General features: G+C 42.2%; 1 protein-coding gene across 1 annotated transcript; it reads right to left on the bottom strand.

Moving 5' to 3' along the window:
* Positions 1-1,477: 1,477 nt before the first annotated feature.
* USP24 (ubiquitin specific peptidase 24) lies at positions 1,478-63,307 on the bottom strand. Its single transcript, XM_066555574.1, has 67 exons — positions 63,002-63,307; positions 50,875-51,040; positions 49,848-49,915; positions 48,409-48,552; positions 47,785-47,907; positions 46,872-46,907; positions 46,232-46,297; positions 44,665-44,730; positions 43,783-43,857; positions 42,911-43,069; positions 41,699-41,813; positions 41,083-41,186; positions 39,845-39,952; positions 39,288-39,383; positions 39,024-39,185; positions 37,086-37,193; positions 36,325-36,474; positions 35,534-35,665; positions 34,889-35,000; positions 34,572-34,648; positions 33,557-33,697; positions 33,349-33,402; positions 33,056-33,171; positions 32,309-32,375; positions 32,036-32,146; positions 31,559-31,657; positions 31,312-31,482; positions 30,633-30,718; positions 30,404-30,497; positions 29,985-30,140; positions 27,532-27,629; positions 26,711-26,806; positions 26,111-26,339; positions 25,086-25,245; positions 24,642-24,797; positions 24,008-24,078; positions 23,107-23,267; positions 22,646-22,707; positions 22,120-22,311; positions 21,758-21,875; positions 20,329-20,473; positions 19,503-19,622; positions 19,149-19,274; positions 18,839-18,937; positions 18,545-18,627; positions 18,192-18,333; positions 17,762-17,881; positions 17,143-17,366; positions 16,585-16,709; positions 15,869-16,010; positions 14,836-14,986; positions 13,707-13,802; positions 12,951-13,054; positions 12,753-12,866; positions 11,885-11,981; positions 11,561-11,677; positions 10,860-10,952; positions 10,440-10,542; positions 9,463-9,584; positions 8,889-9,002; positions 8,579-8,644; positions 8,245-8,311; positions 6,193-6,271; positions 5,528-5,603; positions 4,717-4,803; positions 4,100-4,210; positions 1,478-3,935 (listed from the first exon to the last, which is right to left on the bottom strand). Exons 1-67 carry the CDS (start codon positions 63,305-63,307, stop codon positions 3,873-3,875), a joined length of 7,797 nt encoding a protein of 2,598 aa, XP_066411671.1. The 3' UTR covers positions 1,478-3,872.
* Positions 63,308-123,156: the final 59,849 nt, after the last annotated feature.

The raw sequence follows: 123,156 nt of genomic DNA, 5'->3' as shown, positions 1-123,156 counted from the left end.
AAACGGTTCCAGTTATGGAAACAAACATGGGCCAGCTTTGGGAATGTGCCCTTGAACTTGGGCTGCTGCTGCTCCTTCACTTGGGAAGGGCTGGAGCCCCAGGAAGGAGACAAAGCTTGGCTCAGAGCAGGGAAAGGCTGAGAAGCACCAGCAGCCACCAACGCTGGGTCTCGCTTCTCTCTCAGTGCTCAGCAGCCTCCTGGTACTACAATATGTAATTTTTGTGGTGTTATCTGAGGATAGATGAAAAAACCCCACCGTTTGATGCCACAAGCTCCAGGTTAACCTGTCAGACTTGGCTGGGTTGGGTGTTTTTCCCCACCCAAAAGCCCCCAGCAGCTCTGTTACTCTGGCTTTAATTGGCAAGAGAAGACACACCCAGCACAAAATACCACTTTGAAAGGTTGAAACTAATTCTTACTTGTTAACTAAAGCTGGCAAAAGCCCAACCCTAATCCAAACATGTAATTATATAACATGGACATAATTACAGCCCATAATTTCATTCAGCTGGAACCTGAATTTCGCACAAAGAGGCAGAAAAGAAAAAGGGATGTCAGCCTGAGAGCTCCTGGACAGCTCTGACACCGAGGGCGATTTCTCAGCAGGCTCCTTGGGCTGTCACCTCTCAAAACACACTTCAGGATTTCAGCTCTGCTGCCTGCCCTGGGAGAGGGGAGGATCCAGCACAAGGTGTGAGCATGTTCCACGCCTGATAAGCCAGACAGAGCTTCCCCAGCTCAGCTCAAGCCTTCCTAAGCCTGGTGGAAGGAAACAATATTAAAAGATTAGCCCTTGCTTTGTGCCTTGTACGTGGGTAGGCGGAAAAGCCTCTCACAAGTCAGGAGAGCAGGGCTGATCCCCGGGGTGCTGATCCCAGGGGTGCTGATCCCAGGGGTGCTGATCCCAGTCCTGGCAGCGCTTTGCAATGCCCAGCCCATGCTCCCAGGACCACCACAGGAGAGCAGAGCCTGGCTCAGGCTGGAAAAGTGGAAGTCCTTGTCCTTAGAGCAGGGGGCAAAGGCAGAGGGGGGGATGGCAGCCCTGGCTGCAGCTCCTGGTTGCCAAGTAAGTGAGTAATGGAACAGCAGCTGTGTGTGCACCCCTCTGGCCCTTGCCCCCGCGGGCAGGATGAATTCACACCCAGCTCACCCACAAATCTCAGATCTGACACACAAAATCCGCTCTAATCCGCCACCGTGAGCGTGGCCAGGGTAAATCACTCTGCTGAGGGCAGAAGCTGCTCAGAGGTGCAGATGTGACAGAGCCCCAGCACACCCTGTGGCATAAGGATATACAGCAGGGCAGCTCCAGGGCCACTCAGCCGCTTCCATTGACTCTGGACAGGAGCCAAAGCAGCAATCAGGGCACCCTCGAGGAGCTCAGCATCTGCAGGGCTGGCCCAGGCAGGTTCAGGGTAAGAGGATCAACAAGACAAGAGTGTAGCAGAGTGTGCACAGTCTAAAGATTACACTAGTTTTCTGTGAAAGGAATAACTTTATTCCATTGACCAGGAATCCCAAGACTGTTCATCAAGACTGCCTATTTTTCCAGTGCCAAATATCTATGCATTAATTGGACAATATCTCCCCGAGCGCTCACAGGCAGGCTGTGGCTGCTCCTCACTGAACATTTTGTAAGCTGTATAAAAACATTTTCATCCAAAAAGATTGGCAGTAAAAATTACAACATATAAATGCATCACAATTTACACAAAAACTAGTTTGGTTTTTTTTTTTTCTTTTTTGTTGAACTCTATTTTCCAAAAAATAATCTTCAGCAGGTTCAAATGACAGCAGCTGGAAACAAAAATAAGTGACCAAGTATCATCTTATTGCAAATTATAACCACTGACTTTGTACAAGCGTGAGCAGAAGGGTGAAAAAGTTTGTATTGGTTTCAAGTAGACAGTGGTGATGAGCCATCCTGATGCAATTCCCACCAAGGCTTCCCTGGGCCTGCAGCTAGCGAGGATGTTGTTTCCATAGGAAATAACAGGAACCTGAAGTGACAAGTGGTGCCAACCCATGGGAACATGACCAGCTTCTCCCATCACCGCTGTCTACTGACTCCTTGGGAAGATTCATGGCCCATTACCAAAGCATTTGGGGGTGGGGGAAGGAAGGAAGGAAGGGGGGTGTCTGTAAGAAATGATTAGTTCCAAATTAATTTAAAATGCGTCACGTTTAAAACGTCCCAGCACATCATCAGAAACATTGACAAAATGCTAACTCTGCCCTGTGTCTGTGAAGACATTGCTGTGCCCCCCTGCAATCCATCCTACCCCACAATAAGTTACAAAGCTGTACAGCTGACATCACGTCCCGTGGTTCCTTCCAACAGTGAAATGACTGGTTACTTTCAATATTAGTGCACAACAGTGAAAAGCTGTCTGCTGCTCTGTGTTTTGGCAGCAGCCTGTGAAAAGAAACAAAAAAAGGCACTTTTTGGCTGGTTGTGCCTTTAACTTGGCAAATTTGTCTATTCTGGAGGTACCCAGGCACTCCTTAAGATGTCCCCCGTTTCTGTGCATGTTTGTTTATATAATTTTTTTAAAGTAAGGCAGAATCCATAAATAAAGGCAAAAAGCAGTGCAGAAAATGTGACAAACACAAAATGTACAAAAGATGAAGTTAGTTGGCACAAAAGAAGCTTGAATCCAGAGCCAGAAATCACTGAACTGCACTTGACATAGAAAACAAAACTGTGCTCAAATCATCCCAACTGGTTTCCAGTTATTTGTGAGCAAATTAAGAGAGCTGTGATATTTTAAACGTTGCCTGGTCAAGTGAAAATGCAAACAAAGCCAATTCTTTCTTTCCCCGTGTTAAAATTGCTCTAAAATCCGCACAACAGTGTTCCCAGCTCACTCAAGGAATTATTCATCATATACAACCAATACCAACTTTCTCAGTTATTTCAAAGCATAAGCAAGTGATTGCAGATCCATGACTGAGACTACATTTTATTCAATATGTCTCCAAAGGTTAAAAAAATTTAATGAGTAAAACTGCAACAGAATTCCTTCTTAAAGTGCTTTTTTTTCTTTTAAACTACTCATTAACTTTTTCTTTTTTTTTCCTTTTTAATTCACCAACATCCTTGAATAATAAATGCTCGCACACCTAGAGAACAAAGCTTTTCTTTTACTGCCCTTCCCAGCTGTCTGAAGGGTTTTTGGAAGGGTACTGGGAAAGATGACTCATTCCAGAGCTCCTTTACCAAATCATTCCGTAAGGAATCACTCTTCTTACAGAGCAATCCTGCTGATCTTTCTCATCCAAGAGCTTTACAAATTAGCAGGGAGACATATTAAATACAGAAGTCCTTATGTAAACCCATTCTTTAACTAATATTTTACAATGAAATGTAAGTCATCACACATCTTTACAGAAATTTGAATATTCCTATTCAATATTATCAGAAAGATTAAAAATTTGCCCTCCATACATAAGGGCAGTCTGTTTCTTTTTTTTTTTTTCCTGTATAAAAACCAAAAGAATTTTTTTTTTGCAGCATCACAGAAAAGCAACAGTTTTACATTCACTCATTTAATGTTCACATAAAAATTCAACCACTAGCGTTTGTGTATTTGATAAAATCTTCTTGACAAACTTGGTTTCGGTGTTTTGGACTGTCACAAGCTACTGCAGGTGAAGATGCAGTTTTCTAGAGCATTTGTTGATCTGAAGCCTTTGTGGCTATAAAAATGCTTTTATCTTGCAGGGAAACAACCTCCTCCAGCATCTCCTCTGGTCCTGTGAAGCCACTGCTCCCCCAGATTCCCAATGGCATCAGCAACACGACTCCAGTTCCAGCAGGGACCAGGCATTGAATGTTTGAGCTGGTTCTTGTGTTCACAGGGATCTCCTCTAAGGGTCAACGTCATCAAGGTCACTTTTAGGCTCCCCAATCATCATAGGAGACTCTGAGCCCTTTCAAACACACAGGGGACAGGAGAGAAGGACACAGTCACTTTTGTAAATGCACAGTTGTTCACAGTATGGTCAGTGATGGTTCTGACCTGACCCCAAGGCACCACCTGCCCCACAGAGGCACACACCAGGGGTGTAAGGGGGTAAATCTGCCCTCATTTTACCTGCTGCAGGTGCCTCTCTCCATTCTCATTGGCAGGGCTGCTTTCTGACCCATTGCTGCTTCCAGACTGATCCTTCTCATTCAGCAGGGCTGTGGCATAGGCCAGAGTGTCCTGAGTTGCAAACAGTTCAGGAGAGTGTCAGGGAGTATGGTAATCACTTCATTTCACATTTTTAAATAATTTTATTGTTTTATTATTATTGTTTTAAAATAATAATAGCTACTGTAGTGAGACAGCCAAGTCACAACAGCCGAGTGGTGAGACAGCCAAGTTACCACCAATGAGTGAATACTCATTACTGAGTATTCACTAATATCACTCAAGGGTTAATTTCTTCCAGGAACAACCACAGGGGCTGAGCTTCCAAAGGAAAACCAGCCTGAAGTGCACTGAAATGTCACAGAATCATTAAGGTTGGAAAAGACCTTTTAAGATCATCAAGTCCAAGTGCCAAACCAGCAGCACCACCGCGCTCATCACTAAACCATGGCCTCAAGTGCTGCATCCACATGGTTTTTGAACATTTCCAGGGATGGTGACTAACGTTGCCAAACACAAAGATGCTTCCAAGAAAAGAAGTAAGCAAGTTTAACGTCCTCTGCCAGGATGACACATACCTGTGCTGAAATAGTGCGCTGGAAGGTTTTTGCAGTGGATGTTTCATTGGACACGTTACTCTGAGGAGCCCAGTAATGTTCAGACATCTGCATAAAAAGCCAAAAAAGCCATACATTTGCCATTTTCACTTGTGTAAAGCCTCAACCACTTGTGATGGTGGGTGAACTAAGACTGGAGAAAGCTTCCTGAATCCTCTGGTAGCGAGCTGGAGATCTGGGGCACAGACACTTTAAAAGCAGCCACAAAGGTTACTGTCCCTCAGCTGCAAACCAGCACCCAACTTCTGCTGAGCTCCAAGTTTCCAAAGTGTCCCTGGGTATTTATGAAAGATATGTTGGCCAAACTATGTTGAGTTTAGAGGGAAGAACAAACACTACACGTGTGGGAGGAAAAGCTGTATCAGTCGGCAGCTGTGCTTTGTGCAAAGCTGTGATGATTCTGTAAGGAATCCAATCATTTAAACATTCTCCTGCATCAACACACAGGCAATGGAAAAACTGCTTTTTTAAGAAAGCTGAAGCCTCCCAACATGAATACAGTGGCACTGAAAGCTTCCCACATAGCAAAGAATAATCACTGCAACCATTCACACTTGGTTTTATTCACTGTAAATGCATTTATGCCTGAAACATGTGGGGGGCTACTGAAATTCTGGCATTGCATCAGATTAGCTGCATCCAAGTAGTCCTTGTAAAAAATGAAGTATTTTGTCTTTAAAGCCACCTCAGAGAGCCATGCAGAGGATGGAGATTATCCTTCCATGATCATTGTTGTAAATGAGTGACAATTTCCCTGTTACAGCCAAATTACCTTTTTCTGTAGCCACTGCACAGCCCAACTCCAGTGGTGTGAATTCTCCTTGAAGTAATCTTTTGCAGTAGGGCACCTTGGGAATTGAAATTATATTCATTAGTCAGGAACAAGGCATTCTGGACAACACAAAAAAATTACCAAAAAAAATACAAAGACTTCTCTCTCTTTTCACTGCTGCCCTCTGTGTGCACTGTTATCACTGCAAACCGACTTAAACTATACAGCTCTGTTGATAATTGAATTAGCAAGAGCAATAATTTTAGTAAAATATACTCAAATCAGTCTACCCCACAGGTTCACATAATTCAGAATTATGCTTTATTGGGACACATGCCAAGTTCTAAACAAAGAGAATTTAGGACTCATAATATTTCAAAAACCTGGAACAGCTTCCCTATGTTTATCTGGTGTTAATGTCAGACTCCTGCTGTGCAGAATGGCCATTTTCTTTATAAACACCAATTACCATTTGTTACCTGAGAAATCCCTTCAGGTACCAACCAGTGAAGATTACACTTCATACTGGCACGTGTACTACCAAGACCTTGCACCAGCAACAAAGGATAAAAAACTGATCAAAACCAGGAGTAGCAGGTTTTACAATAGTCACAGAGGGAGCTAAGGCAGGGATGAGGTTAAAGCCTGAAACCTTCATTACTCACTTCTGAGCCAGGGTAACCAGGAACTTGACACACTGGTAGCAACGGCTGCTGTCCACGTGGTTGCTGTGGTGCATCAAGGCTGTGGGGAGAAACACATGGATTAGAAACCACAACCCAGATTTCCATGTACCAGCCAGTCTGGAAACAAAGATGAAGCTAAAATTTTAAGTAAGGGAATAGATTTTGTGTCTACAGATGTGAGCATGAGTATTTGTGTTAAACACACTGCTGTAAGTGCTGGTAGTCTTGAGTCTTCCACAACTCTACTGGATTAAAAATAGAACTGCTGCATTTTCACTTTGATCTTTCAAATGCAGTACCTGAATTTTAAACAGCCCTAATGCAGTTATTCTTCCCCTATAATCCATTCTATGTTAGATAATCACTATGGTTACATTTATCTGAAGGAAAAAAATATTTGTCTGAAACCCCCATAAATGAACCAGATCACCAGCTTCCACCTGGATCAAAGTTTGCAAAGCCAGAGGAATGTTTAAAGCTTCTCCACATAAACAAGCATAGCAGAATTCAACAGCCATGAAACTGTTCCATGGGAGACTCAGGCAAAACCCCAGGCCATTCCTACCAGCAAGTTTTCTCTACCATGAATTCCCACCTCTTTAACAAAATTCTCCTGACTGAGGAGAAGCACAAAGATTTCCACAGAGCTGCCCCAATCAGATTTGCTACCCAAAAGTTGCTCTGTCCATAGCAGTCAGCAAAGAACACTGTAGTGAAACCTCCAAAGCTGGCAAAAATTGTTTGGGAACTGCAAATTGCCAGTTTTAATACTGTTGAAGCAGAGCAGATGATAAAAATTACAGCAGTGCTGTACTACAAATTATGCACAAACATCCTATTAAGGAGCACCAAAACCTATTATGTGCTGATTTCCCTTTCCTGGATTAAAACCAGTCAGTGTGAGGGACGTTGTTCAATGCGGTTGTGAGGAAACTTCAAGGTAAAACTACAAGTTTCACTCCCAAACCTCAGGGCAGTTCTCAAAGCCTTCAACATAAAAATCCAATTGAACACTTGCACTTCTCCTCTGCAGTGCAAAAAAGGTCATGTATTGCTCAAGTTACAGCACAGAATTGGTCCAACTGGGACCAATTTATCCAGAAATTAAAATAATCACTTAGCTATTCTCTTACACTGCTGCATATTTCCTTCTCTGCTATCAGACACACATGGAAACTACTAAACAGGGGAGCATTGATGAGAGAAATGAAGAACAAAGCTAAACATTCTTTCTCCCTAAATCAGAATCCAAAATAACTGAAGGTGAAAGCCACAATCTGAAGCAGCTCCTCACCCAAACAGCTATGAAAGAGCTGCTCCAGCTGCACTAACCCATCAGAGGGGTTCTCTGTGTAACCCCACATTTCATTTACACACCAAAGCTGCTGCTCCTGATGCACATGAAATAAGTTATTTCTTTATATAAGTTATATCTTATTACTTCTGAGTTTTTTTCTCTTTGAATGCTTCAGTAACTTCACTTCAGTGAAGTTTTGTATCTAATGGAGAGACAACACTTTGCAGGAGCAGCAACAGGTGAGAGCCACCTGTCCCACTGTGGGGCTCCACTGCAGTCAGCAGGGCAAGCATCCTGCTGGGCTGAACCAGGTTCTTTTCATGGTAATCAGGATGCTGACAAAACAAAAAGACTGGCAGTTTCTTGAGATATGGAGGAAATAAAAATTAATGTTAAGGTTACAGGATTCAAACAGTTCCTCTATTATGGTAATCAAAGGTACTTTTCTTCCCCCTCATTACACATAGACCCTGATCTGCCCCTTATTTAAATAAGTTAGCTCTCTTTCCTGTTCAATTCCTTTCTAGTTTGCTGTCACTATAACATTCCAATGCTTATTTTGGATTTTCTTTGAGCATTTTTGGAGTGACAGTGGCTAAAAATCAAATGTGTCAAGTTTTTTTTCCCTGAGAAGTAGAACAGTTTAGGAGGATTAGGAACCAGGAGATGGAGTGAACCTCTACCACCATGAGGGTCAGTAGGAGACAGGAGTGTTCACCCACTGGCTTACTTGCCTATTAATCCATTTTCAGTTTCAAAGGCAAATTTGATGCGCTCTACTTGCAATGGGTCTTCAATAACCTGTTAGGAAAGAAAAATATCAACTGAGGTAAGTTGTATGATGTATCTATTCTATGGAATGATTTTACCCACCCCCACATGCAAAACAAGTAAGACTGAAGTTTCATGTATCACTGGATTATCAAGACAGAAATTTAGGAAGTAATAAAACTTCAGACTGAAGGATGAAAATATGTGTGGATGTTGAAATTACCAATGCAGTCCCAACTTTTTTCATTACACATCAATACAAAAATCTATCTTGTACAAGTTTTACCCTTCACCTACCAGGATCTCATGGAGTAACTGGAATATATTTTTCAGTTCATGAGGAGGAGCAGTTTCCAGTTGAGTCTGCATGTAAGAAAAAGTTACTTAGATCACAAAATAAGCTGGTAAAGCAAAGAATTTCAAGACAGCTTTACGGATTTTTGAAAATTTATTTATTTAAACAGTAAAGGCCTAAGAAAACCTAAACCCCAACACCCCCTCCAAATCCACCACAGTGAATTGTTTTGCAGTGATGGCACAAGGCACAGGATGACCAAAGGCTGGGAGAAACACCCATGGGCCGGGCTTGTGCTGGCTTTGTGTGTACCTTGATGAAGTGCAGCACAGTGAAGGAGAAGTGCTCGTTGCAGAAGCAGCAGTACACCACCATCTCCATGAGCACCGACAGCGACCCCGTCAGCTCCCGCAGCGCGTGCATCACCTGTGGGCACAGCACTCCCTTCACACACAGCTGCCTCCCAGAAAACAAGGCTGTAACACAATGTTTTCCTCCCCAGGAAGGATGCAGCTCTTTTCCCCAGTGCCTGCATGGCTGAACCCCTGCTCTCACAGCACTCCTCCAGCTCCTGATGCTCACCTCCAAGGGTTGAGCATCATCTGTTAAATCAGATCCACTCAAGGTAGCACCTGCATTTGACATGGTAAAAAGCTGCATAGGCCCTTGCAAAATGTGCATAAAACCAGACTGTGCATAAAACCAGGCCCCAAAGCTTAGAGATACACTAGAATACGAAGAGGACAAGAAACTAAAGGCGCCTTCTTGTTTAGGCCCAAAATAGCCACTGGTGTTGGATATTCAGTGTTTTTCATGAAAGAATTTGTCAAAGGAATACATCAGATAAGTTTTTAGGTTCAAACAGGGCAGAATTTAGAACAGATACCTCCATTAAGTAGGGTTTTCCCTCAGACAAGAATAGCAAGGCTTCCACTTCTTCATGGAGTGCCAGAAGTGGCCCTGAAGCGGTGATGCTGAGAGGTGGACGCTGCTTAAAGAGACCAGGAGCTATAACAGCAAATACAAAAACAATCCACTCATAGATTAGTTTGTTCTAACACACTTTGAAGACACTGCTGCTCATTTGGCACCATGAAATCCCTCATGACACTCATCTCAACTAGTTTATAGCTTGTGTGCTACCACTCCACTACCACAAATCTCTTGCACCCTGAAGTGTCACTTATTTTAGTGACAGCAGACAAAAGAACTGCAGGAAGGCCAAAGCAAAATGTCCACAGACAGTCAGAATTTTGAGCTTTAGTTTTACTCCCAATCCCTCTTGCACATTCATCATATCCAGAATATTTATAAGTCTTCTGTTACCTTCTGATTTTTGACTGCTTTCAACCTCAGACAGAAATTAGGTAATTCTTTTAAAAGACAACACCAAATTCCTCCTTCAGGAAACTGAAGATTTTAACTTATTCCTTTATTATCTTTATTTGGATGTTTCTGCCTCTCATAAGAAGTAACTAGGAGAGTGTTTAATTGTTTGTTATTCAGTAGCTTAGTCTAAATACTCCCCTTTAGATTAGCAAAAGATAGCATAAGGCTAAACAAAATACTGCCTGTGAGTCTGTTCAGCCAACAACACAGCTCAATTCACTCACATGAGGAAATACCTTTTAGGGACATGGGGAAGGGAAGAAGGTACAAAACTGTTAGCATCAAGATTTCCATCCCCTCAAAATACTGTTTGCCCCTCAATACATTTACAGCAAAATCAGAAGTAATCAAAATTGTATTAACCATTTCTGCCTTAAATTCAAAATCACTGTATTTTCCTCACTAATATCAAGTTACTCCCAATCAATGTAACTGAAATGCCAAGGCACCAAAAGACAAAACCACAATTCTTACCAACATTTCTTTGTGAGGAGACATCAGAGTGCAAGACAAGCAGTGCTACAGTGTTGTGAAGATATCCAAACTCACGTGCCTGTGCTGAGCTCCACCTGCGGTTCTGCTTGAGTCAAAGACAGATTTAATTAACTCTGGTTTATTTAATCAACTTTGTTAAGCCAAAATAATGTTCTTACAGTCCACCACCACGACCTAATACTTTAGAGCGGATAAAAATTTTATTATTATCAAAAAGATCATGCTCACTTCTGCCAAAACAGTTATTTCCAGGCTAACAGTTATTTCCAGGCTAACACATAGGTGGGCTCACGCTTGCACGAGGTTTATAGAATAATTGAAGGATTTGTCTATTCTGTCATATGAAAAGTGTTTATTCATAATTTAAACATCATAAAAAAATGTGGGGATGGCCTGTACCTGATTGCTCTGCCGGTTGGGGCCAAGGAGAAAGTTGACCATGTGCCTCAGGGCAGAGTGCCTGAGGAGAAGACTGCTAGCCCTTATTCCCTGCTGTGAAGAAAAAAACAACAAATTACCTTCCTGTGCAGCTGAAGAAGTAGTGCTCAAGAGAGCAAAAGTAAAATGCACAGGCTAAAACCTGCATTTTCCACTCTGAAATCCCCAAAATATCCCAACACAGATCAATAAGATAAACTGCTAAAGATCTGTCTCATTGCACACAGCACATGACACAAACCAGAGCAGAATCAGCAGATGCACAGTAAATATCTTACAAGAAAAAAAGTAGGCAAAAAGAATAGAGAAATAGAAATAGTAAATCCAGTCAGTTATTCTGCTCCCCGTGGAACAGAAATCCTGAATGTTTGATTTTTTAGTATATACAATTTTTTTTAAAGAGCAACCCCACAGAACCCTTCAAAACAGACAACCAAAATTCAGATGCTGAAAATGACATCTTCCCCTGGTATATTTTTGTGTGATTTTATCCTAATCCATTATTCAAAGCCATTTATTTAAAAAACAAAACAAAATAATTACTCCTAATAAAAGTTTTGAGTTTCACTGTGCTGCAAACTCTTCTACGAATAAAGATCACTAGCTGCTTTATTAATGTCTTTTAAAATTTAAATAGCCATGAGAAAACAATGTTTTCTTACCTTCTGTACAAAGTTATTGAATAGCAAAAAGTACTGAGCACAGTTTTTACAGTTTTCAGGTACATCTTTATCCAGTAGAGCAAGTAGCACCTCCAGTAACTGATGTAGAGTTTTTAACTGTGGAAAAAAAAAAATCAATGTAAAGAGTTGTCTACTGTTTAAAAACCCAAAATGTTTCAAACACCTCCTGGGCAGGAGGAGATGAGCATTAACGTAGAAATTAAGAGGGAGGATGAGCTCACACAGCTCTGCCTGCAAACAGAGCAAGAGGCACCAGGAGAGCCAAGCCAGGGGATGTCTGGAGAGGAGGGGACACCCACTGACCTTCTCCTGATAAAGCAAGGCACTGTCGAGGGTTTTTTCAAGGATAGTGGCCACAGCAACTCGCACCTCCCTCACGCTGCATTCCAGGAGGAAAGTCCTGGAAGAGAAAAGGTGAAGCTGCAAAGAGAACTGCAATCAACATGTACACACAGCTGCTGTGATTCAATGTGGTGTTTAGTGTTTGTTATTTTAATGGTCCAGATACATTTTGTATTGTAATGTTGTGGGTAAGTTTTAACTGACATTCACACACTCCTGCTTGTAGTAAGGCCTGTAATATTCCTATTATTATATTTATAATATTCCTATTAATATATTTATTCATTTAAATAAAAAAGGTCTGAAAGTTCTCATAGGATGCTGTTTTTCAATTCAAATGAAAGGATCACATTTTCTTTACACTGACACACTTCTTTCAGCATGTCAGATCTCCAATAATTTGTTTTCAAAGCACCTATTAGCTGATCCTTAGCTTGGCAAGAAGAAAATCTTTCCAGTTCATCTGTGATCCTTATCAGGTAAGTATTTAACTTATCTTACCCCCAACACATTTCATCATGTTCTCCTTTCTCACCACTTGTAGAGCTGACCACACAAACTTAAGCACATTCCAAGTCCCTTCACTGAATTCATCACCTGATCCTCCTCCATGCCCACTGCACTATCTAATTTGATTTTCAACATTCTCAGAAAGCTGCACAGAGAAAATATAAAAACAAAACTCCAAGTCATTATCTGAAGTGTCTGTTTAAAGAATGTACACAGTCAACTCTTTAGGAATACATCAGTACAGGCCAGATCATGTTATGAGGAAGTTTTATCCACACATGAGACACAAAACACCTCAGACAGAATCACCAGGACTTACTTTACAAGCTCCCGGCCCTCTGGCCCAACAAAATACTCCACCAACCACTGACAAGCATCAATGCTTTTGGAGAGCAGTGCATCTATGGTGGCAATCCATTCTTCTGTATCAGCCCTTCAACGAAACAGGGACAACTATCAGTAATCCAGGAGCAACAACACCTCCCCAAAACTAAACCATGTTTCTTGTTTGCCTTACCTGAGTTTCTTCTTGGTTCGGAGATAGGTTTGGAAGAGGAATTGGACTGCCAGCTGTAAGCTCACTTTTGCCATGCAGGGATAATAGGGATGCTTTACCTTAGTCTGAAAGAAGTATCAAATTTACTCCAGAGCAAAATGATGCTTGCAGCACACATGCTGTCTCTTATACACATCAACATGTTCTATTCAAGTTATTTGCTTCACTTGGAAAAAACAAACCACAGCATTTTTCTGTGCTAAGTCAGTCTCCAGTGCTGACTTTGCTACTTAATAAATATGCTAAAACAGGAGCAAACTTGCTGTAAGGCCAACTAGACCTGTGGATTTCAAAAATGTAATAAATGCTGTTTGTTTATGACTCCATTTAGAAAAAATCAATTAAGAAACTATTACCAGTTAAACTCTATCAACTTTGAAGTAACTAACACCAACTTTTGGACCTTCCATATGGAGAGGGATTTCTGTCCCTCTACAGGCTCAGTTTGCATCATTATAAAAGATATGGATTATTAAATAAATTTTACTGGTGCAAAATGATGTTTCTCCCAGTACTAGAAAAGAAGGCTGGAGTTTGCTTTGAGGCAGATGTTATCATCAGCATCCAAAATTACTGGAGGCAAGGAATAGCTTGTCTGGAAAAGCAAAATCATGTCAACACTTCTCTTCCAGTTTTCCCGGTCTGACCCAAATAGCTTTTGTGGCGATTTTACCCAAAATAATTGGAACATTCTAAGATTAAAATCCAGGTACTTACAGCATTCAGGGAAGCTAATGACAGAACAAAACTGAAGTAGTCACTACTGTATACATCTCTGTTCTTCATAAATTTCAAGTTTTCATCTCTCACCATCTGTAAAAGTAAAAGAAGGAAAAAAAATTAAAAATGTTGTCAAAATACACTTCTCTAACTAAAACTTCATCTTTAATGTAAATGTGTGGTGTTTAAAAATCAGTGTCAAACTTATTCTGTTTCCTTTTGAATCACTACTTCAGCAGAGGGAAAAATACATAAGGGAGATTTAAAAGATCTGGTATAAAAGCAGTGATTTTCTTTCAAAGATATTACAAAACAGCAGATGAGGGACTTAATCATTTGGCCATTAAGGGAGAAAAGGAAGAAATTGCAGATAAGTTCTATTTTTTGCTTGTTTTTAATAAACAAGCCAAGAGAATACCCCTCAAACGAGAAAGGCATGCCTAACAAATTTAGATGCAAAGAGCAAGGAGTCCTGGTGTAATTACAAGCTGCAGCCACAATAAGGTATTTAAATGCCAAGCCCTTCTTTTTTCAAATGAGATTTTGCTTAAAGACTCTCAACAAATTTGAGCCAAGCTCTGTTCATTGTGACAACACAATCCCAGCTACAAGAATGGCCAAAGTGGCTGTTAATGCTCTGAAACAGCCCGTGTGGAGGGCCAGACACAGCCTGCAGTTTATTCTCCCTGTGTGTGTGATGATGCAGGCTCTCCTCACTGCTCCTCCTCTTTCTAACACTCTTGTGAACTCAAGAACCTGAGGATCACTGTAATTTGCCATCATCTCCACTACTCCTCGAGTGTACTCCAAATGAAGCACCTTCTCTGCTGTTGTCTCTCCCTGCCTGCATGCTGACTGCTGCCAGATCTCATGTTTGATTAATCTGCCTGCAGCTTCTTCAAAGCAAAGAATTGATGGGCCGATTTCTTGAGACAGTACAGTGAAACTTAAAGAAAGTACCACTAAAGAGCTTGTTAGTAACTTTATGTCAGAATCCAGAATTGCTTTTTAGTTTTCCTACAAGGGAATTACTTCAAGGTAACCTTTAAAAGTTACCATGTTTCTCTCACTACAAGCTCAAATTTTATGTGAGCAGAATTTAGTTGTCACTTTCAGTGTGCTCTACCTGATAAATTCTCACAGGCATTTTCTCTACAAAGAGCCCCTTTTTTTCTCCTTTTCGAACCAGCTTGGTCAAGATGGACAGACGGTCACTGTTGGGCCTGTGGGGTCGAGGTGATGACTGGGGTGAAATTTCTGGTGAAGAGGGAGCAGATCTGAAATATAAACAAGCTGAAGGTGAATAAAGAAATCCTACAACAAATCTACAGTTTAGGTGTAAAATACCATTGCAGGCAGAGTGATCTTATGGCAGTTTTGAAGACAGCCTGAATATTTCTTGAGGCTGTCAATCAGCTTGAACTTGCTGCAATAATGGTAATAAACAAGAAGCTTAAAAACCAACCCAAAACAACAGAAGGGTCAATACATTGCTTTGCTGGACAGTAATTACTCAGTTCTTAATTGTGGAGAGATATTGGAACTCTGATGGCTGAAAACTTCGAGTTTCCAGAATTTAAGGGTGCCAACCCTCAAGTAAACACCTCATTTGACCTGAGACCTTGGAAAAGGCTTCAAAAATTGAGTGATAGCACAGAAACAGTTTGTGTAGTTTGGATAGTATTGTGTGATCTCACAGGGTGAAAAAACTTAGATTTGGGATTTTAGTATAAGGTGATATATGGGAGCCAAGATGGAGAATTTTGGGTGTGGGTTAGTTGTCTTTTTTGCCCCTTCTTCTTCCTTCTTCCTCACGGATCTGGGTGGTTTTCTCTAATTGGCTGAAAGATGTTCGCGTTGTGGGTGATCATAATTGAGTTAGAAGCATAGATAATATAGATGTCAACGTTTTTTAGATACTTGACACAAATAGCCTTGAATAGACACCATTTTAGCTCACTTTCTCGACTTAGAAAGAGCTCACATCCCCTGAGTTTGTAATAGATAAGGATAATAAACTTCAGAGTGAGTCTTCAAACCCAACATCTCCTGAGTTTTATTCACCCTGACCTTGGAGCCAGAAAGAGCCTGGTATTCCAACAGAGAGAGGTCCAGATATCAATATGAGAAAAACCTTTCTGGATGTAAGAGGAACTTACAAGGAGAGGTCCTCAGCTTCCTGCCTCACGACACTGACTCTGCTTTTCTTTGGCAGCACAGGGGAGTTCTGGTCGGACACTCTCTGGTAGAACAGCATGTAGGCGTTCCAGTAGCGCCGGCGCACGTCGGGGTAGGGATTTGCTGTGGGGATAAAAGGCAGCCCATGAAGGCCCTTGAAGGTTTAGTACCTTTCCCATTCCTATATGGAAGCAAAACTGGGGGTACAAGTACTGTGAAATTTGTCAGATCAAAACATCAGTCTGTGTCAGTGATTAAAAGTGTCTGCATTATGAAACAGGTGAATATTGGAAATGTACTTGGAATAAATTCCTTAAAGCATTGAAACGTTCAAAAATATGATGCCACACAGTGTTCCATGAAGTCATTCTCACTAGCCTAAAATAAGGGTTGTTTTATATTTGGTTGGGGCTTTTTTTAAACTATATTAACAAGGTGCCATTGTGTTTTTCAATCTCTACTATTAAGTCTACAAAGTGCTGAATAACAGTGAATATGGCTTAATTCATATTAGACCATACACAAGCTGTTCTGTCCTTCAGTAAAGGGAAGGCTTTAGGGGAAAAATGGTTTAGGAGTATTAGTCCAAGTAAGTCAAAGTACCCATAATGGACTAAGCTCTACTCAGTCCATTATAGGTACACTGAGTTACTGAAATTAGTATGAAATCGAAGCTACTATCTGTACTTCTGCTTACATTGATCATAGACTTTTGGTCTATACTCTCCACCAAAACATTCATATTCCAGGGTTTCATCAGTCAAATCAAATTCTTCAACAACGGTGTCATTAAATTTATACCACTTTCCTTTTCCACATCCTCTGTGATCAAAACAGAACAGAAACACAACAGAAACAAAGTTAGTTGATTGTCTCAGTAAAAAAAAACAAACCACCCTGAACAGCCTAGAAGTGACAAGCCTGAACTCACATTTGTTTTGACAGTAAAAAGAAAGCTTAGTTCAACTGATGTCAAAGTTGCATTTTAAAAAATAACCTTGATTAAAACTATGAGAAGCACATCACCTGCAAGTCAGTGTCACAGGGAGCCCTCAAACTGCAATCCAAGGTACATAAGAATTAATGAGCATTTTATTCTGTGATGTCCCATATCACTGTGTCATTGCCTCATGATAGGTGCTGAGAAAGGGAAGAGTGGTTCCAGAAGAGCTCTGGATGGCTCCATGCACCTTCCCAGAACAAGAAGCCTTTAGACAGCTCTGAAACCTCCCCCACGAACCTTCTTGCCCGTTACCTCCTGTCCTTGATGAAGGAGTAGTAGTGCCCTGCATGAGCCTGGCCACTGTGGACAATCACACCAACGAGCTCGTAGTTTTCTGTAGGGGCAACCTTCTTCCTTGGGGAGCCTCCTCCTCCTCCCTGCTCTGTGCTCCTGCCATTTTCCCCCACTTCTGAGGACGAGTCCTGACGAGCCATCCCTGACACAGTGTAAGGTTCCATGTTCAGCATCCAGGGAAACTGTTTGAAGAGATACTTTGGATTAATCGAGACACTGCAGTGTGTACACGCTTTGTGTAATTTTGTGAGAATGGTATCAATACTTCCCACATTGGGAACACCAAAGGAAAATAGGGAACTTCAACTTCTTATGGTTGTTACACAGATGTTAAATAATAAACTCTCTTTAAGGAGGTTTTTTTGCCTTGCTTTCTGAAAGGACTCCAAGAATGTTGCAAACAAGGAAAGCTCTAAGGAAAAATGTGTATTTTCTGTAGCACTACCATGTTATAATGTACCACATGCTCAAAATCTCTGCTCAAAATGTGAGGCAAAGAAGGAAAAATGAATAGCAAGAATAAGAGTCCACTGCACAAAGTATCTGGGGAAGGCACCATAAAGCAAAGTTTTCTTACCCTTATTTGCTCATCGTATTTAATAGAACGGCCACTCTCCCAGTCAAAGCCAAACCTCATCAGGTGAATCACCAGCAGGCTGGGCAAAACCTTAATGCAGGTGCGCTTCACTGTAGTTCTCTTGAAAAGAAACAAGAGTATCACCTCTATCTGACACCCCAGGCCATCTGCAGCATCCTTCTAGAGATTCACAGTGAAAATCCAGCCATGGGAAGTCATAGGTGTCCATAGGATGACTGGGATACATTTCAATGCATTACACAAAACTTTACCATCCTGCCATCCCTCTAAACTTTTAGAGGCATTGAACCTTTTGTCTTCAATGCAGCAAGAGTGAGTAGCATCTAAGCATGGTTTCCATGACCATGTAATGCTTATAAAACATCAAGCTGCCCACGAATTTTCTTTCACAAAAATTAAGAATCAATACCTTTTCTTTGCACTTTTCACAGTAGTATGCATTGCTTCCTTCCAGAACCTCTCCTCTAACAAACTGATCCAGTGATATTTCCAGGCTTTGACATGAAGTCACACCAAGGTTGAGAGCCATGAAGGCTTCCTCACGCTCATACCTAAATTCAGGAAGAAAAACAGATTAGGATTTACCCAACTGGCAGGAACAAGACAGATGTTTAGGAAAGAATATTGCCTTTGCCCCACAGCTATCAAAGCTGTGATGCTCACAGGGGCATTTAGCTACTTGCCAGTGCTACTTTGACCTACATACTTTAATAGTTCTGGGAGCACATAACTTGGTAACTGATGCACTGAATATGACATTACCTGTGAGGACAGTCCTTGCAGATCTTCTGATCAGAGAAGATTCCTTGAAAAGTATTCTTAAATATTTGGTCTCTTCCTATTTTCTGTTGGAGATGTAAAGTTAAACATCAGTTGGATATATTGCAGGGTGGAAGACCAAGAAATCAGTAGGAATTTTAAACTCCTGAATACAGTGCAGATTATAAAATAAGCTAAAAGGCTCTCTGCCTTCTTTTCTAGAGATCAAAGCAAAAAGGAAAAAAAGGTACCACGGATACGCATATGAAACAGAAAAGAAATTGCTAAGGTTTTTACCTTGAGGTACTCATCCATTTGATCTATAAGACTGGTGAAGAACTCATAAGCATCCTGTTGCTCTCTAACATAAAGTTCCTTATTCCACATCTTGAAAATCTATATAAAATATAAATATATGTTAAAAGGTGGTTGTTTCATATATAAATATATCACTAAGAAAAGTATTTTTTATAAAAATTTATTTTAACATGTTTTGTTTTTTTTGAATTAGAGCTTACTTTATAAATTCTGCAATTGAAAAAGGCTGAATAAATGATTACTTTTTAAGTAGAAAAGCTATAGACTCTAAACAAAAAGGATGCAATACCTTCCAAAAGTTCTCAGGTACATAGTACTGTAGCTTGCTTTCCATCAAATGACCAAAAAGAGATTGAACTTGATAGAACACATTGTCATCAGGATTGTCAGTATCATCATCAATGGAAAGCAAGGCCTGGAAGGAAACAAATAACCTTATTAAATTGGTTTTTGGAAAAATCATTACTATAAGCTGTCATGGCCCACAGCACCACAACTTAAAATTTATGTATTTATTGTGCATATTTGTACACACACAGTTGACTTTTCATTTTACAACTTATTTACGAATGGTGCTAAGATGCAGTGGTTCAAGTGAAAGTAATTCTAAAAAGAGGATTTTATTGGATGCTGAACTAATTACCTCTGGGAGACCAGGCTGCATGTACAGCTGCTGGAAAACAGCATTCATGTAACAAGTAGCACCACCATTCTTCAGTCCCACAAATCCAGAAATGGAGCGACTGTCCACTGGTGGAAGATACTAGAACGACAAATACATTTTTTGTCCCAAAAACTTTGAAAAAATATGAGACTTCAACAATATTCTATAGCTTTTATAACCACCTTTGTATTGTAGAATCACAGAATGGTTTGAATTGGAAGGGACCTTAATCCAGCTCCACCCCTGCCACGGCAGGGACACCTTCCACTACCCCAGGTTGCTCAGAACCCCATCCAGCCTGGCCTTGGACACTTCCAGGGATGGGGCAGCCACAGCATCTATGGGTAACCTCTGCCAGGACCTTCCCACCCTCAAGGAAAGAGTTTCTTCCTGATATGTAACCTAAAACAACCCTCTTTCAGTTTAAAACCATTCCCCTTGTATGTGAGCTGTTAAGAACAATTTAATGGAAAACCAGAAATATAAATTCTGAAATCTGCAAGACCACTGTATTCAGTCATTTAAATATTTAACACATTGCACAACACTGTTGAAAATGGCCTAAAATCTAATAATAAATAAAATTTGTAATATTTAGGAAATACTTCTTACTCAGACAATAACAGATAAAGACACACTGGAGTATCTGCTTCTGAGGAAGATCAAATGTATGTGCATTTCCCCTAAGCTGCATTGGGGCATTTTAAACTGAAGACCATGGAAATCTCATGAATGAAGCAACAAAGTGAACCATGCCCCGCACCCCAAACCATGCTAAAACAAATAAAAAAAGCTTCTGGCTTACATCAAACTCCTTGGTGAGTGCAGGGTCACACTGGTGGTGCATGGAAAGCAGCTCCTTTGTAATAAGCTGGAGATTGGAGGGTGAGCTATCAGCCAGCATTACCAGCACCTCATAAGCAGCTAATCTGCTGTCTGCTGTGCTGCACCTGCAAAGAAAAACACAGCTGAGATCTACTGGCTAGATGACTCAATTATTTCTAATTCCAGAAAGCTGAATTACTCAGAACAAGCAACAATTAACGTTCTGAAGAACACTTTGAGTGATTAAACACCCCTGAGGGACTGCAGAGTGCTTTTTTTTTATTTCTTGGGGTAGGAGAATGGGGAAGAACCCAATGAGAAGAGTGGCAAGGGGAATATTCCTTTACTGACAGGGATGCACTTGCTAACATTCAGTAGAAGGAAAAGGAGGTGCTCTAAAAGAAGACAGAATTTGTTGCATGTCTGAGGACAAACAGACAGACACTCTCCATCATGTAACACTGATGGAGATAAAATGACTTTTTTACAGGGAGGGAAACTTGGGAAGAGCTAGACCAGACAACATTCTTGCTACAAGAGATGAGCTTAGACCTGAGCAAGACCAAAAACCCTCCCATCTCAGCTCTTTTCAGTAGTCACTCAGCACAGCAGCTCTTTCTTCTGAAGGCCAAAGGTTTTATTTACACTAGGCAATAAAAAGAGTATGCTTGGGATGAACTGCAGTGGAACAAAGCTGGACCAAACACTAAGGTGGATCAAGTCCCATTCATTTCAGGGGTTGTTAAATGTTCCACTGAAACCTTTTTGTAGGTTTGTGGAAAGGCAGTGAGGATATGCCTGATCTACCACCAACTACTCAGTGCAACACAAACAATCCAGCTGCACTAGCTCAGAAATCCACATGAGGTAATTTACACCCACCCCTTCAGATATTGTATGGCCATAACAGCTGTGACAGGAAGGAGAAAGCCCACTCTTTTTTCTCCAGTTGATCTATTCTGGGCTCTATCAGCTTTCTCAGGTGCAAGGAGACTTGCTGGGTGTTAGCTTTTTTACAAAATAGGTAGGCAGAAGGGAAAAAGGAAATAGTGGATCTTTTGAGATTCTCTTTTACAAGGAGCTTGGGAAGTTAATTTCCTGCTCATGCTCCAATTTAGCCAACTTCCCAAGCAGTAACAAGCTAAAGGAATATTCTTTGGACTCATGAAATCAGCACTCAGTTGTGCCTGAAGTTCATAATTGATCTAACAAAGCACAGACTTTGAAGTACAGAAATGCAAGGATATTAGATCACACAAAAATGTATAAAATGCTATTTGGGCATTTATGTAGGAAGTGTAGAAAAGTGGAGAAATGCTCCACCACTGGTATTAAATCCTGCTATCTGTAGGGTTTAATACTGACATTTGCATTCAAGACATTGAAGAAAAAAAAAGAAGAGTTTTTACTTTGGATGGAAGTCTTGCTGACTGATTGCAGCACTGCCTGCTGGGGAATGGCTGTTCAGAATAATCCTGGATGCTCGGAACAGGAAATCATCCAACAATGGCTTAATCAAAGATGAACCTGAAACACAGCAGTCTACTGTTAAATACTTACATTGTCACTGCAAATGCCAAAAAGGTGTTTCATAACAACAAAACCACTTCATAGCACCACGTCAACAAATGTTTTATCAAATATTAAAGGTACTGCCAAAACCAGTCCTTAGAGCTCTGTATCACTTCTACTGATGTCTTCACATGACTGTCCAGTCATGTGTTAATGCAGAATTCCCACCAGTCTAGTCAATTTAAAGAGGAATACTCACCAACCATTTCCTTCTCTGCCCCACAGAGTGAGAGGAGAGTCTTGATGAGCCTCAAGTGTCCTGCTAACAGGATGTTATCAGCCTCACTGGTCTCACACTCCGCCGTGCGGTTGGGCTCGAAATTGTCCAGCCAAGTGATCTCATCTTCTAACATGGCAGCTGGGCTTATCTTCAGCTGCTCCATTTCTGATGCTGCAAGGAAAATAAAAAAAAAGGAACACAGTAAAAAATAGCAGCTTTGGAAATGTAGAATATAAATACAAAGAATTTCAAACAGTTTGGTAATGATCTAGTTTTGCCCCCATGTGTATCAAGTAAACCTTCCACCAGGGAGCTCAGTTCACTTTCCAGAAGGAATGAGCTAGCCAATGCCAAGAACAGACCATGCCAGGCACTAGCACAGCACACTGGCAGGTCCCTCTGAGCTCAAGGTGTAGTAACCCCCTTCTGCAGGCAAGTCTACATCTTTTCTACAGCTTGGAAGCTGCCATCAGAATGAAGGAATCAGGTGTCTGCACATACTCACATGTCAGGTCATCCAATAACTGACATCTCAGGTCAAAATATTCTGTACACTGGGACAAAAGTCTGAAACAGATATAAATAGAAAAAAGGTTTACTTAAAATCAAATTTTCTCTAACCAGCTGTCTTTAAAGTCTGTGTGCTCTGTCCATCTAACCCAAAGCAGCATAACCATCTACGTGTGCTTCTGCATGCTGCAGCTTAAAAAAAATTCCTTTCCAACAGTTACTTCTGAATGTTAGGAATCATATTGAATCCTCATTTCTTCCCTCACCTCATGGCAGTTCTAGTTGACAATAAAACAACAACATGCTTTAACTTCTCAGTTACTCCTCTAGAAATTGCAAGATGTCTACTTCCAACACTTGCCAAGTGTCAATCCCTTTTTCCTCAGAGCTTCCACAGTGTTGCTCATTTCAAAATATGTCAGATTTTCTTCCTTAATAAACAGACATGTGACTTACCTCTGGTTGATTCCTCTCATGATGCTGGTTGGTGACCAAAGAGGCAGCTGGGCCCCAAGAACAACACTCAGGAGGAACTGGTTTGGCTTTTGTACATCTGGGTGAGCTGATGTGTCTGTCTGGCTAAGGGTGTACAGCTGGTCACAGGCAACGCGACGAATCTGCAACAGGGTTATTGTCATTGTCAAACACCTTCAGTTAATCAAGGGTTGCAAAAATCCCCCACACTCCTGTTATGTTAGAAATCCAACAGAAGAAATGCACATTACAATGGTGCAAAACAGGCTATGAGCTCTGCACCCACTAGCCAGGGTTTCTAGGAATGTAACAAACCCTGTTCATCCCTGAGTGAAAATTTCTGATAAATACAAATTGTAAATACAGATAAAGGGTGAGATGCAATGACTTCATGCAAAATAAATAGATGACACATGATGAAATGAGCTAAGCATAAAAGTCAATAGATTTTAGAATATCCTAGATAATCTTAAATCAAAAAGAATGAGTTTTAGGAGGGTTCCGACACTTGGAATAAATTTTCAGAATTTCAGGAGTATCCATCAAATTTTACCCAAATCAAAGTAACTTAAAACTTTCCCTAAAGTACTAGTTCTACAGAATTTCAGTCACCAAAATGTGACTATTTTCTTTAGACTAGTCACAGCACAGTCCTGTGCATCTCATGGATGAAACAAGCCTAGAAAATGTAATACTACAGCATTTTCTATCAACCCATCACCAGATACTGGAATTACTAACAATTATACAAAGGTTATTTATTCAAATGCTAATCTGTGTGAATACTTGCAATAAACAATTTTATGTTCAGACTATATGAAATTATCAAAACATACACATTTCAGAAGGAGCCTTTAGAAAATTTTTAGAGGAAGACTCTCACCTCAGCACTTGGTGATCCAAGCAGAATATCAATGATGAAATCAGCAACACAAGGCAAATTGTAAAAAGATCCTGGAACAGGAGAGTAACAGGCTATGTTATTAAAAATTATATTTTAAAATAAGTCAGTTACAGTTTTGCATTAAGATACCACAGGACCTAGAGGACATCAATACTGAAAAGCAGTAAAGGCTATTTCCTGATTTTCTTCCCTCACCAGAGGCTGCCACCATGATATAACAGCATTTTCCTTGCCTTCCTGCACCACCAGTGTTTACACTGGTACACTTGTGTACACTTCCTGTACACAAAGACTCAAGTACTAAACAGGAGCTATGCAAACAGCAGCACTTAGAGAATTACAGACTTCAAAAGCAGTGCAAATATTTATATTCTAGCAGTAAGTCAGCTTTCTCAAAACATTTTACTGAAGCATAGCACTACATGCCTTATTTCAGTCCTGGAAAAAATCTCCCTGAAATTTTTAATGAAATGCTGTGTTTTTTGCTTGAGCTGTCTTAGCTAACAAAGCTCCAAGTTTCTAATATTTTTTTTTTTTAACTCGACTGTATCCAAAAGCCTCCTCCCACCTGACTTATACTCCAAATACTGAATAACCCAATTTGTTTCCATACCTAGCTGCTGACTACGTAGCTGAAGGCAGGTTACTAAGAGAGACAAGGCTTCCCCAGCAATGAGAGCATCTTTGGTGGACACAGACTGCTGCCTCACACAGATCCCAGCGTGCAGTGCCGTGGGCTCCCCTTCACTTCCTGAACTGCAGTTACTTCCTGCATTAAAAAAGAAGAACAAGTGCTATAATTCATTAAGTTTTACTCAGATGTTTTCAGCTTTTGGTCAGTTCTCTGCAATTTAAAAACTTCTCTGAATGCCTGATGAATGTACATAAATTTGCTCAGATTTTTTTGTAATTTAGTTGTATAATGTCCCAATTTAGTTGCATAATGTCTCTCTTGGGAGACCCAAGAGGATGAACATCCAATGAATTCAGCTTCAAAGTGCTCAGTTAAAATTAAACTAAATGCTTTTAGACTGGTTTAGGGACACAGTTAACCCACCTGAGCTGCTAAGTCTGTTTCTAATCCCAGCAGGGAAGAGAGTGTTGCTCTCTTTGATGGGCTGACTACTTCCCACGAGGTCCAGGCGTCCTGCAGCAGCAGCCCATGAGAGGCGCATGAAACAAGCCACTGTGGAGGTGAAATCATTCACCTCCATGGTCTGGAGGAACAAGAAACAGCAATCACTTCTGTGATATTCAACAACATTTGTCAATAACGGGGATGAGAGGAATGTATCTTCTGGATACAATGGATTGTGTCAAATTGACATTTACATTTGTTTTCCACTTTGTTCTCTACACAGGTTCAAGGATTCAAAAGTCTCTTTGTTCCCAATGAGAGATTGGTATTGCTGTCTTAGGAGAAGTAATTAATTTTTTAATTCCCCAAGAGGATAGATACCCTTGTCACCTATCTGGAGGCAGTCATGCTGATTTCAATTGTTCAATCCATTTGGGAAGCACTGCCCAACAACCTAACAGCATACTTGTCACATTAACTATGAACTTTCTTTCAACTGGACTCAATGGGTTTTCAAACAACATTTTTTTAAGGTACTGAAAATAAAAAAATTTCTTTTTCTCCACAATACCATCAGGCAAATTTAATTTTTAATTAGCTATTTGGAAAAGCTTGTCCAATTCTTTCTAATTCAAAGTATCATGGATTATAAAGCCACAAGTTCAAGCAGGAACCTTCTCCTTTCAATTCACAGAAAATTAAAAGAGTAAGATCTTAAGAGTTAAGTGTGACTGAAGAGAAATCACAAGTAAGACTTCTTTGTACATCTATTTCTTGTCAGCACTTTTGGGGTACTGCTTCCCTTTGTAGTGCTAAAATAATTTATGAGAATATGTTAAAATTCAGATCAAGACTGGAAGAGACGCTGATGGTCAAGATTTTCAGAGGCTTTTACATGGAGCCAGGGCAAAAACCTGCATAAAAGACTGATTAAAAATCTCAGAGTTATACAGCTGTCATTGGAGACAACACTGCTACATCAGAACCATCCAACACTTCCTTACTTGTATGGCAACTCTAGCAGCTGGGATGATTTCTTCTACCCTGATGGAGGATCTGTCAGACACGGAGAGCTGGCGGTAGGAGGACTTCTCAGGAGTGCCACAGATGGACATCTGCCTGCTGGCCTGCCGGCTCACGTTGCGGAAGGGCCGCGAGGACAGAGCTTCCACCCCATCCTTGATGAAATCCTCATCCAGCAGGGTGGGCATTGTCTGCCCAACCAGCAAAAACCTGCATGCACAGAGTAAAAACATCATGGGCACTGTCTGCCCAAGGAGCAAGAACCTGCATCCACAGAGTAAAAACATCATGGGCATTGTCTGCCCAAGGAGCAAGAACCTGCATCCACAGAGTAAAAACATCATGGGCATTGTCTGCCCAAGGAGCAAGAACCTGCATGCACAGAGTAAAAACATCATGGGCATTGTCTGCCCAAGGAGCAAGAACCTGCATCCACAGAGTAAAAACATCAGGCTTGTATATTTGAACGCTTGTAGAGTGAATGGAACAGAACTCAAAGTACCAATTAATCTTAAATATTAAAAGCTGCATGCTAAAAGCCAAGAAAGCAGCACTTTCTCTAATGAGAAGCAACTACATACCTTGCAAGCTGCAGGCAGATGGAATAGACTCCTTGTCTTGTTTCATAGTCCACCTCTGATGGGATGGAATCTCTCTGCATCACATTCACCACCAAACTTAAAAACAAATCAATAAGACAGACTCCATTTGGAAATGTTTCAATTAATTTGTCTCTATATTTCCATCCTCCTATCCACTCAGCTGAGTTCCAGTTCAAAGTGACTTCTTTGGACGCCAACATCCTCATTTTCTCCTTTTAAATCTACAGATGGAAGCTTTCTGCTCCTGTTGGAAAATACTTCAAGACCTCTTGGGCAGGAGTGTCATGGACAGAATAACTAAGAGCAAAGTATACTTGATAAACCTCACACAATCAGTATTGTCAGGTCTTCCAAACCACTCACACTGTGCCTCAGCTCTTGTCTGAAGAGTCTGAATTTTCAAGACTGTAATTACAAATTTAATTTGGTTCCCACTGCGTGACCTATACTGTGACTGCTTAAAATGTCCACTGGTGTCCACACAGAAGAGAGCAATGTGCACACTTGCAAATTTGAATTGAAACACTTAAATGTCACAAACTCTCCAAGTATCAACTACTTTAGTACAAGCTACATTTCACAAGCTTATTTGTGCCTAACTTCATTTTGAGATTTAACAACATGTACTCTCTTAAATATGACAGCTACTGGACAGTGGTGGAACAGCCTTGGGTGGATTTTTTTCTCAGAAAAAGAAGATGACAGGTGTATTAGTGTGCTACAGTATGGAAATAGGAAACCACACACAACTGCTAACTAAATGAAGTGCTACAAATTGAGTCAAGGTTTTGAAATCTAACCTCAAACCTCCTGCTCTGAGGAAGTTTTCACAGAAAGACTTGGCACAGTTTCTTGCCATTTCATCATCTGCAGTTGGCATCAGCTTGGAGCTCAGCACCTACAACAAATAAATAAATAAGCAGATGTAAACTACCACCCCTCTTAGTGTTCTTTACCTAAAGTTAAGTTCAAGTTTCAAACCTGAAGTTTGAAAGCGTAACAGAAAAAAAAATCCACTACAAATGAAGCAATTAATAATACACAAAACTGTAGTCAGTGAGAGAAATCTCATCTATTCAATAAATCTCAAATATTTAGAATAACCATGGCACCTACAGATGTTTATTCTGAATCAAAGCATTTTATTCTTACTGCAGTTTACATGTTAAGGGAACGGATGAAGTACATGGAATGTCATATTCTGGTTCACTTGTTTTTTCTTAGGAGCCCAAATTCTTCTTGGTTCTGGATTTTCAGTTCACAGTATCCCATAAAACACCCTACAGATGGCTTACTTACTGATTCACACCTTCTGAAATATAATTGTACCACTATTATTCTGGTGTTTCTTGGTAAAACATGGCTCAGGTAATTCTGGAGGCCTTATGAACATAACCACTCTATCATCCATCCTGTTTTAAACCAGCACTAAATTTCAGAGTGCAAATACACTCAGAAACATGGCCAGAAGGAAGTCTGTGGTCTCTGTGGGTCAGCTCTCATTTATGTCTATAATCTATTTCACTTCACATTAAAAAAACCCAACACCCAAACAAACCCAGCCACCAAAAAACCCCCCAGAGAAACCCCAAAACCATCCACCAAACAAACCCTGGGCCCTCCCAAAATCCCAGAAAACCCTACAGATATCATTCACTTTCTTGAAGAGTCTCCTTGGCATGTACAGCCAACAATGCTGCAAACAAAATACATCTCTTCCAGGTTCACAGATCAGAAGAATGTTACAGAGTTCCAGGCATGAAATCTTATCACGCCCTGGACATCTGCAACATTCAATTTTCATCTCTTTCATATGTTCTGCAAATTTCCTGTGCACATTTTTTTCAGAAAGCAGTTCAGACTGGTTCCCATCTTTTCACCAGATCACCAGCTGAGGGGATAAAAAAGCACATATTCCTTTTCCTGAGAAAAACCACTTTCCAATTGGCTTGACTGGCGTTGAGGAACAAGTCCACTCATATAATCTCCTCATCTAATACAATTTATTACTTCTCATCTCTTGCCAGAAAAGCAAGCAATTTATTACTTGCTTTTATTATTTTCTCTGGCACAGAAGCAGCAGATAACTGTCCCATCCTACTGCTATATAACCTGTCAGCTCAACAAGACACCCTAATCCATTTGCTTTGAGTTGTAGAACTTGTCAACACATTCCAAAGACATAATCAAGTATCTTTCACTCCAGCTGTACAGAAAAGGGGGAATCCTAAGGCAGGAGTGTGATGACAGTGTAGGAAGATGAAGAGCTAACATTAGACTGTGGAAACCTAAAGGGAAGCAACCACAAGAAAATTGCTACAGTAATCTTGGCACACACCATGAGGGAAAGAGAATAATTTTGTCTAATGTTCTGGAAGCAGTTGGCAATTGGTCCTCCAACTTCAAGCTGTTCAAATCACATTTGTCATGGGTCCTTATAAACAGTGGGACCTGCAAGCAGAACTAAACACTGTCCAGCTTTTAGTGTGCAGGTTACTGTGTCCTACCAACAACACCAGCTCAATTCCTGTAATTCTCAAAATCCATTCTCTGAACTCTAGGAAAGAATCTTTACAGGGCCCTATCCAGGATTTTGGCTAAAGAATGTAGGAGAATGCTTAGGGGTAAAAGATTTCTATATATTTTCTATATATTCCACTCTACCTGTGCAGCCAAAACAGGCCAGAGGCCTCTTGGCAAAAGCACTGCATGTTTGGATAGTGAAAATTCTTCCCAGCTGAATGCTTTGGAAAAACACTCCTCCTTAGACAATGGGAGACTTACACAGCACAGAAGTTTCTGGCAAATTTAATCAAGCAAAACCAGTCCAACTTAAAATAGCTCCCATTAATTTTTAAGGGCCAACTTTTTTTTTTTTAATATATATTTTTAATATATACACACACACTAAAAACTAAAAATTGCATATTCAGACATCTAGAGATTCAAGCAGGAATGTTATCTAAACAATAAGAATTTGATGTTTCTTTGCTCCTCTCCACTTACTTCAGAACACTTCTTCCACCTTGCAAATCACACAAAGAGGGGCCTGGTTTCTCAGTAAAGTCTCTGAAAGGAAATTTTCTGTCCCTTTTATTCTGTGTAAAATTTACCACATGTATAAAAGCAGACTGTGTCACAATATTTGCATTTTTCATAATGATCCCTCACAGTAGACTCCTGCCCAAAAAACCTAGAAATACTTAACTCTTACTGCTCAGAAACACAGAAAAAAGCAAATTTATTTTCTTACCTCTAAATTGTAGAGAACTCTGAACGTGGACATGCCTGGAGCAAAAGATCTGAAAAGACTTTCTAGTATTGAACTGGCACTGGGCTGATGTTGATGTTTTGAAGACAAGGATGGAGATTTTGAGGACTGAGAACTGGATTCTGAAAGCAGTGTTTTCTAGGAGGAAAAAGCCACAGAAGAAATATTTTGAGACTCCTCTGGTTTGCTGTAATTGGGAATCCATTTTCTACAACCCCTGTAATAACCCTCTCACCTCTGGCTGCCTCAAAGTAAGTCAATAATAAATACTGACTTAACATGAACATTATTTTGCTATAATTTCAAACCCTCTGTGTACAATAATCTGACAGAGAATTTAAGGAACCTAGTAGTAAAATCCTCTTTGTGTAGCTCACCATGATCAATTATTAAATCCATACCTTCCTTCCCAGGGAATCAAGCTGATCAAGAGCCTCCTGAATAGCTGGGTCAGTGGGAATCAGGAGCAGAAGTTTCCTCACTCGCAGCGTTATCCTGAAAATAAATCCCAAGTTACATGCACAAAACAAGGGTTCAATCACCCTGGCCTGGTGCCTGCACACAGTGGAATATTCAAACTGGGCACTGAGAGCAGTTCTTTAATATTTAGTAACCATTTAATCTGCTTACCTTGGCTCCTCCAGGTTGGCAAGCTGGTAAAGCATATCAAACACATTGCACACGAGAGCCATGACGACTCCAGGGAGGGATTTCTCCTGAGAATTGAGCAGAAATACAAAGGTCTTTTTCTCTGTTACATGTAAATTTAACAAAGCTCTTCACTGAAGCAAATGGCCCAGATGCCAGCCTGACCCACAGAAATCCCAGCTACTTTCTAGGCTGAGACAACATTTACATCATTTCATTTCCCTTTTAACAGTCAATTTTTGAAGTCAGCTGTTATGAAAAGCAAAATACAAAGCAGATCAAGAGTGCTCTGAACAGGCCAGTTGATGCTTCTTAGTTTACTTTCACTTTTACTGCAGCTTTTTAGTAGTGAAAATGTGGAAATCCCTACCCTCAACAAATGCACAGTCTCAAAATTAAACCAGATGGGTCCTATTTGTTTAAAAGACAGAGATGAATAAACACCAAACAGGCTACCATAAGTGACAGAGTGCAGATTATAAAATCCAACCTGCATGCTCAAGGCAATTGTGTATTTAGATAATTTGTTTCAATTGCAGTTTGAAAGCAAAACCAGATTACTAAAGATTGGAAGATGTTACTGGAGCTCCTACTCTCTCCCCCATCTATCCCTGCTTCAGGAAAAATCTGAGGGAAGGCTTCAGGTCATATTCTGCTGTACCTGTTCCATTGCATAGGATGAACTAAATACACTGCTGCTGTTGCTGGAGCTGGTTGAGGAATCTGCAGAGCTCCCTGATGGAGTCCCACTTCCTGATGTTTTTACTGTAAGGATTTGTTCATCAGAGAAGCCCAGCTGGTGGAGTAGTTTCTGATCTTTGTTTACTGTTAGCTGCAAGAAAATATTTATTTAGTTCTGAAAAAGACTCAATTTCATCGAGAATGGGAATTCTTTGTAGTTAACATACCAGGCTGTCATTGGCAAATATCTGTATATTTTCCACAGGTGAATTCAACATCTTTGCTATCTTCCACCTGACACTTCCTACAGTTTCATTGCTATGAGCCTGTGAAATTAAACAACACTGGTTCAGTAAGTCTGCTCGAGCAGTAAATGCCAAGAAAAATTAAAATCTTCTGAAAGAGTCTTCCTGCATAGGGTGGTAAAAGTATTGTTTGTAAGAGTGTCAGGATAGAACAGCACAGAAATGCTCCAACACCCACAGTGAGCAAAAAACTCATTTTTCCCATCCTGGAATTTAATGATCAAAATACATTTGGTCCACAGGACACTTCCATGTACATATTTTTAACATTTTCAAGAAGAGTTTTCAAGTAGCCTGGAATCTTTATAACCATGTTACTCTATTCAGTCCAGGCATAAAACCACCAAGAGTGGCTACATAATCAACAGTTCATGGCACACACAAGCTGGGCATACCTACCTCTATGGTGAAGGTATCTTTGGTAGACTCATATGTAACATTAAGGGTTAAAAGATGTCCATGGAAAGAGGCACCATGAGGTAGAATAGTTCTGGGAACAGAGTAAAGGTCCTACAGGAAGAGAAGGATGACAGTAAACATCACTCTTGAAAACAAAGCCATTTCTGTGATGGTGGGTAACTAGGGTTGCATGTTTAAATAACTTTTACTGGTTTTTAATAAAACTGTAAGTTGTGTTCTTAGCCTTGCCTAGTAGGAAATGAAACCTCTTACCTCTATTGTTATCACATAACGCTCTGCCAACAGCAGCAGTCTCTCAATTATTACAAGTTTAGTTGACCTAAAGATAAACATTGGAAACAAGAGTAACTTGTCTTGCAGATTCAGTTCCAACGCCCACGGTAACTACCCTGAATTGTCTGGTTTTGAAAGCACCTTCTTAAACTTGGAGTTAATTCAGCAGAAATGAACTAGGAAAAGAGGCTCATGTTGTACTGCTTGAGATGTTGCCAGCTTCAGAGGAAGATTCATGTTTCTAAAGGTCCCACCCTATGCTCCTATATTTAAATTACACATATTCAGGTATAACTAAATTAGCTTGAGGCTGAAAAAACAACCTTTTCTCTCCTAATTTAAGAGGAACCACACCTACTGCCTCAGAAATATTACAAGATTAATAGGCTGGTAATAACCTGTAGGGTTTTTTGTTTCGTTTTAGTTGGTTTGTTTTAATTTTTGGGGGGGTGGAGGCAGGGTGGTTTTTTTGGTTTTGACCTGCTGTTTTGGGGGTTTTTAATGTCTATTTGGCTTTGGTTTTCTTTATTTCCTTGCTGTTTTGTTTTTAAACACAGTTTTTTCAAAAATCTCTGGAACTCCTATTGCATAGCAATTGGAATATTCAGTTGAGGAACCATCAGAATGTACAATTACTGAGATTTTTAATTAGCACTCAAAATCTTGTGGGAAGCAGCTGGGAGCAAATGTCTACTGTCTCCTTTATTCCTTGAGAGGTTGGCCTACCTGTAAGGAGACTGAACTGATGTTGCCACGGTAGGCATGGCAGTTGCTGTGAGCATTTTGGTAGCTCTGGTGACAGCGTGTGTTAATGTTGGACCGCCGAGCGCAGAGCTGGCTGCCTGCAACACAGAGTAGAGCAAGAGACAGTCAGGATGGCCTGGAAAGCTCAGAGGACAAAAAATATTTGTGGAAAGAATATTTTTCTTTAAGTGGAATTATCATAGACAAGTATTCTTATTCTAAGAAACATAACCAGAAAGATGTAGGCATGAGAATAATTAAAATTTGTCCTTTACCTCTAATCGCGTGTAGCAATCAGCAATGAATTTCTTGTGCAGTGAAACTGAATCCTAAAGATAAAATGTACAAATTAATTAGAACTTAGACTAAAATCATAGAAGTTTCTCATAAAGTGACAGAACCTAACAAATCACACAGCTGAACATGCAGAGTATCAGGACTTCATGAATGTCAAAGGACATTTATGTACAAATATATGCCTACCTTTTTCAATCTGGGAGTAAGATTAATATAGCTGTAATTTATTATCAGTTGAATAGCTTCATTGGCAATTTCTTCATCTGGTGACTCCATTGCAATCTTCCAAATGAAATCCATTCCTATTAATTCCAGTTTTTCTACGCTCTACACAAGGAAGAACAACAGTAAAACATGACTGGATTTCTTACAAAAGAACCACAGGGACAAAAGTGCTGGAAAAGCACCTTTTGATTAAAACTTAAAGATTTTCTTTTCCAACATGCTGCCAAACTTTGGCACTGTGCAAAGTTAAACCAACTGCTGCACTTTTGTGTATTTATACAAGAAAAAAAATTGTTTACTGATAGATAAACAAGTTCCAAAGAACAATCTCAGTCAAGCCAACTGAAAAATTAAAAAATTTAAAAGCATGGAAAAATTTAATCCAGAATGGAATTAGTTTCAAAGAAGTCAACATGGTAACTAACCACACAATAAACCATCATAAAACCTGCTATGATACTTGGCAAAAAGTTCTGCATTTGAAGTAAGTTCTCTGTGATAAAAATCTAAAATGCCTACAGAAAACTACTTCACATATAACCATTAATTTAACAAAACCACTGAAGGCTCAGAGTAAAAAACTATAGTAGGTTAGAATTTAAATATGATAAGTCTAACTCCCATGCACAGAATTAAAATAAAAAATAATTTTAAAAAAGACTTTCACTGCTAGGGAGAAGAAAAAAATTGCAAACTAGAATCCATGATTATTTTCAAAAAATAGTTCAGCCCTTCCTCCTGCAAAGTTTTACAAGCTACAAACCAGCTTCCAGCTTTCAATTGCTGAATTTTAACTGCTGGAATTGTCAAAATTTTAGCTTCAGAATTTAACAATGTTAATGCTACAAGGACATTCTGGTCCTTAATACAAACATGACCACATCAAACAGCTGCTACCCAATTCTTGTCTCACCTCCTCCTGTCCCTAAGAGGACACAGGCAGGACACAGGAACAAACTTGCCAGAACAAACTCACCAGCTGAGTTCCTTGCCTCTTCAGCCGATGGTCACACAGGTTCACATTTTCAAAGAATGTTTTAAATAAACTAAAACCTGTAAATGAAAAAATGTGTGGATTTTTTATGCTGGTCAGGCTGTTTCTTTGTTTAAAAAGTAAAGTTGTCAAATACAGGAGATGAACTTTTCCTTCTATAACTAATAAAGCTCAAAATGATAGATCCCTTTATTACATTGATTTGTAGAACTGGTTAGATGGTTGATTTGAAGGCTTAGGAAGCAAATTTCTGGTATATATTTCAACCCCAAATCTGTTCACCAAATCCATTTTCTCACCATTCATAGTAATTTCATATGATTCCAGTTTAAGAATTTTTTCTTTGAAGAGTTGTTGCTGCACATCACTCTCCAGATCGTGCTGCCCTTTTGTAAACCACTCAAAGCACATCTGTGAATGAAAGACAGACATAATTTTTACCCCATTGTCACATCAAATATTTTATTTTTATACAGCAAACTATGTCAGATGCCACAGTAACTCATCTTGCAGAAGTTTTATCTACAGCAAGAGGTTCAAAATCTCATCTCCTGGTAACCTCACATGTTATAGAGGCTGCATTGCAGCTTCAGGGTACCTATAGTCATCTTTCACCTAAATAATGAATGTATCCTTGTGTCTGCACCAACCTCCAGGTACCCCTTTTCAAACCAGCATCTTCAACTAATCTCCCAGCCAATCTTCCAGTCAAATTTTGTTAAATGTTAACAAAAAATATTAAATGTTTGTCAATGTTAAAAGAGCATTGTGGCCCTAAGTGAACTCCTAACAGTGGCTGCTGTAGCCTACACAAAGCATAAAATGCATGACTAGTATGTGTTTGCTACTCACACTCCACATGTCTCAACAAACACACATGCTGCTCATGATCCATTAAAATTCCTTCTGAAACCACAGAAACCAACTTTTCAAGTTTTTCTTACCTCTCGGTCCAACTCACAAACATCTTGGCCAGTTACAAGGCATTCCCAGATCTCCCTGGCACGATTCCAGCCCAAATAAAGGGTGGCTTCTTGCAGAAAAAATGCCAAAAATTTTAGATGTGCCTCCAAATACTGAGAAAGAGGAAACAAAAACTCAAGCTTAAGACTTTTCTTTCTGAAACAAGTACGCTGAACATTCTATTTTTTTTTTTTTTGCAAGATTAGTTGTCAAACAACAGTACACTTTGAAAAGCCTAGAAACAGAAACTGTTTTTGAGATTTATTTCTATTTTAAACATACTTTGTGGTTACCTTTCTAAAAACAAACACTGAAGTCTCCTTGGATTTGCTATTACTTTGCTGGTGGTGATATTATTTGACACTAAATCAAAACTAGCATGGAAAAAATAATTATCAAAGGATTAGCAACAAACTGCTATTTGTGTGTGTGGCTTCTATGTGTTAATTAGCAAATCTGTTGCAGGTATTAAGAGCTTCACAACACACTCAAGGGTATCACCTCTACCAAGAACTGAAGCTGGTGAAGAAGCTGGAAGCTGCACAGGCTTGGCAACAACAGATACTAGGATGGGGAGATCTACTTTGCACCAGGTAGAAATTTTGCTGAGGAATTTTGTAATTTTGTGTCATGTTTACACAGCTTTATTCTATATAATAACGAGGGTACAGCAAGCTTTCATATAAAAGTAGTAGAACTATAAATAAAAACTAGATTAATTATTCACCAGTGAATTTCAAAAATGAAATAAGAAGGTAAAGAAATCCAGTACCTCCCGGTAGGTGTATCGGCCATCCACCAGTGTTGATCCCACCAGCCCTCCTGGGCCTGCCACAGATGCAGCCAAACGGTGACAGGATATCAAGCTTCCTGTCACCAACTTCACTATTTCAAAGTTTTTCTTTAAATCTTGAATAATGCTCTTGGCAATAAAATAAAAGAGAGAAAAGATGGTTTTAAAACGATGGGTAAACAGGGATGTGCATACAGCAATTTGCTCTGCTACAGACACACCATCTCTTAGGAGGAGTCATGTACCCCCACTCAGAGTCAGCTGTTCCCTTACCAAGCACCCAACCCCCCTGATGTTGGTGTTTTCAGCTTGTGCTGAAATACAAGTGCTGCAGATTGCAAAGTCCCACACCTCCACACAGCCACTCTAACAGCACTCATGATTGCTGGTAGTTTAGTCTGTTTTCCAAGAGTCAATGTCAATTCAATTACAAAGCAGCTGGTCTAAACATTAGCCATTGTTCATTTCTTAACACAAACATGCCTGTTAATTATTCTACAAAAGCTGAGAATAAAACAAATTAGTCCTGACACAGCAAACAGATTTATACATACACAAACACACACTCACAAAGGGACAGCACAGCACCTCCGCTCCAACAGTCTGTTTATGCTACATCACTAAACTACTTTTAAAATTGTTTATTAGCTATTTTTTTTTCTAAGTTTAAACTTCCATGTTTGGCTAAGCTACACAGACACAACAAAAGTTTCAACAATCTTGCCAGCATATAGCCTTACCTTGTCTTGTTTTTGGTAAGTTTGCTTAATAAAGGAACGCGTGATTTCGTGGAGCTGACGCAGGGCTGGCACCACCCACACAAACTGAGGATTATTGTGCTGGGACGACTGGCAGCAGGAAAGGTAAAAACAATTACACATCTGGTACGTGCTCAACAACAGATTAACCTTCCTCTTAGACTCCTGGAAGCCTAATGATATCTGTAAAGGCTGCTGTTTCAAAAGAACAGCTACCACCTCTGCTGGCTTCAGATACTTGTTCCTGCTCTCTTTTCAAACACACTCAAAGTGCCCTTCTTCACTTTCGACAACAAGTCCCTTGATACACACATATACCATTTTGCTATCCCTATTATTAAGCCCAAAGTGCCAGCTCCTTGCTAGAGAACATGCAAATTAAGTAGCCAAAAAGAGCTCAGTTGCACCACGGAGAGATGACAACCACCACCTTCCTCAATTATGGGAGATTATACAGGTCTAAAAGGGCATAAAAGGGCAAATCCAGTCAAATGATGTCACTTACTGCAAAAGGAAGAGCAATAGAAGAAAGCATTTCAAATACTACTGAGGCTTAAGAGACAAGAAATTTCTGATTGGTGCTGCAAGCAGCTCCCTGATAGGAAGCAAAGGATACTTAAGCTGCATTTTGAAAGAGATCCTACGAAGAATAACCCTCCTACCTCATTTTTAGAACTGCTCATCACTTTTCTGGGAGGCTTCATTTTCTGTAAAGTTTGACCACACAGACCAGCACTGAGGTTGCTTGTTCAGAGAAGTGATGTCTGGTTTAAACACTGACAACACCCAAATACCACCTACACACTCAGAGAGGCTGAAGGAACCTAACCATAAGAGAGCTCTCCACTGAAGAGTCCCTCACAAATTTGAGAAAGCTGCCTTGACATTACATTCCCTCCCAGTTTATGTCTTCATTTCCCTAATGAAGGGAAATAAGAACACCATGTATTTTAGAAGTCTGCTGTATATTTATCCCAATCCCTTCTAGTTTACAATCACAGCTTTTGTTAATGTTTCCCACTGCAGCATCTATGTAAAAGCCCTTGCCAGAATATAATTAAAAGGAATGAGATTAAGAAAGCATAAGAGAAAATCCAAAAAAAAAAACCCTACAACTTTCAGGTATTGAGAACCCAAGATTTGAAATTCATATTCATGAACACACACAGAAGTGTGATCAATATCAAGAACCAACATACTATACCTCCTAAACATCTAAAATCCTCTACAGATACTGTAACACAGACAAAACCTAATTAATTATTAAAGAAATGAACAATAAAGTACACGCCTTTTTCTTTATTTACAGCATACTTCAAGCTGAAAAAAGAAGACAGGAGCATTCCTGCAGGCCTGAAGAAAAACTGCCTGCTATGTGAACAGTGCAGGAGAGAATATATGCAGTCTTTTAAGCCATGCACATCTCTGCTGCTGCCAGGAAACAGAACAGGCAGCTTTGGGAATGGCTTCTTTATGTTACAGGAAAAGAGTTAAGTATTTTACTAAAACACAAAACTACTACAATCGAAATATTGATTTGCATTTTGAGACTTAATGGTCATGCCAGAACACATGCTTTACTCAAAATAAACTAATCTAGGCTTTCACATGAAAGGGACAGTTAAAATACTGACATACCTTTACAGTGGTTCCATTTGCAAATTCTAACCTTGGGCCCATCCTGGTAGTTTCCCATAAACTGATCACTCCTTGTGCTGAAAATTTGCTTAAAACAAAGGCAAGAGACTTACTATGAGTCTCATGATCAACAAAGTGGCTCACACAAAGCCTACCCCTCTCGAGGACTCCCCAAGGTAAGAACTTACAGATGGGACACACAATTTGTGCATCTTGAAAGAAAAGGGCAACATCGAGGCTAGATAAGATTTCATTTTGGAAAAGATAAAATAATAAACCAACCCTCTTGATATCCTCTATGCATTTGATGATGTAGCTCCTTTTGATTGCCTCTTTCACTGCATAAGCATCACTGAGGATTGTCAGGTGTTCCTCCAAGGCCTGCTGGATAAGACTACACGGTAACGTTGGAAGATGAGCCAGCTCCCAAAGTACCTCCAGAACCTGCGGGAAGAAGGGCAAGGATAGTCAGAACCTAGGAAGTACAGAGCCTAGCAACTCTACATTTAATAAATCAAAAATCCAAAAGGAAAACCATCCCCTTGCCTTGCCAGTGGTTGTTTCCACTCGTGCTTCTCGGCCAATGCGCCCAATGAGGCTCAGCAGCTTCTGCCTCACTCGGTCACTCTCTGTCTCCCAGCTCTGGACAGCAGAGAAATCAATGTTAGAGCATCTTATCAGGTTGTTACATCTCAAGTGTACACAAAAATATAATCCACAATTGATTTACTGCAGGAAAATCAAAATACAAAGAAGCATGTTTCCACTGTAAGTATTTCCTTCTTTCTTTTGCTGGGAGTTACTGCACTAATTTGCTCAACTCTTTTTTAAATACCATTAGGGGTTAAATATAACAATAAAATCTCACTTTAAGTCCCTTAGGACTGGCTATCTAATGTACTTAAAATCCAAGTCAATTAGCAAAACAGTAGCAGATTAGGCTTCTGGGTTAACATAAAAGTTAAGTGGTTTTTAATAGCAAATTTTACATTGATATAGAAAATACAAATGTATTCAAGGTATTTGCCTTTCAGTAGGCTGGATGCACAAGCACATCTCATTAATTCTCTTCCTAAGGGAGGCAAATTCATGTGAAAACTTACCTTTTGGATTAGAACAAATAAATGATTGAGCTGGTCAGAACTAAACTTCACAGCAGCTGCAGCAATAATGGTGTGTATGTTCTCAATCACAGTGGAGGATTGTCCTGACTGAAAAGGAGGAAAACACAAGAAGGTAGGTCTTCAACACAAGCAAGCCAGATAAAAACCTTCATGTAAGCATTATCCTAGCATTATTCACACTAATGAGTGAGAATAGCAGCTTTTGACATGGTAGAAACACAAGTTCAGAGTAAATTGTCTGTGCTCCTCATTTGCCTGGCTGAGAAGTCTTTGGAAGTAATTCTAAAGCAGGAAACTACAAGTCTGCCATCATTACAACAGCTTTAAGCTGCTGCAGTGGCAGCAGTGCAAACATCACCTTTTCTATTGCTTGGTGATGTTCACGTGTGAGGTGTCGAATCTTTGAAACTCTTCCAGGCTTTACTCAAAAATGAGCAATACAAAATCTCCCACACGCATGAGAGCACCATGGTAACAACAGCCAGAGAGGGGGAGGAAGTATTGCTTTTTATTAAAGAACAAAAGTGAGGGAGCTAGAATCACATTTCAACTTTGCTAAGCATTAAAGACTTGCTACCATGCCACACAAACTGCAGACCTGACAGTGTTCAATGAGTTTAGTCTAAAATATCAACATTTGCACAGAGAAGAAAACCATTTCCTGCAGTGGAAGATTAGTTTCTTGTCAAAGTTTCCATGTGTCACTTACATAAACACCCAAACCACCTTCCCTACACAGTAATAAATTGAATATCTTTAAAGTGCCAAAAGATCACTTGTCAGTCAATTATATGTCTGTACAGGAAGGTAAATGAGAATGGAGCCCACTCTCTTTAAGTCACACTCTGACTTTAAATCCATACCTCCAGCCACAAACATTAATATCCTAGTTTGGTCTAGACAAATATTCCTGTCACCTGTTTCAGGCTGACAACCTCTTATGCCAAGTCAAATACTTCTGCAGTCCCTTAACACTCACTGCAAAGAGCTGAACTTCTTTACAGGATTTAGCAGCTGTGATACAAGAAATTGCCACAACAATTGATTTTACATGGTAAAGGAAGAAGTAGAAGGAAGTCTTTGCACTGATTATGCTGTTAAGATCTCAACATCTCCACATTTCAATGGAGATGTATAGATTATTTTTTAAAATCCCTTAATTTGAATGTTTGTTTGTAGGGCAGTCTAAAAGCACCTGCCTAGCCTTGACTGCTTACCTGAATTCTCCAAATTTTAGTGAGTTCATCTAAAGATAATTTGCTGCCCAGCAGTTCAATAATTCCCTTTATACGATCACAGTATTGTGCTTGGTCTATATTACCTGTGAAACAAAGAAAGGCAACTCAATGAATACATTTCAAACAATATTAGATACATGAAATTTATATAAAAGAACGAATTATTTTAAAAGGGAGAACAAAGCTATCTTCATTTGGAAGGTCTTTCTTTACTGTTACAGACAAGTATCAGTACAAAGAAAAAGAACAAGGCCGTTTCTATTTTTATTTTGTTTTGCTTCATACATCTGATAGTACTCCTACAGAATGTTACTACTTGAGGGGAAAACGCCTCTTTTCTCTCTTTTTTAGAGGCTAACAATATACAAACTTTGAGTAAAAAACCCCAAGTACAGCAGAAGACATCTGCACAGATGTCAAACAGAGGACTAGATGATAGTTACAGAATTTGCAGGATTTTACTTTATTTTGGAGACAACAAAACCCTTGAATTCTGGTCAATAGTGCTCATTAAAGTGTATTGAAAGGGAGAGATGAGATTTTTAAATTTAAGTCATTCAAAGCACGTGCCAAAAGGCTTTGGGAGAGTTCTTACCTTCCAGAGCAATTGACAGGACCGAATTCTCCACGAGCCAATTCAGCAGTCGGTCTGTATCTATTGCATTCTTCACTGACTTGGACACAGTGCTGTCTTCTATTAATTTTGTTACCTAAAAATTGCAAAACGTAAGATTTTAACAAAGAATTCCCACCTGCATCACACACATAGAGTGAAATCTATTCAAAAAAGCTCATGATGAAGCTTAAGTGTGAATCCTGCAGTATTTTGAGTACAGAAGGTGTTTGGGATTTTTTGGGTTGGCTGTTTTTTGCAGGGTGTTGGCTTTTTAACTTTTTGGTTTTGTTTTTTAGTAAGTTGTTTAAAGGCAAATTCCTAACCAGAAACACCATGTCGTCAGTCTCTGATGCAGCAGAATCTTATTCTCAGTTTGACATAGAAAAGCTGGCCTGTACTGCCAGGTATCTTTCTACGGATATGCCAGAAGTAGGTTATCTCAGGCCTCTGCTTGTTACACTCAAATCAGTGTCCTACTTTTTATCCAATACTGAACTGATACAGGCTCCTCACTCGAGGGAGAAAAAGCACATTTCTGCTAAAATCTTCAAAAGCTGCACTTCTATAAATTCACCATGGATACACATAGCATTTATGATTAAGAACCAAACAGCAATGAGGTTTAACATCTCAATAGTGTCATAAATAGAGAAGGAAAAAAGCAGCAAAGATGGAGTCTGAAACACTATAGTGTCTGCATACAACTGTAATAAAAAATACAATACAAAATACTACAATTATGTAGTGCAATGACATGATATGAATGGACTGAAACATCAATATAGGTTTTAAGTCCCATTTGGTTTCTTCTGTTTCCTCTCAGTGAAAGAAGAAAAATGGGATATATCTCAGGATGCGCAGCATTATCCCAGAGTGAATATTCAATGAATAGCATAGACCACTGCTTACAAATCAATCTAAAATTGCATTTCTTAGAATAGTGCACTTCTCAAACTGTGTCTAACTGGGAGGCCTTGCAGTGGCTACTAATGCTATAATTAACTCCTGTTATATTAACTTGTTTTGGTGTTTATTTTGAACCGAGCTTTTGCTAAGGCAACATAACTTGCAAGGAGATATTGCAACATCTCTTTACTTAAGGCTGTGGTTTCAGTGGCTTATTAACAACCCATCCTACCCAAACCCATGCTCTCATGCACACACACAGAGCCAGACAAAAAGCCAACCTACCTCTTTGAGGGAATTCATTTTTGCACTGAAGTGGGGGGATTTCAACATGCGCAGCAGAATGTCCAGTCGCAAGTCATCGACCGCCGTGACCAGGTCAGGCTGGAAGCGCATACACAGCAGTTTGATCCCAGACAGGAGCTCAGGGATACTCACCAGCCTCTGTTTGAAACAAAAAAACAAAAAAGGGACAAACAGAGGCATTGGTATTTTTGTTATTCTGCTATGGGTGTCAGTGACTCACAGAGAGTAGGTTTAGTGACCAAACAGACTGGTTAATCAAAACACAGTACCTGGTACATATGAAAGTATTGCTTGTGCAGTAGAAATTTTAAGATAATGAAACCTTTGGTTAAAGCTTCAGATTTGGTACATTGCTCTCCTTTGGTTCAACAGCCTATGAATACTTTCTTGTTTGAAATTAACTATTTATAACTAAGTAAAAAGTCAAGACAATTTAACAGAACTGAATGCCAAATTCGGGGTAATGCAGGAAGTAGCCACAAGTTACACAGCCACTTTACTACCAAATTCTCAGAAGCAAACAGCTATTGCAACAGTAATATGAATTTAACAGACTGCAAGTCCATAAATATCTTTGAGTCATAGAAGCTGCTGCACAAGGGGACCAACAAAACAAAAAATTTGATAGCAACAGCAGCAAAATATTTAAGAAAGGGTCATAAACCAGGTATTTACTGAAAAGGGTATTGAATGGAATTGGATAAATGCATTTTCATTATGTCATTCAGTCAGAATTCAGAACGGGCTGTATTCCTGCCAGTGAGAAGAAAGCTATTGTTCTAATTTACACTGACAGCATTTCCAAGACACGCAGGAAGTTCTTCCTAAATATTTAATATGTAAAACATTACCTTGTCTTTCAAGTCCTTCTCTTCTACATTCTGTACATATTTAATCATTTTATGAATGACTGGATCCAGCATGGGCTAAAGAACGTGAGAAAAGGCATGACAATCATTTTAATGCTTCCTGAAATCAAATGCATTACTCGAAAGACGTGACTGCAGCAAAAGGAAATACTTAGCTGAAAGCTCACCACTGCCTTAGAGAGAAAGCTACACCTACAACAAAGATAAAGCTATCTTGGTAGCTATGTCCAGGAAAATAAAAAGCAATTAGAGTAAGAACCCATTTCAGACCACTGTAATGCAGGTTTGCAATACAGACAGACCAATTGACCTCTAAGAACACATCAGTTATTAGGTGCATGTGCCTCTCTTACTCTCAGGGGCTTCTAAACTACATCCTCTTCAAATAAAGTCTTTCAGTCACTTAAGTCAACAGTTCTGGGTGGTGAAGGCAGGAGTGAGGCCTGGAGTACTTTTGCACATACAAAGAGATCCTGGTGAATTTTTTTCCTGTACCACAATTTTTGCAGTGTAAACTCTCATATCCATGTCCTTCATCTTAGCCAGAAAGTTAAACTGAAAGCAAAATTCATCCTTCAGGCTGGATTCTTTCCCCACATGGTTTCTACTGCTGAAGCTTACTAATAGCAGTGGTAACGCTTCTCACTGCTGCAGATGTAGATACATGACTACAGATAATTGCTTGGAAAATGAATCTGAACATTGTCTGAGCCCTTTACTCATCACCTCAGCGTGCTCAAAATGGTTTTTGTACTTTCTGCAACGTGAGGTTTGAAGGCTTTTTAAATTAGTCACCAGTTTCACACCAACACAGTTGGAAATTAATTTTCAGTCCTCTTACAAGTCATAACAAAGACATTTTACCTGTACTACAGAAGAGTTAAGATACTCTGCACAAACTCCAAATGGTTGAACCAACGCAGAGATTGCCTGAAAGAAAGACAGCAAGTATTTAGGTAAATATTTAAGGAATCTTTTCATAGTAATCTATAGATTAAAAGGCAAATAAAGGTGAACAAGTATCATTTATATTATGTATTTCCAGTCACTTGCTCTGATTGTTTTTGGCGTGCAAGTCCTTTACAACAACACATGGTTTAAGAAAGATTTACTCTATGGCACGCAGTAGAGTATGTGCTATGTATTATATATGGCATACAGTATGTGTTATATATTTTTGTCTGAAATAAAAAATGCCTTCCCAGTTTTCACTAATCTTGGTCCTCTCATCACTCTGTTCAGTGTTCTCTGACAGATCCTGTTTCAGTCACAGAAATAAACAGACGGAAAGGAACATATCACATTTTGCTTGCTCTCTACAGCAATCAAAAGTGTGAATGCAAAATTTAAGGTTAAAGCCATATGGCAAATTTCTTTCCCAAAGCAATACGTGGGAGAAAGCTTTTGTAAATGTGTCATATACGTGTCAAGATCTCTTCAATGCGTGATTTTAAAGTGGTATCTATCGTCAAGAAATTAAATGTATAAAAGCATTTGTTTGCCAATAAATAATATCAAAATCAGTTTATTTTCATACTGGATCACAAATTGTGGAACTGAGTGTGCAGCAGTGCAATCCAAGGCCCAAATTAATGACGCTGACCCAGATTTCCTTCCTAAGCAAGCAGTTATTAATCATTAAACAAAGTCAAGTCAAAGTTTCTATTACAGAACTGGCATGTATATCAAGGTTTTCCTTATTCTTCTGTCAAGCTCACATATGAATCTATCTGAATACAAAGCAGAAAATATCAATACCCCAAGAAAAGAAGTTTAATTCCCTCCAAGTGGCATGTCACTGGAAGCAGACTGATTTTATACTGGGGGACAAGGTTCCAGATGACATAGTTTTCCTTTAGCCTCCTCATTCTCCAAAGCTTGAAAGAATTGGAAGTCTCCTGAATATAGGTTAGGAAGCTAAAACTAACCAAGTTAGACTTCATCATCAAAAATAGCTTAGCTCTGTTGAACCAGTCAGTTTTAAGACACTGCTCTTGAAAAGTTGTTTAGGATTAGACACTGTCTGTCTTCCTAAGGATTTTTTCCCTTAACAGTGATTTCTATAATAAATGACAGAAGTCAATTCGCTTGCAGCTAAATGCAGCTATGGGTGCAGTAAACAGAAAACCAGGGACATACTGATGAGCATACAACAAAACTACTTTGATTGATGCCTAAACAGAAGGCTGAATGCTAGCAGCAAGGTACACTAATTTCTCCTCTTCTCTGTGAAGTCTTAATTGCTCTTCAGTCAGGACTCCTATGTACAACCTCATTTGACCTCCAGCCTGACAGCACTTCTCTAGGGCTCTGTGGGAGTGCTGCTCTGGTACCAAAGAAAAGGTAAAAGCACTGCCAAAAGGGCCACTGCTGGTTCTACATGGAAGGTAAAACAGAAAGGGAGAAGTCTCATGACAGAAGATGGACTTACCCCAAGTTCAATATCTTCAGAATTGAGTTTGGACTGAATTGCTGAAAATCCACCCAACTCTGCAAACTGAAATAAAATAATCAGTATTACACAGTGAACTCCAGTATTTTATCTTTTAAATAAGAGATTATAGAAAATATTCTACTGACAGTTCCTGAGATGCCAACAAGTGTCCTTTACCATGGAACATCCCATCCAAACAAAGCTTTATATTTTCATGGGAATGCAGGGGCACACTGGGGAATGCAATGCAATTATACATGACAGCAGGGTAAGCATCAAGCTAGAAACTCTGTCCTGAGTTAAAATGGATGGAGGGAAGAAAGGCAGACCATACACAGCAACAGCTGACTGGACTGGCAGTTTTGCCTTGGGGAACCTTTGATTGCAGCCTCAGCTGGGCTCTCAAATTCCTCTAGTCATAGATCCCATGCTAGGGTAAAGGTGCTCAAGGGAGAAGGCAGCAACTCAACAAGCTACATTTTACAAGGCAGGATTAAAATCTCACACTATTTTTTTTGTGGCTGTCAGAGAAGTGATGAGTGAAAAAACAAGGGCAAGGTGAGGGGGGAGAAGAAATTACCCCTGAAGACCAATGAATTCAAGTGACAAACAACAGTTCTGGTTTACATTTACCTACCCTGTTTACCAGATCCACCAGCCACCCATGAGGTTCCTTGAACAATAAGAATAGGAACAAATTAGCAGCTGCAACATCAGCTAAACACTTGTCTTCTGAAACAGATACTTGGACACACGTTCACCCCACCAACCCACGCCTCAAATGGATGCACTGTTACACAAATAAAACAGTGTTTGTAACAGCTCCTGTATTAAGTGTAGCTGGAGCTCTGGTTGGTTCTCATGAGCATCATCCTGTTTTGGACTCTGCCTGACATCACTGCCCATGTGCTGTGGCAACAGATCACATTGTGGCTGCTGACTCACAAGCAACTGTATTTATAGCACTGTAGCAGTGTGGAACATTACTTCCCCAAAGCAGCGGATGTAGAATTTTCTTTCTACAGCCACAAACTTGTTTCCTGAAGGAGAAATCAACTCCACTGATGCTGTTTTGGACCCACTCATCTGGAACCACTGTGACAAGACAGTGCAAACCTCAAAAACTGCCTCCTTGCCAGTGTGTTTGAGTTGAAGATATTTTATCCTTGGCTGTCAGAAAAGCCTGAATTCTCTACTAGAACTGAACACTGGGAGTTATCCTGGTCATTTCACACTCAACAACCAAACAGATGTGAATCCTTAAATACACAGATCCACTCGTTGTGTGCTTCATGTCTAAAGCAAAACACAGACTGTTGTGCTACTTTAGACATGAAAGTTCACCCATTTCCAAATGTAGCCTCTAACAGAGAATTGGAACAATTTGAGAGCACAAATTAATGTCTACAGACGAACATACACTCCACATCTATTTGCAGTAATTCTTGGTGACATATTTAAACTTTGTCTTACAAATACTACACAAATAATCTTATCTGAGACAAAGACATCCACCCTAAAATTAGTTTTTAGGGCATGGCCATGCTTACCTTCTGAAAAGTGGATATGGGTGAGACAGCATGCATGTTGCCCTCCCCAAAGACTTCTGCCCAGTTTCTCTGGCACACCTTCATTCGATTCTTGAAATGATATTCATTGTCGGGATTAAATGCCTTCAAAGAAAAGCCCATGGCAATGAACAGCTTGCCTTATAGTACTTTCAAAACTTATCTTGATAATGGTTTCAGCTGAGCATTCTCCTGGCTGACAGTTAAAGATCTAGCAAAAAATAAAGCTGAATACAAGCCCCCTGCTGCTGCCTCTCAGTTCTCAACATATAAAGCATTTTGAAGCCTTTATATATCCAATATCCAATAACCACGTGAGCCAGAGGTCCACAAAACAGAGAACTGAACTCAAAGCATCAGTTTTAAAAAACAAACAGCAAAATGACAAAAATGTGATATATCTGTTTTTAAACTGCTAGTTTTCAAAAGTTTTAACAGCACCCACTCCTTTGAATTGCATACTGGAGGTAAAATACCTGCAGCAAGCAATGGATGCAGATTTTAAGACTATGAACTACGATTTAAACAGCTGGAAAAAGCATCAGTTGCATAAATACACAATGCCAAATACCCAGATATTAGAAACTGCATCAGAGGGTCAAATACCATTGTAAGCACACCAAGCAGGCCCACGGGGATAGGATCTTGTTTTACTCTCTCTGCAACCAGGTCCACCAGCAGCATGAGCATGTTGTAGATTCCTTCATGGATTTCGGTTCCCCACTTGTGAACAGCGCTGGATGTCAACAGCTAACAAAGAAAAAATAAAAGCAATTGTTTAGAAGTTTGAGCACAATCACAAACAAGGACAAATTTATTAACTCCTGTGACTCTTTTTTCAGAATAAATGTTTTCTTGGAATGCACTCATCACTATTTGGTGTAGTTTTCAGATGTTCTTTCTGCACTAATGGCTTAAGAGTTAACTCAATTTGTAATTTTGCAGAAGAACACCTTAAATCACAGTTTATGACAGAAAATAAAATCTATCTAAGCGTTTTCCATTTGCATGCACTAGGAGAGATTGTAACCTTTGCAAAGAACAACCACTATGAAATGAATCTGTCTGCAGATTGAACACACAACTATTAAATCTTGAAACAGGCACCATAAAGCTGCACTGATTCAGCTGAGGTAACCATTTACCAATTCACAGTTTTTGAGCAGCTTCTATTGGAAAACAAAGCACATGTACCAGGAGAAAGAGGTATTTAATGCTGCTCCCACCTACTGAAACATGTTCTTTAAATCTGGTTTCATGGTTGTTTATAAAGGACACTTGGATGCCATCTGCAAATTCATTTAATTTCTGCTGTGTCTGAATAGAAGCAGATAAAAAACTTAATAGCTTAAATACAATCACTTTTTGTACCATTAATAGAGTTCCTTGTAAACATTTCAGCAAATTGTACTTCAGCACATCGTGAATTTAGATTTCTACAGATTATCCTTCTGAAGAATAATCTACATTGTTTACTTCATATGCAAAAAATACCAAGTGATGTTAAACTATTGTATGTAAGATTAGTACTCTGATAATTAAATGGAAAAAGAACTTTTCCCTTAAATTTCTGCCTTCCTTAAATGAAGTAATATTCTCAGTATCTTAACACTAGGACAAAGTAACTTTTTAAAGGATATGTATGGTTTTTTTTATACATATGGCTCAAATACTGGGCAGGAAATTTAGGCAGTACCTAAAGTGGATGGAATAGTGGGAAGTCAATTAGTTTGGGGAGCTCTATAAAGCAAATTCACAACAGCCCAGAGAAACACAGGGCATTGAGAACTGAGGTGAAAGATAAAATTCCAAATGGATTGTGAAAAAAATTTAGCAACCCTAGTTGAAGTTGGCCAGAGTTACAGAATTGGGACCTTGTATGATTTAAATTTAAATTTCTATTATTTTCATCTAGGAAAATATTTTGAGTGTGATTTTAATCTTAATAACCCATTCAGCTGTTGCCTGAATTCTGGATTACAAAACACTATTTCCACCACAAACAACACAGAGAAACATTAAATTGGCCTACTGTACCTACTTACCTTTTTAAATGCTTCAGGCATGCATCTGTCCATAAACCTCTTGCAATTCTCATCAGAATCAGAAAGACCTTTACAGAAAAGAGAGTGCTTTTTAACAGTATTTTAAAAAAATTACTTTTTGAGATGACCTCAGAGACCTTGTTGCAAATTTGAGGGAACACCAACCCAAATTAGCAGTAGTAAAAGTGTTATTGGTTCCTTCATAACTAGCCTGCATTTAAAGCCACAAAAAGGATGACTTGAGAGAACCTGCCTTTCAGAACTAAGAATTCATTTCCCATTACCTTTTACAGGTTTTTCAAGCATTATTAGCACCATAAGTAACTGGTAAACTTCAGAGTATACAATTCATACCTTACTGATGCTTCCCAGCCTCCCACCAAAACCAAATTAAAGCACAGCCTTTTAACACAGATTGGAAACAGAGAAGCAAACCAGAACCACTTCACAACTTCTATTCTTCCAAGAGATTACAACATTCCTTTAGTCTGCCATCAGGCATGACTGAAAATCTATCTTGTACTCTCATTATACACCAGTTGTTGGGTGTGGTGCCTCCATAACACTCTTAACCCCAGCCAAAGTACTGAATAAGTAGAGTCAAATTCAGATCTAATGCAATATAAGCACTTCACCAGGGAAAAGCAACCACTTATACAAGAATGGTACAGCAGGGATTGAGATGATAGCTTGCTTTTATGAATGGAAAATACCCAGCACAAGAAAAAAAAAAAGAGTCAGTAATTTAGCTCTGAAAAGATGCAATTCCCACAATTATTAGAACATAAAGAAACATGTGTGCCATTTTTGAAAAAAAAAGTTAAGTAAACAGATTACTTTAGAGAGAAAGAAAAGAGATCAATGATGTTTTTACAGCATTGGGTAGAACAGCTCACTGTTAAACACTTTCCCAGAGATGTGATTGCTGTGCAGGGTGTAAGAAAACAGCAGCAAGATTAAAGTGAAACACACAACTGCCCAACACCCTCTGAACAGATAATCTCTGTAATTGTGAAAGGGAACTTACCCAGTCTGGCCAGGTAGGTGGATGCAATTAGGCACTTGCCTAGAGACTCCTCCCTCTTGTAGGGTATGGACCAGTGATCTGTCAAAACTCTGCTCTCCAGCTCATACAAGTTGGTTGTTGGAAACTCAATCCCTTCACCAGAGCAATTCCCATTTTCATCGTTTTTCTGCAAAAGTTCAAGCGAAACAGTTTCCTAGACACATTAAAGGGTTTAGAAAAGGCAGCTGTGCTTGTAACAAGCATGTCAAATTCTCAACCCTGAGGCTGCTTGTGTTTTTCAAAGTAGAATTGAATATTTCAATTTGAATTGAAGGGATTACATACCTAGTTGTATTTCATGGAGGTGATAAGTACCATGTTTACATAACTAATTGCTAACTAATTGCCAATTTAAGCAGCAAATCTTGTTCCATAGCAAATCAGATCCTAGAGCCAGGTGATAAGTACTTCCAGTCCCTGGGAGACTGTAGAGTACAAATTCTGATCTCCATAGATCTGCACATTAATCCTCTGTTCAACAACTCCTGTAGAATATGGGAATAGTTTACTCTAAGGGAAGTCCATTTCACCCCATCACTCTAGAAATACTGGATACTGTTTCAGTACATCAAGATTTTCTTTTACTAAAGAAAAACCTACATCAAATATAGTTGTCCAACAGGTAATGTAATTATCCTTCTCCTGAAGTCATAATGAGTTACTGGCAAATATTCTGGAAGGTAAGAGGGAAAAGGCAAGCAGGTGACTGCAGCTAAGCTTTACAGGTTTCCTTGCCAGGGGCACTAAAGAGCAGCTATTTCTGTGTACAGGACACAGAATTACCCCTTGCTCTCCTCCGAGTGCCATATGAGGTAACTGCCTCAGCAGTGCCAAAGAAAGAGTAGACAAGTTATTCATTTATTTTCTTTTGTTTATTTTTTAACCTCTCATAGATGCCAGGTACCCAATGTGTCAAAGAGTTCACATGGACTACCTTTCCCTGCCTCCACAAGAGCAGGCCAAGCCAGCAGGAGAAAGGACAGAATGTCTGGATCAGGCCTGGCAGCGAGCAGGAGCCACTGTCAGAGACAGTGGAAAACAAGAGCAGTGATGGTAACAAGATCCCACTGAGAAAGAAGCCAGGGACATGGAGGGAGGAAGGACAAGCAGGAAACACATTCCAAAGTAAAAACCAGACAGTGTCAGGAAAGTGAGTGCAACAACTACAAAGGAATAAACCAAAAGAACTGAACTCTGGAGGAGATGGTACACCAAGAACAAAATCAATGTATGCACACAAGTGTGCTTCCAGCTCTCTCACTGCATTTGCTATTTGTAGGATTAGACCTGTTTTAAAAAGTAAATGTGTCATTCACTTTCATAATGGTTCAAAACTATTAAGCCAAGCGAACAGCAACTGTGCAGAGCTTAACCTTTAAAGTTCACGGACAGCACGTGGGCTGGGCTCACTAATGTTCTGCAGAGCAGCAGGACAATTTACAGGAGCAGAACACTGCTTAGAAAAGAACACATATTGGTGCTTGGGAAATAAAGTGCTGCTTTTCTCCAACCCCTTACTAAACAGTTTGTCTTTATGGGAGATTGTACTTTAGCAGACCTGAATATCAGCTTCAGAAACCGTGGTCACCTGATGCAGCAGTGTGCATGGAAGCCTGATGTAATTCCCATCTAGCAAATCACACCCTGTTTAAATACTTCAGGTTTTGGAGAAGGGTGGTTTGAAGGTCTACATGAAAAGACATTGAAATTATTTAGAAGCATTTTTTAGAAATTAAACAGTTAATTATAAAGCTTCTGTAAAGAACACCCATGCAGAAAACAAAATCATTTCCTACAGAAAACAAGCATGCAGTTATAAAGAAAGTGCTCACAGTAACAGAGCAGGAATGAACTTTTAGTATAATAAAGGCAGAATGAGTATAACTTAAAACACCCAATTGCTGGGTGTTCAAGGACTACAGTTCAGCCTCCACTTGTAGCCAAGGAAAACAACATTTCAACAAATGTTACAGAAACAGAGCAACAGTTGCTTCATTCCCTGGAGGAAAGCATCCACATTAAATAAACGCTGCGACAGCAACTGGTATTTAAAGAGGTGCAGAATAGCAATAGCAGACCTTCAACTGGAGATGAAAAACTCCACTTCTTGTTCTGCTTTCCCATCTGCATCCCAGCAATGCTGCTCATTAGTTGCCTGTTTCCACACAAGTGATTGCCAGGGTCCATGACACAGAAATTCACACGGAAAGTGAAATAATACATGTTCTTCACAGGGCATTCAGCTCCCACATTATCCTAAATTATGCTTAGAACACATCTGGACTATTGCTAGATTGAGTCTACCAACAGAGCAGTGAAAAGCTGGTTTTACACAAAAAATGAGTGTGGTATTTGGAATATTGCCCTATAGTAATGGGAGCTGTTTGCATTGAAGGAGCATGCTTTTGGCACTTTCCAGGAATTAGAGGCAACAGAGGCTTCTTGCTTGACAGTGCTCTGCTACTAAAACCATGTGCAGAAAGTATCGAGTTCGTGTATTAATTTTAGAACACATCACATCCACATAGCTCCACAGTGACTGTGAAACCTGTGACAGTCTCAAACACACACCCAGGCAGTTTAAAACCCAAATTCCCCTCCAAACCATTAATAAATTGAACACTCTGCGTTTCTGGGAGATTACAGCTATGTTCACATTATATTAGTGCAGACTGAGTTGTGTTTCTTAAACCAAATCCACTACAAGAAACAGTCTCTTTAAAGACTTACTGCTGCTCTTTCATAATTAGTGTCTTTCTGCACATGAAAAAGCCCAAACTGTTCGCCACCCGATTTTTAAATCAGTTTTGGCACTGCTCTTTAAAGTGAGGGATTTATTAACAGCAGCTGCTGCAGTAAGGTGAAACGTCAGCTCAGTTCTTGCATCATCTTATGCTGGCTGGAGATCTGCACACAGACCTCACACTCCAACACAGCCTGCAGAATTCACTTCTCTGCTGACACTCACAAATGTAACACAGCCCTGAACACCACAATTAATACCATGTAACTGAGGAGCTCAGGAACTGTCACTGCAAACTCTACTGACAAAGGTCCATGGAGAAAACACAAGATTTTGAAGAAAAATTATGGTACATGCAAAAGTAAATAGGATACAAGGCTATGTCAAAGCCACCCAAGGCTTTTCTGAATCTTGGCTTTGGGGAGTTACATGGGGTTTGTTTGCTGGTTTCTAAATAAATATATATAAAGAGGTAGCTCCCTCCCCACAAATAGGTGACTTCAGAATGGTGTCTGCCAGTTGATGATGATCTGTATCAGGACTCTGCAATTCTGGCTGAACAGACTTAGCACTGGACTGGCCCCCAACATGGTAAGGATTTGTACAGATGTTCTTCCATAAAATAGCAAAGAGCAAAAAAAGCCCCCAGCCCTACTCCTGGAAACCAACAGGTCATCCAAAGATAAACTGTCTAAAAGGCCATTACAATCACTGTTCTGCAGTAGGAAGTCATAGTGCACATCATAAATCTGTGACTATTTCTGCAGCTGAAATAGTGACACCAACAAACTTCAGCTGACAAACCTTTAACACAGTTTTCCATGCTTTCTGATATATCTCTTATTGCACAAAAGCCCTGAAGATCCCCTTGTTCTAACAGTCTTGGCTCTTCTGGCTTATTTTCAAGGTGTGAAAATGCAGTTATGGCTAAACACACACACAGGCTCCCAGGAGAAATACCCTCACAGGAACAGGCTCAAGCACTGACTCAAGATTCCCTCTCTGGGGACCTGGCACCTCCCAGATTTGCTTGCTAGGCTGAATAAACAAAAATTGTTCAACATCTGATCAATAAAGCATTGCTTAAATCTGTAGCATAAAACCTTCTACTGAAGAGTAACAAAGAACAAAGATTAGCACAAAAGCTGAAATATGATTTAACTTTAATTGCCAAAAGGTCACAGTTTAAAGCTTCAAAATGTACTCATGCAGTATTCAGCTAATTAACTCATCAAACACTGTTTAACTAAAGCCACTGACAGTTCCCATACCCGTCACTTTACATAAAATAACAAGGAGTTTAAGACTTGTTTTGATTCTAATTGGCAGCCTTAGTAATGAAATTACAGTCAAATCATAATTTAAATTAGTTAATTTGATTTTGATAGGAGGCTACCAACAGAATCTATTATCACCATCACCAAATCACATTATGTGCTCTTGAATCCAGTTTAACTTAGGAAACAAAACCCCAAAGTCTTGTTTCTTTCAACAAGCAACAGGATCAGACTTTCTAAGACACCAGCAGACCAAGCAGGTACCTCCACCTCATGCCTCTCTAACAAGTCATTTTCACAAAATAACCATCATTTTATAGCTAAGAAAACAGATTTTTGAAGTTTCATTGCATTGTTTAAAAAAAAAAGCAACCACAAAACCTTGTTACTATGTACCTACAAACAGGACAAAGTTTAACTGCTCTGAAAAGCAGTAATGAAAAAAATGCATAAAGCCAGAACTAGCTGACAAGAATTTTAGGTCCACCTTTCAGTTTTTAATCACAGATATAGACAACATAAAGAAATCAATTTTCCAATGCTACACTACAGCTTTTCCAGCTGCCAAGTGTCAGCAGAGATGCTCCCCTCTGCCCAGCACTGCTGCACCACTCACAAGTGCTTGCAGAGCACTGCAATGCTCAGGTGGAGGCAAGGTGAGAGAAATACATCAAATACCCAGAAAAACAGAGCATTTCTCTGCTCTGATGTACTGTCCCCATCAATTTGTGGGAGAAGCTATGAATCCTGAAGTCATGACCTGACAGCCCCTCCACCTGCCAGACTATTGATTAAAGCAGTTTCTAGTTTCATGCCTGGATGTCAAACCTTTCCTTCTGTTAATTAACTCCTCAAAGGGGGATATTCTGATACCTAGAACTCAAACACAAGTGTAAGAATTCAAAGCCTTTCAAATACCTTGAAGCTACCACCTTGCACTTACACATAAACACTAAGAACAAGGTATTGAATGTTTAAAAAAATTGTCACATTTTCATATGTGTAACCTATTTGCTTTTTATAAACTGGTATTTCAGATGGTTAAAGAACTTTCAACTCTTGTTAAGTGGCAGATGTGGGAACAAAATTGGAGAGTATTTCCTAGCTGCCTGTTCCTGCACTCAGATTGAACCCATTGGAACCACACTGCTAAGAGCAAGCTTGGAATCCTCTTGTGAATATGTCAGTATTAGTAAGACTCAAAAAATGGTGTCATGTATGGAATTTCCACGTTATGTTTCTTATCTGGCAATAAGAAAACCCACAGTGATTTCTTGAATGTTTTACTGACAAGCAGACATTTACTTGCAAAGTATTGTCACACTTTTAAACTGTTTTAAGTCCTAAAGAGATACAGAATCTCATCCTTGAATTTTCATCCAGAGAAGCATATTGGGATGCAAAAATTTTAAGTGCAGCAACAGATAGGAATGTTTATTGTTGTTTATGTTCTGCTAAGAGAACATAAGCTTGTTGGTGAGATACACAGATGTTTTGTTTTGTTCTTTTTTCATAGAAAGGAAGCTCTTGAAATTTCTACTATGGACTACTTTACACAAACAAATACAGTCTTGTCACAAGAAAAAAATGCTAGTATTTTGTCATGCCAATATAAAAGGATGATACCAGTCTACTACTAAAGGAAAAGAAATCCTATTTTACAGACTACACCTAACCGAAGTTGATCTGGACTCTCATTCCATCATAGAGATTCCTAAGAAAAATCCAATTTATTTAGTGAACTTTCTCACAGAAGGTTTTAGACACTGACCTTAACTGAGAGTTGCACTAGGACACCATCAAGGATGCATGGATATATATAATTTGTTATAATCCTTTACAGCTACTAAGAGTTTAGACTAAACCCTTAGTAGCTGTAAAGGATTATAACAAATTATAACCAGAAAAACCCTATGGCTCCACCTTCCCTCTGCCCCCCATCTCTCACAACCAAGACCTGTGTAAGACTGGAAATAAGAACACAATATGAATTTGAAAAATAAAAATAAATTCAGCAAAGCTGAGAATTAACTCAGAGTTTCTGAAAACATGGCTTGTACTCTCTCCCTGATTTCCAGGGTGATGGTGTGATGTTACCAGGCAATACTCCCTGATGTACTTGCCTGCTTGTTCAAAGATAAACATAGTCCTGAGCATCACAGCAAAACAAAACAACCGAGGCTGTGTAAAAATAGCACTTGAATTAAACTCTCCATTTAACTTCAAAAATACAAGGAGCCTCTTTGCCCTTTTATACATCTATTACCACAGCATTCAATGAAATCTGACGCAGAGATTCACTACAACCACTTTTGGCAATGTATTTCGAAGTCTGATAAGTTGCAGGTGAGGGAGAGGTCATGGAAAGCACTGTTAGGAATGCCATTCATAAGGAAGCAAGGAAAACACTTATCTTCCATGTGTTTTCACTATTGTCTGTGGATATATTTAAAAACTTACTCCATTCGTGTAACTACAGCCAGACTCGGAGTCAACACCATTATAGCTCCCAACCCCGAGTTTTCATAAGCACAAAACCTCATGCTTGTTCCAAATAACTCAGATTAACTTAGTGTGATATCAGATAAACATTGTGCTTTTAAACAATAAAACAATGAATCACAAATGCTTAACATTTCAGTACTTAAAATTAAGTCAATACTTGTATCACCATTTGCCAAAACACCAGGAATTAATAGAGAAGTGCTGCAGATCCACTACATAAAGTATTTACTGGAACATTTTAGTGACCAAAGGTCAGGCTCTGGGAAGGAAAATTAATTCAATAATGCTACTAAACACTCATCTATACTTCTGTTATACTAATGTATAGTGAGACAGAAACCAGAACTGACAAAGCAGCTGATTTTGACAGTGTGTAATGCCAAAAGTGTGACTAATTAATATGAAAAAAAATTTTAAATGCCTCTCAAGATCATTCTGTTGGGCATCAGAAAAGCCAGAACTGTTGCAAAGTAGTGGCAGGAAGATAAAGTGGCAAGAAACACTGGGAACATTGGCTTTTAAAATTAATTTTTAATTTGGCCCCTGAAACATATATACCAAAGGCTATTCCTACAGCAGCACAAATACGTGGTTTTTTCAAAATAAAAGCTTACAAAAGAAACAGGCACTTCCTCTTTGCCCTCCTCATACAAAGAGCTACTGTTCCTTAATCCAAAAGCAATCCAAATGATTTGCTGGAATTAACTTCTAACACTGGCTAATTTGTTTTTATTCTCATTCTTCCTCAGTATTTCACTTCCTTATTAAACAGCTGCCACGGAATAGCACTGTAAACTGGGAAGATGACCAAAAAATGCTTCCAGAGGACATTATACCAGAAACACTTCCTGCCCAGCTGAGAATTTGGCTGTACAGAGCTGTCTCCCACCTTCACTGACCCTGCAGGCATCACCTTCACCAATGAACCAGTAATTACAGAGTGCTCCTCTCAATCCAGCAATTACTCTAACGATCACATTACATGATAATGACTTTGTGAGTTATTCAAAACAAAGCTTACATTTAAAATTAACCAGTTGCATCTCTCAGTATCACCCCTACTTCCCTAATTTCACGTAGCATCTCTATTAGTCTGTGTTACATCAAGAATGAAACTCAGAGTATTTTCTTTCAAATGCTTTCAAGGAAGTGTTAATGGAATCAGAATATAGAAAGAGGTTCCACACCAGGGCTACTCATTTTTGAAAACAGTGATGCTGAAAACCAGGAGTGCTAAAATACTAATTCCACTTGACATTCTGATGGCATCCAGCCAGGGACTCGATCCCAGAATCCACCACAAAGCTTTATTTGATTGCTTAATTGTTTTACAAGGCCAATTCGTAGACAAGCCACTCTGTAAAACTTCCACATGAGAATGCAAGAAATACTCACTTTTGCAAAGCTCAAGACTACTTACAAGAGAGAAGACTGACTTTAAATGTGCAGAATTGTAGCGTGAAATCCATCTCATTTGCTTGAAGGCTAAATACCTTCTTTGTCTTTAAATAAATACAGCTCCTTCCATTCAAAGATCAAAGAACTTCACAAGCCTAACGTCCATGGTTCTCCTAATAAAGCACACCCCATTATCCTCATTTTACACATTAAAAGCTAAAGCACATCTGTGGCAGAAATGCTTTCAGTCCTGAGCTTTAATAATGAGGAGAGGTAGGGTTTGAACATCACAGTTCTGCAGCATGACTAGTGAGAATGTTCCTGGCACTGGCACTCACTACGGTTGCCGGCCTGTTTTTTTCACAAAATCCCTTCTCTTGCAGTCAAACAGCACCTTAAAAGCAATCTTGGACAAGTTTTATTATAAACCTTACCTAGTAAAATCTGGCATGTATGAGCTTTTGATCCAGTTCAACTAAAAAAACATAAATCAAAAGAGCACATGCTGAAGGGGACAGGAATAGCCAGGGAGTAATATAATCTGTTCATCACAATTTAGCTAAAAGGTCATAGTAATGGCTCTCAGAAGCTGTTTTAAAAGCAAATTAACGTTGTTTTAGTGAAGGTTATACAAACCACTGGTATATGTTTAATATTTTCACCTGTCCCTCCCCACAATTTCAATCCTCACATTTGTTTAGCCTGCTCTTCTCCACCCCATTCCTCTCAAACTCATGAAAGCCAGCAATTGTGGCACTTGTGGCAATTCATGGACAGACTGACAGACGTTGTCATCACACTCATTTATAGTCTTGTCTTAAATTATAAGGATTTAGCAGCAGTTGATAAAGCAGCTTATCTGTCAGTCAGATGAAGAGATGAGCACAGCATCCTTCACCCGCCTCCCTCGGCACAGAATCGCACCGTGACAATCTGCATGCCGCCTAAGGAATAAACACAGAAACCCCACATTCCTGCCAAACTGCAAGATTTGCTTCTGTCAACAGACATAAACACAGAAGTTATGTCAAACACACCAAGTTGCCTCTTGGAAAAGCAGGTGACCTCAGTCTATCAGTGTGGTTTGCTGCTGCAAAGGGCAAAACTTCCAAGCTGCTGGAAACCTCAAGGTGAACTTCCCGTGGTTTTAGGAAGACTGCACAAATGAACTGAAGCCCCCAAGTTTGTCTGGCCTCTTCCTTTTGATGAGTTAAGTGTGGTCATGCTACCAGCATCAATGCCAAAGGCACGCCACAGCTATTAACCCAAAACTGAAGCAACTGGGAAACACCAGCCCACTGAAACTGAGGTTTGAACCTCATGAAATTGAAATTTATGCACACCTTCACTCAAGCCTCTACAGAAAGAAAGTACAGGGCATATGTTGGGCCAGCTCACAGCAGATATCTTGCTTCTGGGCCAGTTACTCCAAATTCAGGCTTCTTTAACACTTTCAGACAGCCCTGAAGATCAGCAGCCTGGACCACTGAAAAAAGATTCACACTGATTTTTAAAATCTTATCTAAAGAAAACATGCTTTAACTAGTATGATATGTATCTGGTGCTGTGCTCCTCTCAAAGAAAACCACTAGACAAGCCTTTCTTTGATCCACATGAATGCTGAACAGATTCTAACATTATGTAATAGAGACCAAATAAGCATATGCAAACATAATGGATTCATTACTGATTAGGGAAAATGTAAAGTGTTTAATCATTCATAGACCTATTCTTATATGCATGCTAAAGTGTGCTCAGCCAAAAAAAGCACATAAATTCAAAGTACAGACCTGTTATACACGTTTTGAAGAATGACTGAAGCAATCTTGTTATTTTTAAATTATAAATCTAATCCTAACTTTTGTTCATGAAGCATTAGATTGGAACATTTTACTTGGGGGAAAATTTCTAAGAATTCTTCTCCTGTGATTTATCTTCTCTTTATCTCCTATTGCTGATACATAAAATCCAAAAATCTAACACACCACTTCCTCTCCACTGAATAAAAGTTAAAACTGGCATTATGAAGAGAAGGAAGAATACACACTTGAAGAGCTGTTAGAAAGAGAGATGATACCGAGAGGAAGAAAACCAGAAATAACATCTGAATTACCACAAGACAGCATGGGGTACAATATGTTTCACCATAATGTGTATGACTACAATGAATAATATAGCTGCTTCTGCAATGGCTTTCTCTACAGCTTCATATGCCATAAGCTTCTGCTGAATGGAAAACTACTGATTAACCTGATTAATTACGATTAACCACTTAAAGAATAGCTGCAGCTTATTAAATGTAATGCTAGATTACAGCTGATGAAATAAAAACCCCCAAGAACTGATGATATATCACTTTCCCCCTTTCATAAAATGTATGTCAAAAGCTGTTAAATTGTACTGCAGTGTTAGACAAATATGCACAGGCAACAATTCCAGTCTCAGGACTTTTATAGATATAACTCTTTTATTACAAAAACACTGTTTTGCATACATGTGCAGGAGTTGACAGATGCTCATCTGCAAATGAATCCAATTACTAAATTGAGGCATGAATTTATATAAAATTTCATGCAGCAAGACACCTCAATCCTTCTGAAATGCCTGCTCTGTGCAGTGATTTACCTACAATGAAATGTTTTGACTTCCCCCTGTGGGTTAAAAAGAACACAAGTCAGAGCAAACAAGAAGGTGAGTAGCATAGGAAACTATTATAAAGCATAAGTAAATTTGATCAGAAATACAGGATGAAATAATGGGGGGCGGGAGAATCCTCTGAGAGTTGTCAAAGTGCCATTTGTAACGGGAACAAGAGCGGGGAAAAAAAGCACTTCTCTGAAGTTTACACTGACAGCTTCACTTGAAATGTCACACTGACAAGCCAGACTGTCCCAGCTCTAACTACATCCAACCCAAATGCCAACAAGAACTCTCGTTCACCCTCAATCCTTCACAGGAAAGGTTGGAAAGCGGTTCCCTGGCGCTTCAGTCAGGTTCGTTAAGGAGCAGCTCCGTTTCTGCACAGCACACGTGCCATCCCAGGGATCACCTTACTCCACAAGCACACATCAGCAGCTTAGAGCAGCTCAGGACCTAACCCAGTTAATTCAGGGAGCAGGATCACCTATCTTTATTCCGCAGGGCTGGACGTCAGTACGCCGAGGCTACGGATACGGATGATCTGTGCAAGTGTAGTTACGCACCAGATACGCCCATGGATTCTTCACGAATTTATTTATGGACACATACACAGGCATGCACAGAAAACCCTCAGGATACTCGTCACTGGAGCCTGGGAGGGTACACGAGGTTCCCTGGGTTTATTCACGAGCTTAAGCATCTGCTCTTGAGCAGTTCTTGAGACAGAGGCTGTGCAAGGTGGCCCTTTGGTATCACACAAGAGGGGCTTTCTGCTGTTCTCACCACCGTGAGTCCCACAGCCTGGACACTACTAATTAGCACTTCTCTTAGGAGCACACTGTGAAGTTTTGGGAAAAAGACCAGGAGGAGGAGAAGACTTTATAGGAAAGCACTACAAGACTGTTCCGGACAGCAAAGAGAGCGCCCTGAGTGTATCTGCTGGTTGAAGGGTGCAGAGTTTTGGAAGAGGATGGAAGAGAGAGAAAGGCAAACAAGGAGGAAGGAGGGAACCTAGGAAAGGCTGGCATTCTCCAGCACTTCTATCTACATCACAGCCCTAAGTCATGAGTTAAAGCTCTGTTCTGAAAAAACATTTGACCTCACTGGGTTCCTATTTCAGAACTTACGCTCAGTTTACCCAAATAAAACTGTACGTAAAGTCATACCCACCCTGCACTTTCCTTCACATTGTGCAAACAGTTTCAAAAAAATAGACAGCCCTTAGTCACCGGAATTATGCAAGAAGGCACAAGAGGGGGAGCGAAAAGCAGAGCCCTACGGTAGCCACACATTCCTGGAATGCCAAGGAAAACCCTGGGTGCGTTTCACCTTGCAGCGATCGCAGGGAACGGGCTGGGGAGCGCGCCGGGCGGGCGGCAGGCGGGGAATGCGGGGCCATGAGGAGCCCCCGGCCCGGGGAGCGGCGGAGGGTCCCCGGGCACCTCCCGCCGGCCCCACGCCCGGGCCGACCTCCGATGGCAGCGGGTGGCTCCCACCGCCCCGGGACCGCCCGCCCGCAGCTCACCTCGGTCTCCACCACTTCGTGGTAGGCGGGCGGCGGGTCGAAGCCGCCCCCGCCGCCTCCGCCGTCCCCGTCGCCGCCGCGGGGGCCCTGCCCGCCGGCGGGGGAGCCGTGCCCGCCCGGCGGGCCCTGCCCGCTCTCCATGGGCTCGTAGCCGCCGTAGTGGAGGCCGGGCCGCTCGTTGGTGAGCAGCGCCACGGCCTCGTTGATGTCGTTCTTGGCCAGGCGCAGGGCCTTGCGGATGGCGGCCGCGTCCGAGAAGCCCATGCAGAGCAGCGTGGTCATGTGCTGCTCCTCCTCGCTCTCCATGGCCGCGCCGGGGAGCGGGGCAGGGCAGGGGCAGGAGGAGGAGGAGGAGGAGGAGAAGGGAGAAGGAGGAGAAGGAGGAGAAGGAGGAGGAGGAAGAAAAGGAGGCCGGGGCCGGCGGGGAAGCCCCGCGGACCGAGAGGCGCCGGGCTCAGGCGCTGCCCGCCCCGCGCGCCGCCATGTTGCCGGGAGCGCCGCTCCCCTCCCGCCGCCGCCGCCGCGGCGGCCGCCCCGCCCCGCCCCGGCCCCGCCCCCTCGCACGCCCCGGCCCCGCCCACGGCCCGGCCCGGAAGCCGCGGCTGAGCCGCGGCCGGGGAGCGCCCGCCGGGCCCGCGTGACGTGATGGGGGAGGCTGGAGGATGAATGGACCGGCGATGGGAGGGGGCGGGGCCGAGGTGGCGCGTGAGGGCGGGCGGCGTTGTGAGGGGACCGGGACCGGGACCGGGACCGGGACCGGGACCGGGACCGGGACCGGGACCGGGACCGGGACCGGGACCGGGATGGGGATGGGGATGGGGATGGGGATGGGGATGGGGATGGGGATGGGGATGGGGATCGGGATCGGGATGGGGACCAGGATGGGGACCGGGACCGGGATCGGGATCGGGACCGGGACCGGGATCAGGATCGGGATCGGGATCGGGATCGGGATCGGGACGAAGACCAGGACTGGGACCAGGAGCGGGACCGAGACCGGGATGGGAACGGGAACGGGAACGGAAATGGGGATTGGGGATGGGAACGGGAATGGGAGCGGAGATGTGGACCGGGACGGCGACGTGGACCGGGATCAGAACCGGGGGTGGGGACTGGGACGAGGATGTGGACCAGCGTTAGGACCCGAGATAGGGATGAGGATGGGGATGGGGACCGGGACGGCGGTCGGGATCAGGGCGGGGACCGGCGGCGGGACCTGGCGGTGTCTCACGGCCTGCCGGGGGTGGGCAGCTCGGCACAGGGTACCAGGCCCGGCCTCTCGGCGCTGCCGCTGCCGGTGGTGCCGCCGGTGATGAGGGCTGCTCTCCGTGGGCAGGGGCCGGTGCGGCACGGCCGGTGCGGTCACGGCGGAGCCCGAGAGGCCCAAGCGCAGCCGGGGGGAGCCTGGCGGCCGGAGCGAGCGGCGGGGCCGGCGGGGCAGCCCTGCCCGTGGCTGAGGGAATGCGGTCGGTGCTACGGCCCAGCGAGCCCCCGGGCCCTGCCGACAGCTCCCGGCCCTGGAGGGACCCTGGGAGTGGGTGGAAGAGCTGCGAGGACGCTTTGGCTCCCAGGAGCACATCGTGGAGTTACTGGAATTACATTCTTTAAGTATATGATATTAGGAGGAAATTCAGCCCTGTGAGGGTGGTGAGGCCACCCTGGCACAGGTTGCCCAGAGAAGCTGTGGCTGCCCCTTCCCTTGGAAGTGTCCAAGGCCAGGTTGGACACAGATTGGAGCAACCTGGGACAGTGGAAGGTGTCCCTGCCCATGGCAGAGGTTGGATCTAGATGATCCTTAAAGTACCTTCCAACCCAAACCATTCTGTATATACACAATGAAGCAGAGTACAATCAGGAAAATAAAAATTCTAGTGCCTAAAGCAGAGAGAAAGTTGTACGTATTCCTTAAACACACTTGATTAGCTCTTGTACTGCACCGAAGTCAGCAGATCTGGATCTCCTGGCACTCTCCCAGGCTAAATTTATTACCTCATTGTAACAATGTATTTTCTGTGTCCAGAGAAGAGGAGGAAGGAGGAAACAGATAAGATTTGTCAAGATCAGTGCTGGTATCTGCATATAAACATTTGGTTATGGAGGCTCATGTTTTCAGGCAAACTATTTTGTATTAACAGTGACTGACTCTGGGGTTAGGAATCCAGAAACCCCTGTCTGATGTCTCAGATACAAATCACATTCAGCATAAAGTTTCAATTGTAGGGGACACAAGCAGTATTTAGGTCTCTGATGTGAACTTTCAGAGCTCGGTGTTGGTCTTTGAAAGAGACAAACTGATAAATCAGTCTGTTGGGCTGGCAGATTTTGGATTAATTTTTAGATTGCAGTATGACACCAGTGATCTCATTTTCCTTATTTACTTTCCTGAAAAGTAATCACAAATCCTTCTTCTTGCTCAATCCCCTCTGAATTTGTTTTTTTTCCTCTAAGCTGACATTCAGTGGAATGGAGATAATGTGTATATGACTCTCATCTTCACCTTCTGGATCTTAGGCAGGTCTTTTATTCAGGCTGATCTCCAGCTACAAAAGAAATTGTTATGGCTCGATCTTGGCAGGCTTCAGAAAAACTCCAGCACTTCAAATGCATTCAGTTAATATGCAGAATATTGACTCACTGCTTACTCATGTGACTAACATTTAAATGACACTTTCTCATTTTTAAAGGGTATTATAAATGATGGTTTAATCCTCACAGCCTGATGAAGTCAGTTGGCATAATTTTCCCCTACTAATGCAAAAAAAGTTGGTAGGAAAAAGTAAGACATTTATTAGATGTCATTATTGCTTTTAGAATTATTTCAAGGAAGTGCTCCTGTAAATTTGTGCTGAGCTAATTAATGAAAACTACACAAGTGATGGAGGAGCTAATTGTAATCCCAAGTGGCAAAGGAAGAGGATGCTTTGCCATTAAATTACTCATGCTCTGTAGTCCAGCTGTCCTGAGAGAAGCTTGGGGGGAATTTGAATTTACCACTAGCTGAGAATAACACTTGGACACAGCAGCTCAACATAACTGACAGTGAGGGGTGCTGCTCCTCAAAGTATTTTTTACAGACTTCACTGACAGCACCTCTCTTGAGACTGCTTGAAGGACAAGATCACACATTCCAGCTTAGTGAAGGAATGGGCACATCCTTTTCTAGACATTATTCAGCCTGAAAGTCCCAGTTTGCAAATTTTTTTGTATTGCCATGTCTAGAAAAGTTGCAGGGAGAAGAAGAGCAAACTTGTCTGAGAACAACGAAACGAAACAGTGAGTGATTCTCTGTGGGGCACATCTCCCTAATCTTGTCTTTTGGATGGGCAAGGCACTTTGTTTAGTGTAGCTGCCTGTGGGGCAAAAGATATCTTCACTATATGAAAAAAGAGTATCTGGGATATTGCAGAACCAAGTGTTTGTATACTATTGCAAAGCATTAATTTAGATTTTCTGAATGATGTTATCTTTCCTTCCTTCCTTCCTTGTATTCCTTGTCCCACCCAGTCTCTTCCAGTTTCCTGTTTCTAGTTTATTTATAGCTTAATGTAATAGGTGGATTTTAAGCAAGTGCCTTGGGAACTAGATAGTGAAAATCCCCCTGAGTTATTGAAAGTCATATTTCTTATATGTAGATATTGATCAATTGTGTTTGGTTGCCTTTAGCAGAGAGGTTCAAAGTGTTTGTGTAGAGAAAAAATTCACATCTCCCCTCCAAGACAGAGTTGCAATGGAGAAATAATAAAGTAGATGCACAGATGCTTTTGGCTCCTCAGGTAGCTGTACAGCCTCACTCAAAACAGATTTTAGCAAGCACAGGAAGTGTGTGAGTCTGTTCACAAGCACCAGCTGACAGATTCCTGCAATACACTTCTGGACTTGGTCTGTGGTAGGAAATTTTGCTGCCTTTTGTCCATCAAGAAAGGAGATTTGAGCTGGGGCAGCTGCCAAGGCTTTGCCTGCTGTCAGCAATGATTTGCACAGAGGAGCTTCCCGTGGTCTCAAGCTGGGACTCATGCACACTAGTAATCATAATTACAATATTTAGCTCAAACATAGTGCTTTTGAGATGGGTATCTAACAAGCCTTTTGGGGGATGGAGGGATACCATTAGCTCCTCAACATGTATTAATTTTTGCAACAGCTACAAACCATCATGGGGCTGAAAAGGAAAAGAAGGTGAACAGATCTTGTGGTGTTGCTGTGCCTCCTGCAGCAAGTCTGTCCCTGCTGTTATTCCAGCTTCCAAAGGGAACAGGAGCTGAACCATGACTGTTTTTGTGCAGCAGAAGCTGGGTACCCGCTGGCCTCCTGAATACAAAGATGAAGTTTCATACTGTTTCCCTTGAATGGAAACAGCATGATGTGAGCGTGCAAAGAGTGGAACAGTATGTTAAAGGAAACAGGACTGAAAGGAGGGAACAGCTGACTCCAGGGGCTGAGCAGATCTGCTCCCTCTGCTTCACTGGGTGGGTTTGTTTTCAGCTCAGAATATCTTGGGTCTCACAGCACAGCTCCACAGCTCTGGGCTGGAAAATGAAACAACTGCAAGGAGGTTGTTCCTTCTTCCTGAAACAAGCTTTGCAGCCTGTGGGAAATGAAATCTAAGGCTGAACTTCAAAACAAGCTGGAAGTACTCAGATGCAGAAGTGCAGAGTGAAGCCATTCAATAGAGTCAGATTTGGAACAGAGCCCTGAAAAAAACCTGCAGTTATGACTAATCCATTTTTAATGTGTGTGGTTGTAGGTAAAATCACTTCTTTAAAAGATCATTTCTCTCCTTGTATTGGTTACAGCTCTTTACCGTCATTTTAGATAAATGATGTGTTGACACGTGAGCTCAGTTACAGATGGACTGCAAGGACAGAAGTGTTTCTGATGCTGGAGAGGCTCTGGCTGAGCTGCTGGTGAAGGGGAGAAATGATACAAACAGGATATTCAGCGTCAAGCTGCAGCAGCACCCTGAGAGACCCACCCAGGGGCAGGCACTTGAATGCTCACTCTCTCCTGCAGCCAAGTTAGCTGAGGAAACTTGACATAATAGTTGAGTGTAGAGCCCTGTTTGTGCAGGGACGAGCTCAGGCAGTGACATTTTAGAAGTGAAACAGTCTGAAATGGAAACTTCTTGTTTCCAACAAGTCTGTGAGGCACCACATAGTTTTACAGGGTGGCTTTTGGGTGCTTTTGTTTTGTGCTCGAGTTGTCCCAGCCTCGCTTGCTGGTCCCCTTGGAGGGATCCCTCAATGCTGTCACAGAGCCAATGAGGTTAACACACTGCTACAGGGGACCTGTGACACTGTGAATGTCCTGGCTGTTGTGATACCAGCCCAACACTTACAGACTTTGCAGTCCTATAATCAGTAAAGCTGTGAATAGGAGCAGGAAATCACTGTAAACACACATTTACTGTGGTGGGGAACAGCATGGAGACTGTTTAGGCAGCTAGAAAACAGCACAGCAAATCCAACTGCGATGGGATAGACTCAAAGTCTCCCTCAGTGTGGCTAAGGGTGTGTGGTGTGGTGACAGAGCCTGTAGTGACACGTGGTGTGTGTGTGGTTATCTGATAGCCAGGGACAAAAGCAGTTGGAGTTTCCTGGTGTGCACTGGAACATGGTGCAATGTAATAGAGCAAAAGGGAACTCCTTGCTGGTTTCTTGCCCTCTGCAGATTCCTTCTGAATTAGGTGCTGGCCTTTAAAGCAAGACCTGCTTCTTCAGTTTCTCATTGTTTAAATTCTGCACTGAAGCTTGAGAAACAAGTCTGTGAAGCTGCAGCATTTTTTTTTTTAAAGCTCTAATTAGTGAAAAACATAATAGGTTGGAAGGAATCTGAGGAAGAGAATCACCAAATGGAAACCATTTTACAGATCTGGTGCCTTTTTTTTTTTTTTATTTTACTCCATTCCACAACAGTATGGGCCTGTGTGGTGCTGGGCTTAAATCAGCACCAAAAAAAAGATTGATATTAAAGGCTGGTCCCTAGCCCTCTCCTGCTGTTAAAGGGCACTTCTGATCAAAATACCTCCTTGTTTGCCCTCAGTGATTTGGAAACCCAAAGTTGTGCTCCTGCTGCCAGGGTTTTGTACTAGAACACTGCAGCTGCTTGGCATCAGCAGGAGTTCGGAGGTGAGAGAGGTGAAAACCATTATCCTGACTAAAAATCTGGAGGTATTTAGGCAGAGGGGCTGCGATGGAAGAACCTCTTTCCCTTCTGGAATGTTTTTAACGTTACCATTGCTTCGGGTGCATTTTCACAGGATTTCTCCATTTCTCATCCAGGCAGATTCTGACGTTTCATGCAGATTATGAAGTGCTGGCCGAAGGGCAGCTGGAACTCAGCTCTGGGTGGGAGGCAGCAGCTGCCCCGCGCCAGCCAGAGGCCTCAGCACAGAGCTTCAGGACCTGCAGGTGGGACTTGCATCAAACCTGAATATTTTTGGTTCCATCACAAGGCTTAATTTTTCAGAAGCACGAAGAGGTTCTTCGAGGCTGTGAGAGCCTAAAGCGTTGGATTTCTCCTGCCTCATCTGCCTGCTGGCACGCCCAGCCCTGTTGTCCCATTTACAAGGCATTTGATGTGTCAGTGACTCATTCCCAGGCTCGCTATCTGCACCAGCAAGGTGCTCCGGGGCTGAGTCGCACCCAAGTACCAGCCCTGTTACTGTACCCTGTTATCAGCTACTCCTTTCACTCCTGGGGTGCTCCCGGCCTTTGATCTGTTCCCGAACTGCAGCAACAACTTTTCTTGTTTTTTTTAATGCTTCATTACACCATGCAGGGCCATCAGCACTCCCCAAATGCTGCAATCTCTGCTGCCTGCACGCTGCTCTCACAAGTACATCCAGGCTTTTTCTTGAAAGCGTGAAATAAAACTCTGAAACTCTTACTACCCTCAGCCCGCAAACAATCATGGTGGAAATCACTTTGCTTCAAGATGGCAATTTCCATCAGACACTACATGGCAGTGTAATGATATGGTTAATTATTCCCTTGCTTCTCCCTGCTGCATTTAGCTGCTGCTTTTAAAAACCTATGGAGCAGAGGCTGTTTACTTCATCCTTACAGCACCTGGTGCTGTGGGCTCTGACCAGTCTGTAAATCCTACTGAGCACTCCTGAATCCTGTCTTCCAGCAGAAGTCCCTTTTTGCTGGCCAGGCTGGATCTAGTTTAATTTGAGGCTGATTCTGTCAAAGCTAGAGACCCAAGTGGAAAGAAAGGTGCTCTGTGTGCTGAAGGACTGAAAGAGCTTTCTGTGTTTTACAGTTGATTTTTTTTTTAAATAGAGTGGCAAATAGGCAAAGGCAGAGACACAGAATAATTTAAAATGTATTTGCTTAAAATCAGCTAAATTCATATTAATTGTGGAAGAAACCAGTAGCTGCACCTGAGCTGGTTCTGCTGGAGATGGTGCTTATCAGATGACCTTGCTGGCTCGTAGGATTTGGGGCAGAAACCCCAGCATAACAAGCACATTCCTCAGAGAGCCTTCTGAGCAGCCAGTTCATGCTGATGTGGTTGCAGATCAGTGATCCAACTCTGCACTCAGGGGTGGGGGGGCCTTGGCTGTGCGGTGGGGTGGAGGACAGACAGACAGATGGACAGACAGGAGTGTTGGCTGCACTAGCTCATGCACAGGGAAGGCTGTGGCTGTGGCTCTGTGTTTTTCTGCTCAGGGGGTCCAGCCAAGCGGCCCAGCCCTGATCTGCAGCACGTCCCAAGCGCTGGAGTCCTGCCCGTGGCGCGCTGGTCCTGGTGTGACTTAAGTGATGAATCCTCTCCTTCCACTGCCCAGGCCGGGCTTGTTCTGTTTGTGCCTTGAAACCTCTCCTCCCCACCGTGCTGTGAGCTGTGCCAAACTGTTTGGCAAGTGAGAAGCTGTGCCTGCTGCACGGGCAGGAGAAGGGCCAGAAAATGTGTGAGATGTGGTCCAGGTGTGTGGGGAGCATGAGGCGAGGACCTGAGGTGTCATTTGTGTGCTCAGTTCATGACTTGCCCAGCCTGTTTCACAGACTTGTGATTACTGATCCTTGACTATATTTCAGGCCTGGCCTACAGTCACTAATTGTCAGTGTCCTGGGGCTTCTCCCAGATTTTAATTGTCCCTATTAATGTGATGGATGTGGGAAGAAAGGTCATGCTGGAGAAAGGTGGCAGTGTTTTTGCTGCCGCCATTGTCATTGTCTGGGCTGCCATTAAAGCTGCTTATTGGCATTTGCCCTCCTGTGAAATGTGTAGGTGAGCTATTTATAAATGTGCAGAGAGATTCCACATCTCTAGCTTGTGCTGTGATTTAAGAGTAATCCTCACCAGGAGGGGAGAATCTGTCCAGTACTGCAAAGGAGGTTAGGGGCAGAGCTGGAAATAATCCACCACTTGGGAGTCTCAGGGTTTCCTATGGGACTGGGGGGACTTCTGGGGGCAGGTGAGGAAATGGAGAAGCAGCATGTTGTTTCCACACTAATTCTGTCCGTTCCAGCGTGATCGCCCATCTTCAGGGCAGAGAGAAGCACTTTTCCTGCTGCACAGCCCCCTCTCCTGTTCTCTGCTCTTCTATACAGCAAGTGCACTCAGCTCTCTTCTGGGCTGCTTCCAGCTTTAGCCTTCACTCGCTTCTGCTTTTCCTTTCTGGAGCACTTTCAGCCTGGTTTTCAGGAGGGAATGGCCCTTTTCCTGGAGCAGTCCAGTCACAGGCACACAGCAGTTAGTGTCTGTACTTCTCAAAAATTCTTCTGAAAGCAGGTACAGCCATTTGCTTCCATTATTCCTCTCCTGCAAGCTGCAAATGACCTCACCTTTTAAAGCATGCAGTTTCCTGAAGAGCAAGATTAATGGAGCAGGATTGTTAGTGCATCTGATTGTCTTTTACCTTTCCAGAGGAAGACTTGTTGGTGACTAATAACAGAGAAGCTTCTCAGCCTGTCCTGAGTGGGAACATGATTATTCTTCCTGACTCCCAGGTGTTGTTTGTGATGTTTGTGATGTTGATAAACTTGTTTGGAAATATCTTTCATTCAGCTTAAGGATGCTGATTAATGTTATTTCCAGAAAAAAAATTGCTTTCATACCTGTTACAAAGTTTCCCTGTTAACATCAGTTTGATGTGAAACTTTAGTAAACCCAGGAACTAGAATTTGATGATCCTCGTGCGTCCCTTCCAACTCAGAATATTCTGTGATTTTCTGTAATTGAGGGAAATTATCCATCTTTGAGGCCTGCACCTCAATATCCAAAAGGCTCAGGTGGGATCACACAGACACGGGTGCATCCCAACAGCTGTAGGAAGGTTAATGTGGTGTGGCTGTGCTCAGGAAATGAGATTCTCTCCTGGAGAGCTCCTGGGCTGCTGGCTGGATCTGCAGGACACACTGCCCTCCTTTGGCCGTGGATGGACTGTGGATCTGGGCTGGGGAACCTGCCTTTCCTGAGCATCCCTGGGCTGGGAACCTGCCTTTCCTGAGCATCCCTGGGCTATGAACCTGCCTTTCCTGAGCATCCCTGGACTGGGAGCCTGCCTTTCCTGAGCATCCCTGGGCTGGGAACCTGCCTTTCCTGAGCATCCCCGGGGAACCTGCCTTTCCTGAGCATCCCTGGGCTATGAACCTGCCTTTCCTGAGCATCCCTGGGCTGAGGGAAGGTCACTGGAACCTGCTTTGTGCTGTGATTTATAAACTCGGTCAGACATGCAGAATTTGTAGGTGATTCCAACATTCCCTCCAGGAGTTCGTGGCAAGATTTAAGAGAAGCTTCAGCACTGTGTGAAATCAACTGTGAGAAAAATAGCTTAGGGGTGATTTTATCGTTCTATGCAAGAAAGTGATGTAAGAAACCACAGAAATCTACTAGGCTGGTTCTTGAGCATGCAATGGAAGATTTTCATCTGGCTTCGCTTGTAAATGAGAGTTTTAAGTAAATGTTAGAAAATCATAATTCTGACATAGACTTTTCAGAGAATTTGTACTTCCAGATGTAATGGAGATGTGGGAGCAATCTGGGAACAGAGACTTGTTTGAAAGGGACGTCTCTGACTTTACCCCTTTTGAGGTTTTGCTCACTCAGAGCCTGTCCCTGGTGCTGTGATCCAGTGTCAGGCTGAGCTCTGCACTGGTCCATACAGGTATTCTAACAACTGGGATGTAATGGTCCCACATTTTTCCATTTCTGCTACATGTTGTTCTTCTTCCTGCCCTTGTGTGGGTTATGTTGTCCTGGCAGAGTCTGACATTGTATTCAACCTTTTTCATGGCCTGCAGAGCCTCATTAACATTCTCTATCTCTTTTTTAGATTACTGAAATTTCACATTACAGCAAGATGGAGGTGAGGGGGAGGAAAAGTCAGCTGTTTCCCAGTATGAATGTGTTCTTATGTTTTGTCTCTTATCAAAAGAATTACTGTCACTGAGAAAACTCTCTGTGCCTTAGAAGTGCATGTACTCACAGCACATACACTTGGAGGAGCAGGAGCTGGAAACAGGGAGTGCTTGGGTCACAGTGTGTCAGAACAGCCACTGGTTGATGGATATCTCCATATTCACATAGAGCCACATAGGGCTGGTTCTAAAAAAATAAAAAATAATGAAACTGCGATCCCAGCTATCTCATCTCTCTTACCTGCCTTGCTCCTGGGGTCAGGTCCCCTCACTGTGCACACAAACATGGGCTGCAAATCCCCCTGTGAGCCTGCAGCTCTGGGAAGCCCCCAGGGATTACGCCCACAGTGTGGCAAACTCTGGGCAAAGTCAAAACCTTAACACCTACACAGGATTTTGGTGCTGCTGGGGAGTCCATACACATCTCCAGAAAGTGCCTGGATCCCTGAGCTGCTGGAGGAGGCTGAGGGAGGGCTCAGGGAGCTCTCCCTTGGGAGCAGAGGGGAAGAGCAGGGCAGAGTTACCCACATGAGAAAGCTTTGTGTGCTCTCAGCCCTGGCATGTCCCTGTTTAGAAACCCACTGTCCTGGGGCACAGGACGCCTGCTCAGCACTCTGCCAGGCTGGAACTCTTTCTTATGCTTTTTAAAGGAAAACAATAATCACTCCTGATCTACAGCACCACACAGCAGAGAGTGCCTGTCCTTGAAGGGCATTCCCAGCCCCAGATGTAAAGAAGCCTGACTGCACACAGTGTTCAGAGCAAAGGGCATTCAAATATGTCTCAGCTTGTTTGCCTTTGGCAATTTCTTCCCAAAACCCCATATTATTTATGCCTAATTCTTACAGATGGGCCTGAAGTGCTTAATTTTGTTTTCTGGTAATCTTGGGGGGCTGCTAGATGCAGAGAGACATTGGGTTAACACAGGACTGGTTACCTGACCCACTCTTGTTGTCCTGCGAGAGCTAAACCACAGAATTAGGTGTGAAAACCTGTGCTGGCTGACAGGGCTCATGTGGCACTTGCCTCCATGGTGCTGGGGAGCACAGGGCAGCCAGACTGGCAACACCCTTGGCATGTGGGTTTGGTGAGCAGGAGAGACACCCCGTGCCCCTTTCTGGAGTCTGCCTTTTCCTCTGGCAGCCTGCAGGTTTTCTTAAGCCAGAACCTACACTTGGCATTCTCAGCCTGTGGACCACCAGAAATCAGATTGTTCCAAATCTCCCTTGGTATCTTTCTAGTGATTGACAATTTCTGAGGACAGGCCTTTGAACCTTTCTATTTAAAAGTGTAATGAAAAGGAAAAACATCCAAAGAGGAGTGGGGGTTCTTTTTCTTTTTTTTCTTTTTTCTTTTTCTTTTTCTTTTTCTTTTTCTTTTTCTTTTTCTTTTTCTTTTTCTTTTTCTTTTTCTTTTTCTTTTTCTTTTTCTTTTTCTTTTTCTTTTTCTTTTCCTTCTTTTTTCCTTTCCTTTTCCTTTATTTTATTTTTTATTTTATTTTATTTTATTTTATTTTATTTTATTTTATTTTATTTTATTTTATTTTATTTTATTTTATTATTATTTTTACATTTTTTATTTTTATATTTTTTTCTCCTTCCCAGTGCCACCAGGCAGGATTTGAAGCCAGCCTGGGCTAGCTGCTGTCAGGGACCGTGTGGCAGCCTCCCTGCAGTGGATGGGCTTGTGCAGCTCCAGCTGTGGTTGCCAGCTTGGACAAGCCCCCAGGTGACCTCGGGGAAGTCCGGACAATTTGATTCGCAGTTCTCACGCCTCAGCTCGACCAAACCCATGCCCTGACCTTGTAGCTGCGGGCAAGATCAAAATGAGTGAGCAGCGGTTGTTTATTCACTTCCATGAGTCAGAGCCGTGATTGGGAGATAAGGGAAGGTGCGTTCCCGGTCGGAGCCCTTGCACCGCGGCTGCTGTGGCTCCTGCCAGCAGAGGACACTCTTGGATAGCCTATGGATCCTTCCCAGCAGGGAAGCATCGCTTCCCCGTCAGGTTGGTCTCAGCTTCACCATCCCGCACTCCCAGCCCAGGCTGCCTCTCTCCCTCCGTCTGTCCTTGGCACGCCTCGCCCTGGCTCTGCTCCCTCTGGAGCTGTTCCCTGCAGCCCCCGCCATCCATTTTCCTCGGGCAGGTTTATCGCCCAAGGTCACCGTGTTGCTGTGTGTGGTGCTTTGCTCTGTCTCTGTCCCCAGGGGCAGGTAGCCAAGTCACCAATTTGCTGGGAGTGTGTCAAGGACCTGCTGGGAGCTGCAGCGCTTGGCACGCCCGGGACCAAGAGACATAACCCAGACGCAACCTGCCCTGAAGCTTGGAAGCACTCAGAGGAGAGATTTGGGTATGGGCCTGTTTAGGAGATTAAGTTCAGTCTGGGTTCAGATCACTCCAGTTCTCCCTGTTAAAAAAACCCCCCCAAACTCCTATAATTCTATTCCCTGTAACGAGCATGAAGTGTAAGGTTCATTGCTTTTGAAGTTAGTGCCTTAATGGTTTGTGCAATAAGACTGACATGTCCTTGCTTGCTTGAAATAAATAGTAATAAAAAAAGGGTGTCAGATTGTTTTTTCAGATGGAAAGAGGCATTGCTTAAGGAGCCTGAGCAGGTGGGTATGTGAGTGTTGTGGTTCTCTTCCTTCTGAGAAAAGCAGGTTGGGTAATTTGTGTGTTAAGTGGCTCCTCTCAGGGAAGGTCACTTAGGGAGGGCAGCATCCACTGCTGCTGGGAAGAGGCTTCTCTGAGCATCCCACTCCAGGAGAGCAGTTTGTCTGTGCTGGCTCTCATACAGGCAGCCTTGGGGAGAAGGAAATGGAGGAGAGACTGTGAGCCCTGTCTGGTCACTCATGGTGGCAAAAATGGACTTTGCCACCATGAGTGGTCCAAACTCAAATGGACAAAACCTCTCTTGAGTCTCTACAGTTAAACATGTGGTTGGAACTTTGCTTGGGACCTGCCTCAGTGCTGGCTGCTCCTGGCTGCAGCCACTCTTGGCCTTTGGAGTCACCTAGCAAAGTGATGGAGCATTGTCCCTGCTCCAGGCAGCACAGTGATGTTTTGCAGGGCCTCATTCTGAGTGTAAAACTGCTTGGTCTGTAAGAAGTTTGGGGATTATTATAATTTTGGAAAGGATGTTCCTTTTTCTAGGATCCTCCAAGGAATGAGGTATCTCCTGATTTGCATCACTGCCTGAAAATCAGGACGGTGTTGTTACCATCCACTGTTCTGATTTTCACTGCTAACACACGGGTTTAGAGGAAATATAATTCTGTGTCTCTGCTCATGTCACTTGGCATAGTTGTCTTGAATTGAGACTTTAGTCCGCCTGAGAATCTGGTCCATCTTGTACACACAGGGCTTTGTTTTATGTAGTGGTGTTTCTCCAAACACCTTTGCCAAGTGCAAATATTGCACCAGACAGAAAATCCATAGCTGTGCTTTGGTGAGAACCAGCATGCTGAAGAACTCCATGCCTTGTGCTTAGACCAACAGGGCTTCAAGCACCTCAGGGAAGTGTTTTTAGGTGTCAGTTTCCTTTCTGTTTGGGAGATGTTCTCTTCAGAAAGTGCCCAAAACTATTACTCTAGGAGAATTTCAGCTCACGAGTGCTTTTATACTTGAAGTGTTTTAAAAAAAAGGAAGGTGATTTTAGAAAGGAAGAGTAAAAATGGTCTGGCAGTCAAGTGATGTTTGAGGATGGATGTGGTGTAGGCAGTGTTCCCTATTCCCCAGCAATATGTCAGGAGGAGGGAGGCTGCAGTCTCTGTTAATTATGCTTATGGTGAGCAGCCAGTGCTTCAGCTGGGACTGACTGTGCTGATCATGATTGATTGGAATTCCAGAGAAGGCTCAAACTCAGTGTGTCTTCTCTAAGTATGCTGAGATGATGATAATAATTCATTAAAGTTTTATATTCTTTATAGTGCTTTGTCCCTTGTGACAGTAGAAGCATTTCTGTAATCCAGAGCATGTTGGATTATTCCTAGAACATTTCTTTCCTAAAGAGTGTTTTTACTCAAAAACTGTTTCAAGTCAGTGGAAGTGAAACTTTCCTGCAAAGCCCCAGACTTCATGTGCACGTGGCCACCTGGAAATTGATGGAAAGAAAAGGAAGGTGCTGAAACTCCTAAGAGAAGCCCCCCTGCTTCCAGCATCCCATGTTGCTTCCTGAAGTGGCCAAGGTGTCTGGCAGGGCCTCCTGGCTCTCGCAGAGACACTGAAGGGTCTCCATGTCACTGAGGTTTAGGCCATGTGTTGGAAAGGCAGTTTCCTCCTGCAGTTAAAGAAGAAATAGATATTCTGACATGAGAGTGTCTGCTCTGAGGATAAACTTCTCTGGAGAGTTTTCTTGGAGTTAGAAACCATGCTGTGGAAGACAGGCTGTTTTTTAAAGTGATGCTTTTTGTCTGAATCAACCTTTTGCAAATATCTTTGTAAACATGTGCAATATACAGAGAAGGAGAGACCAGGGCCTTATGGCTGGGATCTGGGGCAGAGGAGCAGGAGGACACCAGGGAGTGTCCTGCTTTCATGGAGATTTGGTAACAGATCCTGCCTTGCAAGATGATTCCCACAGTGTGGCTTCAGCATCTCTGTAACAGGGCCCCAGCAGAGCAGCTCTGGCAGGAAGATGTGATTTAAATTATTTAGGGTGTTGTCATGTGATCACAACTGATTGAGTTCCTGCGGCTTCACAAGTTGCCATCTGTTATCATCCCCATTATGAATTATGCATTAGCCTAAATCAAGGCTTAAACCAGAGGAGTTCAAACAGAGTCCTCACACAGTGATACCATAAAACTGTCTTTAGGGTGTTAGTAGTGGATCCAAAGCACTGCAGCCACACGAGGGATCATGCTGGTTTGGTATCAGCTCTCTCTGCTGCTTCAGACCATCCTGGAAGATGGTCTGAAGACTCCCTTGTTAGTGGTAGGATTTATGCTGGGCCAGGTGTCACCTGCCTCCTTTGTGATGCAGGATCATAAAACTGGTCAAAAGTTCTGTTTGTGTTCTGGCTAAGTGGATAGAAATGAGACCACAGTCCCATAGCAGAGCCCCAAAGATCTCAGGATTGTGTGGTCAGGGAGCTGCTGCTGAAGGCACAGTGGCCACATGCCAAATTGTTGGCTGGCTGGATGTGGGGCTTTGGGAAGCTGCTGGCTTTGGAAGGGCCACCAGCCCTCCTGTAAAACCTGTCAGTTTATGCATGTGTGGTGGTGTCAAGTGGCCATTTGTGGCAAAACACTTCAAGACCAACTCAGACACTCATCAGAGTCCTCTGGCTAGGAAGTGTCCTGGTCTGAAAGTTCCTCCAGAGCATTCCTGCTCCTCAAGCTGGTCTGCAGTGCACCACAGAGTCAGTGCCCTTTTACTGTCAAGGAGAGGTGCCTCAAGCCCCTCCAGCTCATGTGTGGATACTTCCCTCTTAGACCCACGTGCTGGGGCTCCTCCAAAGCTCTGGAAGCTGCTGCTGGCCAAGCTGTGAAATCATTCCCTTTTGGCTGTGTAGCTTATATTGGATCTCATTTAGGGCCTGCTGTGCTTCCAAGGGTGTGATTGATTCCCTGGTGTCCCATCCTCTCCCAAGCCACATTTAGAGGCCAGGATTTCTCAGCCCAACACAAGGAAGCCCAGGGTGATGGGGCAGGCTGGATTCACCCACATTTTCTGGGCAGCAGATTGGGTCAGTGACCTCGTTCTGATGCAGAGGCAGGCAGTTTATTCCCATCCATTTGAGGTCCTATAAAATAAACAGTTCTCTTTGTGGGAACAGACATCAGAGATTACTGCAGCTAAATCAAGACTTGCTTGGCGAGTGTGTGGGGTAGGGAACGCAGAAAATTCATGGCATCCCCAGAAGCCAAGTGCTTTCACACAGATTGTGTGGCTGTCCTAGGGAGGACCACTGGGATCTGAGAGCCAAGCAGGATGGATAGGCAGGCAATGGATGTCTCCTGGCATTAGCAGTGCTTGCAATGATAATTTCTGCTTGAATTTTTGGGTCATAAATCTGTTTGTGTCTGCAAGGACGTTTCCAGTGGCTCCAGCTTTATCCTAGTGTTGGGAGCTATTTTTCTACAGCTGGAGGGTGCTTGTTCCATCAGCTGGCACCAGGGCTGACTCTGGCTCCTGGTTTCTGCCCTTGGATATCTGAGGGCAAAAATCCTTTGGCTTCAGAGTGAGTTGCTCACACAATGTCCCTGCTAGAAATAGAACTGTGTCCCTCCTCTTTAAAGCAGGGCCAGATTCTCTGTCTGCATCTTGATGTGTAAAGCCTTTCCCCTGGGAGGGAGCCAGCCTTCTTTTTTCTCCCAAATTCACAAGTGTCCACACCTCTTGCAGTTTTACAGGGGGCTGAACAGTCTCTTAAACAGGAATTTGGAGTATTTCCTAACCTCTTTTGGAAAGAGGGTGGTGGGTAGGACAGCAATAGTGCCAGTGTTGAGGTTTTTGTGAACTGAGTTGGTGACACCAGAGATCTTCTCTCACATTTTGCCCCTGTGACTTTGCAGTTTGGAGGTGAAGAGAAGAATGGTGAAGCTCTGGATGCTGGGACCATAATGGGTCAGGAAGAAAGGAGTGAGAAAGCAAAGGAGAAAGAGTTGGGATTTAGTGTGGACCACCAAGATGGGAGAAAAGTGAGACAAATTTTTGGACTAAGACTTAAATTGCTCCAAACCACAGGGTGCTGTGCCTGAGGGAGACAGGGAGGGAATGGTTTTGCAATTTCACCCTCAATCATGCAAAGTGCTGGACAAAGGGATTGCCTTAGATATATTGCAGTTGGAGCCTGGTAGAGCATTTGAGACGGGGTCTTACAAGATCTTGCCCTCCCTCCGAGGTTGTTTGGCTTGTTTTGAATAGGAACTCAGTTGTGGGGATTAGTAGAAATGATAAATGATACGTGGCTCTGGTCATGCAGATTTTCTACCAATGTGACTGATGAAAGTTTTTGATTCATCCATTTCACTGAGGGCTCCTCCTGTGCATTAGCAAAGCAGTAAAGAGCATTTTAATGACAGTTTTAGGTGCGATGTTTTTCAAACATTACTGAGTACCTTGTAGGTGAAGCATGGCAGAAAACAGGAAGTTTGGTCATTTTGGTGGGAAAGTGATGGAATGCTAGAGGAGGAAAAGTAGTTTTTCTATATGGGAGAAACATCTGAAAGCAAAATTCTTTAGGAAGGAGGAGGAGCCCTTAAAGCTTTAGTGTGAGAGACAGCAAAGTGAGCCCTTGGGTGTGTGTGACAGACTGACAGCAAGATAACTGGAGTCAGGCTATTGGGCTGCACTGGGACTGGGAAAAGTGGCACAGCTCCATGGAAATTACAGAGATTTGGCAGTTTATCCCTGCTGAAGATACAGCTGGGGTAGAATTTACTGACAAGAAATTACCAATCAACTGGTTTGAAATCAGAGCTGAAAGCATGAGGGACGAGTTAAATAAATCTCCTTGCCCCCACACATTAAAGACTGGAGCCTGCTTATTGCAGGCAAGAGGAGAAGGAGAGAGGCTGTGCAGGAGCCTGCCAAAACCTCTGAGGTGTGAGAGTATCACTGAGCAGTGTGGGAAGACTTGGCACACTTGAAAGGAAGTGGAGTATGGCACTAAAGCCCATTCCTTGGGAGCAAGAGGGCTGGCTGGGAGGCAGCCTGGCTGGACCAATCTGTCTTCCTACCTCATCCTAGCATCACAGCCAGTCCATTCCAGGAGATAATTGGGTGGTCAGAAGGTTACTTTTGAAAATACTTAGTTTTGTATCTTTATTTTGTTCCTGTCTTTGTGATTTCATCCCCTGAAAACAACTATCAGGTTGTTGAAGGCTGCATTTGTTAAGCAAGGAGTAAGCAGCTGGCTTTCAAACACTCACTGAGCTGGTCCTTCAGGCAACTCTTTGAGAATTTTGCACCAAAGGAAAAGGAGAGAAGAAAGGAGAAAGTGGAAGGGAGTGTTTATATTGAAATCTTTATTTAAATCCAAGAGCCTAGAGCAAAGCATCAAAACACAGAGTGCCTCATACAAGCCAAGACAGGGAATAGAATTCCCACTTTATTCCAGATGAGAAGTAGGTCTTGTTATAAAGGGGGCTGGGTGACAAAGCTAAATGTAATTTAAATTTCTACTCCAATCTATTTTTAATTATTCATGTGTAGATTCTTTTGTAGGGTTAACAAGGAATTTGCCAGGAGCCAGGCCACAAAAGCTTGAGTCGTAGTTTTCCAGCAGACATCCTGAAAATACACTGTCACAGGCAATCAGTGTCCTTGGGGAGGTGGCCTGTTAGCAGGGTGTTTACTAATTGGGATCATTCCACAGTGGATAATTGTTTGTGACACCCACGCTGATTGGACCCACAATATCTTCCCATCCTGCAAATGGCCCGTGACAGTTCTGATGAATTTGGGGTTTGGAGTCTGAATAAACCCAAGGAAGGAAAGAAGAAATGCTTCCACTGGAAAATACATGTAGGAGAGCAGAGCTGTGCCCTGGGTCAGCCCCAGGAATGGAGACACATGAGCACACAGGGAAAGGCCACTGGTGGGGCTTGTCACGCTTCCTATTTTTAACTAATGTATTAATTAAGGGACTGGAGGAGGACCAGCCATGACAAAAGAAAATGGGGAGAACTGGTTTATTTTGCACAGGGCAGGGGTGTCCTAACCCAGGGCTTTTGGACTTAAGGGGAAACTGCAGATTTACTGAAATACCGGAATGAGTTCAGATGTGGGTCAGGCCTTGCTGCCAGACAACAGCAGAAGTGATGCAGGTATGCCCAGAAAACCTGCAGCTCTCTGGGCTGGGAGCAGGATGTGAGGGTTGTAATTACCATTTTGCAGAGGAGATACAGAGATTTTAAAAATTTTGTTTCTGGGGGCTGGCCCAAAAGGCATTTGATATTTTTTGTTATTATTGACTGATACATTGGTATGTGCTTTATGGCCAGTTTGACAATCACAGAACCATAAGAGCATTCCTGTCCACCCCCCTGCTCAAAACTTCTTTGCTCTTCCAATCCAAGCATTAATTGAATTTTCATGCATTTGACAGAAATGTGGTTGTTGTGTTTTGTCTGGTTTGTATCTGCACTGCACCAAGATGAGCAGGAGAAGCAGCGGGTTTAATATTTGCAGCTCAGAGCTCAGAGCTGCAGTTGGATTCTGTAAACTCCATGCAAGTGAAAGTGCACAGCATTTCCAGATTTCAGACTAGGGATGAGGTGCAGGGCTGGTCTCTGGCCATGGATAATGGTAAATATTCTGGGCTTCCCTGCTCCCAAAGTGTCCTCAGTGGTCAGTAATTTTTCTATATGTACTTCAAAGAGACTCTAGGAAACTTAGGACTGGACATATATCAGGTCTAAGAATCACTGCTGCAATTCCCATATCCATTGTCTGGACCTTTTGGTTGGGAAGTAAAGAATTAAAGAAGCATTACTGTGTAACAAGCTTGGCAAGCCAGGGAAGTTATTAGTGCTCTTAGGAGAAATTATATCAATGTCCTGGCTAGAAATAGGCTAAAGTAATGGCTAAAACATAGGAGACAAGGATTCAAAGGTGTCCAACAGCAAGAGAGTTCATATTCCTGTCCAAAACAAAGGTCAGTCATTCTTCTGATCCAGAAATTGTTCCTGGAGAGAGACTTCTCCTGCTGCAGTAGTCATGCTCCATTCCACAAGCAAATGAAGTTCCAGATGCAAATTGGCATGGAAAATTATGAGAAGCCATCTAGATCTGAGCTTTGAAAATGGGAACTCTTCACATAATCTCTTGTTTCTTCCAGATCCTCCCTGCCCAGCCCAGTGTGAGAGGTCTGCCATGGAAGGCAGGCTCACTGAGTGTTTTAATGGTGCTCCTTGTAGAAGTAATAATGGTGAATAATGTAGAAGTAATAGTGGTGGTGTGAGATAGAATAGAAAATCCCTCTTTTCAATGGTCTTATTCAAGTGAAAACAGTCTTCTGAAGATCTGTCTGGATGCTGCAGAATATTCTCCACAAACTCATCATGCTGGAGCCTGTGATTGCACTGGCTGTGCTCAACTGTATTTGGATGAGTTAGGCATTGGGAGAGAAACCAGTGCCTTGTCCTTGAGGCAAAGCTGAAGGTGCTTCTCAGGACATCAAAATCACGACATTGAGTAACAGTGATGGGCCAAGGAGTTGTGTAGGTTCATTATTTGTGCAGGTGAGTTGTTCAATTCCATATGGAATCACCAGTGCAATGAGAGCTGCACCCAGCACAGCACGGACTGGACGGGTGAATGGAAATGCACAGGACCTGCAAGAGGAGATCCACTGTCACAGAAAGGCAGGTAGTGCCTGTCAGATACTGACCATTTGACACTCTGTTTAAGATCTCCCCAGGGAAACCTTCCAATCAAAGAACAACTGAATTCCCTGAAATAAAACTTTCAAGGTTTTCTCAGGACCTTTGTTAGCCTCGTGTTCTGTTGTGGTGCAGTGAGGAAACCTGCCCAAGAGCCATACAGAGAACAAAAAAGTCCAAACTGAAAGTGTCCTGGTGTGCTTTACAGTTGCCCCTTGTATACAACAAATGGGGTTAATTAACTGTTTCTAAAAATATGGTGAAGGTTTCCCCAGCAGTGAGAGCTGGGGCGCTGCTCTGGTCGTGCAGCATTCCCCCAAAGCCAGCAGGATCACACAGGAGTGGTGTGGTCCAGCTTTCTGGCTCCTATCAGCAGATTATGACTTAAATGGGATCAAGGACTCAGACTTTGGAGTGGGAGCACTGGTTACATGAGATGATCATTTTTATGGGTCTTAAGAGAGGCAACCCATCTCCTAAAACCCGGCATCCCGCACATTCGCTTAACTCGGATAATCTTCCGGAGCTTTAGCAGATTCACAGGAAAGGGTGGACCTGGAAGGATTCCTGGAGGCTGTCAAATAAGTATCCAGTGTTTCAATTGCAATGAGCTCCAGTGCATCTTCTGTAAATCTGTTTCAAGCTGTTTTTTCGGGGTCAGTGGAACACAGTATAAATCCCAGCTCGCTCAAGTCCTTCAGGCAGAGAATTTGTGGAATATACATATGGAAATACTTTTGCCTGGTGTTCTCTGCTCTGCACCTCTCCCAAATAGAACTTACAGTTGTGTTGCAGAATAAAAGGGGAAAAACCTCCGAGCCTGGAGTAATGTATACAATTCAATAATACATGAAATTCAAAGCTGCACATTAATCACATTCATGTTTAACTTTCAGATTTAACCCCCTGCAGGTTGGCTGCCCTTTGTTCTGCTTAGTGGAAGGGGGCATTCCAGCCTCTCCGTGCAGAGTTCAAAAACTGCCTCAGGTAACAAGTGCAATTGGCTTTTTGGGCCTCATTGTATTCTCCCTTCGGGGCATAGTGTGAAGCTACTGCACAGGCTGGCCCCTTATCAAGCTGTTCAAAGGGAGGGAAGTTTGGATAGCAGAGGTTTGGCAGGTCACTGCGAGGGGCTGCTCGCAGGTTCAGGAGGCCAAGGCAGGAAAAGTGATGATGCTGCAAGTCAGAATCCAGCTGCATTGGCAGGTCTGGGCAGGAAGGGCAAGTTATACAACAGCCTCTCCTTTCCTCCCGCCACCCTCCAGCTTCCAAGCCCCTTGTTTTCATTAGTGTCAGCTCATTTGCAGATTTCTGTGAGCAGGATTTCGGATGGGAGTGCTTGCCTCTGACGTGCCCTTGTGTGTGTTGGATTATTATTAACTGTTCCTGGTGGTTACCTTTGCCCAGGACTCACTCATCCAAGCGCTGCAGCTTCCTTGCCTCTGGCTGTTCAGACCCCGTTTTCCCTCCCTCCTTTCAATCCATTCAAAATGCTGTTACAGAATGGCTTTATCCCTTCCCTTTTCCCAGCAGCCTGGCTTTCCAGGGCTCCACAAATTAAGCCACAGGGAGAAGCAAAGACTATTCTGCTGCCCTTCAGAGGAGAGCTGCCACAGGAACCTGCCTGCCTGCCTATGCCTCCACTGGCCTTGGTTATAAACACCAGTGGGATGCTGTGGCTAACTGGAGAATGAAATTATTTGCAGTAGCTGATTTGCATCAGGGTTATAGTCTGGGCTGATCCAATCACAGCGAGATGTGGCAGCAGTCATGGTTGGGCTGTGGCTGCAGATATAACAGGAGTAGCTTCAGGGGGACGAATCTGGGGGCTGGGAGCAGTCCAGCTGTGGTACTGCGGGGGTTAAGCATGTAGTAAAATCCTCACCAAAAACCTGATCAGTGACAATTAATTGACAATATTTTGGCCATTAGGGAGCTTAAAGTGCATCCACATAGCTGTAATGACATGGTGTCCAGCTTCCAAGTCATGGAATCATGGTTGGGTTGACAGGGACCTTCCAGATGATCTCATTCCAACCTGCTGCCACGGGCAGAGACACCTTCCACTATCCCACCTTGCTCAGGGCTCCATCCTGGCCTTGAACACTTCAGAGATGGGGCATCTACATCTTCTCTGGGCAGGGCCAGTTTCTCTCCACCCTCACAGCCAAGAATTTCTTACTAATATCCAATTTAAACCTGTTCTCTGTCACTTCAAAGCCATTCCCCCTTGTCTTGTCATTCCAGGCCTTTGTCCAGAGTCCCTCTCCACTTCTCTTGGACCCCCTCTAGGCACTGGAGAGTGCTCTAAGGTTTCCTCGAGCCTTCTCTTCTCCTGGCTGAACAACTCAGTCTGTCTCCATAAGAGAGGTGCTCCAGCCCTTGGGTCCCAGTGTGTCAGTCCAGGAAAGGCCAGAACTGAAGATGTTCTGTCTGAATGGAGGAGACACAATCAGCATCCCAAGAGTGCTTATAAACATCTCAGAAAACAGGATATGGAGCAGACAGCTGAGGAGTAAACACGGGTGACTCAGTGAGACCCATCACCAGCCAAAAGAGCCTGAACTTTGAAGTTAAATGGTCTGAATTCCAGGGAGTCCGAACATTTTACACACCCAAGTGAAATGCCAAGTTCAAGGCATATAGGAGGTGTAGTGTTGGATTAAGTGCTCTCCAAACAGTGATGACCTCTTGCTGCTGGGTCATCCAAGGACATTTTCCATGCTAAATCCAGCTTCTGATGGTGCACACCGTTAACAGCCATCAAAGTGGTTGAGGAGTTTGATCCTGCGAGGACCTCTCCAAAACCTAAAGGAGGAGAATAAAGAGGTCTTTTAACAGGGGGTGGAATTCAAATGTTTGTTAAGACTGAGTGGTAAATTTGTCACTCTCACCTGCAAAATTGTGGGCTGGCAGATTGGGCCGAGCCCAGTTGTGGGCTGACAAAGGCAGTGTGGCCTGAAGGACTTTCATGTAGAACACAAATATTGAGGTGCAGCAGAGGGCAAAACTTTCTGGTGGTGCCAGTTGAAGAGAGAATATTTTATGCAACAACACTGAATTCAAATTGCAGTTATAAAGAATATACTGTTCATGTAGGGCCACACTGGGGTTTTAATTAAACAAATGGCAAAGCTCCCACTGATGGGGTTTGGCCCACAGCAACATCAGCTCTGGAAGTTATTCTGCATTATATAGAGAAAGAAGAAAATTTCCAACCTATCAAGCTTTCATGCTAAAATCTTTTCCTATTTATGTCAAAAGAATGATTAGTGTCCTGTAAGCAGCATGCAAAAATTTCCAAAAGGCTGGATTATTGAACAGTACTTTGGAGTTTTAGTGAGAGATCACACAAGTGACTTTCCAAACTTACTCCCTGTGCTTCTGCACTGTTGAAATACATGGAAAAATGTGGAGTAGGCTTTCCAAAGGCATTAAGCATCCCACTTGAAATCCATATAGAGCCAGATGTCTAATTTAGGCAGTCCCTGGTGTTTCACAGCTGCCATAAGGAGCAGTGTTAGGTAGGACATAGTGAAAGATCTCAGAGAAGTTCTGTTGACTTAAAAAGGAGCAGGACTCAGCTCAGCTTCTGATCTAAAGGGCTGGACACAGGAGTAAGCATCTGTCAGCTGCCCAGTAATAATTGCTGTTGGTGTATTCTGACCCTGTGACAGTCCACAATAAATAGGAAGCAATTAGATTTAGTGTTTAAGTCTGTAACTCACAAGAAAGCCACCCCATATTTGAAGAAAAGGCTCCCCAGGGACATGAGGGTGCATGTGGACTGAGGGAAGCTGCTCTGTGGTGGTTTGTTGCAATCACTCATGACTTCTGAGCCAGAATTCTGAGGTACAGCAATTTCCATCTCCTCTAACTCCTCTTGGTTCTCCTGTTCCTTCCTTTCAATTAATTTTCCCTTACAGAAAAGAGGGGAGATTTCTGTCATAGGCCACTACTGAAATTGTAAGTTTGATGCCCATATACCATTTCTTCTTCCTGTTTTCCTGACTGATGAAGATGAGCTCTATCCCATTTTCCTAAGGGAACAAGAGCCATGGTGGTGGTTTCTTGCACATTCTCTCAGCTTGCAATAGCACAGTCTGCAGTTTGGAGCTTTTGCTTACGTCCATAAGGGTTGGATGGATGCTCACCCAACCACTGGATGCTCCTGTGCTTCAAAGAGGGTCATAGCTGGAAGATGTCTTTATGGTCAGCCAAACTAATCCAGGTTCTGAAACTGCCACATTTGGTTTGAAGTCTATAATTAAGTGGGCTGTAAAGTTCCTATTACACTGGGGAGAAAAATCAGAGGACAAATTTTAAGGTTCAAGGTGTGGGAAAGGAAACTGCCACAATATTCTAGGGAGGACAAAACTGTGTCTCTTTGCTTTACAGCAAGACAGAGGTGACAAAAGCTGTGTGGGCCTTGCTTGGGACAGGCTCAGCTTCCCTCAGAACAGAAAATTGGTTCTACCATCCCAAATGTTTAAAAACATAGATAGGAATACACTTTGAAGGAACATGAAGTAAATCTGAGGCAACAGGTTATATCTAAAAGGACTTTTTTCTTAAAAGGCAGTGTCTGATGAAAGGCTTGCAGTCTCTCTTCTGTTCATATGCTGGGAAAAAAATATTCTGGCCACACTTCAGGCAGCCTGCTAGTTCACAGAAAGATTCAGTAACTTAACATGATCTTACTTGTACAGAACTTGCTGTTCTTTGACCTAACTCAATCCAGGAGGGTTTTAAAAGGAGACAAATAAGGTGTTTCTAATTAAAAAATTGAAAAAAAAAAGTTTTCAAGAAGGAAAAAAGCAAACAACAGAAGAACATCGATTGAAGAATTATTTAACTTAAAAAGTTGCCTAATTCTCCCCATGTTTCGACATGAAAGGTGGATCTGTGGCCAGCTTGTGAAGTGCAATCACTTGGCTACTGGCCCACGCGCATGGGTGGCGAGTCAGCCTCTGCCCTGCCTCCTCAGCACCCTCTGATGTGCTGCAGCGTGGCAGGGGCAGGCAGATGGACGCGAGCAGGAGCCCTGCAGAACTGGCAGAGTCAGCACTTGATTGGGTGCCATTTTTACAGCTGTTGGATGTTTGTGTTTGGGGAAGGAAAAGCTGATCCGCGAGTTTGAGACCAGGATAATTCCAGTCCTTCCAGTGCCTCAAGAGGGAAGCGATCGGGAGGGAGGGAGACACAAAGTCTTTGAGATTTTGCAACTTGTGTGCACAGCTCTTGAGGTGACAGATCGGGGGAAAGGCTCTTTTTCTTGGTAAATCTTTGGAGGGGAGAGCATGTAGGGTATTTTAAAAATAGGTTTAGTTTAGGGAAAAACTTATTTGATCTCGAGTTTCACTGCAATTTTGATCATTCTCTCTGGCATCTGGTGCCCATTTAAAAGGTACAAAGTAAGGAATCAGTTAAAAGCATGCACAAGCAAATGTGAAATTTGTGCTAGAACAATGCACTTGGGGATTTTAATATAATAATTGACCCCTTCCTTGTTTGTCTGCCTAGCGCTCACTTTGTTCTCTCTAGATCTCACAACATATTGAATTTACTGGCTAGAGAAGGGCTGCAGACTAGAGAAAACAGAAAAAATTGCTGAGAAAGCAAAACAAGAGGTTAGTGGAAAAAATCTTGTTTTCTCTGGGCAAATAGTACTTATTCTCTTTGTGATCAACACCAGACACTCTCCAGCAATGGTTTCTTGTTTTTCACTCCACCCTGAAAGAGTTCTTATAACCAGAACTATTGTTTCAGTGGCTTTACAGATTTGACCAAAAAAAAAAAAAAAAACCACCCAAAAAAAACCAACAGAGACCCATACAATCCATGTCAGATAACAGCTGATCAGTGCTGAAAACCTGCCACCTCACAACTCCCAGCTACCAAAGAGATTTACAGACAAAAGCTCTCTTCCTCTAACTCTCTGTGTTTGTCATGCTGCAGGCTTTTTATATTTTCAAGGTAAATCTTAAATTTGTAATGGAAAAGGAAGCTGGTGAATATTTCATGCCTGGCAGGCTGGGAGGGAGAAACTCCTCCTGGGTGAGTTGTTGTGCTCAATACAAAACAAATGATCTGTGCTGCAGAAACCCCTGTGCTTCTCTCTGATGTGGGCACTGTGAAACCTTCATGCTGCCTCTACAGCTGGAAATGTTTGTCCTTCGGCCCAGAAGATGCAAGTTTTTGTGGTACCTGAGAGTTTAGAGTGCTGGTGCCATGTCTCAGGGCTGGGGTAGAACTGGTGGTGGACTCCACTGAGCTGCTCTGCAAGAGGAAATAAGGACAAAAGCCAAGGTTTCAGCAGGGTCATTTCAGTGGTGTCTTCTTGTCTGCATCCTTTGCTCGTGTCCCATTGCACCAGACTCTCCCCTTCCAGCTAGATCTGCCTTTTCTAGGCAAGACCACTTCAGTCAAGGAGTGCAATGATTTTGGCATTTCCTATTCTAACTCTTGGGCTAATGTTTAGGTGTGTGGCCTCTGATTTAGCTCCTTGCTTCTCAGGTGCCAAGCAGCCATTTGGATCTTGTAACCAGGCTTTCCTTAGGCTGGCAGAACAAGGTTCCACCATGATCATGAGCTCATTCCTTTCTATAGCCATGCAGCCTCTTTGTTTCTCAGCCTGCTGGCTTTACCTGTCCCCAGGAGCAAGTGCTGGGCAGAGGAAGGATTGCACAGCCAGGCCCAGATGCATTTGTCTGGCTGGGGAATCCCGAGTTCTGAGGTCTGATAATTAAGTGTTTCATTAAGCCTGACACTGTGGTGGAGCCTGGAAAAATATGTGATGTGTGTTAGAGCACTTTCACGTGCTGGAGCACAAAACTCTGCTAGGAACTAACACTGGGGAAGAGCTGAGTCTGCTGTGTTGGGTTAAACCTGGTTCTAAAAGGTCTAAACCTTGTTCTGAAAGGATCTAGAGGGTCCTGAGTGAGGACAAGGGACAACTGATGGCAGCTTGTCCCAGCACAGGCTGCTCCACCTGCGGCCTCTTCCCCAGGAAGTTCCTGTGTGGAAGTGGAATGAGCTGAAAAAAGAGCAGAACTGTCCTTGGGGGAGCAGAAGAAGACAAAAGAGGATGCTGAGGAGGGCCAGAAAGTCCCAGGGAGCTGGAATACTGTCAGAAGGGAAAGACATGACTTGGAAGGGTCCCAAAGACTTAAATGTGGGAGGAGATTTTCTCTGCATCTTTAGATGAACTGAAAGGCATTTGAGCATGGCTGGTTCCCTGTCAGCTCCTTATCACTGTATCCAGGCATCCCTCCAGAGTCTAGCAGCAAAAAGAGGTTTCTCCATGCATCATTTACACTGAGCAATTCTGCTGCAGACACCACCTCTGCAAGACACCCTTTGGTCCTGTGCAGCTCTACTGTTCTACATCACATCTGCCCTCAAAATCTCTTTTATCCTGAGTGAGACACTGCTCATCATGATCAGAACAGTTTCATTCCAGAGAGAGAAAAATGAGAATTAAATGGCAAACAGTTCCAGCAAAAGGAATTACATCTTAGAAATGGAGTCAGGTTGTGCTGGAGTCAGTCACATCAGAATTGAATTTTCCCAAGTGCCAGCTGGGTTTATGGGCTGTACCTGTAGGAGAAAGAAAAGCCTTGTGTGATGCTGAGAAATCCCTGCCCAGGTGCCCGTGTGTGGACAGGTGATCTGGATAATCATTGTTAGGTAATCATAGTTAGATAAAAGCTAAAGGATGTTCTGTGGCTGGAAGGAATCACTGTGCAGCTTTTCTTTTACACCAGTGGGAATAACTTCTGGTCTCTGCTTTTCTATTCAGCCTGACATTTATTGCTCACAAACAATGGAAATAGCTCACATTTAAAGTGCTTGCTCATCTTAAAACCAAGAACCAATCAAAAATGAACTCTTTGAAAGAAGTTTTCAGCAATAATTTATTTCACTATAATATGAACAAGCTTGAACTGAAACTTTTATGACCTATGACTTGTCAGATTTTTCTTCACAGATCTTACCCTTTAGCACATTTTTCATGATAATACAAACCAATCTGTTTATTATTTTCAATTTAAAAAAGTAAAAAAGTATCGCATCCTCATGAAAATTTCTTCATTGTTGGGCTGTTTGAGTGGTCAGTGTAATATATCATTGTTTGATCTGGCAGAACCATCTATTTATAAGCTAGTATGTGTCAAACTATTTTTTTGGCAAAACTGGGAAGACACCTGGTTTAGTTTAGATTCCTCTCTATGTAATTCCAAACATCGCTCAGTCCTCTTGGATGGAAAACGTGGGCTGGGATCCAGACTTAGGAGTGCTGCTGTCATTCACAAGATGCTCAAGGGCCTCTGCTCTGAAGGTTCTCTGAGATCATAAATTCTTTTTTAATTTTTCTTTTTTTTCCTAGTTCAAGTCTAGGCATGAGCCCAGTGCAGGGCACACACGAAACGCGAGCGAGGCGCAGTCAGCCCCGCTGTTTCAGAGCTGCCTGGACTGACCAACAGAGCCAGCAGCAAGGCAGCCACTGCAGGTTTGCTGGTGAGATCAGGAGGAGTGGGTCACCTCTGCAGAGCTGACATAAAGCTTGGGAAGGCAGCACAATCCTGGGCCAACCTTGGGAATAGAAATTAGAAACGCAGTAATTCCGCGGCTAAGAACGTTTAAGGGAACTGGTGATGGATTTGCTGTTGAAAGGCACTGTTCAATAGCAGTGCAATAATGCCTTTACAGAGGTGTCTTTGTAGTTTGTTCATTCCCTCTTGTTATATATGACATGTTATATATGACATTTTATATGTGACATACTGTAGCAGTACTGTATTTTAATACAGTTCCCCTTTTGAGTCAGCTAGATTGTGTTATTAGAAAAGATGCAGGCTGTGCCTGTCACTGTTCCATGGTTGTAAAGCTTAAGAGCTTTATATTGATGGATTCATATTGATTTCAGCTGTAATTGGTTACAGATCTCATAAAGGGTGCTGGGATCATCACTGTCAAATGATTGGTGTGATGAGAGTTGTAGTGTGCATGACGCTGTGTGTGTTCAGCACTTACAGAAATGCAGTAGTAAAGATGAGGGAGAAGGCAAGGTGAGAGCCAGGGGAAGAGAGGAGGAGGAAGAGAGAGGACAAAGGGAGGCACAGAGCCTGACCATATGCTGTGCTCCTGGTCAAACCCATGCACCTGGTTCTTTCTGTCCAGTAACATCAGAGCATTCGATCAGCACCAGCATCAGCCTTTAGCAGGCTTTGTTTTGCCTCTGTGGTGGATCTTCTGTCTTCTACCCAAGAAGAAGCCCTTTGCAAGGAGCTGACCAGTTGTCTAAATAGGCTCCAGCCCCTCTTGATTATTTTCTCTTCATCCTCCTGGTGAGGAACATAGGTGGTCTGGAAAACAGAGGCCAAGTGAAACTGTTCATGCCCAGAGCAGCTAAGCAAAACTATGCTTTGAGGCCAACTTATTTTTCGTAATTTATCTTGTAATGTAAGCCAATGCAGTAGTTTGAAGCAAAATTATTTAAAGCCTTAAAGGGCAAAGGACTTGTATATTTAACCACAGGCTAAGTCTGACTTAAGTACACTGAAGTCAGCAATGACTGTTGCTACAGTGGCCTCCTATGTCCTGTTAGGCAAAGTCCTTCTGCTCCTGCAGCCTGTCTTTAGACACCCTCAGTAATGCAATCTTGGCAACACTCTGGAAAGAAGCAATGGGGCTTGGTTGTGAGTGGATGAGTGGTTATTTGTGACAGCTGAACATTTATCAATGTAGTGATTACCCGTGTTGCCATTTCTGATGTGTGTGGGACACTGAGGTACGGCTGAGAGAAGAGTTGGTCACTCAGCCCCAGCACTGACCTCAGCTCTGAGGGGCTGCCAGGAGAAATGGCAGTGAGGAAAGGATGCCCAAAGAATTTCCCTTCTTGTTACTTCAGATTGCTGAGGGTTCCTGCAGGCTGGATTTACCCAGCTTGCTGAGCTGCTCTGCTCCTTTGGCCAGGCTGTTCCCAAAGGCAGCCAGGGGGGCACAGCAGGGACAGCTCCTCTGGAGCAGACCACAAGGGTAAAGCCCGATGAGGTGGGAGAGGTGCACTTTAAACCTTCTTTTGCCCAGGGTTAAAGCTTCTTTAATCCTCCTGTAGCCCTTCTGATCCACCTCTTCCAATTTCATACTGGAAGACAGCTTACAATGAGGGAAGGGGATTCTTCAGCTCTCCTGAAGCTGCCAGGACCAGAAGGAACATTATTCCTGTCACAGAAGGCATTCCCTTGTCTTCCAATGGTCTTAAAACTCTATGCATATTTTATTTTGTGTGTCTTTAGTGCAAATTTCAGAAACTGTCGGGTTACACAGAGTTTGTGTCTTGTCTTCTTGGACTCTGATATCTGTAGCACATCCAGCTTGAACTGTAGGTAGCTAAGTGGTTTGCTGGATCTGGCCCTAAATATTTCTTCTGCTCAAAATATGAAGTGTCACCTTGCTATTAATGGAGCATCTTCTCTGATAGGGCCATTACTTTTCTTAGTTGTCTACTACCAATTCCAGGCTATTTAAATGAAGTTACATGGATATGCATGGCAAATGCATCCATTTAAAACCAGTCAGTAACTGTGCCAGCACAGCCTCTGATGGTTTATGAATCTGAAAAGGTAGCTAAGCTAAGAACCTATGGAAGGTGAAAAAAAATTATTAAGAGCCAGTAAAGAGGCTACATTTTCTGCTTTTGTGTTAGAGATTCTTTCCTGTAGCTCTTGCAGAAGCAGTGGGACAGACTATCCCCACTAAATCATTCCTTTGAGCATATGTTGGGTTTGAGCTGTTATCCAGTGAGAGACAGCAGGATGCTGTGGATTCGAATAATTTCACATTCTGTGTGCAGTGAGAATTCAGTTCTGAGACAGGGGGACACTTTGATTTTTCTTTTTCCTCTGCTAGTAGATCACTGTAGAAGCAGCACTTAGCAGCTACTTAAAAAAAAAAGACTAGAAAATTGTGAATATCCTCTATGGCTTTTAAATACAATATTTAATTTTTAAAAAGTTCTGTGTCCAGAGCCTGGGACTATTGCAGACTTCAATAAATCAGCATTCCATAATAAATGTGCCTTGAGCTGTTTCTTAGACTGTTGCCATTCTGTTCTTGGTGGATGTGGATGCCTTTCCACTTCCTGCAAGGAATGACATTTTATTTCTTGTTTTGCCAGTTTTCAGGATCCCAAGATCTTTGACTATCTGAACCTTGGAATTTTGAAATACTGTGTCACCATTACCACTTTGGGGTAAAGGTTGAAAACTTCATATTTCTCAGAAAATCTGTGCTGGCACCTACCCAACAGAGAGAAGAGATTCACAGTAATAGGGATATTTATTGAAGAGTTTGCAACAGTTTTAAGACTACCTTTTTACCCTGCAGTGAATTACACATCTTTGTTCTGCTCCCTTAATAGTTCTGAATTCTCTGCTTCCTGTTGTACCTACCCATCGCAATTACTCTTTTATATTTATCCTTCATTTCATAAGGGTAAAGAGGATGCAGGCTGTGGGAACAACTGAAGTATTTTGTCTTCCATATGCAAAATGGAATCCCAACACAGGATCCTTCCTGCTCCTGAATGTCTGTTTGCTGAGCCCTGACAATGAACACTATTTCCAGTTCTGTACATATCTTAGCAAAAAGTAGGGCCTGTTCCAGTGGTGAAGGCATAAATTTGTTTTATGAGTGTGTTACACAAAACACCACGAGCTAGTAGATTCTGATTTTTATTTGGTGGTAATCTTGATCAATAGCAGCTAAACCATTTACAGAAGAAAAATAAATGGAAAGAAAATTTCACATTTATATTCCAGCTGTGCAGAGGGATCTTGGGTTTTCCCCCATTCTCTCCTCCCAGAGCTTGTCAGCAGTAGGAATTCATAGTAATAAAAGCCAGACTTATTTCCAATGCAGGTGTTTCTGGAGTGATTGTAATCTTTTTGATTAACTGCATCTGCAAGAGATCTCATCATTACAAGCAGAGCAGAAGTTATGAAGGAAGGTGCCCCTAAAGTAGCGAGCTGGCAATTAAAATAATATGATATGCTTTGGCACATGGGATTGGATGGGAATTTTGGAAATACATAAAGGTAGGTCTGAAGATGTCATTATGCCACCAAAATCTTTGAAGCCTGCAGCAACATAATGGATTGGCAAAGGCAAAGGAGCCCAATGTGATTAGGTAGTGCTGAAACCCAGCTTTTGGAGATTAAGCTGCATTACTAAGATCAGGGGCCCTTATCAAACTCAGTCCCAGTAGATTGCCCTAAGTCATCAGGGAAATGGCTACAGAAAAGTGCTGATTTTGTCAAAACAGCATTTCACTGTTGTGGAAGTTCCTAGGATGACAGCCTTGGAGGCTGGGGTTTGGTTTCCTCGTGCCAAGCAGCAACATGAGAGTTGGGAACATTACAAAATGAGTGGTCTCACTCTGTGTTTGGAACAACAAGATTTAATTGAAAGGGAAATTGATTAACAGCTGCTAATCAAGGCCACATTTTCTTCTAGCCTCTCAGCTGGGGCATGTGAAATATTTATGAATGGTTGTCATTCCAAGCTGAGGTTTTAGAGGGAGCAGGGTAAATTTGCACAAGTAAAATGTATGTGCTGCAACCTGCCTAGAAGTTTTCTTAGCCTAGAGAAGTTTTTACAATCACAGCCTAAGTAGAACTGTCACAAAAAGGTGGGACTGGGAAAGGTGGAACAGTCTGATGACAGCACTGTCCCTTCCTGCTCACCCTCGCTGATGCTGGCAGATCTTTTTCCAGATCTTTCTTGGTTGCCTGGAAAGAGATTTCTTTCCCCTGATGCTCATCATTACACTGATCCCTCCACTCATAACAGGATATCATCCCTTACAGAAACCTGTTGGGGTGAGAAGTTACTTCCGTGCATGCAGAGGCAAAAATGGGTGATTACCCAGGACGTGTGTCAGGGCTTGAACCTCTGAGTGCCAGTCCAAATCCCTGCTTTTGAGACAATCATCCTGCTCTGTGGTGTAAAATCAGCTGACACCTGGATGTGTGGCACAAAGAATTAAACTTTCTCAGCCAGGGGCATGGCAGTGCTTTGGCTTTCCCATCATTACTTGCAGAGAGACAAATGAAAGGATTCAGTGTCCTGCAGCCATGACCCAAAGTCAAAAGGCTGTCTAAGTTGTTACTGGAGGAGATCCAGTCATTGGAAGAAAAATTCTTGCCAAATCAGCTAAAGAAAGTTGACTGAAGTGTGTTTGAACAGACAGATTGTTCAACCATCTCTGCAGCTGGCTCAGGAGAGGAAACAGTTATTCCTGGGTAATTGGAAACAACTATGTGTATATATGTATAAAAAAATAATAATATATATTGGACAATCTTTCAAGCTGTCACTGATTCTCTCAGTGAGGAAGCTGAATTCCAGGGGTAGTAGAGGGAAGAACTCAAACCTAGAAATTCAGGGTTGGTACCCTCCCATCCCAATAATCCCCTATTTTGTCATAGGAGTCCCTGTGGCTCTGGATAGTGCTGTTTGACACACTCCACCCAGCCATCCTTATTCTTTCCTGCCTTAAAAAGCCACACCAGATTTCCTCTGCCTCATCATATATCATCAAATAGGGAAGGCCTTTTGGTTTAGTGAACCTGGTTGCTAAATCCAGGATGGGATTTCATCAACAGCTGAACATCCACGCAGAACCACGGCGTGTACTTGCTAGCAAAACATTTCAAATTCTCCATTAACTTGCATTTTGGGGCTTGGCAGCAGCACCAGATTTTGTAGTTTTTTGGGATAGCACGAGAGCAAATTCTGTTCGTTTTGAAGCATTTACCCTTCTCTGCCAACCTTCTCTGCTGGGCACATGGCAGGACACTCTGCTCTGGCCCTGGCTTTTCTAGTGGGGGCTGAAGGGTTAAACTGAGCCCCAGGCACTTGTTCTTCCAACATACCCTGCACTCCTCACTCTCCAGGATTTATGGTCATCTAGTCACTTGTTTAAAAGATTATTGGAAAAATATGTAAATGAAAGTTAATAAGTGTAGCAGAGTGGTGTGAAAGCAGACTTATTAGCAACAGGATGCGAGGCTCTGCACATGCTACATTTCTGTTGCTGGAAACACCATCAAAGAGCTTTCCAAGACTGCAGGGCCCAGATGGATTTTACATCTTTATGCACCAGCCCTGAGCCAAAGCTGAATTCACAGGTGAAGCTGACACCACAGCACATGGGGAGGTGTCTGGGCTGTGTGTCTGTCCCTCACCCCAGCTGCAGTTCTGGCTCCTGGGAGAAGTGGGGGAGGTCTCCTCAGAAGAGTGGTTTTGGGTAGAGGTTTAATAACAATAACAACAATAATAATATTTATAATAATAATAATAATTGGTGCAAGGGACAACTTTGCTTCTACGTTGGGAATTTAACAAGGCTTTGGCTTTAAGGCTGAAAATACACATCACAACTATTCCTTTTCCAGGCCCACTGGAACTTTTCCCCCTCTAGAAGTTAAACATCTCCTGCCAGCGGCCTGTGGGGCAGTGCATTAACCATGCTCTTTTCTTCCTTTGCTGGCAAAGATGCTGTAGACTTAAATAGCAAACCAGCAGTGCCACAAACCCCATCTGCTTTCAGCAGCCACAGGAATCATGGCAAGGGTTTCTCTGGCAGCTGGTGGCAGTGCCACCACCTGCCTGGGCAGCAGGACATGGAGCAGAAAGAGCAGAAACCCGTTTTCCCCTGCTGTCCCTACTGCAGGCTCTGCTCTCCTGAGGGAGCAGTCCTCCAGTTGTGTAGCTGATGGAGAGATCTCACAGACACAATATTCCACACTGAGAACCAAAGGCAGGTCTGTGGGTATATTCAAGTTTTTAGGTCCATATGGCAAAATTTGTGAATTAATATTATTTCAGTGTTAAACAGTTAGGTGTACTTGAACTATACTCTGCAGAACCCCTCTTAGATTCCAAAACAGAGGCTGTCAGCACACCAGGCTGGATTCTGTAGCCTGGTGATGTAGCCAGAGGCCCCACTAAATTCCCTGTCTGTACTGGTATTGGCTCTGTGATTCCCCAAACACCCCTGATCCCTTTTGCACGAGGAGCAGAGTGTTTGGGCTGCTGCAGAGCCCAGCTCTGAGTGCTGGGAGGGTGCCCCAGCCTCCAGCAGGCCCCGTGCCCAGATCCAGGAGCGCTCCAGGGATCCTGCTGCTCACATTCATCCTCTTGATCAGGAACCACCACTGGGCGTGTTCAAGACACCTTAAATCCAGCCTTTGGAAACCTCAGGCTGAGAGAGCCCTTACAAAAATAAGCCCTCAAACAATAACAACAAAACCAGCATGTGACTAAAAGCTGGAGCGAGGCACTGCCAGGATTTCTCTTGGCAACCCGTCACTCCAAGAATCTGCTTCTTGCCACACTTGTGCAAGGCACATTATTGAACATTTCCTGACTATTTGCCCAGGATGCTGTAAATGCTGTCCAAATAGCAGGGTCCTGCCTGCTGCTTTGATACATCTGGCTAAATTGCATTAAGCAGCACGCCAGAGGCTGATGGAGTCCCCCCCAGGACGTGCTCTGCCTGTCAGGCTCTCCAAAGAGCCCGGGTGATGAATGATGGTGCTAACATTAAACAGCCTGCCTGGGATGGCTTTCAAGTGTCCCTCCCCAGCAGCTCGCCTGCTGCCCTGTCTTCCAGGAGATAACCCAGCCCAACAGAACATTACCTCATTAAACAAGCTGGCTCTAATTAAAAACAGACAGGGCATCACCTCCCCTGTGTTAGCCTGAAGGGTTCGCTCTGCCCTTTAAATTCCTCTTTGGAAGATTAATATCCATGCACGTTGTGAAGAGTGACGTTCTCAGGAGCAGTCAGCTCAGAGCAAATATTAGATGTGATGAAAGTGAGCATCAACAACAGGAATTGCAGTCATGGGGGCTTCAGATGTTCGTGCCATTCCCTGGGAGGGTTATGTGGATGTGTGTGTGAGGGATCTCTCCATCCCCAGCTTAGAAGAAATAGAGAGATATGGATTTGTGCAAATCCCATATTAATACCATGCAGAAATATTGTTTAAGCCCAGGTTCTCTATCACTACACTATACCTGTATAAATATACATAATGCATATATATATATATATATGTATATATTTTCGCAGGACACTCACAGCAGAACCTTCTACAAACATCCTGCCACATCAGCTCCTCTGTTCCTCCCATTACTCTGAGTTTCAGGATAAAGAGAGGCCAGGTAAGAGATGCATTTGGCTGGCCCCTGAATGGATGGAAAGGAAAAGGAGAAAATGAATCATATCCATGAACTCAGAGCTCACTTTTCATGGCACTCAGGTTTGTCTTCCCTGATGGCTCTCTGGTTTATTTTAAGCAAAAGGTTTTAAGTTCAAAAATGACTTAATTTGGAATAATTTGAAGCAAGCCAGTAGCCTTATTTAAGTCACTTACTACTTAGTTTGGCTTTTATTTGACACAGAGCACTGCCATGATTTATGCATAATTCCCATTGCAGGAGTGGCCTGACACACTGGAAGTACTTTTACTTCAGAATTCTACCGCCACTACTTGACTGGCAAATCTAATCCTTGTTTGGGTTGTGTGTTCAGTTCATATTGAAGTGGTCAGTGGCAGAGATGGGAATACCTATGGATTAACACTTCTTTCAGGTTCAGAAGCATCATGTTTTAAGAATAGCCTTTTTAAAGAATATTAGCTAACTTTAAACAGGTGTAGTCTGTTTGACTGGCAGCTTCACAGTTGCTCAAATTACAATTATCTGAAGTTACTATGATATGTGTACTTAACTGTCTTTTTTTTCCCTTTCATTGATAAGATGATGCTTGAAGTCACAAAAAGCTGGCTTAGCAACCACTGTACTGGAAAATCAGCAGAAAAGGTTCATTTTAAGTTGTCAAACATCATGTAAAAAGTCGAATGCAATTGCCTCTGGGTGGAAAAAGCTCAGTAGGGTTGTTTGGAAGAGCATGGCAGGGGGAAAAGGCACTTAAATATCTATAGTAAATTTTGATCTTAAACCCTTTGGTTTAAATTAAACTGGAGAGCCACCAGGGAAGAAAAAAGGTGACTTAACTAGACCTAGTCTGTGACCTGATGAAATGGTTTTCTGAAATGCAGGTGACATAGGCAGTAATTTTAGGCGATGGTGCCACCTGCACTTTGGCAGCATTTAGTAAAGATTGCTGTACAAAAACCTTGATCAAGGTGGGGACACCTTGCAGCTTAATTAGCTGGTGTCTTGGACAAAGCAGCCAGAACCACTCAGTAATTTCATCTGTAATTTCATCACACATTTAGTGAAAACAAGTACCCTGGAAGAAAAATTCTCATCCTCTGTGCCTGTCTCTCTCCCAGGAAATGTTTGGCCCAGAACCTAAGCAAGGGAATTGAGATTTGATACTGAAACATCAGACTCAATGCTCACCTTAATGTGCATTTGGGAACAGGAGAATGGATTTAATGAGGAAGAGGCAGTTTGGATCCCTGCCCAAATCTTAGTCCCCAGTATCATGGCTTGAGAATGATCAGGTGCAATTAAAAAAAAAAAAGGTTTCTTATTTCTGTGTTCTCCAATATCTATTTCCTGCCAGTGTTCAAAGTGAGACTGTCAGGTACTCCAAGAACATCTGTTTTCTAGCAAGACCCAAAGTATCAGGAAGATATTACCCTGATATCTTTTTATCAGGAGATCACCAGTCCAGTTATTTGGAGAGAGCAGGCAGCCACAGCAAAACTGGCAGACCCTTGAGGGGCTTCAGTCAGGAGTTTCAGCACAATTCCACTGAGTTCTTGAACCTTACAGCTCCACATGGACTCCCAGCCCTCCATTTATAGTGGTGTTCAGACTTGCAGTCAAGTTATTTTAATTCATAAAGCATTCTTGTTGTTATGAGTATGATCTGGAACTCCTCATGATGCTTTAAAGTGTAACAGGTTTAAAAAACAAAACAAACCCAGGCAATAAATGGCTTTTTCAGTTTGCTTTTTTGAATAATCTGCAATAGTCATAAAATCAAAGAGGAAATAATAAAATCCAATATTCGCACACGTTATTAACTAAGTGGAAATGGCTTTTAAAAACTCTCTACCTCCATCTGTGCTGGATCCTTGGGAGTTCCTTAAGGGCTCCCTTAAGGGATATAAGTGGCAAAAGTTGTGGTAGACTGGAGTAGACTGCTCTTCTTCACTGGCAGGACCTTCACCTCCATCCTAAAACCGACTGGTTCCATATTCTCACCCTTTCACACAAGGAGGTAACTGTAAATTAAACTGGCACAAGGAGATAATTGCAAGTTAAACTGCTTGCTGCTGTGGAAGTTGCTAAAGGAGAGGGCAGAATGTGCTGATCTCAGAGTGTTTGAGCAGATCAGTTCATTTGGCACTACAAATATCACATGCTGTGTACCTGTCCCTTGGAAATATGTGCACCTAGTTTGCAAATTCAGCTTGAGTTAATGGTAAGCTGTTGCTCTTCTCTTCCAATCTGCAGCCATAATAATCATGAGGCCATGAGTGCCAATTCCTAAAACATCCTTTCTCCATTCTCAAACCTAGGTCACCTTCCACCATTGTACTGTCTCACATTCTAAAATTCAATGAAAACTTTTGATCAAGAAGTTGATTCTTCTTTCTTCTTTCATCTCTAGTAGATGAAATGTTTTTTCTTAGTAAGGGAATACAGTGCTAAAGGAGATTCCTTCAATGTAGCATTTTCCTGACGGCTAACACAATATTCTGGGAGGTCGTTTTTGTGCACAAGAAGATGTGGTGAGACGTAGAAGGATCAACAGATGTAGAAGGATGGAACAAAACAAATTTTTCCTGACAAACATTTCCTGGGAGCAGGACAAGGAGGATGCTCCGTCCTACAAAGAGGAGTCTGGTAAGTCATAGTAGCTCATGTCATTTAGCTCTGTCCTGACAAAAGCAGATTCTGGGCACACCCAACCTTCCAGTACACCAGGAGACAGTGTTTTCACAGCTCTCCTTGCTTCACTCATCAAGGTAATTGGTTTCAGCTGAAATCAGCTCGCCTTGCTCAGAGCTGCCTCTTGGCAGACCAGGCACCTGCACTAACTAACCAAGGCCTTTTTTTTCTTTTTAATGCTTCTGTTAATATATTAAGCTGCTAAACAAGTTCCAAACTTTTAGGAATTCTGTACTAGCAAGGCTTCCAGAAGTTCTGTTTCTCTCCAAATGAGTGAATTCCCACCTGAGCTTCTGGCACCTTGGAGCAGAGCTGTGCACTTGTTTGGAGCTCAGGAACAGCCTTGGATTGCAAAGCTGCATGGAGATGTTTGTCAACTCATGGGCAAACTCCTGTAGTCCACATTCCCTAAATGCAGAAACTGCTCCATCCCACCTAAGAAGCTTCCTTGAATGTACTCATGTTCTGGTGTCAACTTCTTTGAGGCCTTTAAATAATGTGAGACTTGCAAACAGAGTTGAGGCAGAGAATGTTTATCTCATTGGCAAAAAAATGTGAATCTCAAGCTTTTCCCCTGCTGGGAGTCATTACAAAGCCAGAAACAGCTCACAATAGCCTGAACTTATTCCCCTGGGATGTGGTAAAGCCCATCTTCCATCCTGGCCAGGCCTCACTCAGGATATTCTGAGTTGTCTTGGTATTAAGTAACAGATGCATTTCTGAAGAGTTTTAACAACGACATTTTCCGGCAGAAGGCATGTCAGAATGGTCCTAACCAGACCTTACAATAGAGCCAATCAGTCATACATTTTGGGAGGTTCTATGGTTAATTCCAACTTCCAGCTCTGCTCCAGGAAGAATTTCACACAGCTGGGATTGGTTAAACAAGAAACTTGAGATGACACCATTGTAGGCCCAAACATTAATGGCAACAGATCTCTCTTCTCTCAACACCAAAGGTAAAACTCAAAGTATTCCTGGCTGTGTCTTGCACATTTGCAGATCCAGGATGGGTTGGGCTGTACTGCACAAATCCCCGAGCACAGCCTCAGTGGTGACATTTATTTGCATAAATTTCCCCTCAGTTTCTCACTGGTGCTTAGATTCCCTATTTAAACACTAACCTTTCAATTCCAACAATCCCCTTCCAAAGGGGAAAATACTCTAATTCCTCACAAGCCCTCTAGGACATAAACACAGCACTAACCTTCAGATAGAAAAAGTTACTTCCATAAGAAAGCTTTTCCAGAGAATGAAATAGTTCCTGACTGTAGAATGAGAGTTTAGCCATATAAACTCACTTTGGGGTCTGTAGTTCAGGATATGAACATGAATGAAAGATTAAAAATATGAGTAGAGAATAAAAGCTCTCCCTAAATCTCCCTTGTTATATAAGCTGCTATGAATTAAAGCCCTTTCAGCCTGATTTTTAGTCATCAACATAATTATTCAGGAACATTTTCCAGACCAGTGTTTTTTACAAGTATTTTAACAACCTGCAAATCAGGAAACTGTAAATCAGAGAAATGAACTGAAATCAGCCATCACAAGGCAGGAGGCCCCTGGCTGAGGCTGTGACAGTGAATAGGGGCAGCCCTGCTCCCTTTCTTGCCCATACTGGGAATGGCTGCTGGGGATAGGCTTGAGCTAAAATCCACCACAGCCTGGGACCTGACCAGGTTGGGAGAGTTTGACTGCAGGGCCCTGGGGCAGAACACACTCAAATCCCATATTTGCTGTGAAAAATGGGGCATTGCAACACTCTGGGTTTGCATTCTCTCCTTTTTCCTCTCCAAGCAGGAAAAACCTAGAACTAAAACTCCTTTGCAAGTGTCTTCTTCCCTTCCCCAGAATGAACCAGCTTTGCTTCACTTTCATACACCAAATTGAGGCAACAGGTTTATAAACCATATTTGCAGGGCAAGCCATAAATATCAGTGCCAAAAAAGCACAGCTGTGTGTTTTCTAGAGGTGCACTCCATCATCAGCCTGGGTCAGCCTCACCTCAAGGCAGAATTCTGATCTCTATTCCATGCTGTAAGTATGGCATTAGTTTTGCTGTAAAGTTTTTTTTTGGTAGTCAGATGAGACAGTTTATTCAAAAGTACTGAATACTGAGGGGTTCTTATTCAGCCTTTGCAAATATGGTTTGTGGCTGCCCCTGGGTTCAGTGGTCAGCAACCTGTAAGGCAGATGTCCAGTCTTTGACAAAAGATTTATGTGCCAGAAACCAAAATCACACCTGCCATGGCAGGAAAGTGAGCCAGTGAGGTCCCTGCTCTGCTGTGTTCTGTCTGGGAGTGAAGTGATTCAGTTAATTGGAGAAATCTCTATAGAAATGTGGTACAATGAAAAAAAAAACTCAAGTAAAAATAAACAACGGCAAAAGAAAACCACTGTGTTTTATTTTTTCCTTACTGAAGATGTCAAAAGAGGACTGGCACTGTTCCCCTTAGCCCCAAAAAAGTAATTTAAACCTTGCAGAACCACTGATGTAGCCAGATACCTGGAGCTGCATTAGTGCTTACTCACACTTGGCTATAACCCCAGCCAAGGAAGGCATGAAAGGTGAGTTCCAGGAAAGTCCAGAAAAGGACTGAGATGGGGGAAAAGGATGAGAGGAAGACAAATTGAAGGTGGGTTTTACTCTTTTTTGAATAACAATATTTCTTGTATGAGTCTGAGAAGAGTCTTTCTATTGTTTCTGAGAGGCTTCTTTTCCCATTTCTCATTTTTTCTCCAGAGTTCTCCCCAGGCTTTGCAAGTTTCTGTTGTAGCACAGAATAGGTCAGTGTTCTCTAAATCTAAGTGGTGGTTTTCCTTGCTGAGCTTCCTTCCATAAGGAAAATGCATTGGGGTTACCAGAAGGGCTGGCAGCAATTTCCTAAACAGCCTTTTGAAAGTTTTTTTTTTTAAATTAAACTAGAAATAATAGCAAATAACAAACAAAAAGATATTTAGTACTCCCATCTCCTTGCACAGAAATGCTGGCAGCTGCTGCAAGGAGCTGAAAAAATCATCATTATACTCCAGGCAGCTTGAAACCAAATAATATGCACTCACAAAAGGTTTTCATTTTGGAGCTATTGTGCCTGGCCTGTTTGGGAGGAGGAGGAGAAAGAGACCTATTGTCTGTTAAAAAGCAAAACAGTGGCCTGGTTTTAGTTCTGCAGGAATGGAGCGATCTGTGCGCTATTACAGTCAAGACATCCTCTCTGCAGATCTCACTCCCTGCTCCACTGAGTTTGCAACTGGTTTTTCAAATCCCCACAGGGCAAGAGGCCTTGCACTCCAGCTCCTGGAGGAGGAATATCCCCCACTGCTCAGCGTGATAGGAGAGAAATAAAAACATCATTTCTAATAGGAAAATGATGCTTGCAGAAGCAAATGGAGGCTGGATGGCTGAACAGAGAAAGGGCTTTGGGTAGGACAAAGCCATCCTTAGCAAGGTTGGGGATGAAAACTTGAGAAGAGCAAGAAGTGTCCCAAAATCCCTCAAATCTAGGCAGATAGTGAACCTCTACAGGCATTTGTAATTGGAAATTACATAGGCATTGTAATTGCTGTCTAAAGTCCTTTTAATAGACACTACAATTCTTTATGGAAATGTTGTTTAGGATCTTTCTAGAAGAAAAAACACTTCTCTATTCGAGCAGTTACTGCAACTTTTCTCAGTCTCCCTTTTGCTCCTGACTACTCTTCTGAACAAAGACAACTTTTAAAGAAAACTACTGGTTGTAGGCACAAAGCATCCACAGATTTTCAGTTCTGTCTTTGTCAAGGGTTTAACATTGATCATAACTGTGAATACAGACCTGTTGAATTACACTTTTATAAGTCAACTTTTCACTATACAGTCTTTCTCTGGCACCCCTAAACATATATGAGTCAACTTTGCCCTATACAGTCTTGCTCCATCACCCTTAAAAATATATACGAAAGATTGTACCTACACTATAAACTCAAGAATTATTTCATCATTATTTCATTGCCTATCTTGTCTAAGACTATTCACAGAAGCTCTCATCATGTTCCAGAGAAATGGGTATGCCAGGGAAAAAATCCCCTGAGAAGAGAGAAAATGTGAATTTGTTCATGGGCTCAGGACAAAAGCTCGAGGTGCCGATCCTGAAGCGCTCTCTCTGCAGCTGCCTCCTGCTCTTGAGCTGCTCTCCAGGACTTGTTCAGCACCCATGTGTTTCACCAGCGAGTCTCTGGAATAACAACATCCTCAGTGGGCTTCTCTACCCTTATCTGTGCAGGAAGTGCCTTTGCAGAGAATTGCTCCTGGCAGGGAAAGTGTCAGCACAGCTCAGCCGATGAGATCACCCTGTGAGTTACCCCTTGGCTCTGCTGGGATCCCAGGCTGCCTTCCTGGAGGAGAGCAAGGAATTAATTGCTCCCTTTCTATTGTTTTTGTACAAATAGGTCAGATAATAATCCTGCTTCATATCTTGATGAAAAGAGAGGAAGTATTCAAGGGGTCCTACCCGGTCTTTTTTAGGTGAAATGCACAATTGAAAATCCCTGTTCTTGAGCTTTTCCTCAGCTTGAGGAACTCAGAGAGCTGTATTTTTAAAATGTTTTGAACATTTTGAGTGCTTTGCCCTCTTGCAGTAAGTGCTTCTTTCCCAAAACCCAGGAAATAAGAGGTGCCACCAACTATAAACAGAAGTGATTCAAACTAGTATGTGAGCCTCTCTGCTTACATGGATTTAGTCCTAAAAGTATTTTTATAATTAAAAAAAAGTTATTGACTTTTCCCCACTTAAATAATCTCAGCTATACATAGATATTGATCAAATAATTAAGGAACAAAGATGTTAATCCCTTACATTTGTGTTCAGCTGTTTTTAATGAAGAACATTAAGTGTAGCATCAGAACAATTTGGACTCCTGGGATGTGTAAGCACATGGCGTCTCTTTCCAAACAAGGTTCACAGAAGTTGTCTCATTTGAAGCACCAGGACAGCAAAAAAATAATAATCCTATAAAGAAAAGGAAATAAACTGTAGGATTTCATATGTTTTTCATTGGTCAAAACATGATCGTATTAAGAAAATGGACAGGTTGAAAACTAACGTTTTGAACTTCTCCATGCCAGGATTAAACTCCTGTCTCTGAAACTGTAGGAATTTGTCCTGTGAAACAGAAACAGCTACTTCAGCAATGAACATTAAAGGATCTATTATGATACTGAAATGAACTGGTCTGCCTGCATACAGCTGAGCACTTGTTGTTCATTGTAGTGGTGTCTCTAAACCCATATATATATATATAATATAAATATATAAAATATATAAATGTATAAAGTGTTCTGAAACATCTCCTCTCTTCCTTGTGGGATACTCATGATGTAGACCTGTGCCTTTTCCACTAAGGGAGAATAAAGGAATCTTGGTTTGTTTCTGGCATCTGAGGAGAATGATGTGAAAATACCTTTGGATCAAGGTTGTCACTTGGTTGCTCCAGACTATTTCAGTTCAAACATCCTGTGAACCTTGGCTCAAACAGTTTGAATCCCAGACTATATCCAGGTTGGCTTTCACAAACACTTGGCACCAAAATCCTTAAAGATGCATTGAATATCTGGAATGGTCTGGAAGGTGCTCCTGTGACTGCAAGAACACTGTTGGTAGGAGAGATGGGGCTGGAAGTGTTTCTTCTGTCAGATACTTTGTAGGAAAATGGACAAATAAAGTTCAGTTAAACACTGGAAAAAACCTTCAAACAAACAAATGCCCAGCAAGTCAGTTCTATGGATAGAGGACCTCAGAGATTTGGAACAGGGATTTGGAAGCATGAAACTTTTGAACTGATGTGGCCAGAAAGCTTCCAAATTATATGAAATTAGTAGGTCTCCCTACTAATTTCATATAATTATGAAATTAGTTGCTTGATTGTTTTAAAAATTAGTTGCCTTGATTGTTTTAAAAATTAGTATTTCCAACTTATTTTTATAATACAGGAAAGAAGTGTTAAGACAAAGGACTGGACCTCTACAGCACCCTGTCATTGCAAAAAGCCAGAGTACAAAATTCTCTTCAGAAATATACCAAATTGTAAAGACTCAAAGGCATGAAATGGGTAAAGTTTTTGTTATGAGGGACAGGATTCAGAAGTTCTTGGGTTTGAAGCTATCAGTGAATATCTCTTTATTTTTTTTTTCCCAGAATGGAAGGATAACACACAGTTTGCTTTGCTCATGATGATTTGTATGAAGTTACATTAGAAATAATTGCCTTCTGATGAAATTAAAACTGCATCCCATGTAGAATTTGAAAGAATTCTGGGTGTTCTTCTAATGTTGTTAAATAATAGAGATGAGTTTGTTCTGCAATGTCTAACAGGTGTGAAGAGCAGTAGAACATTTGTAAGATTAAATGGAGCTGATGTCAGTGAGCCTGATACTTTTATTTACTCAAAGGACAGGTTATATCCAAAGAGGCTTGAGGCTGTTGCTGAGTGTATGACCTCAAAGAAGCAAACAATACCACAAAATTCAAGACAAAATAATTGACATATCCAGAAACTCCAGATGTTGCAGATCTTACCTGAGATCAGGTTTGAGGTTTTAGAAACCTGTTGATAGTGAATGAGAGATTTTTTGTTTTGAAACATAGAAAGGAAACTTGCAGCTGAAACTTTGTGTAAAGAGGCTGAGAGGGCTGTTGCAGTGAAAATTGTCTCAGAATGAGGCACCTTATGCTGAGAATTACAAGTGGAGGATGAGTTCAATGACACATCAGATAATAAAACACAATAGAGATGACAGGGGAGAAGAGAGGGATTAATAATGTGAATGCACTTTACAAGAATATCCATGTGTGGAGAAATGAGTGAGCACGACTGAGGATGAAAGTGGAAATTACAGTGTAACTTTAAAGAAATGGAGAAAATACTGTGATCTCTGTAATAGTGAGGTGGAAAAAAGAGACACTGGCTGTAATCCAGAGAGCTCAGCTGTTTTGTAGAAATACCACATTTTGAGGAGCTTTGAGAGACAATTACAATTCTCAGGACCAATAAAGCACCAGGGGCTGATAGTGTTCCTGCTGCATTATTGAAAACAGGAGGGCCTACACAGACTCAAAGGCTTTTGAAACTGATTTGGTTTGGAAGCTTGAATAACTTCCAAGTGAATATGCCCAATTCTCTAGAAGAGAGAAACCAGAATGGAAGAAATGTTGCAGTATTTTCCCTTCTTTGTACAGCCTAATATGTCCAAACTGTTTTATAAAAAACCCTTTTTTTGTTCACAGAGAAGAGAGACTTCATCCATTAAGAGCTCAGGAGAGGACAGAAATGTGATCACGATATATGTATATTATTTTTTTACATTTTTTTTAAATCTGCATGTATGTTTGGTCTCTAGCTTTTAGGGAGGTATAAGAAATATTGTGTATTTGTCACAAATTGACTTCCAGCAGAAAAAGGGTCTGGCACAGCTTGAAAAACAAATTAGAAAGGTGCAAATATGAATTGATTGTAATGGCAAACATTGCACATTCTGCTCTGTTTAACCTCAGTGGAGGGTTAAGTCAGAGAGATGCTTAAGTATCATTTCTATAACTTTTCATATGACTAGGTGGGATTAATACACTCATTGTGAAATTCTCAGAATGGTGTGAATTTGAATGGTTTACATTTCCTTTTTGACCATTGTGGTGAGTTAACTGTCATGAGAGAGAAGAAATACAGCTCAGAAGAGAATTGTAGACCAGAAGGTACTGCAAATAAAAAACCAAACTCCAAACAGTGCTTAAATGTGAAGGAAATAAAGCCCTGTTTTTAGCTTAAGATCATCTTGGGAATGCTTTTCTGGGAGTCAGTAAATATTCTAGGTTATGTTGATGTTAAAGGGTTTGAACACCTCAGAGGAAACAGAGGCTTGTTAGGAGTGATAATGATGTTATTTTTGCTGCAGGTAAGATTTAGGTCCAAAAGAGTGAGAGAGACCAAGCTGCAGAGCTTCAAGCTGCTGGAGCTCTACTTAGATGGAAGAATGGCCACTAAATAACTTGAACAAAGCCCTGGGATGGGTTCTTGGAGAATGTAGGGAAAAATGTGTGGAGAAGATTTAATAAAGATGAGCTTATAAATGGGTCTGTAAAGAACCATTATAGTAAAGGTAATGAAATCCCTGGCCAGTGTGCTGGCAGAGATGATGGAAGACAGAACAGCCAAGCATCTCTTGAAAGGCTGTTCTTATGGTATTTGACCTGGGTGCTGATCAAAGGGACAGCATGACTGGGCATGACCAAGGGCCTTTAATGTGAATTAGTAACAATGGAGAAAAAAATGCCCTAATGGAAAAAAAAATAATGCCCTTGAGAGTCTTAGCAAACCATGGAAAGAGCCAGGGAATTTTTGGGCCTGTAGAGCTAGTAAATGAGTAACTAGCACTGCATTAAAAGCTGGATGTCATAACAGGGTTTCTATAATGGCAGATATGATGCAGTTAAAGTGCAATGGGAATTTTGCATGGAGTAGGTCAGAAGGTAGACCTGACCCAAATATTAGACATCAGTGGAGGTGAGAAAATGAGGGCAAATCTGCTTGGGAAGATCTAAGAGAGTTAGAACTATTGAACCAAGAACTGTGGAAGGAAGCAATCTGGCTGGAAGTGTGGTTGGTGATTATTAGAAGGGTTCTGATGGCTGCAGCTTTGGTTTTCATGTGAATTCTTACATAAAAAATTGTCTCAGCTGGAGATAAGGAGCTGTAAATGCACCACACTGGGGTAATTCTGATATGACTGTTTGACCTTAATCTGTTTCTCCACTTGCATTTGTATTCTAACCTTCTCAACTGCTAGCACAATATTTTTATGACTTGGACTTACTCTTTATGCAGTTCACTTGTAGGAGCACTTCTGTCCTCAGCTAGCCTGAAAATTGCAGGGATTCTGGGATGTGAGCCAAAGTTCTCTGAAGCTCCTGGAAACACTTGTGGATGAGGCTCTGTCATGTGGCTGTTTGTCAGGCCTGAAGGTATTCACAATTCTCTGCCACGTTCAAACTCTAGATGCTGACCCAGATTGCTAGGACTGACCCCTGCATATTTTCAGTTTCTCAAGCTTTTTTATTCTACATTGACGTGCAATCAAACCAACATTAAGGGATTGTTTGGTGTCTTGAGAATATGTGTGACTACATCTTGGGGGAGATAATGGAGACTTTTCCCAACTCCAGAAATACTTTGGGTTAAATTCCTTGATGTGCTGTGATTGTGTAGATAAATCTTCTTTTCCAGTACTCTTGCCTGGCAAAAAAACCCAAACAAACAAAAAACCCCCAAAAAACCAAAAAACAAAAAACCCACCCCCTTATCAGGTGTATTTATGTATTTATCACATGTGTATATATTATGTACAGATACAAACATTTTCATACCTGCACAAAAAGCTCAGCTCATTGCATTGTGATTTCCCTCTCAGCTCACCCTGGCTCCTTGCTCAAGCTCTGTCACAGCCCCTCCTGCAGTGGCTTTTCAACTCAGAACTTTTCTCCACATCCCGCTTCCTCTTCATGGATTTAAAGGACAATTTGTTCTCCCTCCAGTGGCTTTTGTTCCCATGACTCTTTCTCAGCCTTTTGCATTAGCCATTAGTATCCTGTTGCCCCTGATAGCTCATTGAACTTGCTCTTGAGTCAATGCTCTTGTTTTGAGCCGTTTAGAAAAGATTTCCTTTCCTTTATCAAAGCTAAACAAAAACAAGGAAATTAAATTAAATACAGAACCATGTTTGAAACAACAGTAGGGCTGTGACTTGAGGCAGGAAGCTCCAAGATAAGGTTGATGATCTGCCCAGAAGTGCTGCAGGAATGAAGGCCACAATGTCAGCCACCATCCAGCATTTCTGTGGGGTTCCATCAGTTGCCCACCAGAGCAGTGAGCGCCTGGAGTGAGAGAACAGCACCTCTGGGAGGGGATGTGGAGTTCCCCTGTGCTGCTCACCACCCCTCTCTGCAGGCTGGGAGCCGGTGCCTCAATGCACTCAGGTGCTCTGGGAGCAAAGGAGAGGAGCCACAGACAGGAGGCCTGAGAGGGCCTCTAATCCCTGTCCTCATGCTGTCCATCCCCCATGAACTGAGGAGATAATTTCTATGGAGCATTTCAGGCTGCTTCTAGGGTAAGAAATGTTGCTAAACTGCTTTGCTGATGTTGTTCAACAGCTTTATTGCTCACCCTCCTCTGAAACTTCTTTTTATGGCCTTGTACAGGGACAGAGGGCAAATATCCTTTTATTCTATCCCTCCCTCAGTTCCCTTGATGAGAACTGAAAACTGTCTCTACACCTGCTACTAAAGAAGTTGGATTATTGCTCTGCAGGACAACATCATGTTAGTAAATCTGACTCTTTTCTGTTGTGACTTCAGCTGGAAATCACAGTTATGAAGTGTCCATCCATCCTGCTCCTTATGGAGATGGTTTACACTTCCCCTCCTTGCTGGTGTCTGATGAAATGATAGAGAAATAACTGGGTGTGATGCCTTTAAATATATTTAACTGTCCCATAGTTTCACTCGGTACAATTTCTGTCCTAAGTAGGAGTTATGATGCTCATATTCTCACCAGCAGACTGAGAGCCAAGTCCAAAGCTGAGGAAGGCTCAAAAAAGAAAAGCTCTTCACTCTGCTAGCAGGTACTTGGGCATAGAAACACTGGGGAAGGCAGGGAGAGTGAGAAATGCAGAGTAAGAACTGCAGGTCCTTTGGCTTCCACCTGTTTTCTAAGACACGTGGTAAATCTTCCTTTTTAAAACACAAGTTTCTTCATCATCCTTGCTTTATGTGAGCTCATTTCAATTGCACTGACTCTAAATATTTATTTGGCTATTTATTTTTAAATAACGTATTTCAAATTCTCTCAAGAAAGAATATTCAATGGAAATTCAAGGGAGAGCCCTCTGTTGGAGCACTGCTGACAGACAGCTGTAAGGACAAAAAAGCCACAACTCTGGTAATAAATATAAAAGGAGCTCAAAACATGAACTAACTTCCCCACTTGCTGTAATTCAGTGTGGTTTGTTTCTTTCAGATTAATTGAACACTGTTAATTTCCAGTCATTTTTGTCAGGTGGTATTGCAGATAATCTTTTTCTCAATTAACCATTTTGGCAAAATACCTGAGGAGGGTTATGGACAGTTTCAAACCTCATATAAATGATCAATAATAATTTAAGATGTGTAATGTTGCTGGGCTGCTGGACTGCTGGCTGGTCAGAAGGGAGCAAAGGAGAGGAGCCACAGACAGGAGATTGGTGAATAAATATCCCCACAGACTGGGGTAAGTTTGGTGAATAAATGTCCCCATCCAGCAAAGCTCAGCACCCTGGAAGTGCTCACAGGACATAAAACTTCTGCAGGTGAGAGCAGAGGGTCAGGGCTCAGCCCTGCAGGTGCTGACAGGGCCCAGAGCCAGCCCTGCCTGGAGCTGTGACTCCTCCCTGTGCAGAGCAGGTGTTGGCAGGAACTGGAGGCTCTTTGCCCCCCTTATCTGTGGCTCTTATCAGGTGCAGCCCCTGCCAGAAGGATGGAGAGTATCAAAGAGCACATTCCAGTGACCCTTAAATTATAAAGATGCCTAAAGCTCGGGACCACCTGGAAGGTGAGGGAAACAGAGATGACTGATGGCTTTCTCCTCTTTTAGTGTCCTGATTGCTGTTGTCACTCCAAATGCCAGCCCTTCACAGCCTTATCCTGCCCCATCTCAGCATCAGTTTACCAGCATGCATGACTTCCTGTGCCTGTGGCCATTTAGGGCTCATCCATCTGGAAAGACCTGCCACAAAGCAGTGTGAGAACTCACCTGGGCAGGAAGGAACACCTGATACTTTGCCTTAATGATCGACAGAGTCCCTGTGATCACAGTCTACCAGCTGGTAGATATCCTGTGTGCTTTCCTGCCCTCCCCTGACTGGGACACATCCTGGGGGTTTGTATTTGCTGTTTTCTGCCTTCACTGGAACAGAGGAGAGAGTTGTTAAAACCCTGTTTTGATTCACTCTTCTCCCTGTGCAAACCACTATCTTTTCCTTCATGGTATTTGTTCACAGAAGATCTTCTGAAGCTGAAGGATAGGTGTGTTTTTCAGAAGATAAGGACACACTGTTTTTCTTTGCTTAGCTGCTTTCCTGAGTCCAGTCCCTGACCTCTCTCCCTGATCTCTCTCTCTCTCCCTGGTGCTTCTTCTCTCAAGATCTCAGATTTTCTTGGCATGAAGTGAAATTCCCCATTATGTTTTTTTTTAGTTTTTATTCACTTTTTTGGGCACACAATGTAAAGAAGGGACTGAAGAGGGGCCCAGCAGCAGAACTACCCAGTGGAGAAGTGGAGATGACTGACCCGAGCAAAAATTGTTCTCCTTCCTCTGGCACAGGAAAAGAAGAAAAATGGAATCACATGGGAAGGATCTCAAAGCAAAACCAGTGAGAATTTATGAATTAGATTCTCCAAAATACTCTTGCTGTGAGTTGGTGACCAAAAAAGCTCTTTAAACAGCAGTGTCATGTGACAAGTGCAGAGCCTGAGACTGTTCCCCATTTGGTTTTGGTTATTTAATGCAAGTTAGACTAACAGAAAACTCTTCAATGAAAGGCCTTAAGGAAGAACATATTGTTGATCTGAAAAAGCCGATAAACAACTGGCAGCCATGCATGGTATTTTCATGCTAAACCCAGATAAAAAGATTCCCTCCCCTTTCTCCCCCATGCCCCCTTGTTTCTTTTTGGGATAATGTGAACATATGTTTTTGTCCCCATGAAAGGGACATGATTTTGATCAAGGTTTTGGCATGTCCAGCAAGCCTAAAGCAATTTTTTTGCATTTGCAAATAACAAAAATTATTTTTTTAAGGTTGGCAGCCTCCCACCCTCTCATGGAGCAAACCACCTCACAGCTTTGACTGTGACACACAGGCCAGTGAGCCACAGGGAGTCTGCACAGCACTGCTGAAAGCTGATTGTCTCCTCAAAATGAGTTTTGTAGCCAAAGCAAGGGCTCTCCTCCTCCACAGTCGCATCCAGGGAGCTCTCATGCTTCACACCAAATAATAATTAGCCTGCCACAGCCTGTGTGACACTTGAAAATGTCTGTACCAGTACCTAAAGACTCATCAGCAACTTTCCTTTATTTCCAATTAAAATAAACATGTATTAAGTAAATATTCAGCATCAGGTTCTAAATCTGAATTACTGCTCTGTGCTGTTTGTCAGGCCTTGTTCTGGGACGTGTTGCTTATGATCTGCCCGGGTGTTTGTTACATTTTCCCCTGTAAGAGTGTTTGGATATTTCATCAATCATGCATGCAAGTTCCTTTGTCGTCTTTTGAAGGAGTGATGTGGTTTCGTTTATAAAAACCATGTTGAGAACATGCTTCCTTTTAAAAAGTGAAACTTCTTCTTAGCAGTGCTTCATCTGGAAGTGGCAGGGACAGAAAACAACTTTAGCTGGTCTTGGGGATGATTCCTCTACTCTGGAAAGTTTTTCAGTTCTGCATGCAAGCAGCCAAGGCTGCCTTCTTGAAGGGGTCTGGTAGTAATTAGGTCACTGTCTGTGGATACCATAAACTGAGAGCAGTTCTGACAAAATCCAGGTCTAAACATCTGCTTGGACATCTTCCACTGTGCAGAGCTGGAAAGAAGGGTTTCAGTGATCTAGAACATTCCCAAAGATACACAAGATAGTTTTAAGGAAGATGTGAAGGAATTCTGGTGTTAATGGATCATCTCACACAGTCTCTGTGTGCCCTCCCTTAGGTATTGAGGGGACAGGTTTTCTCTGCTTTCAGCCTCAGGTAATTTAATTTCTTCACTGAAAGGGTGGTGAGGCACTGGAACAGGCTTCCCTGGAAGTGATGGAGTCATCATCCCTGGAAGTGTTCAAGAAACACCTGTTACCTCTTTGGTGAGTAGATTACAAAGAATGGCTTATAGGGAAATTCCTAATTAAAAAATGACTTAATGAGTTCATCTGAGTTCACCACGAGTTTGTGAGACTAATGAACTAATCCCAAGCAGTGACTGTGATGCATCTCTGATTGTCCCTCCACCTTGATTACTATTTCCATCCAGAACTTGATGGAGATCTGGGCGGGACAGAACTAGAAAATGAGAGGTGCTGTGAGATGCCATGTGTCTTGGCACAGGTTTTTGGCACTGGGGCTGGGAGGCTGTGCATCAGCCCAGCTACATGAGCTCATGTCTGTGCAGCTCACATGCTCCCACTTCCCAGTGAAACAGGAGAGGGTGCCTTGGCATCACATGAAGAAGCTTTTTGGTCCCTTTCAAATGTCAGCTTTCCCCCTGGAGACTTGTTAAGCACAAAATGACAGTGTCCCCAGGTCATGCATTACTCAGCAGCAACATGAGGCCCCCAGATGTGCTGTTCCTCCAGCTCACAGGATGTTCTTTGTCCAGGGGACATGGCTCCAGTTTTGGGGTTGGTTTTGTTTTAGTGCATCTGGCTGAAAAGGGCAGGAGCCAACACAATGATTTGACTTGGACTTGAGGCATCACTCTCAAACAAAAAGATCCTCCCATTCCTCATTCTAGCTCGAGCTCTTGAGGAGAATAACATCTTCCTTCAGTTCAGTTTGAAATTGCTGTAGCATATGGACGTGTTTAGGGATCGCAAGAAGGATCATCATGCTTTGTAATAAGTGAAGATTTAAAAACTGAGTGTTCTTCCAGCTGTACATGTGTGAGAGGCAGATCCACTTACAGATTTATCAGGCATGAGAACACACAGAGAGGTGCTTGTACTCCATCCAAAGCTCTTCATAAAGCAGCTTAGTTTGCACAGCTCTGAGTCTTCACTGTGAGTTCATCTTCCTAGAGTGCTCCACAGCTTCATACACAGTGCTTTTTTCCAGTTAACTCCATTGATTTCATCAGTTTGGTTGCTTTTTCCTGCCCCAATGCATCCATATGGCATAGGCTTTTTTTTTTTTTTTTTTTTTGCTGTCACATAAATATAAAGTAATGAAGTCAGGCTCAGGGATATGCCAGAGAAAACACAGTGTGCCTCATATGAACTCAAGATGTCAGCTGGCTTTGTGTGAAAAAAAAATTGGATTTTGGCCCAGTTAAAGGTACTCCATTAAGGGACATATGAGGGATGTTGCAGGTTTGCTCTGGGATACCATCAACAGTAAGAAGAGACATTGTTTGTCTTCTATAAATGGAGCTCTTCTATGAGGGAGTGAATACTGAATTCTGAAATATCTATGAATTGCTTATGACTTTCAGGGAAGTGCCCTCAGTGGTTTGGGGGCTCTCTGCAGCCACCTCTCATCACTCCTGCTGGTCAGATTTTTTGATCAAACCTTTGTCTGTGCTGCTGCTCACAGAGAGACTCAATAACTGTCCCTGGCCAAGGAGAGGGGTAGAGTTACTAGGTTTGTGGAAAATAATATGGGACCAAGAAGGAGATCCAAAGGTAAGAGGAAAGGACTCAGAATGCAGTTTAGTCTTCCAAGAATTTGTGATTCTGGAACAAATAGCAGAGCCAGCAGGGTTTATATTAAATATATGAAGAAATATATCCCCAATTCAGGCAATGTTGTTAATTCTCTGGTAGGAAGAGAGATGGTGAGGCCTTTTCCAATAAACAACACTAATTTGGATAAAATAAACCATCTGTGGGGCTACAGTCAGTAAAACTGGCCTGGTTTAAGAAAGTTCACTGCAGCACTGACCCAATGAACTGTGCATCAGGAGCAGGATTCAGGCCCTCCATCATCAGGCTCCCATGGCCCAGCATTTGGAAATGTTCAGCTTTCTCAGTGTTCTGGTCTGGCTAACAGGCTTGACTTGTGTGGGTAGAAATCTAGAAAACATCCTAAAATCCTGTGGGAAACCCCCAAATTTTTCAAGGCATGTGTTCATAGGGAACATAGATCAGGGATTATGTCTTTGTCTTCCACACAATCTCTGCAGAATTTTAAAATGAATCAGATTTTATCTCTCTTTACACACGCCAAATTTGGGGATTGGCAGCCAAATCTAGAGTTAGGAAATAAAATGGGCTCTTTCCTGTTAAAATTAATTATTACAATAAAAACCCCCAAACACATTAACTTCTCAGCTCCTTTGTATCAGGTCATTAACTGCTCAGAATTGCCTGGTATTGTCACAGAATTAATGATTGCTCTCCCAGAACACCCAGTCTCAGTGGAATTACCATGTTAGAAGAACCCACTGGTTTGAGTTCTTTTATCCAAAGCCATCTGTCCCAGTGCAGCAGCACCAGATCCTTTCAGCTATGAGATGCTCAGCTGGCACAAGCTTTCACCACCATTTTTTTCCGGATAATTGATGGCACTCATGTCCAAGAGGAGGGTGGTAAGTGCCATCTGCTGTGCCTGACACAGGGATCTCCACAAGGAAATCCCAGTGAAGTAACCTCTCAGTCCTGTCTTCTGTTCTGCCCTTCAGAGGACATGAAGCCTACAGGAGCACAATCTGTATTAGATATGGGACATTAATAAAGATTTCCTCTTGGAGAAATCGGCAGTAAGAATTCAGCACAAACTGATCAAGTAAATCCCAGAAGCCACTTGTACAGCCTCAAGGAACATTAAATCAGAGGTCCTCCACATGGAAGATGGGTAAAACAGAAGAGGTGGGCCCCCCTTTTTTGTAATGGGTTTAATTCTGAATTTAACTACTATTAGGATTTGCTTGTTTTTAAATTAGTCCCATCCCTTTTCCAGATTAATTTTTAAAACTTATTCACTGTTACAGGAGCTTGCTGTAGGTCCAGCTGTAGGTCCATGATTTCATTGCTCCTAGAAGTGGACTAGGGATTTCCTAGTGGACTAGGAAATTGAGAGTCAAGGATGAAAACCAGTGGAATTCAATATTTTTCTGAGCCTGAGCTTTGGCACTGGTAAAGTCATACACGGGAATTTCTATGAAATAACTCTTCTTTGAATGCTGGTTATGCAAAGAAACTCTAATTTTATGTACCAGGAGAAACATATCCAGGCTTCAGTGCAGACACTGAAGTTTAGTCTGAAATGTATGCTGATATTTTTTTTAAAACCCTCTCCAAAACCTACAGAAAATGCTAGATATTTTAAGCAATATTTTAAAACATTTTAAAAGGAAGAAAAGAGCTTATAATTAACATCTCTCTTAGTCTCCTGTTTTTTCTTTTATTTAAAAACATCTGGAATTCAGTGTTGACAGATAAACCCCTTAATCTCTTTACTTACGTTAAATGTGCTCTCCAAGTCCTATTTTTCACTTCTAATTTAGTGGCACTTGAAGAGGGTGTGTGGGGAAAGTGAGCCAAAGGCCAAAATATTTGCAGGAGGATTGGTACAGGAACTTCATTGTTGGAAACACACCTGAAGAACAAAGGGGTGCCCACAGACTGAGCTCCTCTGGGCTGCCCCCCTCACCTTGGCAGCTGGGGGGGTGAAATCTTCTCCACTGTCTTGGTTTGAAAAGACAGGTGTCTTCCTTGAAAGGAAGATATTTCAGGACATTTCAAGGCAGGAGCCTTCCTTGAAATGGAAAATGTAAACCCCCTCCCTCCAAGTTATTATGATTTTGAAATTAAGGGGCTCTCAAGCAAAGAGATGGGGAGTAGGAATAACAGTTCTTTACTAGGAAAATTTAAAATACAAATGCAATAGTGCAAAAATGAAAATAAACCACTGCCAGAGTCAGAAGAGCAGCTGCCCCCCTGTGTGTCAGGGGGTGGCACAGCCCCATCCCATGGGGGCTCAGCCCTCCTGCAGTGCCAGCTGTGGCTCTGCTGGAGCAGGGATCCTGCACAAGGGGGGAGTTTTCCTCTGCAGCTCCAGGGCTGCTGGAGATGGGCCTGGGCTCCCTCTGGCAATGCAGGGCAGCAGGAAGCTGCTCCTCTGGGAATGCACTGGGCAAAGGCTGCTGTGCTGTCCCAACCCTCAGATTGTATCCAGGCATGAATGCTTGGCTCCTCCCCCTGGGCAGAGCACCTCCCCATGGGATGATGGAATTTTATCAGCCATGCAGTGACACTCAATTAACAGAAGATATTTCCCAGAGGAAGGATTGGTTGTGAAGAGATAAAGGAAACTGCCTGATGAACAGAAGATAACGGCCCCACCTCTGACAGATGGCAATGGAATACACAGCCCCAGCCTGAGACACCCACCCACAAAAGCCAGGCTGCAGGAGGCTTTATAGCTAAGCTGTGTTCAGTTCACGGTCCTTTTATTGGATCCTATACAAAATTAGTGCTGTATGGATGATTCCTCACTGGCCTTTGGTGGTTTGGAGCTGCTGTGGATGAACTGAAAGCAGCCCCATCCCCGTGGGAATCACTTATAAGGCTGCCAAGGAAATCAAACTGTTTGTTTAGTGGCAGTCACTTCCCAAGGGGTCGTGGGAGGTCACCTGGCATCTGACACTGCTAATATCTGAGCTTTAATGGAAGGCTGGGTGACAAAAATCTGGCATAAAATTGCATTTAGAGCTGTGAAATCCAAGATTACTTGCTAAGCATAAGCCTGTGTTTTCTGGCATGTTCCTCCCATGACAAGCAAGCAGGGTGCCCTGTTAGGAACCATCTCCTAAGAAGGTTTTGTTTAATCATCTTTGCTTTGTGGCAAATGGCTCAGAGGTGACTTTGCCCAAAGTAAACCTACTTTTTCTCTTCATTGGAAAAAGGCACATAAATCCCTGATGATGCTCTGAAATGTAAAGGACACACCCCAGAGCTGTTGGGAATGGTTTGGATTTCCTTGCTGCTTCTGGAGTTTTTTCCCTTAAAGTCTCCTGGAATCAAGGGATCCTGTGGTGCTCTTGGAATTAAACATTTGTGAAACTGCAAGTTACAGGAAAATGCTTAAAAGCATGTGAGCCATATATAGCAAAAGGCAAGTATTGGGAATATAGTGGTTATTGGTTTTGGTTGGTCTGTACACGGAATAATTTCTTTGGGAGTTGCAGAAGGATTGAGTGTCCTGACACTTGAATGCTTGGAGTTTCCAAGGCTGAAGGAGCAGTCCTCCATGGAGAGGAGGGAGAGCAAACCCCTGCTCCTGGGACACATGGCAGAGAATGGAGAATGTCAAGACACCTGCACTGACATTTTTAAGGCAAAAATCTCAATTTTCAGTGCTGTGTCCCACACTTCATAAATGAATAATTGTGAGACATTTTAAAGAGTCTTCACTTCTACTTCAAGTCAGAAGGTATGTCAGTAAGAAACAGTGACCAGAACTGAACAAATAGGAAAAAATCCTTATGGATGTTATTTCAAATTCCAAAATTAATTTGTTTGGCCTATGTTCAAAAGCCTCCCATGTCAGCTTTGTGGAAACACTTGGGTGCCAGTGTTTTACTACCAAATGAAGATTTTAAAGCTCCAATACTTCCAGTGAGTCACTGGAAGTGAATTTAGTCATTTGGAATATCTAATTCAGATTTTGCCCTGTGTTAAGCACTGCAGTCATTCAGGTGACAGCATCATAAACCTGAGTTTTTTCCATTTCCCTTAGAGAACAGCTGAATATTAGTCAATAAACAGGGTCTGGCATTCAGAGGAAAAAAGACTCAGAATTCTCTAACTTGAAACAGTGGAAATTTCAGATAGTGAAGCTATTCCAGGAAACAGTGAGCTACTGTGTTTGTAATACTCATAATTTGGAAGGATCCAGAAGGGTACTGCTAATGCATCTGAAGCTGTTCCCAGGGAGCTGACAGAGAGAATGCTTGAGAAGCTACAGGCAGCTCTTGTTTTTAATAGAAATTTTATGTGTGCAAACATATAGCTCTTGCTGGTATCCCTGCAGCTAAGATGTTAAGAACAAAGCCCTGCTCATCCAAAAGCACCCCTCTCAAATATTTAGCTCTGGATGGCAGCAGATTCAGTGGGGAAGCTGGAAGTTCTGATAACTCCAGGTTTATCAAGCAACTAACACTTAATCCATGCCAGCTGCCTGTGGTTTCCTTCCTACCACTGCCAAACCAATACTAAATATGTGTTTCATATTAGAAATAAATCTTTTAGTATGCTACAACATGGCCATGTCTCTTAAAGTATGTAAAAGAGCAAGGAATCAGACTAAACTGCGGATTGTGGACAGTTTTCTTTCAGAACAGAATATTGTTTTTCTTAATTTGGGCTATTTTTATAGTTATTGTCACCAGCCATGACTTAATGGGACATGAACTGGGAGGGAAGAAGACTGGAGTAGGGCCTGGCGTGGTGGTGAGGATGGATCTGGATGGGAGGGAGAGCAGGTGTGCAAGGATTAGGTATTTAGGAATTTGCTGATGTAGTGGATGAACAAGGGTGGCTGTTGGGGCCACACCCCAGCATTCACTTCCTGCTGACCTGTGTGCCCAGTGGCCTAAACAATTATTTTGTCTCTATTTTCCATGAGGCATTTTCTCCCTTGCTCTCTCAGGCTGAGCTGAGCTGAGGTCTCTCACAGAATTCACAGAATCACAGAATGACTGGGTTGGAAGAGACCTTAGAGATCTCTTTTTTTGGTCGAGTCCAACCCATGC

The sequence above is a fragment of the Molothrus aeneus genome, chromosome 9 (assembly GCF_037042795.1).
Source record: "Molothrus aeneus isolate 106 chromosome 9, BPBGC_Maene_1.0, whole genome shotgun sequence".
NCBI classification, from domain to species: domain Eukaryota; kingdom Metazoa; phylum Chordata; class Aves; order Passeriformes; family Icteridae; genus Molothrus; species Molothrus aeneus.
Note: the sequence above shows the minus strand (reverse complement) of the source record. Positions and strands in the feature narration are given on the sequence as shown.

Coding starts and splice junctions, on each gene's coding strand:
- USP24 (XM_066555574.1), bottom strand. CDS start 63,307: ATGGAGAGCGAGGAGGAGCAGCACATGACCACGCTGCTCTGCATGGGC. Junction 20,474..21,757: donor CAGCAAGACTTCCATCCAAA/GTAAAAACTCTT, acceptor TTTTCTTTGCAG/GTGCAGCACAGCAGACAGCA. Junction 12,867..12,950: donor CGAACCAAGAAGAAACTCAG/GTAAGGCAAACA, acceptor GTTTCGTTGAAG/GGCTGATACAGAAGAATGGA.